This window comes from Balaenoptera borealis, assembly GCF_965194805.1.
Source record: "Balaenoptera borealis genome assembly, chromosome: 2".
Classification (NCBI taxonomy): Eukaryota; Metazoa; Chordata; class Mammalia; order Artiodactyla; family Balaenopteridae; genus Balaenoptera; species Balaenoptera borealis.
The window spans coordinates 122,750,373-122,894,551 of NC_138867.1; the positions used below are offsets into that span (position 1 = coordinate 122,750,373).

General features: G+C 38.5%; 1 long non-coding RNA gene across 1 annotated transcript; it reads left to right on the plus strand.

Moving 5' to 3' along the window:
• The first annotated feature begins 34,683 nt into the window (after positions 1-34,683).
• On the plus strand, positions 34,684-98,083 carry LOC309624592. The gene is made up of 2 exons (XR_014242042.1): positions 34,684-35,592; positions 93,761-98,083. It is a non-coding gene; the product is annotated as an uncharacterized lncRNA (long non-coding RNA).
• Positions 98,084-144,179: the final 46,096 nt, after the last annotated feature.

Genomic DNA, 144,179 nt, shown 5'->3' on the forward strand with positions numbered 1-144,179 from the left:
TTAATCAAGAGGGAAAAATTATACAGGGAAAAAAGGGAATTCTACAGCTTGGGGTGGTACTTTAGAAATAATTTAGCCTTTTGCTGCTGTGAAATATATTCAGCAGAACACTTGTCCCATGATCTGTGCTGAAAAAAATGAAGGGAATTGGATGAAGTAGAGCTTGGGAAATATAACCTTTCTACACACCCCTCTTTGTAGTTTTTAAGTGCTTTTTTATTGCATTTAAAGCCCTGAGAGTTATGCAGTAAAGGAACTTCCAAACTCTATTTAACCTAGAATCTCCCAGACTTCTCTCACTAAGGATGCTTCTAGTTCTAAGGTGTGCATTTTCAGAAAAGCTAATTTAACCCAGTCTCCTCCTTGTACAGGAGAGAAAGCTGAGCCCCAGAGAAGGGAAGGGATGTGTTGAAGGTGTGATGGTCCTGCGCCTAGAACCCCATCTATGGCCCCAGGCTAGGACACTTCCTCCTAAACAAGTCTTATCTAGATGACTGGCAAGAGTAATGACATTGATCTGAAAAACCCTTCTAAATTCATAACATCCTACTAGCACAGACCCAAAGTAAAGAGTCGCATGAGATACTGAAGGCCAAGCAAGAGAAAAGCAAGGATGCAGCAAACAGGAATCCTTCCTTAGGCTCAGTCATCCCTGAAATTGCTGAGGGACAGACATTGAGCCTGCTTGGGCCTCCCAAATCTATCTTTAGAGATAGTCGCTACCGTGACGCAGACCCTGGGCCGGGCTATCCCTCTGCCCACCACAGGGGTAAGAGCTTAAATGGACCAAAGTGGTGGAGGGGTTTGGAGGGGAGTTTTCCTATGAATTCTTATGTGGGAGGCTGGGAGCTTCCTCCAAAAAAATTAGCTAGAAGACCCCTGTGTTGAGAAATTGTGAAGTCATTGACATCTGCAGCCCCAGAAACTGCTTTTGTAGAGCTGAAACTTCATCAGGTGCAGGTCACAGAGAAAGACGTTGCCTCCAGTGTTCCAGAATGATACAGACGGTGAAGGAGCCACATCAAGAGGAAAACTTGGCTGCAGCTTTAAAGGATGAGTTCTGCCTCATACAGTAGCTAGGTTCTCCCCAAATCAAGGGTCCCGAGAACACTCCCAAGAGCCTCTGTGATGAGGACACAAGGAGGCTGCTCTCTCTACTTAGCTTGGAGCCTGCGTGGAAAAGAAGTTGTGTCAGGGGGCCCAGCCAGGAGCATAGTGGTGGTGGGTCAGGAGAAAGACTCCACCTTGAGCTCTCTGGGGAGACCTGGGGAGTCTCTGGGAGACTTCATCCATCTCAGCTTTGAAGTTACAAAGAGCCAGCAAAGGCTTACAGCCTCTGTCCTCCAAAAACTTGTCCGTCTGACAAACTGAGTTGAATGGGACTTGATCAGAAGGATCATAGCTTTTGGAATGAGGTCAGTGAAATAGGGAAAAACACCACCTTCTCAGACAACACTTCTCCTCCCCTCTAGTTTCAACCCAAAGGCAGCGTTCCTTCCCAGACCTGCCAAACACCCAGAGCCACGTCAATCTCGGCCCTGATGGCAGCTACCACTGAGACAAGTCACTATAGGTGTTTATCCCAGTAGTGGGGCTGGTGACAGCCCCTAGCCAGGCAGAACACCATCAGCTTTAAATAAGCCAGACTCACCTTGCAAGGCTCACAAATAACAATGTGTCAGTAGCAGAGGCCCAGAAGGGCAGGTTTTCCGAATGCTCAGAATCCCAGAGAGCGCCCCGCATTGCTTAGTCTCAGCAAGCTTGTCACGAAAGCGCCAGAAAAAAGTCTGGGCGCCAAACTCCAGCTTGTTTTCTCCTTCCTTCTTGCTCACTGTATCCCCCCGGCCCCCATACGGTACCAAGAGACAAAACATCCCATGTACTTGAAGATCACCATTGAAATGGGTTTGCTGTTCATCTGTGACTAGGTCTGGGCTCAAACATGCTGTCCGAGCCTAGGAAATCCCTGGTGGATGTAAAGCAATGAAATCTACCGCCTCCAAGACAGAAAAATCACAAACTCCATGCACCCTTCACACAAATAAAGCTTTTCTTCTCTCCATCTCTCCTGGCCTCTCCACTTCCATACCTCTGCATTTCTGTTTTTCTCTTTTTATTCTGTTTGCTCTTTGGATGTCTGATACACAGAACAAACATGTTGAATAAACCACAGTACCCCTTATTCAACACCCTCATCCCCGCTCTCACACTTCTCTCCAGGCCTCAGCTTCCTCATCTGAACTGTAAATGAAGAACTTGGAGGAAACACTTCTAGGTACCATTTGCCATTCCTCCTCTCTACTGATTTTTACCTAGGCCCTAGCTGGTCTCTGATGTGAGGGCATGGGTAAGAGGGGGGAGACGAGGCTTTGGTGGTGCCCACAAGTGGACCATTTCAGCTTGTCTTTGAATGAAAACAGCTGGCATACCTAAGAGAGAACAAAGGATAAGGAGGTAAGTTGGATGCTGGTCTATCCTTTCAAGTTTTGTTGTTCCAAAAATTTCACAATTTGTGTGGAAACACAGAAGATCCCAAATAGCCAAAGCAATCTTGAGAAAGAAAAAAAGGAGCTGGAGGAATCGGGTTCCCAGCTTCAGACTATACTACAAAGCTATAATAATCAAGACAGTATGGTACTGGAACAAAAATAGAAATATAGAGCAGTGGAACAGGATAGAAAGCCCAGAGATAAACCCACACACATATGGTCACCTTATCTTTGATAAAAGAGGCAAGAATATAAAATGGAGAAGAGACACCCTCTTCAATAAGTGGTGTTGGGAAAACTGGACAGCTACATGTAAAAGAATGAAATTAGAACATTCCCTAACACCATACACAAAAATAAACTCAAAATGGATTAAAGACCTAAATATAAGGCTACTCTAAAACTCTTAGAGGAAAACATAGGCAGAACACTCTATGACATAAATCACAGCAAGATCCTTTTTGACCCACCTCCTAGAGAAATGGAAATGAAAACAAAAATAAACAAATGGGACCTAATGAAACTTAAAAGCTTTTGCACAGCAAAGGAAACCATAAACACGATGAGAAGACAACCCTCAGAATGGGAGAAAATATTTGCAAATGAAGCAACTGACAAAGGATTAATCTCCAAAATATACAAGCAGCTCATGCAGCTCAATATCAAAAAAACAAACAACCCAATCCAAAAATGGGCAGAAGAGCTAAATAGACATTTCTCCAAAGAAGATATACAGATTGCCAACAAACACATGAAAGGATGCTCAACATCACTAATCATTAGAGAAATGCACATCAAAACTACAATGAGGTATCACCTCACACCAGTCAGAATGGCCATCATCAAAAAATCTACAAACAGTAAATGCTGGAGAGGGTGTGGAGAAAAGGGAATCCTCTTGTACTGTTGGTGGGAATGTAAATTGATACAGCCACTATGGAGAACAGTATGGAGGTTGCTTAAAAAACTAAAAATAGAACTACCATATGAGCCAGCAATCCCACTACTGGGCATATACCCTGAGAAAACCATAATTCAAAAAGAGTCATGTACCACAATGTTCACTGCAGCACTATTTACAATAGCTAGGACATGGAAGCAACCTAAGTGTCCATTGACAGATGAATGGATAAAGAAGATGTGGCACATATATACAATGGAATATTACTCAGCCATAAAAAGGAACAAAATTGAGTTATTTGTAGTGAGGTGGATGGACCTAGAGTCTGTCATACAGAGTGAAGTAAATCAGAAAGAAAAAAACAAATACCATATGCTAACACATATATATGGAATCTGAAAAAAAAAAATGGTTCTGACAAACCTAGGGGCAGGACAGGAATAAAAACGCAGGCGTAGAGAATGGACTTGAGGACACAGGGAGCGGGAAGGGTAAGCTGGGACGAAGTGAGAGAGTGGCATGGACATATATACACTACCAAATGTAGAATAGATAGCTAGTGGGAAGCAGCCACATGGCACAGGGAGATCAGCTCAGTGCTTTGTGACCACCTAGAGGGGTGGGATAGGGAGGGTGGGAGGGAGACACAAGAAGGAGGGGATATGGGGATATATGTATACGTATAGCTGATTCACTTTGTGATACAGCAGAAACTAACACAAGGTTGTAAAGCAATTATACTCCAATAAAGATGTTTAAAAAAAAATTTGTTGTTCCAAAGTTCTTGTGAATGGATGAGCTGCCCTCACCCTTCCCTCTGACAATGGGCCTCCCAGGGGGTGAAGTGGACACCCAGTGGCCCACCTCCTGCATTACCCAGGGCTGCAGCTTTTGTTTCAGCAAGCCCGGTGTGAATTTCCATTTTCTCTTCACTGTGGATAGATGGGAAGGGATTGGCAAGCGGGACAAATAGTCAACTAACTGGAGTTGGAGATGGGGGTGCCACAGTTGACAGCAAATTGTTCTTCCTCCCCTTTGTCCCTGGGAAAATGTGTCCCTTAGTACCTAGAAATAATAAACTGTCAGATGTTTTTAAAAATAAGGGGATAGACTCTACTATCTCTGCCACCTGACATTGACAAATGTGACAGCGTACAAGGAGGGAAACAGAGATGTTAATAACTACCAGGTCTGTGTACCTGAGGCATAAGGGAGGGTTTTTTTCTGCAAAAGTCAATGGGTAGCATGGTAAATAGCTTGATCTTCTCTTCAGGGAGCTGCTACCTGCAGGTCCCTTTCCAAAGACCAGTTTCTATGTTCATAACGGGATTAAGTGCACACTGTCTGTCATCTGGCACCTTGAAGTTTGCAGTGAATATGCTTGGTCATCTGAAGTTTCCAAAAGCAGGAGCAAAAGGTCAGGATTTTCCTCTCGTTTTCCTCTTAAATCTGTCACATGGGTCTATATAGCTACTGAGTACCTTGTATTGATATTTATGAGGCTTTGAGGAGATGCTGGAAATATAGCAGAATAAAGTTAACAAGATAACATAGAAATATGTTCAGTGCAGTTGTTTCCCATATTTTGTAGTCCTCTTTTATTAATAAGTAAATGTCAACCAAAGACAAAAGTAAACAAGGAGTGTCTTCTTGTTTGAATGGGGAAATTGATTATTTTCTGGTTTATGACATTTAGGCAATATAGATCCCATTTTCTTAGTTCCAAGATAGTGAAATCATCCAAACAATAGAGGCCCCTGAAACACACAGACCCAGATGCAAGGAACCCTAAGGGCAGCGCTGAAAGCCATCAACGCATGTGCTGAGCTCTGAGGATGCTTCTGCAAAAACCATGGGAAATAGAACAAAATGACAAGAGGTCAAACAATTATATCTCCCTAGCTACAAGACCTCAGGATGTTTCTCATGGACCAACTTCCTTAACTTAACTTCATGAACTTTTCCTTCCTTAAGATCGTTCCCTCCCTCTGACACTACTGCTGTTTCTGCTCTGGTTATCTTATTGGAATTTCTCAGAGTAACCTAGAAAAGAGGCAGAAAATAGGCAGTAAGGACTTGGAATGGAACAGAGTCTGGGACGGGAACGGAAGGGAGGTCTGGAGGCTCGCTTCTCAAAGTCTGTCCTGAGGATAAGCAGTACGGGTGTCACCTGGGGACCTGTTAGAACTAAAGAATCTCAGGACCACCCCCCGCACCCCTACTGGATCAGAATCTGAATTTCAGCAGAACCCAGGTGTCACAGGCACACTGCAGTTTGAGAAGCATTGGTCTATAAGGTATGGTAGAATGTGTGGAGATAGCCTTAGAGGTAAGTAAGAAGGAGATGTTGAGGGTGAAGGGATGTATGAGAGGTGCATTGTTCCAAGTGCAGCCGTGAAATTAGGTGACGTGGAGGTTGCCATGTGGGCAATAAAAATACCACCAGTAAGTGCTTAAATGAAGAAATGTTTATTATTAAATTTAAAAAATTTCTTACACTGTATAAACATTTTTCAATGTAAAAGTTTAGCATCTAAATATAAACAAAAAGAACAATACAAGTTAACCATAATTGTAACCATCAGCTATAATCGTAGTTAACATTTTACCCTGTCTTCCACTTTCTTTGTATATATGTATGTACTGTATATATATCTATATATATATATAATATATATAATTCATATAGGTAAATATAGTTATATATATATAATTCATATAGGTAAATATTTATTATATATAATTCATATAAGTAAAATATTTATTATTAAGAATATAAATTAGTTACAAAACATATGAATAAATGCCAAACTATATAATAATATTTTAATACATTGATATACAATTATTTAGGTGTAATATATTAACTTTATAGGGAGGGGAATGTAAGTGCCAACTGTAACTTTCATTTCTGGTTTATAACATATTCTGATATTTTATGCAAATGAATTTTAGGAAAGATTGTTTTCATTAGTAATATTCGTTTTTTTAATGTTAATACTGAAAAGACTGACTATACTAAATGTTGGCAAGAATGTAGAGCAGCATACATTACTGGTAAGAGAATAGAGTAGTACAGCTACTTTGGAAATCTTTTTAGCATTGTTTCCAAGCAAGGGTTTGCTGCCCAACGCCCCTAGAAGTCAACAATATCGAACTCGATTTTGAGAAAAGAAAGAGCTTTATTGTGAGGTCAACCAGAAAGGAGATGGAAGGCACAGCTCAAATCTGTTTCCCAGTCCAGGACTGGGGTGAAGTTTAAGGGGTTGGGGAAATTTCAAACTTGGAAGCTGATTGGCTAGTCTCAAATCAGTCCATAATAAGCTACATGTGCTGCTGGAAGCCAGCTTTTCCTTGAAGGACTTCCCGCTTCATAATGCTCTCTGGGGGCAACATTTGTATTCTGTAAGCGCTACAGACTGAAGATTCTCCGTTCCCGGGTCACTTGTTGACAAGGGCTGCTGTCCTGAACACGTGCAATGGCAGTGCTGTCTCCGTAAAATAATTCCAGGTTTGATTAATCAACAACCTATTTAAAGAGGCTAAACCGGTTTAAGCTGGTCAGTGTGTTATGTGCTGTTTCAGCATCATCTGTTAAATATCAGTAAAAATTCCACACTGGAAATAGCCTAAATACCTTTCCATAATAGATTGGATACAAACACAAATACTGACTGAAATCACTTATGCAATATTTCAAACAAAACTACTCTCTGTTGTTAGAAATCATGGTAGTGGTTCCCATCAAGGAGGAACAGGTGGGTAGTGATAGGGAATGCAGGACGAGGGCTTCTGGAAGGTCAATAATGTTCTATTTCTTGACTTGGATGATCAAGAAATATGCTTCAATAAAGTAGTTTAATAAGCATTACAAAGTGATGCTGTATATTTTAGAACATTTGGAAAATAAAGTGACAATTTCTATTATCATGTTGATATATGTTCCCCTGATCTTTTTGTTTGTTTTAAAATGTCTCTTTTTCCTCCTAAACCCACGTAATGCATACTTATTAAAATTAACTGCCCTCCCCACCCCCGGAGATCAAAATGTGTAAACTAGAAAGGGAAAGACCACTGCAACTCCAACCCACACAGGTAAAATGTAGTGCTTATTCAGGAGGGGTTTGTTTTTAAAGTGGATCTTATATTTTAGTTAAATCAATGGGCTTTTGCTAACTTCACATTTCTTTGGAGCAGGGGTTGGTTGGTTTGTCTTACTAATTTTCCTTTCCAGCCTTCCCATATACTAAACTCTATTCAGTAAATGAAAGGGAGTCACCGTCATTTAAGCTCACAGTCTCCACCACCTCCCTTCTTTTGCTATAGAGTTACGTGTTAGTCTGAGAAAAGGGATATAGGAAAAGGGAGGTAAGCTTTGACTAGGACCCACAGGTCATCCTATAAGGAAGCTCTGTTTGGAAGTATCACACCCCTGGCCCCCGGGGACTTGCTCATCTCATATAAAAGCCAAGAACCATCTTTTGAATACTCAGAGCCATCCCAGGTCTCAGGGCAGAAATCTGGGAAAGAAGAAACAATTGGCGACATAAGGTCTCATCTATCTTCTGCTCTAAGTACCCCTCTGCTCTGGGTGATAGCGGGGAGGTGGACATTGAGAAAAACTAGTGCTCAGAAGGCCCTTTGAAATCATGTAAGCCAGTGGTTCTCGCTTGAGGCCAATTTCACCCCCGTCCCCCAGGGGACATTCACAATGTCTGGAGACAGTTGTGGTTGTTGGACGGGGGGAAGGCTTGCTGCAGGCATCTAGTGGGTAGAGGCGGGGGATACTGCTTAACATCCTACAATGCATGAGACAGCCCCCATGACAAAGAATTAACCAGTCTGAAATGTCAATAGTGCCAAGGTTGAGATGCTGATATGAGTGGATAAGTGTGTGTGTGGGGGGAGATGTTAGTTTCAGCTCAGGCCTCCCAACAGGTATATAGGTGAACAGCCCTTGACACATTTTCTTCCTCCCTAGGGAAGTTTTCTTGATTGAGTTCAGACAATGGTTTAGTTCATTCCATAATGATTTCAGGCACAAAACTCACATTATTCAGATGGATTGGTTCTGTCTTGTAGAGTGGGAGCACACACATACACTTAATGTACACCAAAATTAGTAGAATAAATATCAGCTAAGGGAGTCTTGTGGGAAACCAGCAAGTTCATTATTCCTAAGAGACAGTTTGGCAGCTACCACCCGAGCTCCTTGTGAGACCAGATGGAAGAACCCGGAGAAAGAGCCACTTAGCTGAAACCACGCTAAGCAGACAGTGAGAAGCCTGGAAATGGAACAGTGTGAAGGCTCAGCGAATCTAGATTCTCTTTGAGACACACAGAACTTACTCAGGGACAAGTTATTTAATAGCCTTAGAACTCTTTTCCCCTTATCTGTAAAGCAAAGGAGAGGAAAAGAATGAACATTTATTGTGAATCTATTATTTATTAGATACCTTTGTAACTTTCTTTCATTTAGTCCTCTTCTTAGCTCAATGAAGTAAATATTGGTATCTCCATATTACTTATGAGACTCAGAGAGGTTACCTGCTTGATGTCACACAGCAGAAAGTAGTAGGGCCAGGATTTCAACTTAAGTGTCCTGATCACTTTCATTTTTCACCTTTCCATAGATCCTGTTTCCTTAACCTGTAAAACAGAGATGATTCATGGGTTTTTGTGTGATGATTTATTGATTTAATGCACACAGCCTCAGAAGAAAAGTAGATATTTAATAAATGCTGAGCCTTATTTTTAATCATTATTATTATTTTGACACTTCCCTGTTCAAAAACTGCCCTTTTATTTGTAACAAACAGCTGCTTAGAAATGAAATTCACTCATCAGTATTAGATACCAATTATGAAGCAAACTTACAAAGTTCCTTTGGAATAACCCCCCCTCCCCGCCCCGATTTCTCTTTTCTGGCAGAATCAAGGGAGGCTCAGGACCTGATATTCTGACCTGGAGACGGAAATCAGGCTTGCCCCAGCTTCAGCGCCCCATTTACCAAGCAGGGAGCTCTCCTGTCCTCGGCGCAGGCAGGTCGGGGGTAAATGGAGCCACTAATAATGCCGCTGAGCTAAGCACCTCCACCAGGAGCTCCACAGTTGCCTTTCTCCTTGGTTATCAGGCTCTCGAAATGCTCTCCAGGGATTCTCAACTTTTAGAGTAAATGATCCCAGTCTGGGAGTATGAATAATTCAGTGTTAGCGGTAAATTTTGGAGAAACACAAGTGTGGGAGACACTCTGGGACTCTGGGGCATTAGTTGTGCTTAGAGGCAACCCCTTGTAACAGGGGGTTTAAGACTTCTGTAACCCACTAGCACCCCATCCTGCCAGGACCCCCGCTTCCACCAACACCTGTCAGGCCTGAATCACACCTCCTGTCAAGGCATCCAAGGTTCTTGCTAAAATGCAAATATTACTTGGGAGCAATAAATGCATGAATATATTAGCACAGATTAACACTGTGTTTGTTTAACAGATTAGCTGTCCCTCAGAGAGCAGATCCCTGGGGGAATGGAAGCTAATTTGCATTTGTATCGGTGTAGAAAAGGACCTCTCAGGGAGGTCTGATCTGGATTTAGATAGAATTTAAGAGGGACATATTAACACATCCTTTGGTTTTTACAGACTTGCTCCAGGCTTGGCCAGAAGCCTGGCCCCTACAGGTTAGGAACTGGTCTTAGGTCAAAGGACTAGGAAGCAGCTGGGCCTCCACTGAAAGCTGGGAGTTCTAAATCTAAATCCAGGCTAGCAGCTCAGTGGTTGTTAGTAGGAAGACAGAGGGTCCAATGGCAATGGTAAAGAAAAACGTTGACTTGAGTTTAAGATTGGGGTTTGACAAGGTTTGAATTTAAGAGAACAAGTGACATTATTTGGTTTAAAGGAAGACAGAGAATAAGGTGCAAATGTATAATTCAGAGGGCAAGGTGCGTGTGTGTGTGTGTGTGTGTGTGTGTGTGTGTGTGTGTGTGTGTGTGGTTGGGGGCAGGGTGGTCCTTTTGCCAGAAACTTCAGTGACTTTAGTTACTGCACCTGAAGGAAGCAACATGCCCCGGGTCTGGGCTCTTGGTCCTTTACAAAGGAGGGACCCCTTGCTTTTGCCCCCCAGGTGAGACAGGCCTTGGGAGAAATCTGTCACTCCTTAGATCCCTGCCTAGACTCTAAAGTGGCTGTGACTTTTGGATGTGTAACGATGTAAAAAGCATCTAGCATAAGCGGGCCTGGCACGTGGGAGGTACATATGTTTAGTGGTGAATGCTAGAAATATGACCTGGACTTGGATTCAAATATGAGGGGCTTGAGCCTCCTTCAGGTAGTTAGTAACTGTGCATTCAGGCCCAGCCCTAAAAATGTAGAGCCTGGGGCAAGAGTATACTTGGACGGCAGCACCCATATGTCTAAATGTTCAAAGACAATAAATCAAGCTTAAAAACTGTTACATAAAATATATTCTATCACTTCACTTTCATAATGACAAAATCAAAATGTGTAAAGCTTTGGCTTTTATATGACCAAAAGTCTGCAAAATATCAAACACGACTGAATTTAGTTCTTATTGCATATATCTGGGTGTTTTTTATTAATAGGCCTGCAACAGCAATAAAGACATGCATAACTAATAAATTATTAATACCCATTCCCTCAATTTTTTTTCTTGATTTATTTCAGCCAAAGCACTAAGGGCTGTTAAGATCAAGATCTTTCCAAATAATTTGGTTTTGCAAGAGTAACTATTTAAAGGTTAAAAATATAATTGTATTCAAAATGTCTACAATTTGACTATATTGTCTCAAAAAAGCAACTCATAGAAAATGTATCAATAATAAGTTATAAAACACAAAAAATATTTTCCATGTGTTTTCAAAATTCTGCACATTTGTAAAAAGTAAAAGGGAAAGCTCAAATTATTAATAATGAACATCAACACTTAAAAATATAGTTTTTTAAATTTAAAAACTTGTAATTTAATTTTAATTACATTATGAAAATGTAATTACCTCATTAAATAATTTTATGTTAAACTATTTATAATACTAATATTTGGGAAAACTATCCCCCCTTCTTTTCTTGTTCTTTTGGCTGGTCAAATAACTAAAATGACATAAGACAGATTAAGAGGAGAAAATCAAATTTAATTACGTACACACTGGAAATCCACATTAACGTGAGAAATTGCAAAGACAGGTAAAATGAGGTGTATATACGTCATTCTGGACTCAGGATAAAGGGTTAGGGGCCTGTACTTCAAAGGAAAGGAAGGCAATTCAGAGGAAGAATGAAAGAGTAAATGCTTGATAAACGTTTTCTGGGCTATCCCTAAACAACACAGGGAGGACTTTGATCAAACAGGCAGTGCTAGGTCCCTCCCCGTCTACCACACGTAGTTTGTACAATATTATGCTCTAGCTGTTGATGGTGATAGTTCCCTTCCTGAACCAGGTCCTCCATCTAAATTCTTTTAGGCAGTTAGGGGGAAGGTCAAAGGTTCTTCCTGAGTGGCACATCATGGGGAGACTCAATCCGAACCCCTACACATTCAATCACCTAATTCCATGGGAAGAATCGGCAGCATGCTATGGGAATTTCAGGGTAATATGCATTGTTTAATATTGCAAATACTCCCAGCCACCATGAGGAACACACTGCACTAATTCCTAAATGCCTCTGGAACTCTGAATTGTGAAACAAATAGAAGTGAGAAAACAGAGGCACTCTGGGAGAGGCTACTTTGTTGTGCAGGAATCTATTGCTTTCATACTATTTGAAAGAAAGGATTTGACAAGTTAATTAATTTGCCTTTCCTCTTACCTGAGCACTTCTGAGGCTCACATCCTACACTACTCTCTCTGAAGCCCTGTCTCCAATGCCAACGTCAGACAACCACAAACGTTCACTGCTTTTTGACATAATTGCCTTTTTAGGGGGAATAAGGCGAGACAGGTGGAGAAATGTTTCTTTGGCCTGAACAGAATTGATCAGGAGGGTGGATGTTTAGGACTTAGGGTCACAGGGTGCGGGTCTGTGTGCTGGATTCTGAGTGCTGAGGTATCTCTGCATCCTTACATTTATTTTGTGTGTGTTTTTGTTATGTAGGTCCCTCCAAGGCTTGGAACCTGGAGCAGCATCTGCCCTTGCCTGGGTGTTAGGACATTATCATGTACGTGATTTCAGGCAAGTCACTTTTCTAAGAACTGGTCCTCTCACCTGAGAAATGGGAACATTACCCCCTGATCTACTTATCTCACAGCATTCTTGAGAAAAGTAAGACTACGTTTGCATGCCTTTCGAAGACTATATTTATAGTTTTGGTAAAAACGTGGTATTGAAGGAACATAAACCTTTGCAAAAATAGAGTTTATTGTTTGCCTGGATTTCTTTTTTTTTTTCGTGTATTTATTAACAAAAAATCAGAATGAATGAAGTAGACATTATTACCATGTATCAAGTGACAATCAGCTAGGAATTTCTACTAAGACAGGCCTTCATGCATAGGACTCTGGAAGGGTTTTATTCTTCGTCTTATCCTCAAGCACATTAAAACTTCTCACATCTGTATAAAGTAAAATGGGGGTGGCATTTATCCCATAAAGTCAAGTCATATAAATAGTTGGCCGTTCATTTCCATGTCAGGGCAACCTCATTGGTTCCATCTTGCGATGAGACAGACCATTCATTGAAATCTTGCCTCCTCATTTCTTTATCTTGCTCATTTTTTTCTAATAATAATTTCTAGGTTTTGAGAACATATTTAGTGCCAGGCCCTAGGCTAAGTTTTACACATAGTATCTCATTAAGCTTTCTTAACAACCAGGTTATATTATTATGATTCTCACTCTAAAATAAGGAAACAGAGCCTGAGTGATTCGCTCAGGGTCATAAATAGGGAATGAAAGGACTAGAAACAAGGTTAGTCTAACTGCAAAGCCCAATACTGTCCAATATAGAGATTGTTGACGACATCAATCAAGGTTTCAGGTTGGACTCACTTGCTGTTGTCGTCTCTGTTTGGATTAATGATGTCGTCCTGATACCTTTGGGATTGGGAGCCCTTTAGAGAAAATCTGTTTGACCCAGAAGTCTGAGCCGGGGACATCTTGGCCTGACTCACATGTTACCAGTTGTGTTGGGATATATACAGAGTGCTGATTCAGAGGGCTGTGGTTCAGGACACTGCATGACTCCGATGTGAACAAAAACATCAGAGCGTTGTTTTGGGCACAGCTGGGTAATCAAAGCCACACAGCCTAGATGGATTTCAGCTAATTGGTTCAATGGAAACTTACAGCTGGAATGGGATGGACCAGAGCTGTCTGCTGTTGTGCATGCAGACCAGCCCCGGTCATGTTCCGCGGCCACCCCTGAAACAAATGCCCTACATTGTAAAGAAGCACGGAGTGTGGCACACAGATAGCTAAGCTGTTTCACATTTGCAGACGTTCAGGGTAATATATCTGCTGTCAATACGCCACACACACATTAGGGGGGATTATGACAGTATTGCTGACACAGTATTGATTCATGGCAGAGGCTGTTTATCTGTGACAAGAAAACATCAGTTGATATTGACAAATCATCTGAAAATGACCACCTACTTGCACTCTATCAAGTTGAGTGAAATACAGTAAACTGGCTGCTGGGAGTCAAAATGGATCCACAGGGAGAAAGTGTCCATAAGACATTAGATATTCTGTACAAATACACAGCCCAGGTTTATTGATGGGAGAGGAATAGTTTTTTCCCTGTAAGGCCAAAGACTGAAAACCAGTTGTGTTAGTAGTAGGAAAGAACAATGAGCGAATTTGGAGTAAGACTTGTTTATATAATTCTGTCCTGCTTATTGACCTTAAAAAATGAATACGAAAAACTGCCTGGTGTGCAGTGTTAGATGGGCAATAAAGTCTAACATACTAGAGAGAGGAAAGCATGCCCTTATTTTTAAAGAGCCAGGGTCAAGGCGGAGCGTTTTTACTTAAACTGATATTTTGCAGGCACGTTACATACAGACTTTCCCCATTGCCTTTCTTGTTGGTGGTGGACGTCAACAAAGCTGTTTAAATTGAGGATGCACATTCTGTCAAGCTAGAGCGTTGCATGTAGGTTACCTGGAAAAAGGATGGCCATCGGTCTACAAATGCTCTTGCAAAAATGCATTCACTCATTCAACCAAGAGTTAGTTATTAAGCACATATTGTGTGTCATGTACTGTGCTACGTGGTCGGGGTATGGATGAGAGCAAGAGACAAGTCTCTGCCCTCATGGAGCTTATATTTTACTTTGGGAGGAAGACAGAAAAAGTAAATATAAAATAAAATAAGCCAATATAAATATAACAAAGTTTTAAGAAGTAACATGTCAGAGACAAAGGTAGTTTGAAATGGATTCTGCCACATGCAGCAAGAAAGTCCCGACTAGTAACAGTGAGCTGGTTGGGCATATCTGGATGTTCCCCAAGTCCTCCATGGGCCTGCAGAGCGAAGGTAATATAAGGTTAGAGAAGAGGGATTGTATTTATTTGGTAACTGCTTTGAGCAAGCTCTGTACCTAGACACTCTTACGTACCTTAAAGATTGTGAGTAGAAGCTTGGGGGAAAGAATTTGGGGTTTGAAGTCAGATTACCTACCATACACTACTACTGTGACCCTAGGAAAATCACTTAACCTCTCTGACCCTCAGTTTCTTTGTTCATAAAGTAGAGATAATATTATATCTTGCAGGATCATAGTAAGGATTAAATTAGATAATACATTTAAAATATGTGGCATATAATAGGCAATCAATAAGTTAATTAAGGGAATTCCCTGGCAGTTCAGTGGTTAGCTCTCTGTACATTCACTGCTGGGACCCAGGTTCAATCCCTGGTCGGGGAACTAAAATCCCACAAGCCACGTGGCATGGCCAAAAAAAAATAAGTTAATTGAGCCTTCATAATCTTCTAAGAGGAGTACTAAGGACCACTATGCTACGTCTGAGGCTATCGAAGGCTTAGAATGCTTAGTGGGGTTTTTTGTTGCTGTTTTTGTTTTGTTTTGTTGTGGTTTTTTTTTTTTTTTGCCATATCACAGCATGTGGGATCTTAGTTCCCTGACCAGGGATTGAACCCATGCCCCCTGCAGTGGAAGCACAGAGTCTTAACCACCGGACCACCAGGGAAGTCCCAATGCTTAGTGTTTTTAAAAGGTTGAATGAATGGGGCTTTGGATCCTCATCTAACTGACTAGATCACTACTCTTTTCACTGTAGTTAATGCTACCTAACAGCACTTCAATAATGTATTCCTACCAACTGTTCCTACCATCATCACCATTACTGCTGTCATGACCTCCACCATGACCACCACTTCCACCACCATCATCATCACCATCACCACCAACCACTACGACTACTTCTATAAGCATCTTAACCTTGTTGAGCCCTTACAATGTACCAGGCACTAAGCCACAGAAAATATCATCTCATCTAATTCTCACAACCCATGTGATAGCGTTATAACCTCTCATTTTATAGATGAGAAAATGGAGGCATGCTCTAGGTTACAAAATTAATTCAACTTCAATCAGCTAATAAGAAGTAGAATTGGGATCCAAACCCAGGCAGCCTAACTCTAGAAATTCCTCACGTGAGCTGTGTCCACAGTGCATTACCCATCGGAGCTTTACTAAGGCATTCCGTAGTTCTGACTGAGTTGTTAAGGCAGCCACAGGAATCCCAGGCAGTCTGGTTACTGTGATGATCGATAGCCTGGAATCAGCTGGACCACCTGCCTGCCTGCTTGGCAACATCCCAGGCTGCCCTTTTCTCTTCGGGGAGTAGCTTAGGTCCAAGGGGAATCTGGCTCAACAAGGGCTGACAGTGTATGATAAGGAAAAGACAGAAGGAAGATCTGTCAGTAAGACAAAGACTTGGAAGTGATATGTTCTATTAAAGAGCTTTCCTGTGAGTGACTAATGAAAGTCAAGAAACTGATATTTCCTTATTTGATCAGGTCCCCTGTTAAGGATTGATTGAACTCACACATTTGCCGATTTACTGAAAATAACTCGAAGCGTCATTACATGAATTTCTCCGGAGTCCAATTTCAATCTGCCCTATTTCTTTGTTTATAGCCACTGTTTTCTGGGATACTGCAGGGAACACTCTTTCTCTCCAGTAGATCTAATAGAAGCGGGAAGATGTGTTGCTAAATGTATAGGTATCCTTTTCCCTAGCTTGTCTAAATGTCCTTAGCTCAGTTGCCTATTGTTTTTGATGATTATTTTGTATATGATGTTAGTGGTGTGGCTGTATGCCTTGGGAATCAATTCTGTTTTCAGTAATAAGCCTATAATATCTCTGGGAGCTGTCTCTGCTGTGGGACTATTTTCTAGGTGAAAAAAAATTACTTTATAGGTTCCTTCTGGAATTTTAACAATAAAATTACATTGGATAAGGTCTAAGACCCAGGTCATGCCAGACTTCAGGTTGGAATGGGATCTGCTTTAATGAGACATTGTTGTATTGGGGATGGTTGTGATGAAAAATAAACTGAAATGACCTATAAACTACTACTCAGAGCAACTAGAAAAAGTGACTTTTTTATCACTTATGTCATTTATACTTTCAAAGCCAAGTGCTTCTGCTTGGTTATTGGTATGACAGCCACAAAGTGATATAATATGCTTTGCCTACTTTTAATCAAACTTCATTTCCAGGAATAATGAAGTAGTCCTGTGTAATTGCTTTTCCAAAAAATTAAGCCCATGGGTTTCCTAGGGCAAGAAACACGATTCTTAGATATTGAGGATGGCAGTGCTGGGTGGTCATATTTTCTCATTTTACACATGATGAAGTAAAGACATAGTAAGTTGTTTAAAATCTTACATATAATAAGTGGTGGTGCTAGGATTCGAATCCAGGTCTTTAAGACTCCAAAGTTTAAATCTCTTTTTAACCCAACATGGTATCCTGCCTTCTGATGACCCAAATAAGGAACTGAGATATTTCTAATGCTCTACTTAGTTTGTATGGTGAAATGTAGTTTCTGAACCTTAAATGTCTCCCCATCTCCCAGATGTCACAACTTCTTTATCTTTATAAATCCCATTTATTTTATTTTTCAAATATTTATAAAATATTAACCTTATGTCTGGGGATACAGAGGTAAGACATAATGGTTGCAGTCAAAAATCTCATAGTTTACTGATCTGTTACAAATTCTGTATTTCAAAGCTCTTCGTCATTATATTTTTTTACAGAATGCTGCAAGGTTTATTCTGTGCTTTTTATTTTATTGTTGATATACGACTAAGAACTTCTATGTTATACCTTTACAAGTCCCTGATCAGATATTTAAATGATAGAAAATATTGCTTCACCACATTGAAGTTAAATGATCTTCATTTTCTCCATATTTTGTTTTATAAAATTTCTATCTTATATCTCCATGAGAATTTTATTATTTGTCTGAGGGAATATTTACATAGTTATTAACATATAATCTAGTGCAGTGGTTTTCATGATTTTCACTGGAGCAGCTAATCTAAGTGGGATGGTTAACCGTAGTGGACCATACCAGGCAATTAAGGAAGGGACTTTTGAAAAGCAAAGAAAACATGATATTGTTTGCATAGATAATTCCTTAATATGTTTATTATTGTTGTAGAGTTTGTGTGTTTAAACTTGTGTCTAACTATTTTCTTTTAGGGATTTCTTAAGCTAAAGAGCTATCCTTTTCTCTTGGCTTTGAATGTTAGAATCATCAACAGGACATAAGATATTAATTGAAGCTGACAACAATTTGCAAATTTTAGTTTTCAAATAATGTGTCTTATCTGATGCCTAAGTATTTGAGAACCCAAATTAATGAGAGCATTTCTAAATACACAGGAGAGAAGTATGGAAAGAGTGCAGAATATGTAGTCGGAGAAGCAGGCCCTTAGACAAATCTCTGTTCCTGAGCTTTGGTGCCCTGAGAGATAGCCAGGTAAATGTCTCTGAGCGTCAGTATCAGTTTTCTCATCTGTAAAGTGGAGAAAATAACCATGGCAATGTCTATCTTCTGGGATGGTCACATCCTTGTTGGAAGGAGGGGATGGGAAAATATTCTTACGACTATTTTGTTAAGCTGAGCACATATCCATTTTTCAAGTTTTTCAATACTCAAGCCGTATACAATTCTAATTTCCAGCACCCAGCTTAGTGTCGAGCAAATGACTGGAAACTCCATAAGTGATAGTTGTTGTTATGATTAAAAACATGAAGTTTCCAGTGATGGACCTTAAAGGTCTCTCTTAATGCCTAGAACAGCAAGCTTTACACTAATTGCTCTTGTCCAGGTCCCCCAGATTGGCTTTATGTTACGGATGCAAAAATTCTATCTCCATCAGTTGTTCATTTGGATGATTCTGACTATATATAGCTGGCCAGACATCCTCAACAAAAGAAGTAAGACCCTAGGAAGATGAGTGAGGGTCCAAAAACGTCTCAAATCAAAATATTTCCAGTTTTAAACAAGTGTTTGACTGAATGCTATCTTGCATCATATCCCCAGTGCTTTTTCTTGTTTTTTATTATATATTTCCTCTAATAACACCTATGCTTGAGTGAAGAGGTAGTACAGTTTGCTATTTCTGTCTTTTTCAAAAAAATAATGTTTATGGCTTTGATATTTTTAGGGATGAAGAAAATTACCAAAAATGTGTGCTTAAGAACACAATTGCCAGGCAGGGTGTATTCTTAGAACACAGGAGGACTTGACTTAAGGATAGCTCTTTATGATCCAGACCCAGGAAAGAGGGCAATGGATATAAGAAGCGCAGTGTCTTCAGAAAAATTGGCTTCGACAGTCATAAAAATGGTTGTGAAAGGGAGAGAATGTAGGCCTTCTGCAAATGATGAGCAAACCTTGCATCACTTCTGCCTACCAGCACCTACCAGGCTCCAGTACTCTTGGGAGTTCAAAATGCACAGTAGAATTCTCTGTGCATAAGAGCATTAGACATTATAAATAGAGGCATGAGACCTTCGTGAATCCTTCGGGGTAAATGAAACTTGATTTATATGAGTAGAATCATATATTCTAGCTCTTCTCTGGGCACAGCATTTCCATTCAGGAAGTTTTAATTGTAAGACGCAGTTCACCAATGGATATACATTTTATATCTTTACTTACCAACATATTGTTCCTACCCTTTGGTTTATAGGAAACATCAGGAAGCTTTGTGTATAACTAGATATCCCTGGGAGAAAATTGCTACAAATACTATTTTTTTCCTTCTCAGTAAAGAAGAAATCTAACAAGTAAGTTCTAATATTGCCTTAGATAGCTTCAGGGTACCTAACAGTGGGTGATTCTGAAGCCCAACCATATAACTCCATATTAGAATCCTGGCTCCACCACTTGCTAACTTTGTGTAATTACTGCTTAATTATAGACATGGAACCACTGTATTAGGGAACAGGAAGTATACTTTACCCAGTGGTGCATGGATCTGGGGAACAAAAGGTCCAAAAAGGATCAGAGAAAAGTAACTGGTACAGGTGAACCAGTGTGGGTCAGGTGGGTAAACTGGGGCCCACAGGAAGCTAGGCATGTCCAGATGCTGGAGAGGACTGTAAGGGGCTGGTATAGAGGACTGTGAAAGATCCTTGGCTTTTGGTGGGTATTGCTTCTATGAGATTTCAGTGAAGCGTCTGATGATAGGCCTGGAGCTGCTGTTGGGCACCCATTAGGAGGAAGACCTGAACTCAGAGTGGACAAACAGGAACCCTCTGCATCTCTCTCTAACCAAAGTAAAATGGCTGCTGAGTCACTCGGTTGCCAAAATTACAGCTACTGTTTCTTGAGGACAACCCTATGCTGAAGTCATATATGGAAAGGAATTCTGGGAAATGTAGGTCCAGGGTAACTAATTCGACAGAGTACAAAACCAATATTCTGTGTGACTTTAGTTAAATTACTTAAACTCTCTGAGCACGCTTTTCTTCCTCTGTACAAGGAACATAAAAATATCACTTGCTCTGCACAATTATTTTAGAATTAAATGATGTGCTTTATGTAAAGCATTTTGCACAGTGCCTAGCATATGTGCCTAGCTCAAAAAATTAGTTATTTTATTTTCACATCTGTATTTTTTTGTCAGGTGTTGCATTTGCCCTTCCATGACTGCTCTATCAATCTATGTTTACCTTTGCCCTTGAGTATCTTGGTTTTACTTGAGCTTGTGTTAACGTTTATTAAACAAACATTCAGGGGGATAGGATGTTCTGTTCTCTAGGGCTGTTCTAGAGAGGGGTGCCCTTGGGTTCAAAAGGGGGGGGATTATTCACATCAAAAGATAATTGTCTATTCTCCACTCTAGTGGTTCTTAGAAGATGAGACCTGTTTGCCAACTGGCATCTGGGAAGAACCATATTCTGATCTTTGAACTATAGCTGTGCCTTGCACAAAAGTGTGATTGTTTGAATGGTTTGATCTGCTCAAGGCATCACAAAGTCATGGTCACACCACACAAGATGACTGCTTTCTTGCTTTTCTGGAGTATATGTTCATGCTGCTAATAATCTGTCTTTCCTAATGTGCTCCGTCTGGTGTGCGGGAGGGGTGTTAGCTCACTACTCTTCACAGCTGCTCTTCGTTTTGCTGGTTTGGCTAGAACAGGAGGCCCAGCTCACCAGGGATCAACTAACCTAAGTTTATTTCAGATGTTCCTGCTTCTATAGGTGGACTTTACTGTCACTGCAGGTAGTACCCTAACAGGGATAAATCTAATGCTAGCACCAACCTTCCCACAGGTCAGAACACTGGGACAGGTGGTAACCTCAATTACTTGCACCTCCCAATGCAATGGTTCTTGCAATTTTCCTATCCAGGCTAGACTGTCTCAGGCAGTTACAGCAGTAGACTCTGAAAAGGCAGCAGAATTTTATTGGTCAAAATTAGCTTCAAACTATAGAAACCAAGAAATTGGAATCTAGGGACCAAGGAGCAGCAGTGGAATAAAAGTATGAAGGGGTCAGGGGTTACTGCTCAGGCCCAATGTTGTTTAATTTGCCAGGAAAGATGCAGTGAACCATGAGCCAGGGCAGCCTAGATTTGACCCTTCTTACATTAACTCCATTCTTAGTTTTCATTTACACACCACAGCCAGAGGAGACAGATGAAGACCTGTCTTAAGATTTAAGTAGTAATTCACCTTCTCTTAGAAATCTTCTTGACCATCACACCTTGCCATATTTCCAATCTCCATTTCTTCCCCCACATCCCCAGTCTGAGTTGATAGAATTCTAATTTATTTTGTGTAATAGTTAATATTATGTGTCAACTTGACCGGGCTAGGTGCATCTGTGAGGGTGTTTCTGGAAGAGTTTAGCATTTGAATCTGTGAACTGAGTAAATCAGATGACGCTCTCCAAAGTGAGTGGGCTTCATCCAATCCAATGAGGGTTCCAATAGAACAAAAAGGTGGAGAAAGGGTTAATTACCTCTCTCGGCTTGAGCTGAGACATGCATCTTCTGCCCTCGGACATGGGTGCTCCTGGTTCACGGGATTCTGGACTGAGATCGGGGACTTAACCATTATGCCCCTGATTCTCAGACCATTGGACTCAGACTGAATTACACCCCTGGCTTTCCTGGTTCTCCAGCTGGAAGATAGCAGATCATGGGACTTCTCGGCCTCTGTAATTGCATGAGCCAATCCCCATAATAAATCTTCTCATATATATCCTATTGGTTCTGTTTCTCCAGAGAACCCTGAGTAATACACTTTTAATTTTTTCAGTTCTTGTGTATGGATCCTACTATCTTTACAGGGCCTGCTTATATTTTTTCACATAATGTCTAACTCTTTCATATTTGTTGTAATGTCCAGTGCAAAGATTATAACTCTATAGATTGACTATTTTGTAGACTACTCTAGTATAAGGATTACTGCTCTATATATCAACTGTATTCTAATCTGTCACATTGTAAGGTCTATAGCTTCATAGGTCAGCTGTATCGTAATCTACTGCAGTAGGAGAATTAGATCCTCATTTTGTATCTGTATTATTGTTTATTCCAGTGTAACAACTACATGTCTATTATATGGACAGCTTTAGGCTCCAAGAACCTGGAGCCTAAAATTGTTAATGAAATTGTTACTATCACTTGGCATGCCATGAGACACTTCATAAATAAAAGGTTCAAAATCTGAATGCAGACTTGCAGAAGGTAACCCTATAATGACAGCAATATAAAAAAAAAAAACGGGGCTTCCCTGGTGGCGCAGTGGTTGAGAATCTGCCTGCTAATGCAGGGGACATGGGTTCGAGCCCTGGTCTGGGAAGATCCCACATGCCACGGAGCAACTGGGCCCGTGAGCCACAACTACTGAGCCTGTGCGTCTGGAGCCTGTGCTCCACAACGAGAGGCCACGATAGTGAGAGGCCCGCGCACTGCAAAGAAGAGTGGCCCCCGCTTGCCGCAACTAGAGAAAGCCCTCGCACAGAAACGAAGACCCAATACAGCCAAAAATAAATAAATAAATAAAGAAAACAAAGAAACAAAAAAACAATGCAATTGATAATTAGATTTCTTGTTTGCCTTTCTCTAGAAAAATCTGTTCTTTCACTAGATCTTTTAGTTAATGGGCTTAAAGAGCATCTCTGATTACTTACAATTAACCCTGCATTGTTTAATCTGAACTTTTAGTTCTCATTTGTTTGATTATATGCATAGAAGGAGCAAAGATGTTAAAGTGAAGGTGGATGTGTATACTGATATCCAACATGTAGATAAAAAGTAAACAGGGTCTATCAATCAATTAGATGTTTCTGGAACCAGCTGTACACACAATGCCAAGTAGCTGAACATTTGGAAACATCTGGCTAACTGACAGAATGTTCTTTTAAACATCTAGATGTTTGAAATCACACTGACTTGATGAACACAGAAGTCACTCTCAAGATGCAGGGCTTGGAAAATCATCCTCATTTAATAGGACCAATGCTGTGAATCAGTATGATCTATATGAAAACTTGAAAGTTTGGAATTAAAAAAGAATTTGTCCTTTAGTCAAAATCAGATTCTAGGTTCTTTAAAATATTTCCAGGAACATAGAGGATTTCTCTTATGAAAACCTGACCTAAGGTTTCAGTAACATAGGAGATAACCTAGATGGCCTTTGGTATGGCAATGACATTAGATAAAAAACCAAAGGCTGGATCCATGAAAGAAATAATTGATAAGCTGGACTTCTTTAAAATTAAAACTTCTGCTCTGCAAAAGACAATCTCAAGAGAATGAGAAGACAAGCCATAGACTGGGAGACAATATTTGCAATGTTTGCAAAAGACATCTTATAAAGGACTATCATCCAAAATATACGATGAACTCTTAAAATTCCACAGTAAGAAGATAAACAACCTGCTTAAACAAGAGCAAAAGACCTGAATAATCACCTCACCGAAGACGATATATACATGGCAAATAAACATATGAAATGTTCTTCAACATCGTATGTCATTACAGAATTACAAATCAAAACAATGAGTTACGACTACACACCTATTCCAATGGCCAAAATCTGGAATGCTGACAACACTGAAAGCTGCTGAAGATTAAAAAAGAAAAGGGAAACTAACCTCAGAAACTCTTCCCCCCTCTAATCCAGGTTCATCATCAGCAGGAGTGAAAATCCTGCTGGGAGAAGTTTTCACAAAGAGAATGGATGGTTTTGTAATCGTTACATAATTATCAGTTAATAGAGTACAAATCGGATGTGCCTTTGCTTCCCAACTCTTCCTCCTCCCTGCTTTTAGGAAGCAGTGCTGATCTTTCAGGCATCAAGCTTCCAAGCATCTGTGTCATCTTTAATTTCTTCCTCTTCTTTGCCTTTAGTTTCCATTCAGTGGGTAAGTGCTTTCTCTTGAGTCAATTTAGAGATATTTTTATGTATCCTTTTGTCTTCCACTGAAGTTCAAGTTCAGATCATATCTTTTTTTCTTCAAAGTAAGTGTTCAACTTCTTTTTAATTATAAGAATCGTGCATGCTTTTTAGGTAACAAATCAAATAAAACAAAAGTGAATAAAGTAAAAATCGTGTTTCTTTTTCTCTAACCTTACTGCCTAACTGTTAACAATGGTTATTTCCTGATTTTATTATGCCCATAAAATATATTTATATATACCTTTATCTATCAATATAATACATCCATATCAACATATGCATCACAAACACAAATTAGCTAATATTTATTGAGGAATTATTATGAGCCAGTGGTGTGTTATGCGCTTTACATACATTTTCTCATGCAGCCCATGTTGTACTATCTGATAACCGATTAAACCACAATTCTAACCTTGCCTGGCTAACTCCAGAATCTCACACTTTACTGTATTCTTTGTTGCTTTTTAAAAATAAAATTATGATGACTTTATACATGTTGTTTTGCAACTTCCTTCTTTTTACTTAACATATTAAAGACACCTGTACTTATATCAAAATAACTCATTCTTTCTCTCTATTATAGAAATACAATAAATATTTTGTACACTTGAGTTTGTTTCTGTTGGATAAGTTCCTTAGAAGTAAATCTGCAGTAAGTTCTTAACTTGTTTGCCCACCTCCACTTCCTGCCCTCTCAAATCTGTCTTTCTCATTCCTTCCAGATTTATCACCATGCAGCTGATCCCATCACTTCCAGGTTCTGGCCTCCCCTGGACTTTTGGATAAGGTATAAAACCTTGCCTCTTCTGCCTTTCAAAATTTCAAATACTTTCCATCCAAACTCATTTTACCAGTTCTCTTTTACTCACTCAGTGCCCCACTATTAACTGTTCTATTACTGCCTTAGCCTGGAATCTCTTCCTTCTCCTTCTTATTTCCTAGTATGGTTCTCCCCAGCTGGAAATCATAGCTCCCTAGTCCCAATGTCCCAAAGCAACTGATCCATATGTCTCTCTGTTTTCACAGCTATCAGGTCCTATTTTGTTTTAGCGTTGATCTCTAGTACACACTTTATCATTCTCTGAAAATTCTGAAAATGAAAAGGAAAGAAGATAAAAGAAAAGAAGATCCTCGTGGGCATGTGCCATATCTAATATATCCTACATCCCTTGTGACATCTAGTGTTGGCTTGCTAATTAAGTAGTTATTTCATAAATTACTTTGTTTTTAAGTGTGGAGACCATTTTACTATCTCCCTGAGCTTCTTTCTCTTTGTAGATGCTAATGCCATGGAACCACTGAACATGATGATTTGAGCTGCTTGTCTTTCTATGAAATAAACATTCACTTACCTTTAAAGGTAATCTTATTGCTACTTTATTGGGGAGGATTATTAAAAACTTCTAAAAACTAAAATATTTTGGTTGGTGATATCATATGTGCCTTTTCATACAGGTTTTTATAGAGAATTGTCCTGTCTACAATTCCTGATATTAGGCAGCCATATCCATGAGGCTTTTTCTGTGCTCCAGGAAAATGGACTGGAGATAAACATGTGATCTATGGACGAGCAATCTTGATGCTGGTCAGTAAAATTTGAATGATTTTCTGAAATAAAAAGTGAGGTAAGACAATCAGATTCTCCTTCAGAATCTGGAAATGAGAACTGTGAGGCTGAGATGTTATTTGGAAGGCAAAAATGTATGGGAGTGCATTAGGGCCCAGCGTTACAAGAATGCCTAAAAGATGTACAGTGCAGTCATGGATTGGAGCCTGGTACCTAAAAGCAGTTGGTGTTACAGGCAGTCAGATTTACCCTTGCAATCCCTTACAGAGGTGCCACTTTGGGACCAGTATACTGTTTCTTGGTAAGTTCAATATAATATGATTTTTCTATCGTTTTGGAATAGACTATTGCTTCTTCAGTAGAGTACCAGATGAAGCAGTTGGCTTGCATTTAGAGGCCGTGTTTTACTGAAAAGATGTATCTCTAAATACTAGAATTACACGTGGTGCCATGAGATGATCATGGTATAGGAGACACCTGGAAACTGAAAGTGATGGAGAGAACAGCAGTTTTAGGATACCCACCTTATGCTCATTTCTGTGTGTATGTGGGAAGAACTGAAAGATGAATATGCATAAGGTAAATCTACTTATAATTTGGCTCCAGGGTAGAGAACAGAGGAGGGATCCAGTAGAGGGAGAAGATGGAGGCATCATACAGGGAAAAGGTGGGTTATCATGAGGTAGAGGCTATGGAGGCATAGAGGAGGAGACAGGACAGGAGGCAGCCCTTCAAGCTGGCTTGGATTTGGACCAGTCCACTCTTCTGCTCCAGTCTGTGTCTATCCTTACAGTAACCCCCCTTCCTCAACATAACCTATAAAAACCTTTGTTCATTACAACTGAAATTGTCCAGGCTAGTCAGTGAAATGGTAAAGATACTGCTTCTTGAATTCTTCTGAAGTTTGCCTTGCATCCATGAAAATGCTTTGGGTGGGAAGTGAGAGAACATCTCTGGAAAATATTCTCCACTGTATGCTTTCCAGAGAAATTATATATTGGCATTTCTAGAGCTAGTATATCAGCAAAAAGATCAGAAGGCAACACAGAAAAAGAACATCCAACTAGTACTTGCATAAAATAGTGACATTTACCATTTTGTTTTGTTTTGTACATAGCATAGCTAGTGTGTTTTACAGGCACTTGAAGTCACCTTTAAATGTAGTTCAGACCAGCTTCAGTATTTTCAGCCATAGATAAATCATATTTTGCGCCCCTTCTTGTATATCATAGTTGAACAGCTTTCAGTGTGAAATAAAATGCTTTTATTATTTTTTTCCAGGGAAGGCAAATGCATAATTTCAAATTGTCAGATGATAGGCAGCTTTGAATAAGTTCTGCTCCCTCCTCTTGGTGAGAAGCCTATACAGAGAACGTTCTGGGATTTAATCGGCAAACAGTAGAGGAGCGTTAGCTTAGAAAAATAGCCCTCTCTAACACATCCACTCTGCAGATACCGTGTACTTCAAGGAAGCATCAGACCTCAGAAGACCAAACAGGAAAGCTGCCAGGGAAAGGATGGCAAATCTGGACTGCCTTTTGCAACATCTGTTGGGAGTCAACAAACTGCCTGGTGATATGCAACCTGGATTACACTGATCAACTTCAGGGCCAGCTCCTGGCCCCAGGGAAATTGGTTTCCAGGTCTACTGTGCTGGTGCTGAGGAGAACACAGAAAATTCTTGGGGCAGGAGAAGGCAAATAGTTTTGGATGTACTTGGCAATACAAAAGAGCTTTGTGGAAACTTGAGCTTTCTTTTCCCTCCTTGGAGAACATTGGTCTTGTGATCTGTGCCGAAACTTTTTCTTCGTTTGCCAAAAGCTTGGACTGGAACGTACACACACACTCAGACGTCTACAGAGAATTCCAACTAGCACATGGCGCTTCGTTTTTGAGGAATAAAAGAAAGAGCCTACTCTCTGCCGTACTTTACAGTAGAAGCATGTCAACCATAATGATCACTTTTGTTGTAATATCTCTTTCCTCCAAACTAATAACTTCTGTTTCTCATGAATGCCCTTGTCCCTGCTTGCCTAAAATGAAAGCCGTCCCATCTTTGCTCTCCACTGATCAGTCATCACTCTGGCTTATCATCTGCATTCAGGCAGATTCTACTGATGATTCTGGCGAGGCTACTTTTGTTTATGAAACTAGAATCCAAATGTATCTGCTGAATATTCACAGAAGGGGTTTGACCAATGAATGATGGAGCCAGATTTATTGAGGGGCTAATTTGAATTCCTTTACATGATTTCTAATAAGAAAACTGGTCAGAAGACAAAAGCAGGCAATGAAATGAAACTTCGGTTGACAGGTGGCAATAGTGAAGTCTCATAATGTGCCAACTCTGGGGTTTTGTGTAGGTTTTCTCATTAGTCCTTAAGAGGAAGAATTGCTATGTTTGTTTTCTTAGGTCAGAGACATCTTGTAATCTGCCTAAAATTAATTTACTTGGTAAGTATAAAGTTTGTGTGACTCCAAGTTTCAAGATTTTCCAATATATTTTACTCCTTCCACAGAGTGTTATTAATTGTTCACTCAATAAAAAGTTATTGAGTGCCCATTCTGTGCCAGGCATTTGTCCAGCTCTGGGGACACAGCAGTGAAAATGAAAAGAAAAACAGAAGACAAAATCTGCCCTTGTGGAGTTTACATTCTGATGTCAAAGTTAGAAAGACCCTGAGAGGGAATCTAATCTAACCTAACCTAATGTAGATGAGGAACAGAACATACAAGTTTTCTCCTAAACTCTGAAGGCACATTAACCAAATGGTTAGAGCAAAGCCTCTGAAGCTGGGTTTGAATCAGGGTCCTGTTATTTCCTGCTGGTATCCTTGTTTTCTCCCTCTGCAAACAATGGGGTTAATAATAGGAGTACTTGCCCGACAGGAACATTTTTTTAAGACTAAAGGAGATAATGCACATAGACTGACTAGTATAACATCTCACACAGAGCAAAAGCTCGGTAAAATATTGCTGTGGTTGATTGTGGTGGTGGTGGTGGTGATGAAGATGATGACGATGATGAGATTCTAGACAAAAATTACAACAAAAAAGAGGGCAACATTTTAACCCGTAGAGGAGAAGATCCAAGCCAGAACAGACAATGTTTAATTTTAGAACTCAGGGCTCTTTCATTTGGGAAGTGTACCTGGTCTCAAAGATTAAAAATAGATTAAACTGGAGTGCCAGCTAACCTGAAGAGTTTTCAAAGCTGGTGACCACAATTGCATGAGCCCTTTTGCTTGACATCATCTCTGCAAGTCCTTGCCAAGGAGGTGCCTTCTGGAGAGGTACAGGGACAACGTGGAGATCCGGCACTGGTTTGTGGAGAAGCAGAATTGATACTCACCACGTCAGAGGGAGCTTTCCTGCCACCTGTGCACTGCCCTTGTCCCTCCTCCCAAAGAAGTGTATCACACTTGTGAGAGATCCCAACAGCCTACTAGTGAGATGCTCAGTACGAAAGAAGACAGTAAAATTAACGCTTGAGTTTGAGTTGTGATCTACAGAAGATTTAGGAAGTTTGGCTCAGCAGATGGTTGTAAGTCTTGGCATTCAGATTGTTTTGTTAGGTAATCCTATTCACATTTATTCAACTTGTTAAAGAATTTCCAAACTTCAAAAGCCGGATTGGTTTAACACTCTGCTAACGTTAACTCATAGATCCTGCCCGTTGTCATTTAGAGCAACACAGTCTGGCAGCTTCTACACTTGCTAATTAATAAATCCTTAGGTGTTAGAGATGGGAGATGGTATGTCATTTACGTTTCATCAGTAAGCTGTGGGCCTAGAACAAATTTACCTTCATTGCCGTCTGCTAACATCTTTCTTCAAGGACACAAGAAGACATCCGGTAAAGCATTTAACCTTCCTGTGTCTGAGTCTCCTCAACTATGAAATAGAAATACTCACATCTGTCCAGATACTCTTGTGAGACTGTATTAAGATAATGGATCTGAACCCTCCAGATAGAATAAATGTCTCTCAATTTTCACAGAGAATTGATGGCACAATTCACTTTCTCTCTGTGGTATATAGTTTTTTATCCTTCCATCTTATCTTCTCAGCGACATCAGTTTAAGACTGTCTATTCCAACTCTACACCTTCTTTCCACAACTCTTTGCACGATCGTTAATTCTATTTTTTTTTCTTTAATAAAAATTTGAGTAACTTTTTTTTTTTTTTTTTTTTGAGTAACTTTTTATGTGCCAGGCTCTGTGTAACTGTAAAACTTGTTCTCCTTTGGGGTCCATCTTCTTCCATATTCATTAGCTGCTTCAGGTTCAGAGTCCAGGTGGGGAGGAGGCTAATTAAGGTGAAGAATGTTGTCTCTGACATGGCTGGTATTTTCTTAAAGAAGTAAACTTTCGATTTTAAAATAGTTTTAGATTTAAAGAAAAGTTGCAAAGATGGTACAGATAGTTCCCATATACCCCTCAGCCAGTTTTCCCTAACGTTAACACCTTACATTATCATACAGGACATTTGTCACAGCTAAGACAGCAACATGGTTACATTGCTATTGACCAAACTCACACTTTATTCAGATTTCACATGTTTTCCCACTAATGTCCATTTTCTGTTTTCGGTTCCCATCCAAGATACCACTTGCGTAGAGCCTTAATCTCCTCTGGTCTGTGACGGTTTCTCAGTCTTTGCTTGTTATTAATGACCTTCACAGTTTTAAGGACTACTGGTCAGGTTTTTTGTACAGTGTCCCTCAGTTTGGGTTTGTCAGATATTTTTCTCCTGGTTAGACTGAAGTTGTGAGTTTTTGAGAAGACCACAGAGACGAAGTGCCTTTCTCATTACATCATCTCACGGTAAGTGCTGAGAACATGACTTATTTTTACTGAACCAAAATTGGGTCTCCTCACCTGCATGTAGTAAAGCCAATCTACTGACACCAGGTGTGGTGAAGGAAAGTGCAGCCTTTATTGCAGGCCGTGAAGCAAGGAGTCCAGGCAGCTAGTGCTTAAAAGACCCAAACTCCCCGAAGGCTTTCAGGGAAAGGTTTTTAAAGACAGTTTGAGGGAGGGGGGTTGTGGGGTGCGTGATCAGCTCATGGACATTTTTCTGATTGGGTGGTGGTGAGGTAATTGGGAGTCAACATCATCAACTTTCTAGTTCCAACCCAGCTGAGGTCTACATGCTTGTGGGCAGCATACAGTTAACTTCTTCCACCTGGTGGGGGTTTCAGTATCTGCAAAACAGCTCAAAGGACATGGCTCAGAATATTCTCTATAGCCCTTGAGGAGGAACTAAAGGTTCTTGGATTTGTTTAATGGCTAAACTATTATTATTTTGTTTTGCTTGACTGTTTTCCTTTCTTTCTGCATTTTCTCACTTCTCTGATTAAATTTATTCTTTGACTAAATTTCTTCTAAAGACAAAAGGCAGGCGGAGGACATGGGGAGGCAGGGGTATGTTCTGGGAAGGCCTCATAGGGTCCTGCTTGGTTACATTATTACTGGTGGTGTTAATCTTGATTCTCTGGCCAAGGTAATGTTCTCCAGGTTCTGCATTGTAAAGTTGCTTTTTCCCGTCTTATAGTCTATTCTTCAGAAGCAAGTCACTAAGGCCAGCCACACTCAAAGAGGTGGGAAAGAGGTGATAAGCTTCACTTCCTGGTATTTATACATAAATTATTTGGAACTCTTCTGTAAGGAAGATTTGCTTCTTCTCCAATTGTATCTTCCTATCTATCTATCCATCCATTCATTCATTTATATCAGCATGAATTCATGTATATTTATTTTATACTTTGTGTTGTAATATGATACTGTGTTCATGATTTATTTTGTTGCTCAATTGTTCCACCTCTGGCCATTGGCAGCTTTTAGATTGGCTCTTGTGGTCCTTTGACAAGCTCCCATCCTTTGATTTTTGAGTACTTCTTTACTTTTACGCACTAAGAGATGCTAAGAGATGCTCTAGGCTTATCTTGCATTTTCCCTGCCCTGGCCTGAGAATTAGCCATTTCTTAGGAGACCTAATTTATTTCACTGGAGAACAGTATTAGAAACCAGGATCTGGGCGCTCATTGTGCTTGTTCCTACTGGGGTTTCACAGATTCTAGGCCTCTCAGTAGCCGGTATAGTTTTAATCCAACATTGAGTCCTCTGTGCATTTGAAGCTTAGTAGCTGGTTACGCTCTTAGAACATGCTTGTGGGTTTCTCAGAGGTTCATCCACTGGAGTCATCCAACAATGATTACTTTACTTGCAGTGGGGACCATTAATGATTTCTAAATATGGCATGATAATGAAAGCTGTCTTCTAGTAACATTACTTGCATAGAAATTTGGGGTATGAAATGGAGTAGAGAAGAGAATGGAATAGGGAGGCCAATTAGGAAATTGATAGAGTAGTCTTAGGATTTAAAACAAAAAGAAGTCTGGACAAGGATGATTACTGTGAAAATCAAAAGAGGGAGATAATTACAAGAAATATCTACTAAGAGTATTGAAGATCTGGCTGTTCTCAGCTACTTCCCACCATGGTTGTATACGTTAAGGATTTTCTGACACCGAATGCTGCTGTTACTACAATATATGAGTTGGGACAGCTTCGAAGCTCAGTCAGACTCTCAGGCCATTTACAAGGGGAGACTCACAGTGTGGTTCCTATAGTCTGCAGCTCTTGGGGCTCAAGTCTCTAGACTGGGTTGCTCATAGCTTCCACATTTTAGTGACATAGAACATTTTGCTATTTCCCTCTAGGGAAATGGTGGATGGATCCAGGCAAGATGTATGACTGGACACCAAATGATGGTTTCAAATTGCTTTTGTAATAGTCATCTTTCATTTTCCCATTTTCTGTATCTTCTAAGAGGAAGGATGTAGAAAAGTACATGGGAATGTGCTAAGTAAGAGCATAATTATAGGTCTCAGATAGCTCTTCATGAGATACAAATTTGCAGCTCTCTAGGCCAAGCATGCAATTTTTTTTTTCTGATGAATACAGGGGGCTTTAAATGGATACGTAAGTAGTTTGCATTTGTTCCTCTAGGATCTCTCTTGCTACCCAAAATGCAGTCCGCAGAGGAGCAACAGAAGCATCACTGGGGAGTTTGCTGGAAGTGCAGCTTCCATGTACTGTATAAGAATCTATATAAAAATAAGATCCCAGAATCATCCATATGCACAATAAAGGTTGAGATGCCGTGGTCTCGACCACTGGTCCACTAATTTGGCTGTACATGAGAATTGTTTGGGGAGCTTTACAAAACACTATGCTTGGGTTTATCCCCACAGATTGTGATGTAATTGGTATTGAATGTGACCTGAGGATTTGGATTTTTAAAACTTCCCAGTACTTCAGGATTGCCATGGTGAATATCACCATTCCAGGCAGAAGATTAGAAGGCCATAAAACAATACACTAAGGAAGAAGAACTTAAGACTAGTACTCTTAATTCATCTGATATTACCAACATTGATCCAAAAACCTGGCCTGTGGCACACAATATCAATAACACTGGGCATGGGTATTCTTTTTCTGTCAGTGAAACTACATGGGCAGCCCATCAAACTGCTGACTGGAAGGGTCCTAAAAATATCACCTTCAGAGCCACAGGTAGTTACACTCAGATTTGAGATGGGTTCATGTGGCTCACTCCATGTTATGGACGTTTTAGCATCTGGCACCCGTAAGTTGGGAAGAAAAAAAAATCACTCTAAACAGAACAAACCCAATTGCACTAGGGATATGAAATGATGGATATCACTGGAACTGTGTAGTCATTCTTTCACACTAAAGGCTAGTGACTGGTTTGGCTGGTTGTTTCGCCCAGGTATTTACTGGGTAATCCTACATGGGACCCAGTGGTTGTGTGGCACAGGTCTTTGGTCCTGGCTTCTACCTGAGTGGTTGAACAGCTTGCACTCTGGGTTCCCCTGGGCACAGGGGAGAATCCACCCCACCATAGCTAAAATTACCAGCCTTCCCCTCCTCCAGGCTAGGTGGGCACCTTCTCTTTTCCACTGGTATGATCATTTGGCTGCTTTGTCCTCTACATTGGCCTGCAGGACATTACAACACACATAGAAGCCCTTACTAAATTCACCCAACAAGCCTTAAATGATAGCTGGCAAAACTGTCTTTACTGAGCGCCGAAATGTCTCTAATAAGAAAAGCTGTCTTCCAAAATAGGATGATCCAACAAGAGTAAGGGATATCCAACACTAATAAACAGTTCTCAGACACCAGCTGGGTCTCCTCCAATTCAACTCAATTCTGTTACTATCTACCCAGAGACAGCATCAGATTCCACAGGTTGAGGGTTCAGTCTTACAAGACTGCCACCCCCAATCCCCCCAACCTCAGACTTCAGATGCCAGTCACAAGCCCACGTTGTTACCTGTGCTTGTGCTTCTGACAGACCAGCTATAGATGGGAGATTCCCAGCCTCCTCCTTGGACTTCAGATGCCAGTTGCAAGTGCAGGTTGTTACCTGTACTTCTGACCACTGGCTATAGATGAGAGGTTCCCAAGACCCCCTCCTTAAGTTCAATTAATTTGCTAGAGCAGCTCACAGAACTCAGGAAAACACTTTACTTACGAGATTTACCGGTTTATTATAAAAGGTTACAACTCAAAAACAGCCAGATGGAAGAGATGCCTAGGGCAAGGTATGTGGGAAGAATACAGGGCTTCCATGCTCTCTACAGGTCTGTCACTCTCCCTAAATCTCCAGGTATTCACTAACCTCTCCAAACCCCATTCTTTTTGGCTGTTATAAAAGCTTCATTACATAGGCACGATTGACGAAATCCTTGCCCATTAGTGATTAAATCAACCTGGAGGTCAAGAGGGTGGAGCTGAAACTTCCAGACCTCTCATCCAGTGGTTGGTTTCCCTGGCAACCAGCACCTCACCCTTAGGTAGGATCCAATAGTCATCTCATTAACGTAATGAAAGACACCTTCCTTCCCCCATCCCCCATCAATTAGGAAATTCCAAGAATTTTAGGAGCTCTGTGCCAGAAACTGGGATGAAGACAAATTTGTATTTCTTACTATAAATTACAATATCATAGATGACCATAGACATTATTACTTCCTTGCAGGGATTCACCTGTGCCATTATCCAGAGTGTTGTGTGTTTATACTTGATAAGGCTGCTAATGTATCATCTTTATTAAATTACATGAGGACGCAAGTGAATACCCTAAGTGATCAGACTTCCAGCTTAGGGGACTTAGTAAGTCAATGGTTGGGATCACGGGGCTCTTGGTGGAAAAAAAAATGTTACTTATTTTGGGAATTATTATTATAATCCGTATTTTCTCTTACATGTGCCTATACTCTTGCTGTAGCATCTGCCTCCGACGCAGCCAAACAGCCACCACTGTGCTAATGAAACCCCTTGCTGACCGTTCAGGGGGGCGTGTACAATTGTAAGAGCTGGTCCCAAGGGGTAAAATGTTGGGGGAGGCCCTAGAGAGGTTGGGACTGCTGGTTGCCCCTTGAGGCTGCCCCCCAGCAATCAGAGGCCCCTCACCCCACCGTCCTTGGAATGTAAGCCCCGCCCACCGTTCCCACAGCTGAAGCCTTTTTCAAGGAGGCAGCCTAGAGAGAACACTGAGGTACTGAAAGCACCTGGAGGGTATCCAGGCCTGAAACCACTTAAGCAATCTTTATAAGCTCTGAAGACTCTGGTGGGTAGGTGTGCAGATCGACTTGTCTCGCGGCGTCCGCAGCAAGCTTCGTATGTGAGTTCCTTTGCTTCTTAAAACTGTCACCTACCAGAGTCTGGAGTGGCCTGCCTCTTTCTTAGGTCTCTCCTTGTCCTTTGTGTGTTGGGGGCCGGTTTGGGAACCAACACCACGAGAAGGTATTTAGCTAGCTTTGGGGTGCGTTTTAGTGCTTCCTCTTTAAAGCTTCCCAAGTAATTTTAATATGCTGCCAGCACTGAGAAACTTTGTTTTTACGCTTCTGGAGGCCACGCCGGAAAACGGTTTTTCCAAGAGTGGAGTAAAGGCCTTGGTGGAATTAAAGGACTTGCCAAGTAGAAACTGAGCTGTAGGACTTGCAGATTGCTGCTCTCACTGTGAAATGCGCTTCCCGCCCCGTTTTCAAGATGAATAGCACAGTATTGCGTAAGCACTAAATATTATCATTCCTCATATGAGGCTTTTGTTACTTGTTTGGCTCCTGGGTAACCTGAATTCTGGGACATTTGAAAGTTTGAAAAGCCCCGAATTATCGATGCCTTTCCCTTGTCTTGTTGGAAGCCAGGTGTTAATCACTGTATTGTGGAACTCCTTCAACTCTGCACTTTACAAGTTTTAACAAGCTTCCAGAAGGGTCCTTCCCTCTACTCGAGAGCACTCCCAGTGCATCTCTGAAAGCTCACCTTCTCCTGTTGCCTGCAGTGACATGGCCCCTAAACAGGTTTTCTCAAGTTTTTACAATCAGCCGGTATTCTTCTTGTAAAACACGAGTTTCAGCTTTTATTTTTAGAGTCTTCTAATGCACCCTGATAAATGTTCTCCTCCTAAGGGTTTGTCAGGAGCAAGGGTGATTGATGAACTGTTGCAAAGGAAAGAGAAAAATGTTCTCGCTAATATCTGCCACTGTGACAGATTACATAATGTTCTAAGGCTAATCGGTACTAAATGGATTTTGTATTTTAAATGTTCTCTGCAGCCATTCAGGTATGAATCACATTGTTTTATCAAAATCGTTATGAGGGCCGCCTTGACTTGTAAAATCTGACAAATAGATGTGGGAAAGCAAATGGTGCTAGGCATGTGCGTCTGCATTATTAGGGCGTTGTTTATTCTGCAAGCTCATAAATCATCACTCCATGTGTAAAGACTTGGCAGGGAAAAATAAAAGCTTTGTCCTTGTTTATCAGTGTTGGCTCCTGGGACAGGTGTTGCTTTCTCAGTGTCAGATGACTGGGGCTTCAGCTGTTTGCTCCTTGTTTGTGTTTGATTCTTTTATTCCCTGTATTTCAGGACAGAATTCTTTATGGCAGAGGTTTCTGAAATGTGTCAGGCAGGATAATTTTAGGTGGCACATGAGCAAATATTTTGATTTTTAGCAACTGAAATATTTGTCTGTTTTTGCAGTAAGCCTGCTGATGGAGTCTCCTTCCTACTTTCCTTGCCTCCAGAGGTTCAGAAATAGAAACAACTAAACAGGAACGAAAGAGGGAGTAAAGAAGAGAGGAGCTAAAGGAAGTGAAAAGAGAAGGGACCCAATGCTAAGAGAGGTATTGGACCCTGGGGTCCTGCCAGAGATATAAGGATTTATAGATGTAGTAGAGTGTGTGCATATATATGTGTGTGTGTGTGTGTGTGTGTGTGTGGGTGTGTGGTAGAAGCTTCTTCCGAAACTTCTCCATTGAGGGTCTGTCTCCCATGACAGGAGAAACTCCAGTTAGAGAACTCTGCTTCTCGTCCAGTTCACCCACCCTTAAGAGCAGAGGGAAAAAGGACTTTGGAAAGGTGAGAGGAAAGAGAGATGGGCAACCATATAGAAAGGTTCAGAGATGGGAAACCAAGTGGTGAGACTGGAGCTACAAGATTTTTAGAATCATTGGAGGTTCAAGGCTACACAACTCGGTGAGGGTGTATGCTAGAGGCATATGATAGGGCAACCATAAGTATATTAGAGAAATCTCTGTATTTGTTAATAAGCATAAATTCCCAGCTGTGTGTTTAAGCCACCCCGACACCTTGGGGCAAATCTCTTTCTCTTCTGTAAAATGCAACAGTTAGATTTTTAAAATGTTTCACTGCTATTTTATAAAAGAATAAGTCCAGTGTGATTGGTGGTTGTTGTTGCTGCTGTATTTAGTTTTTAAATTACCTTATATTCATGGTAAGCAAAATCGGTTTTCCATTTATTTTAGGTAAGTTTATCTAAGTTAAAATGATTCTGCTTGTAGAAAAAAATGTCAGTTAATACAGCAAGAGTTGATGCTTTCATGGCATTTCTTCCTGTGTCAGGCTTTACTTGTATTTGATTGTCATTTGGTCATAATTTGCATAAAGTGCTATTATATTCCCACTTCACACACCCTGGGACATAGAGGTTGAATATCATGGTCAGTGTGGCACAGTTCATGCCTGGAGAAAGCCAAGGGCTGAACGCAGGTGCTCTGGCTCTGCAGTCAGTGTTACTCTCCTCCATAGTCACTCGGTTACCTCTTCAGTATCAATATAGATGGAATTACTTGGCCAAAACAGGGAGCTTGCTGCTCAAGAGACATTGCTCTAAGTTTCACCTGGTATCACGAAACTGTGTTTTTTTATCTGAAGCTTTGTCTAGTATATAAGGTAGCTGCTCAAAAATACTGTCATAGATTTAAAAAAAAATGAAATTTGTTTTCTGTATCACACTCAGTGGTATCTTCCTAAGGCTCAGATTATATCACATCACTCCCCTGGTTAAAGTTTTTTAGTGGCTTCCTATTAAGTTTGCCGGAGTAAGCAAATAAAAATACAGGACACCCAGTTAAAGTTGGATTTCAGATAAACAATGATTTTTTTTTTTTTTTTAGTGTGACATATTCTAGGCAATATTTAAGACGTGCTGTAATTATTCATTGTTTATTTTAAATTCAAATTTAGCTGGGCCTCATTTTTTATCTGGCTACCGTGGTGCTCCAAGGACAAGGGTGCTTCAAGGAGGACAAAGGGCGACCCCGCCTGAAAAAGTGTCAGCGTTACACCCCCTACTGGACTCTTAATCGCCCTCTCCACCCTGTTGCGATGGTTACAAAATTCCTGAGCCCACCTGGGTGACGCCCACCTGGGCACGGGGACCTGTCCCAAATAAGGAAAGGCATCTGGCCTGTCCCACTCCCGCCTTATAGAAGGAAGGTATATGTGCCTCGACCAATCAGTAAACGAAATTTTCACCTTGGACCATTCCTCTTGTTTTCTGGCTATAAAAACTGATCAGTAGCCCATGTTTGGGCTCAACTCTCCCAGACTACTAGGAAGTCGGCCCGCTGTTCTGGCAGCAACCCTTCCCTCTAATAAATTCTGTCTTCTTTCCATTTTGCCTTGTGCCTGGAAATTCTTTTCCAACCTGCGTTCGGACCATGACAGCTACCCCACCCTCCATTGCACTCAGAATAAAGTTCAAATTCTTTAATTTGTTTAGGGTTTGCAATCTGTTTACAGCTTAATTCTCCAACCTCTTATTACACCATTTCCCATGTAGACTGTGTTTTGGCTACGTCTGGATATTTGCAGTTCCCTGAACATATACCTTCTCTAACCACCTGACCTTTTCACATACTGTTCTCCCTACAGATCATCTGTCACTGAAGTCTTTTGTCAGATCAGATTAGATGTTACTCCTCGTAAGTCTAGGTTAGGGGCCACCATGCTTGCTGTTCTCCAACCAGCCTTCCTATTACAATGTGTAGTAATTGCCTTTTTACCTGTTTATCTCTCTCTAGACTTCATGCTCTTTAAAGGCAGAGGCCATATACATCTTGCTCACTGTTGCATCCTTGTTGTATGCCCAGGGTATGACCTAAAGCAGTATCTGTGGAAGAAAATGACCTTAAGAGTTTAATAATGGAACAAGTTCAGATCTGGACTATTTTATTGATTCAGAAAACAAGTGGCTAACCATATACAGGATAAAATGAGTACTGATGCATGTCTACTCTGCATGTTTTGCTCATCTAAGATCTATTTTTCAAATGAATGTATTTAACTTGAGGCAAAGCTCTGATTTTTTTTCAGGTGGAATGCATATGAGGGGCTCCTTTCAGAAGCAGCATCTATTTTTTTCAAACCAATGATGCATAAAATTATATTTTAATCATCCCAATAACTTACTACAACTTCATAGTTTATTAATCAGGTTCCACAGAATTTAACATCAAGATGTCATTGACCTAGTTGATTCTATGTCTGTGTATTGGCAACCTTTCTGTAGTCTGATTGTGTAAGAATGATAAGCCCTACAAAAGAACCAGGCTGTATAGTACATGGTGCTGAGCTATATATGCATCTTGGGGACATTCTTGGCAAATATCTTCCCAGAACTTAGACTGGTCAGTGGGTAATCATTAAGGTAACCATTTTTCATAGAGGTCTGTCTTGGCAATCAGTTGTGATTGTCCCCTACTAATGTGGATATGTCACCTTCATCACACTGAATATGGAGAACTTACCAAATCGTTCTGCTTTATAAAGATCAAGTTTCATCTACATCAAAATGCATTTTTTTTTTTTTTTACCATACATTCCTAAATTGGCATGTAAGCAGACTATGCTAATAGTTTATTTCTGGAGGGTAGTGCTGGCTTAAAAAAAGGAACATGAGACTTTGAGACAGTGATTGCTTTGAAAACTTTCTGGTTTTGTTATTCTCTGAGCCTCATTTTTGTGGTAAAATGGGGCTAGTAATACCTACTTTTGGAAGAATGTTTCTTTCAGTTTCTAACAATCTTTTTAAGCTTCAGCCAAATTCATTAGAAAATGTTGCTTATCTGTCTTTTTTTTTAATTAATTTTATTTATTTATTTTTGGCTGTGTTGGGTCTTTGTTTCTACGCGAGGGCTTTTCTCTAGTTGCGGCAAGCGGGGGCCACTCTTCATCGCGGTGCGCGGGCCTCTCACTATCACGGGCTCTCGTTGCAGAGCACAGGCACCAGACGCGCAGGCTCAGTAGTTGTGGCTCACGGGCCCAGCTGCTCCGCGGCATGTGGGATCTTCCCAGACCAGGGCTCGAACCCGTGTCCCGTGCATTAGCAGGCAGATTCTCCACTGCTGCGCCACCAGGGAAGCCCACTTAATCTGTCTTTTTTGTCTGCTTACCTGTCTGTTTTTCTCTTCCTCTCACACATCTACATGCAAAACACACACAGAGCAATGGGAAATTTAAATGAAACCCCCTCTAGTACCTTGGATCAGATACTGGCTCAAAGCAACCATATTCGAGCTGAACATTAGGGAAGCCAGCTTCCTTTGTCTTAGTTTGACAGTAGCTCTATTTTACTATTTTAGGGTGTATAAATACCAGTAAGCCCAGTGAAACAGGTCACTTCCGTTCTAATTGTTATCCCAAGTGGTGTCAGATGAACTTGACTGTTGTTTGTGATGCTTGCCGCACTGAGAATTTCATAGGCCTAGGAAGGGAGACAATGCAGCTGATGGAGATACAACCACTATTTCTCTACATTTCCACATATCTCTGCAATAAAACTCTATGCATGTCTTTTTCTTGCAGCCTTTAAAAACCTGCTGAAAATACAAGGGTCTAAATTTCTATTATCAGATCCCTCAGCTGAGAAGATATATGTGCCTAACAATGTTTACAATGATTTTGCTTCTAATAATGAATGTTTGGAAAGACCGTAACTATCTAAAAATAGTGGAAGTTAATGGGTGTCTTCACAAAACTTAAGCCTGAGGAGTGCCATCAGAAAATTACTCTAATACAGCTGTATTTTGAGCAGCCCCTGGTTCTACCTGGCTGCCCTAAGGACCAAGTAGATCAATATCTGGAGGCATATCTGAAGCCCATTCGTGGCATACGGATTGGAAGGTTCTGAATTATGATATATACATACAATCGAATATTTGCAGCTGGCAAAAATGATTATATCGATTTAAATGTGTTAGCATTAAAAAATGTCTACAGCAGACTGTATAGGAGGAAAAACGTTCATACCTATGCCCTCAGCTTCACTAAGCTATGCAGCTGGACTATGGCAAATGGGAGGTACAGTCAGTTGTCATTCATGCCAACAACTGCATGAACATAGGCCTGGGCGGAGCTCATTCAGAAGTGGCAGAGACTCTTCACACTGTGTAGGCCTGGTGCTAGTCCTGAGATGGATAGCATGGGCCTTATAATAATAGAAAAGGTTGATTGTAAACCCCATGTGAATGGCACAGCAGTAACGTGTTGATGTCTTCACCATCATCAACAGATTTACTTATACAGGCTTGTTTTGCATCAGAAATATCTGATATGGGATTGTTGGGAAAGCATTTACAGATCTTCAAATTATCTTCTGGAAGGATGGGCTGGAAATTGAATTGAACAGTATAAGGTCTTCATTAGGCTCTTGTCACATGCCAGGTTTCTATGCATTTGCTTTGGTTTGATTCCTGTCTGTTCTGCATTTTTCTGCCATGATAAACTGTATCAGGTCATTAGGTAATAATTCCCCATTCAGTGGAGTGAGGAGACCCATGGATTTTCAGAGAAAGCATAGCTAGTCTTGTCTTGCATTTCACAATGGGCATAAACCTGGATGCATTTGTCTACTCCATAGTTATTTTTCTATTCATCCCAAACCTTATCAGAACCGATAATAAACCACTTTATGAGCAGATGTGCCACTTATTCATCTAGTTCTATAATGATACTGAAGAAAGTTTAATCTGGAGTGTCTATGGAAGATGAACTAAAGCCAGATTGGTATGAATAATAAAGGCTCTGTTGCAATGTTGGGCCCGACATGCAAAGCCAGTCATTACCTATGTGACAATGCTGTCTTTGATATAGTCCAGTAGTGCATAGAAACAACCACCTCTTGGGTGCTGGACTCCCCCTGGAGCTACTGTTGCTACAGATGTAAACGTTCTAAATTGCTTAGAGCATAAAGGAGCATAAAGGATACATTTTCTTGCAGCTGGAAGCAACATCTGACGTTGCAAAATGCTGGAAATATGTTGGAGGGATTGCTTTATTCAGACAAATTTAAGATAAACTCCAAAACATGTGCAGCTTGGCATTTTTGTTAAAAAATAATTAAATTGAGACCAATTTCCCTCTAAATACTGTACAAAATGATCTCTTGGGAGATAATGATTAGCATGAAATCTGCACATTTGACCTTGGTTTTATACATGATGCATAGCTGCTTTTGACACAGAGGAACATGTGGTCTCTGTAGCTAGGAGGCAGTTGTGTCGTCAGTGAACTCCAAACACAGCTTTATCATATGGGCTGTGTAACTTTTTCATTTCTTATTGAATTCAATGCACCAAAACTACAATAATAACAACACCTTCTAAACTCTGAGAATGTGGGTTTTGTCCCACATTCTCAACATGTCGCATGGTTTCAAAACAATTACCTTTCCTCTCTGTGCTTTTGTGTCTTTGGGAAATGTAAGGAAGAATATCAATTTCCCTTGTGGATCTATTGTCCTGAATGACTATTTTTCATTTAAAAGTTGTAGTTCCTTGGTAGATCCCCACTGCAGTAATAGACACCTAAATAATTCTGTCCTGTCCAAGCAATGGAAATTAGTGTGTATTGTGCATAGAAAATCCTGCTTTTGACCTTTGTGTGCAGAACCACTCAATAATTCAATTAACAAACCCCATGAGGAACAGTTCATAATTATTTCTTAAAAGTCAACATGGTTGTAAAACAGCTTGTCAATATAAGCAGAACAGGAGATTTACAATAACAAGTCCATGCTGTACTTACACTTTTCAGTGAAGTTAATACTTTTATGAAGTAGAAACCAATAGCCCCAAGGAAATTAAAAAGTTGTTTCTCTATAGAACAAATTGAATATTAAGTTTGGCCTCAGGAAAGACGTTTTATATTCAAATCATTTTGTTAAATGTCTCTCGATACTGAAATCTTCATAATCACTACAACGCCGATCTTCCTCCCAACTTGCTCCTTCTCTCTTATTCCCTCCCTCCATAAATGGCTCCATTACCCCCCAGGCTTTTTGTCTCCCACCCCTCTCTCTGCAGTTACAATGTAGCCTTTCAGAACTCCCACATCTTCCAAAATGCAGGAGGTTCCCCACTGCCACCTGCACTTTCACATGCTATCTCTTCTGCCTGATTTAGTTCTTCCTCCCTTTTCTCTCATCTTTCTTTGGCTACCTTACCTGCAATCTGTAAGACTCAGCTCGGATATCCCTTCCTTCACGTCTTCATTGTTTCACCCTTTCCTCCTGGTCCGGCTTGTCTGTGCTCTCAAGTCACCCACTGAAACGGAGGCCCTTACCACTCTGCTTCCCAGCCCAGCACCCACTTATTTGTCTTCCATGATACATGGTAAGCTGTTTGAAGATAGACACTGAGCCCTATCAGCCTTCGTATCTGAAATCCCCAGCAGGGTTCTTACTGTTTAGGAAGGGCTTAGGAGGTGCTCCTTCAGGATACATGAGTTAACCTGTGTTGAGGTGGTAGAGGCTTTGATGATAACACAGAATGAAGTAAACCATATAGGTAAGGTAACGCCTTGGAGGATTCTCTCCCAACTTACCTGTCATCTTGAGGGGCTTGAAAATTACTTTAAGGGCTAATAATGTGAATGCCCAGACATATGCTTATAAACCTTCCTTTTGTTCATTTCATTACTGCTGCTAATTGTTTTAAGACGCTCTGACTAATCCTCCTTATCTTTGCTGCCTAAAGCTTTTCATGGCCCTGAAGGGAACCCGGACTCTGTAATGTTTTGTGGAAATTAGACAGTTCGGAGTCTTCAAAGGCAGGAATTTCACTATTCTCTCACCAAAAATCTGAGTGTCAGGAAATGATTAGAGATGTTTTCCATGAATATCATACAGAATATAGAACTCTGGAAAAGATTGCCACCAAAAGCCATCCTTCTTGATGTGCATGGGAGGATGAGGTAGTTGGTGATTTGCTGTTAATATACAACCCTTTGTAAGGAGCTTGAGGTGACACATAGCATTTCCCCCTGCAGTCTTTGGACTTTATTAGGAGAGTGACATTTCCCAAGTTATTGTAGATCAGCTTCATCTGTTTATTCTAGGTAATCCCCAGGACTTGTAAGATGCTAAGACTGCAGCGGATAAGGTTCTAGGGTTCTTGGACTTTTTTTTATAAGGCTCACTTTTATGGGTGCCTCCTCTCTGAGTGAGAATTCTGAGGATGACTCTAATACCCAGGGTCCCAGAATAGAGGGGATGGCTAAGGGGAAAGGACCACGAGTGGCTTCCTAGCCTTGCCTCTAGGTGCATCTTAAGAAGGATTGAGTCCTGAAGGCTCATATGTTCTTCTACTCAAGGCCAACTTGAGGCATCTCTTGTTGTATAAGTGAAAAGAGTTTAAGTCGCTGTTGCACCCTGACCATGCAATGCCAATTCCCCAGTGGGTATCGGTTCACATTATTCCTCTGTCTTCTTTATTTCTATTTACCTGTTTAAAGAGCCTGAGTTCTTCAAGACCAGCGTGAATCCCACTTGTACTGGATAAGCTTTTCTGGTCTAACTCAAATTCCTACATTAAAAAATATATATTTATATTTATATCTATCTTATATCATTGACTTATATATACATTTATAATATATGTCTTTATATATATATATATATATATACACACACATTTATATATATGTCTTATCTCATTGACTGGATTTAATTCCATTCACTAGACATTTGGTGACTGCCAACTGTGTACTGGATATTTTTGTATGTGTTTGCTGTCTATTTCTAACTCTACTTCCAATTACCACACCTTTTACAGTTATTGTGGCATAAATATTGATTAATCAGCGCCTGGTTTTACTAATGATGATAGCATAAGCACCCAGGCATAGTTCTGTACTCTGCAATTTTATTAAAATATTGTACAATCAACATTGCTTTGGTGCTAGAATATGGTTCAGGGTTACCCTTGCTCACCTGGCCATTTTCTATGAATAGTATCCAACAACCTCGCTGACAAAATAGTTCAATGAATTGGCTAAATATTTTGACGTTGCAAAAACATGTTTTCCTTTGTAAATTTGCAATAAATCCTTTATAATCCATAAAGTCAGTATTTTTCAAAAGATTAATATGTTTCTCTTAAGAGCACATGATTTAAAAAAATTATTTATTTATTTATTTATTTATGGCTGTGTTGGGTCTTCGTTTCTGTGCGAGGGCTTTCTCTAGTTGCAGCAAGTGGGGGCCACTCTTCATCGTGGTGCGCGGGCCTCTCACTATCGCGGCCTCTCTTGTTGTGGAGCACAGGCTCCAGACGCACAGGCTCAGTAATTGTGGCTCAGGGTCCTAGTTGCTCCGCGGCATGTGGGATCTTCCCAGACCAGGGCTCGAACCTGTGTCCCCTGCATTGGCAGGCGGATTCTCAACCACTGCGCCACCAGGGAAGCCCCAAGAGCACGTGATTTTGACCAACTCCAGTTGAGCTGAAAACAGGTTTTTCTTAGGACAATGAATATTCTTAGTCTTCCTTTGTTAAATCTTTGGTATACTAAGAGAGCATTTTTTCACTGTTTATACATCTTTAACAATTTTCCCTCCCTTTTTTCAGAATATTTTTTTCTTTCTTTTAAATATGGAATCCATTTGATTCTGCATTAAAATAAGCTTTATCCATCCATCAGTCAATGTAGCAAACATTTAGTTGGCTTCCATGTCTTGGCTATCTTGAAGAGATATACACATGCACTACCATGTTCATTGTAACATTATTCACAGTAGCCAAGATGTCTCTTTCTTCCTTCCCTTCTTCCCCTCCCTCCCTTCCTTCCTCCCTCCCTCCCTCCATCCCTTCCTCCCAGCCTCCCTCCCTTCCTCCCAGCCTCCCTCCCTTCCTATTTTTTTCTTTTATTGAAGTATAGTTGATTTACAATATTATATTAGTTTCAGATGTAAAACATAGTAATTCAATATTTTCATAGATTGTACTCCATTTATAGTTATTACAAAATATTGGCTATATTTCCCTGTGCTGTACAATATATCCCTGTTGCTTATCTTTTTATACATAGTAATTTGTATCTCTTAATCTCCTACCCCATCTTACCCCTTCCCTCTCCCCACTGATAACCACTAGTTTGTTCTCTATATCTGTGAGTCTGTTTCTGTTGTGTTAAATGCATTCGTTTTATTTTTTAGATTCCACATGTAAGGGATAATGTAGAGTATTTATATTTCTCTGACTTACTTCACTAAGCCTAATACTCTCTAGGTCCATCCACATTGTAGCAAATGGCAAAATTTCATTATTTTTTTATGGCTGAGTAACATTCCATTTTGTGTATATATATATATATATATATACATATATACACCATATCATCTTCGATTTCCTTCATTAATGTTTTATAGTTTTCAGAGCATAGGTCTTTTACCTCCTTGGTTAACTTTATTCCTAGGTATTTTATTCTTTTTAATGTGATTTTAAACAGGATTGTTTTCTTGCTTTCTCTTCCTGATAGTTCATTGTTAGTGTATAGAAAAGCAACAGATTTCTGTATATTAATCTTGTATCCTTCAATTTTACTGAATTCATTTATTCTAATTTTTTTTTTGGAGACTAGGGTTTTCTATATAGTGTCACGTGGAGATGTCACATTGTTTAATGTGTTTTTTTACAGCTATAAATTTCTCTCTGAGCATTGCTTCATTAGAATCATTTAAGTTTTGATTGGCATTCATATAAAAGTACTTTCTAATTTCCCTTGTAATTTTTTTTTGGTACACTGGTTATTTAGGAATATATTATTTATGTATCATTTGGTTGTGAATTTTCCAAATATTCTTCTGTTATTGATGGCCAATTTTGTTCCATTGTGGTTGGAGAGCATACTTTCTATGATTTCAAACTTATTGAGACTTTTTAACTTAGTTTATGGCCTAACATGTGGTCTATATTGTAGACTGTTCCATGTGCACTTAAGAATGTGTATTTCGTTTTTGTTGGGTGGTGTGCTCTATAGATGTCTAGTTAGTAGTGTTATTCAAGTCTTCTGTTTCCTTGCTGATCTTCTGTCTAGTACTTCTATCTATTACTGAAAATGGGATATTGAAATCTCTAGCAGTCATTGTTAAATTGTCTATTTCTTCTAGAACCTCTATTTGAAAAGGCAATTATTTATGCCCGTGCCAAATAACAACACCTAACATTTGTTTGCAAACATCATATCATTCACAAAACATTTGCATACAGTTTAGCAGTGAATTTTTTCCGCAACCTTAAGAACTAGTGTTCTTGACCCTGTCATTCAGTAGTTGAAGAAAATGCTATTAAAAGAAATAAAATACCCTGACCAAGCTGAAGCTGGTCAAGGTGATGCTTGAACTCAGGTTTGTTAAAGTCCTGTACGCTTTCCAGTGTGCCATGATGTAATCTCCCCACTTCCCCACTCATTAAGATAATACCCCCATAAATGCTTTTCATGGGTAGAGTTCTGCCCACGTTTCTTTCCCTTCAGACCACCTGGACCTGCTCCTCAGCCTATGGACTTTGGTGGAGTCCATGTCTGGCTCCCACACAAGTACCTATGTCTTTATTTCACATCTTGGATTGGCATTTTCTGGTATTAAAAATTCCACCCATTCTTTTGGCCAAGAGCCAACAAGCCCTGGCGATGAAAGCCGGACCTACCCACCTTTCCATTCAAACACAGCCAGCTGGGTAACATCACTCTCTGCCAACCACCTGCCTACATTTATCTTCTTCTGCCAAAGCAGCTCTTTCCAAACCCCAGCCCTAGCTCCAGTTCAACCCTTCTCTTGGCACACCTGAGAGGAACATGCAGGTCAGAATTAAATAGCAAGGCATTTTCCAAAATCATTGCATAGCAAATAAATGATCAAAGGCTGGGTCTACGTACTCAGGGAGAAACCAGCTGAATAGAAAGTGAAGAGTCAGTCAGCTGTTTGTTGATAACCTACATTAAGCCAACAAAAGAAAAAGGTTTTGGCTGATTTTCTCAATGAATTATCCAGATGTGTCTATGTCACGTAAATACGTGGTGGTTCAGTGAGGTAGGAGGGGGTGGAAAGGGGATATTTGATCTGCAGTGGAATCTGCAATAAGTTGTCTCTGATGAAGTCTGAGGTTTGCGTTTGGTGATTTGGAAATCTCCAGGCTTTGGGTCTATGGATGTAGCAAGAGGAAGACAAGGAGTTAACCTAGGCAGTACAGTGAAAGTTTGGGGTGCCAGAGGTGAGTCAAAGGAGAATATATTGAAAAGATGTGTAAACATTTTGCCGGGACATAGTCCTCATTTTTGTATAGATCTCTTTAGTAAGCAACCTCTTTGACCCTTAACTAAATCTTAGGGTTATATAGACCAGTATATGTGACAGAATATACAACCCAAACCCAAAGTATCAATTAGGGAGCAAGAAATCCAAGGTCCTAAAATCAGGCCCAAGGACATGACAACTGGAAAGTCAGGGTAGATTATTGAAGTCAGGCAGGATATGTTTGGGGAGTATTTTTTTTTTATGTCTGGGTATCTTTTACTGGTGGGGAGATATTTTTGAAGAGCTTTTGGAATATACACAAAAAACTACTTCAGGAGTCAGTGATTTAGTGCCTTTGTTTTATCACAAGATGTTGAATATAGTTTCCTGTGCTATACATTAGGGCCTAGTTGTTTATTCATTCTAAATGTAATAGTTTGCATCTACCATCGTCAAACTCCCAGTCCATCCCTCTCCCTCCGCCCCTTCCCCTTGGCAACCACAAGTCTGTTCTCTATGTCTATGAGTCTGTTTCTGTTTCTAACCTGTCCTTTGGACTGGTGCGAGAGACTGGGTGAATTTGTACTGTGGGAATCTACACGTTTTGCTTAGTAGAGGTTGCCCCTTCTTTAATGGACTGTTGATAAATTATTTGATTTCAATGAGAAATGATGAGAATATTAATCAAATCTAGCCATGGACAACTGAGGACAGTTTTGGAAGAGTAGATCTATTCATCTTTTATGTAATCGTAGACATTTAGAAACTTATTCAACACCAGTAATGCATCAAAAATTATATTAGGGGTTCTAGTGTACTGTTCATCCCCTCAGGAGGTCCATTGATAATGAAATAGGCAGAAAGTAAAACAATAATTGTTAAACAGTGTGATAAATACTGTAATAAAGATAGGAATATAATATTTTAGGAGTGTCCTGCTTCTGGCAATGATTCAATAAGTGGTATATTTCCACTTTCACTATGAATAGCTGGAACACGGGATCAAATATATTAAGTAGCTGATGGGAAGGAGTGCCTGCAAAGGAAGCTTTTGGGATAATGGACATGTTCTTTATCTTGATTATAATGGTGTTTACATCAGTACAAGAGAATCAGAACTCATCAGTCTGTATCCTTAAAATGGGTATCTTTTTGGTTATAAATTTTACCTCGTATACTGATCAAAATAAGTGAAACCAAACTTTTAGTCCATAATTGAAAAATATACAATTAAAAAATAAAACTGGGGTGGATCAGAGACCTAAATGTCAAAGCTAAACCTTTGAAATTTCTACGAGAAAACAGAATATTTTTGTAAACTTGAGTGGGCAAAGCTTTTTTCACAAGGAAACAAAAAGTATTTTTTTCCTCTTTTTTAAATTGAAGTATAGTTGATGTACAGTGTTGTGCCAGTCTCTGCTGTACAGCAAAGTGACTCAGTTATACACATATTGACATTCTTTTTTTATATTATTTTCCATTATGGTTTATCACAGGATATTGAATATAGTTCCCTGTGCTTGTTGTTTATCCATCCTATATATAATAGTGTGCATCTGCTAATCCCAAACTCCCGATCCATCCCTCCCTCACACCCCTCCCCCTTGGCAGCCACAAGTCTATTCTTTATGTCTGTGTGTCTGTTTCTCTTTTGTAGATAGGTTCAGTTGTGCCATATTTTAGATTCCACATATAAGTGATATCATATGTTATTTGTCTTTCTCTTTCTCACTTATTTCACTTAGTATGATAATCTCTAGTTGTATCCATGTTGCTGCAAATGGCATTATTTTGTTCTTTTGTTCTTCTTTTATGGCTGAGTAGTATTGTTGTATATATGTAGCACATCTTCTTTATCCATTCATCTGTCGATGGACATTTGGGTTGTTTCCATGTGTGGGCTATTGTGAATAGTGCCGCTATGAACATAAGGGTGCATGTATTTCTTTTTTCTTTTCGGCTGCACCTCATGGCAGGCGGAACTTCCCTGACCAGGGATCAAACCCCTGCCCCCTGAAGTGGAAGCATGGAGTCTTAACCATTGGACCACCAGGGAAGTCCCCATGTATCTTTTTGAATTACAGTTTTGTCCTGGTATATGCCCAGGAGTGTGATTGCTAGATCATAGGGTAATTCTACTTTTAGTTTTCTGAGGAACCTCCACACTGTTTTTTCATAGTGGCTGCACCAACTTACATTCCCACCAACAGTGTAGGTGGCTTCCCTTTTTTCCACACCCTCTCCAGTATTTATTTGTAGACTTTTTAATGTTGGCCAATCTGACCGGTGTGAGGTGGTACTTCATTGCAGTTTTGATTTGCATTTCTCTAATAATTAGTGATGTTGAGCATCTTTTCATGTGCCTAATGGTCATCTGTATGTCTTCTTTGGAGAAATGTATATTAACGTCTTCTGCCCGTTTTTCAATTGGGTTTTTTTGTTGTTGAGTTGTATGAGCTGTTCGTATATTTTGGAGATTAAGCCCTTGTCTATTGCATCATTTGAAAATATTTTCTCCCATTCCGTAGGTTGTCTTTTTTTTTTTTTAATGGTTTACTTTGTTTTGCAAAAACTTGTAAGTTTAAGTCCCATTTGTTTATTTTTGTTTTTATTTCTATTGCCCTGGAAGACTGACCTAAGAAAACATTGCTACGATTTATGTCAGAGAATGTTTTGCCTTTGCTCTCTTCTAGGAGTTTCATGGTGTCATGTCTTACATTTAAGTCTTTAAGCCATTTTGAGTTTATTTTTGTGCATGGTGTGAGGGTGTGTTCTAACTTCATTTATTTTACATGCAGCTATCCAGCTTTCCTAGCACCACTTGCTGAAGAGACTGTCTTTTTCCCATATTATATTCTTGCCTCCTTTGTTGAAGATTAATTGACCGTAGGTGTGTGGGTTTATTTCTGGGCTCTCTATTCTGTGCCATTGATCTGTATGTCTGTTTTTGTACCCATACCACACTGTTTGGATTACTGTAGCTTTGTAACATTTTCTGAAGTCTGGGAGAGTTATGCCTCCTGCTTCTTTTCCCCCCTGCTCAGGATTGCTTTGGCAATTCTCATTCTTTTATGGTTCCATATAAATTTTTGGATTGTTTGTTCTAGTTCTGTGAAAAATGTCATGGGTATTTTGATAGGGATCACATTAAATCTGTAGATTGATTTGGGTAGTGTTGCCATTTTAACAATATTAATTCTACTAACACAAGAGCATGGGATAGCTTTCCATTCCTTTGAATTCTCTTTAATTTCCTTTATTAATGTTTTATAGTTCTCAGCATATGTCTTTCACCTCCTTAGTCAGGTTTATTCCTAGGTATTTTATTTTATTTTATTTTTTTGGTGCTATTTTAAAAGGTCAAAAAGCATTTTAAAAGTGTTTCAGGAACACAAAGAAACAATTACATTTGCCTGGGAAAGACTTTACAGAAGAGGTGGGTCTTGATGGAAGTATATAGTAACAGAATTCTGGTGGTGTGTGAAGGATGTGCAGAATGGGGGAACTACCACAGATGGGAGATTATTTAGAGATTGTGGCAATGAGGAAGAAACAGAAGAAAATCAGTACATTTTAACAGGGACCTCAAGCTCAAATGCCTACACTGTCCAGGTAGACAATATAAATGTATGAAGCAGTTTAGGTATGAGATCATAGGGAGAAGAGGGAGCTGTGAAAAATGGCACATTCCTGTCTTATCTAAAGAGGGCCGCCATGCTCACCTGCAGCTAAATATTCTCCCATGGAAGTGCAGACCCAGTGCTGTCAAATCTGATTTTTCTTCAAGAGAAGTCGGACACCCAGGTCTCTATGCAAAATCTCTTGGATTTTAAACTGTGGAAGACTGTGTGGGCTAACACCCTGTGGGTCAAAAAAAACCCCAAAAAACAAAAACACATTTCCAGGAAAATGTGGATCATGAGCTAACAGTTCATGACCCTGAATTTGAATCTGTGTGGCTTAATCAATCTTTGAATGAGGGTGGTGATAGATGATGCAAAGTTTTCTGGCTGGGGCAAGCATTTGGACAGTGATTTCAATAACTGAAATAGGAAATTAGGAGTCAGAAGTATATGCATGTGCATATAGTAATACTCTGTTTGGGGTGTTGAATCTGAGGATTTAAAGTGCTTGTATGAGTAAACAAACCTTTCTATTCCAGAAGGTATTGAAATATGGGTCCCTGAACTCTTGTCAAAGGACAAGATCTGGGAAAATTGTGTGTGGTAACTGTGATTGTGGTCCTAAGATATTTTGTTTGTAGCATCTATCCAAACCATATCAAACCTAATTTCCTTATGCCACCACTTACATTGATTGTTTCAACAACTACTTAATAATACTTTCAGTGGTTTACTTAACAGTATAATATTTCATTTATATTAATATACTCGTATTATTTTATCCCCTAGTTATCTGACTCAATTTCAGTTTTTTCCTTGATTCCAAAATAAGAGAGAACAATTGAATGCATCATGTGGTATTTCGTTGACAAATGTGTGAAAAATATCAGTGTGTATACATGCTAATAGAGGTATTTTAAAGCATTTTCTCCCTAGGTTATTGAAAAAAAGTTACTTAAAAATCTTTTGCCTTTTATTGGGGGAAAAAAACAGGCAGGAAAACTTAATATTTTTTCTGCTAAAAGATAAATGTTTCCATATTAGTAGCTTTCTCTTTCTTTTAACCACCTTAAGATACAGGGTTTTAGAAATATAAATGATATGTTGACCCTTAGCTCTTTCTGCCTTCAAGAGAAACCTCTTATGCTGTTTTTAAAAGGTGAGGTATTTAATTAGTGTGCTTTTTCATAATAGAAATGGTTTGGCCAAACATTCCCATGACCTGAGTTAAGCAAGTCTTTTGATTGGCGCTGGCTGTAACAAAGTTGATTTTCTTCATATTGCTCTGTTTTGGAGATATTCATCTTGTTGTAGTAATGACAGTTTCATTCTTCTAGAGTTTGGGGAAATCAAAAAGCCTCTTATTATAGATAATGGATACACAATACATTATTTAAAAGTAATTAAAGCCTCAAGATAGTGAAGTTGTCAGTTCTCACCAAATTTATCTATTGGTTTAATCCAATTCCTATCAAAATCTCAGCGAAGTTTTCTGTAGAAATAGACCATCTTATTCAAAAATGTATATGGAAAGAAATAGGACCTAGAATAGCTAAAGTAATTATGATAAAGAATAAAGTGGGAGAACCACTCTACCCAATGGTAGGTCTTGCTACACAGCTAGAGTAATCAAGACAGTGTGGCACTGGCAGAGGGAAAGACACATAGGTCAGTGGAGTGACCTGGAAATAGCCCTGCACAAATATGCCAAACTGAGTTTTGACAAAGGTGCAAATCCAGTTCAATGGAGAAAAGATAGTCTTTTCAACAAATGGTGTTGGAGCAATTGGATACCCAGAGAAAGGGGAGGAAAAAAAAAAAGAAGAAAAAAAGAACCTCTGACTAAACCTCAAAGCTCATACAAAGACTGAAAATGGACCATGGACATAAATGTGAAACTAAAACTTTTAGAAGAAGCATAGAGAAAATCTTCAGGATTTAGGGCTAGTTCTTAGACATACAAAAATTCAATGAAAAAGAAACATTGATAAATTGGTCTCCATCAAAATTAAAAACTTTTGCTCCACAAAAAGCTCTGTTAAGAGACTGAAAAGAACATTTATAGACTGGGAGAAAATACTTATGAATCACCTATCTAACAGAGGACTTATATCTAGATTACGTAAAGAACTCTCAAACTCAACAATTAAAATCCAATTAGAAAACAGGCAAAGGACACTAATGGACATTTCACTGAAGAAGATATGCAGCTGGCAAATAAGCAATTAAAAGACATTTAACATCATTAGTCATTAGGGGCATACAAATAAAAACCACAATGAGATGATACTACATATCAGAATGGATAAAATTAAAAAATATATATTAGTAACACCAAATGCTGGTGAAGGTATGGATAAATTTTAACACATGTACATTGCTACTGGAAATGTACAGTGGTATAGCCACTCTGAAAGGATATGGTAGTTTCTTACAAAACTAAACATTTGCTCATCATATGACCCAGCAAGTACATTCTTAGGCATTTATTTCAGAGAAATGAAAACTTAGTTCCTGCAGAAACCTGTACATGAATCTTCATAGCAGCTTTATTTGTAGTAGCCAAAAACTGAAAACAACTCAAATGTTTTTCAGTGGATGAATAGTTAAACAGTGGTATATCTACATCATGGAACACAGCAAAAAAACAAAAAACAAAAAACTACTATATAACAACTTGGATTAATCTCAAGGGAATTATGCTGAGAGAAAAGTCAGTCTCAAAAAATTATCTGCTGCATGATCCACCATTTGTATAGCATACTTTAAATAATAAAATTATAGAAGTGAAGAACATAGTAGTGGCAGCCAGGAATTGGGCATAGTGATAGAAGGGGGGAGGAGAATGGGGGAGGAGAAAGTATCTATAAAAATGTAGGAACAAGGATCCTTTTGATAGGACAGTCTGTCTCTTGAGTGAAGTAATGGCCACATGAATCTATATGTAAGATAAAGTTACATTGAACTAAATACACACACATACACACAATGAGACGTGAAGCTGGAAAAATCTGAATAAACTTGATGGATTTTGTAAACATCAATTGCCTGGTTGCAATATTGTACAATAGTTATGTAAGATGTTACCATTGGGAGGGAAACTGAGTGAAAGTTATACGAGATCTTTTCGTATTCTTTCTTCCAACTGTATATGAATCTAAAAGGAATTCAAATTGGGAAGGAAGAAGTAAAACTGTCACTGTTGCAGGTGACATGATACTATACATAGAAAATTCTAAAGATACCAACAGAAAACTAGAGCTCACCAGTAGATTCAGTAAAGTTGCAGGATACAAAATTAATATTCTGAAATCTGTTGCATTTCTATACACTAACAGTGAACCATTAGAAAGAGAAATTAAGGAGACAATCCCATTTACCACCCCATCAAAAAGAATAAAATACCTAGAAATAAACCTAAGAAGGTAAAAGACCTAAACTCGGAAAACTGTAAGACTGATAAAAGAAATTGAAGATGACACAAATAGATGGAAAGATATGCTGTGTTCTTGGGTTGAAAGAATGTTGTTAAAATGACCATACTACCCAAAATGACCATAGTATATACAGATTCAATGCAATCCCTATCAAAATACCATGGGCACTTTTCACAGAACTAGAACAAATAATTTTAAAATTTGTATGGAAACACAAAAGACCCCAAATAGCCAAAACAATCTTAAGAAAGAAGAACAGAGCTGGAGGAATCCCACTCCCTGACTTCAGACTGTACTATAAAGCTACAGTAATCAAAACAGTATTGTACTGGCACAAAAAACAGACACACGGATTAATGGAACAGAATAGGGAGCCCATAAATAAACCCACACACTTATGGTCAATTAATCTATGACAAAGGAGGCAAGAATATAGAGTGGGGAAAAGATAATCTCTTCAATAAGTGGTGCTGAGGAAACTGGACAGCTGGGAAAACTGAAAGAATGAGATTAGACCATTTGAATTAAAGACCTAAATGTAAGTCCAGAAACCAAAAACTCCTAGAGGAAAGCATAGGCAGAACACTCTTTGACATAAATCATAACAATAGTTTTTTAGGTCTGTCCCATAAAACAAAGGAAACAGAAGCAAAAACAAACAAATGGGATCTAATTAAAAGCTTTTGCACAGCAAAAATGATATGACCAATAAGGGGTTAATATCCAAACTATATAAACAGCTCATACAACTCAACATCAAAAAACCCAACAACCCAATTTAAAATGGTCAGAAGACCTGAATAAACATTTTTCCAAAGAAGAAATGCAGATGGCCAACAGTCACATAAAAAGATGCTCAACATTGCTAATCATCAGAGAAATGCAAATCAAAACCACAATGAGGTACCATCTCACACCTATCAGAATGACTATCATCAAAAAGAACACAAATAATGAATGTGGTGAGGATGCGGAGAAAAGGAAATCCTCCTACACTGTTGGTGGGAATGCAAATTGGTGCAGCCACTAGGGAAAACAGTATGGAGTTTCCTCAAAAAACTAAAAACAGAACTACCGTATGACCTATCAATTTCACTCCTGGGTATATATCTGAAAAAAACCCCATAATGCTAATTTGAAAAGATACATGCACCCCAATATTTATAGCAGCATTATTTACAATAGCCAAGATATAGAAGTAACCTGTCCATTAATAGATGAATGGATAAAGAAGATGTGGTATGTGTGTGTATGTGTATATATACGTGTGTGTATACACACGCAATGGAATACTACTCAGCCACAAAAAATAAGTAAATTTTGTCATTTGCAATAACATGGATGGACTTGGAGTGTATTATGCTAAGTGAAATAAGTCAGACAGAGGAAGACAAATACTGTATGATATCACTTATATGTGAAATCTAAAAAATACAACAAAGTAGTGAATATAATAAAGAAGCAGACTCACAGATACAGAGAACAAACTAGTGGTTACCAGTGGGGAGAGGAAAGGGAGGAGGGGCAATATAAAGATAGGGGATTAAGAGGTGCAAACTATTATGTATAAAATAAGCTCCAAGGATATATTGTACAACACAGGGAACATAGCCAATATTTTATAATAACTATAAATGGAATATAATCTTTAAAAATTGTGAATCACTATATTGTACACTTGTAACTCATAATATTGTACATCAACTGTACTTCAGTAAAAAATGATCTTTAAATAAAAAGCTAAAAATAGCAATTAATGGATCTTTCAGTGTGTTTTTAAATCTCTGAAATTGACAAAGAAAGCAAATGGCACAAACTGTCTCTTAATGGCCATATCAGAGAAAGGATGATTTGGCTGGACAGCTCATGGCTATCATTAGTGTGATATCACTTAGTCTTTTTTTTCTTCATATATATAGTGAGTGACTCCTCTGTGCCAGCTACTGTCATAGCCACTGTTACAGTGGTGAATATGATCCATGCTGTCAGGGAAACAGTATCTAGCAATATACTGCCTATATCGAAAGGACAATTAATAGTGGAAAAAATGATATCAGAGTTCTTAATTGTCATATACTATTTGGGATATTTTCTTGCCAGATTTACATAGCACATTTATTTTATCTCCTAACCTATTGTAACTGAAGTAGGGGATAAAAAACAGAGTAAACAAATTATAGGAGTTGCTGAACTAGGCAAATAGTTTTAGGTGGTTCTTTTAGATTCATGATATAGGATGACTCAGCAATTGTGAGAATTCTGATCTTAGATTTGTGTGTTTAATGGTCTAATTTTTCCAGCACCACCAACAAAACACAGTTCATTAAGCTGTTAGTGGTCAGGCTAAACTGGACGATTGGACTCAAAGATACCCACGTTGCCTTTTCTCTTTTTCCTTTTCATATTCCCTTATTTCTTCAAATGAAGTTTTTTTTAAGCAGTCATAATCACTCATAATGGATTGATTAAAATATTTAAAATTAAAGGCAAGAGGGAATGGAGGGAATGCTGTAGTTATTATTATTATTTTTTAATAAAGGGGCTCTCAGTGTCATCTAATTGCTCAGAAAGAGAAAGATTAAGAGGCAGTGGATATTTCTCTTCTGCAATGGCCACAAAAAATTACAGAGAAACTTGAATTGTATTGCCTGAGTTCATAGTCAGGCTCCAGCACTTCCTTTCTCTGTAAGTTTTGGCAAGTTATTCAACTTCTGAGCCTCAGATTCCCCACTTTCCAAGTGGGGATATCCTTAATACTGTATAGGGTTACATGACAATGATGTAAGGGGGCTAGCTTGATGCCTGGCATATAATATGAGATCAAGAAGTATTAGTTATTTTTAAAAAAATATTTATTTGGCTGCCCCAGGTCTTCATTGCGGCATGCGGCATCTAGTTCCCTGACCAAGGATAGAGCCTGGGCCCCCTGCATTGGGAGCATGGAGTCTTAACCACTGGACCACCAGGGAAGTCCAAGAAGTATTAGTTATTTTTATTACTGTTATTTTTATTGCAAATAGGCTAGGGTTTGGGTTTTCATGCTTTGGAAATCCTGTGCTTTCCAAATTGTTTTCATCTCAAGGTTCAAATTCAAGTCAAAGATCACTGTATTAGTTAGGAGTCTTTTGGTACTCATGAAATAAATCCAATTAGAATTAATTAATAAACAAATCATGAAAAAAGTTGTTTGGCTCCCTTAACTGGGTAGATCAAGGATCCCGCATCAGACAATCTAGGATTTAGGTAGTATGGTCATGACACTGCTTCATCTCTTTACTTTCACATAAAAACTTCCTTCTCAAGCAGGTAAAGAATATTTAAGAAAAAAATCCTTAATTTCAGGGTGCCTTTGTTAAAAAAAAAAAAAAAAAAAGCCAATGAGAGCTCCAGGCTTACATGGGCCTTACAGATAGTACTTCTGTGAGAAGTGTGTGTCTTTTTTCCCAAAGGTTCCAACAGAAGACTCTGGGGAAGAAAAGGCATCCAAATTGGAAGAGAAGAGGTAGAACTGTCACTATTTGCAGATGGTATGATACTATATATAGAAAACCCTGAAGTCTCCACCCAAAAAATATTAGAACTAATAAATGAATTCAGTAAATTTGCAGGATATAACATTAATGCACAGAAGTCTGTTGCTTTTCTACACACTAATAACAAACTATCAGAAAAAGCAAGAAAAAAAATTTTAAAATTACATCAGGAACTTCCCTGGAGGTCCACGGGTTAAGACTCCGTGCTCCCAATGCAAGGGGCACGGGTTTGATCCCTGGCCAGGGAACTTAAATCCCACATGCCACATGGCATGGCCAAAAAATTTTTTTACATTAAAAAAAATTACATCAAAAAGAGTAAAATACCTAGGAATAAAGTTGACCAAGGAGGTAAAAGACCTATACTCTGAAAACTATAAAATGTTGTTGAAGGAAATTGAAGATGATACAAAGAAATGGAAAGATAACCCATGCTTATGGATTGGAAGAATTAATAGTGTTAAAATGTCCATACTACTCAGAGCAATGTGTAGATCTAATGCAATCCTTATCAGAATACCCATGACATTTTTAACAGAATTAGAACAAATAATCTTAAAATTTGTATGGAACCACAAAAGACCCCAATTGTCAAAGCAATGTTGAGAAAAAAGAACAAAGCTGGAAGTATCACATCCCCTGACTTCAGACTGTACTACCAAGCTATAGTAATCAAAACAACATGATACTGGCACAAAAACAGACTCATGGATCAATGGAACAGAAATAAACCCGGACACCTATGGTCAACTTGCCTGTGACAAAGGAGCAAAAACATACAATGGAGAAAAGACAGTCTCTTCAATAAGCGGTGCTGGGAAAACTGGACAGCTACATATAAAAGGATGAGATTAAAACATTTTTTCTCACACCTAGCATAAAAATAAACTCAAAATGGAAAAAAGACCTAAATATAAGACCTGAAACCAGAAGAGAACATAGGCAGAACACTCTTTGGCATAAATTGTAGCATTATTTTTTAGGATCTGTCTCCTAAGACAAAAGAAACAAAAGCAAAAATAAACAAATGTGACCTAATTAAACTTAAAAGCCATTGCACAACAAAGGAAACCGTCAACAAAACAGTAAGACAACCTGCTGAATGGGAGAAACTATTTGCAAATGACATGACCAGTAAGGCGTTAGTATCCAAAAATATATAAACAGCTCATACAACCCAATATCAAAAAAAAAGAAACCTAAATAAAAATGGGCAGAAGACCTAAATAGACATTTCTCCAAAAAAAGATATACAGTTGGCCAACAGGCACATGAAAAGATGTTCAACATCGCTAATCATCAGGGAAAGCCAAATCAAAACCATTATGAGTTACCACCTCACACCTGTCAGAATGGCCATCATCACAAAGGACACAAATAACAAATGTTGATGAGAATATGGAGAAAAGGGAACCTTAGTACACTGTTGGTAGGAATGTAAATTGGTGCAGCCACAATGGAAAACAATATGAAGGTTCCTCAGAAAACTAAAAATAGAACTGCTTAAATGATCCAGCAGTTTCATTCCTGGGTATATATTTAAAAAAACCCAGAACACTAATTTGAAAAGATATATGCACCCCAATGTTCATAGCAGCACTATTTAAAAGAGCCAAGATATGGAAGTAAACTGTGTTCATCAACAGATGAATGGATAAAAAAGATGTGATATATATATATGTATACATATATGTATACATATATATGTATATAATGAAATATTACTCAGACATAAAAAAGAATGAAATTCTACCATTTGCAATAACATGAATGGGCCTAGAGAGTATTATGCTCAATGCAATAAGTCAGACAAAGAAGGACAAATCCTCTGTCGTATCACTTATGTGGAATCTAAAAAATGAAACAAATGAATATATTTAACAAAACAGAAACAGACTCACAGATATAAAGAACAAACTAGTGATTACCAGTGGGGAGAGGAAAGGAGGGAGGGGCAAGAGAGAGGTAGGGGATTAAGAGATACTATGTATCTCTTAAGGATACAATAAGGATATATTGTACAGCACAGGGAAATATAGTCATTATTTTATAATAAGTATAAATGGAGTATAATGTATAAAAATATTGAATCACTATGCTGTACACCTGTAACTAATATAATATTGTAAATCAACTGTACTTAAAAAAAAAAAAATTCCCTGGGAAGGTCCTTCATGGGTCACTGAACCAATGCTAATTGCTAGGCAGAAGGTATTCTATGATTGGCCAGGCCTGGGTCACTTGCTTACTCACGGCGCTGGTGGAGTAGAGACCTCCAAGATGTCAGGAACTGGCATAGACAGAAGCAATAGCATGTTCCAAGACTATGGGCACAGAAAGGAATGGCAGCTGTCAGTAGAGGAGTGAACAACTACCTGGTAAATGGTGCCTAGGGATCAACCAGATGAGTAATGAGAGATGGCTCTCTCTCCTGTATTGGGAGGGCAGTATGGCTCGAGATAATGAAAAATTGCTAGGACAGTGATTTAAAAAATATTTTTATATAGGTAGTAGAAACTCTTTATTGTTTTAAGCTGGAGAAATTGGGTATGTACTTGAGGGAGATTAATTTGGTCAGAACTTCTCAGATAAATTGTAGAAGGGAGGCATTTGTGGCATAGATTCTAATTTGAGACTCTTGCTAGCCTCAAGGTAAGAAATAATGAATAGATTTACAGCTTTCACTTGTTCTTCTTAATAGTGATTACAAAACAAAAGTAGTAAACAATTCAGTGACCATTTATATTTGGCTTTACAGTTTGTAGAGTTATTCTTTCAGCTTTTGTTTTTGTTTCTGTCTTGTTTGTGTGTGTGCCTATTTCTTTTTTTTGGAGGGAATGTAGGCATTTCTTACAAATTAGTTTTGACTTTAAATCAACTTAAGAATTACTTTTTTCAGCTTTATTGAGGTATAATTGACAAATAAAATTGTAAGATTTAAAATATACATTGTGATGATTTGATATATGTCTACATTGTGAAAGGATTCCTCTCCTATCTAGCTAATTAACACATCCATCACTATATATATATATATAATGTGAGAACATTTAAGCTTTCTTAGCAGTTTTCAGTTACACAATACGGTGTTATCAACCATAGTCACCATATTATACATTAGATTCTTGTACTTTATTCAACTTGGAGCTGAAAGTTTGTATCCTTTTACCAACATTTTCCTTTTTCCACCATCCCCCTAGAAACATTCCTTAACTCTTTTGTGATAAGTGATGCCCTGTGTTCTCTGGGATAAAAAAAATAAGCATAGCGCCCTTTCTTAGAAAGCTTTAAGTATAGTTGGTGAGATAAAACACAGAATCACTAAATAATGAGAGAAAAATATGAGAGGGACTTTGTCCTGTGTTGTTCGCTCACCTCCTGTTGTAGCATAATACTGGGGACATGGCAGGTGGTCCAAAAGTATGTGAATGAAGGTGGCCAGAGTGCCACTATGTTTCACATGGAAATTATCCATTTGCAGCTGCACTTAGAAGATTAATGAGGAAATGGATGTACACAGAAAACATCTAAATGACTATATTTTTACACTTGGAAACTGCTGGTGACACACACTCACACCATCTGTTGGCTTGGCAGCTGCAACAGTTGACAATATTGCTCAACGGAGAAGCCAGGATTCACTTCTGGGAGGATAAATGCACAATTAAGCATGGCTGGGAGAGCTGGGGAACAGTGGTTAGAGTGAAAAGCCTAGAATCAACTTCCTTGATTTTTACACCCATCCAAGGCTTGGAACTCTGAAAATCCCCCCTCAGCACAATCTTATTTCTCTTAACCCACAATTAACTTGGTCTCAACCTTAAGGCCATCAAGTCTTTCTTATCAAGGGTCTAATTCCTCCCTACTCAACTGTGTTCCCTTTATCACCTGCTATATTTTTCACCTCCAAGTTTTGCCCAATCTGCTTGCCAACTTCCAATTCTGAAATAAACTCTCTTTCCAATTTTATTGAAACATCTAGGTCTCTAGCTAGATAAATTTATGTAAAAATACTGAGTTCTGTTCTAATTTCACATAGACAAGACAATAAGATTATGTCTCATTTGCTTATCTAATACCAAAAAATGTTGTGAAAATCAAACGGTTTTGTAATTTACTTGGTGGCAAAACCTGATGTAGCTTGAACTAATTTGTCAACAACACCTTAACCTGAATTGAGCTGGGACTATTTACATACTTTGTCTCTTAGTGAGAAGATTAACATTTTACTGAAGAAAAATATAACTACAAGATGGTTCCCTCGACCCTACTTGGGATGGCATGTAACATATATTTCTATGCTATTATGTCTTTAAAACAGAAAAATTCTGAATTCTGAAGCATGTCCAGCCCCAGGTGTTTCAGATAAAGAATTGTGGACCTCTACACCCTTAGATTTATGGATTATAAGTAGTTGCACTTGTGCTACCTTGTATAATCCTTAAAACAATCCTGAGGTGTAATGAATACATTGCTGCACCCATTTTTCAGACACAAAGACTGAGGTTTAAAAATGTAGGTCCCTGATCACAGAGCTAATAGACTAGAGAGCTAGGATTTGAAATGAGGCATTCTTTTCTGTTTGCTTTTTGCTCATTCATGTTTTGTTTTGTTTTCTTTTTCTTTTCCTTAACAGTTACTGTTTATTTTCATTATAAAAGTAATCAAGGGTATTAAGTAGACAGTGAAAAATCTGAAAAGTAGAAAGAAAAAAGGAATAAAAAGTACTCACAACTCAGTTATCATTGTTGTAAACATCCTGTTACTCTTTCGTTCTGTTCATTCTTAATATATTTTAAACAAAATTGAGATAATCCATATATAGTGTTTTGTATTTTGATTTTTAAAATTATTTAAATTATATTATATACATTCTAATGGCATTAAATCATCTTCTGCATCATGACTTCTCCAATTTTGTTTAAGCCTCTGGTGCAGAGAATTCAGGGCACATCATCATTTTCAGAATTTGCAGGGCCTGTCATTACTGATCTGCATTCACATTCTATCCCACTCCTCCCTCAATTCATATAGACACTCTCTCTTAATATGTCTGATATATGGCCCTAGACATGTGAATAGTCTTATAAAACAAACGTTATAAAATAAAATAAAAATTTTGTATATTTTCCAAATTATTGAAATTATAATTTACTTAAGACCAGGCTCCTTTCTAGTTTTTTTTCATTCACTATACTTTAAGATTTATCTCACACTCTATATGTTTATTTCTAACTGCCTTTAACTGCTTTATATTATCCATAATGATCATCCATCACACTTTATTTTTCCATTCCTCAGTTGGTAGACCTTTTATAGTTATAAACAGTGCTGTGAGGAATATCCTTGAACACGTTCCCTTATGGAATTGAGCAAAAATATCTCTGGGCTCTGTACCTGGAGTGCCATTTCTCAGTCAAAAGGCATATGCAGATTGAATTTCTACAAGTGATAATCAGATCATTTTTTTGAACACCTGTATCAGTTAAGCCTCCCATAAGTAGTGCTTGAGGATATCATTTCCCCATGTTAAATCTAGATGTAATCCAAATTTTGAAACTTTTTGAAGTCTGATGGATGTAATCTGACATATCATTCTAAAGCCAGTAAATCTGAGAAAGTCTTTATGTTTTGGTTATCCATATGCGGTTTCCTACCTACAGATTGCTTGTTCATTTCTTTGCACATTTTCAACTGAATTTCTATCTTTTTATTTTTCATATTCAGTAGCTTACACAAATATGACTACAAAATAATCTATTTTATGTAAGTATTAGAATTTATTTTACCTATTTCCTATTGTTGATTATTTTGATTGGATCATCCTGTCACCATTTTAAATAATGGTGTGATGAGTATTCTAGTATGTTTGAGTACATCTCTATTTAGTTCTTAAACACTGTATTTTTTTGTTTGTTTGTTTTTACAAACAGAAGTACAAGAGATTCAACTGTATAAATTTAAAGTGTTAGGTAATAAGAAATTAGTTTGTATCAATTTTACACAGCATATGAGATTTCCTGTTTCTCTAAACCCTTGCCAACCTTGCGCATTAACTTTATCTGAATAATTACTGATTGTTCAAATAGTATCTGGGAATTTCAGCGAACATTTTTTCAGTAACTAATACCTTGAACATAGAGTGCTATAAAACTTTCTCTCTCTAGTCATCTACCTGTACTGCAGTGCTTTGATTATTTTACTTTTAAGATTTGATTTTACATACTGTAGAGCTGGTCTCCCTTATTACTTTTCTTTTTCAAAATTTTCCTGTGTATTCTTGCCTCCTTATTTTTCCATTTGAATTTTAGAATTATTTTTTTCTAGTTTCCCCTCACCAAATTCAGTGAATTTTGCTCTGTTTTAGGGTTTGGTTAAATTTATAGTTTACTTTAGAAAGGATTGAATCTTTATGGGTTGAAACTTCATATCCAAGAACATGACATCCCTTTAAACTAGTTTATGTCCTCTTTTATATCTTTTAAGACTCTTTAAATTTGCTTCATATAGATCCTGCACACTTCTTATGTAGTTCATTCCTAGGTATTATGTTGTTGTTGTTTTTAAAGGGAGGGAAGAGTTGCAATCTCAAATCGGATTTATTTCTCCATTATAACTTCTAACTTGTTGTTTGTATAGTATATGAAGACTATCGATTCCTTGTATTACTTGTATATACTGTCTCTTTATTCAATTCTCTTACTGTTTGTAATTGTTTTCCAGTTAATTTGCTTATAGTCTCCTTGTTTGCAATAGTATCCTCTATAAATAATGGTAATTTTAACTCCTTTCTGTTTTTGTTTTTGTTTTTTTTTGTATCTCTAGTTTTTGTGTTTCCTAATTGCAGTTTTAATCCTCCAGAACAATGTTAAATAATAATGGTGGCTACAGACACCTTTGTCTTATTCCTGATTTTCATTGAGAATGCCTCAAGTAATTTCTCATCATGTGAGATGCTAACTTTGGGGTTGAGAGGCACATATTTTATGATGTTAGGAAGTAGCGATTTGTTCCTATCTTAAAAAAAAAAATCTTTCTATTAAGAAATAATTTTGAATTTTATGACTATTTCAGCCTCTATGAAGATAAACATAAATTTTCTTTTTAGATATGTTGTATATTTTAATAAATGCCTTGAGGTTTAACTACACCTGCATTCCTGGAGTAAAGTCCACTTACTTATGGTGCATAATTATTTTAATATATTGCAGAATTCTGTCAGCTAATATATAAAGGTTTTAAGATGACATTTATAAATAGATTGGTTTATAGACTGACCCTGTCTATTTTTTTTTTTTTTTTTCTGGAGGAATTCTTTTTTTTTTTTAACATCTTTATTGGAGTATAATTGCTTTACAATGTTCTGTTAGTTTCTGCTGTATAACAAAGTGAATCAGCTATATGCATACATATATCTCCATATCCCCTCCCTCTTACATCTCTCTTCCACCCTCTAGGTGGACACAAAGCACCGAGCTGATCTCCCTGTGCTATGCAGCTGCTTCCCACTAGCTATCTATTTTACATTCTGTAGTGTATCACTGCTACTCTCTCACTTCGTCCCAGCTTACCCTTCCCCTTCCTTGTGTCCTCAAGTCCATTCCCTATGTCTGCATCTTTATTCCTGTCCTGACCCTAGGTTCTTCAGAACCGTTTTTTTTTTTTTTTTTTTTTTAGATTCCACATATATAAGTGTTAGCATACGGTATTTGTTTTTCTCTTTCTGACTTACTTCACTCTGTATGACAGTCTCTAGGTCCATCCACCTCACTACAAATAACTCAATTTCGTTTCCTTTTATGGCTGAGTAATAGTCCATTGTATATATGTGCCACATGTTCTTTATCCATTTATCTGTCGATGGACACTTAAGTTGCTTCCATGTCCTGGCTATTGTAAATAGAGCTGCAATGAACATTGTGGTACATGACTCTTTTTGAATGATGGTTTTCTCAGGGTATATGCCTAGTAGTGGGATTGCTGGGTCATATGGTAGTTCTATTTTTAGTTTTTTAAGGAACCTCCATACTGTTCTCTATAGTGGCTGTATCAATTTACATTCCCACCAACAGGGCAAGAGGGTTCCCTTTCCTCTGTACCCTCTCCAGCATTTACTGTTTGTAGATTTTTTGGTGATGGCCATTCTGACTGGTGTGAGGTGATACCTCATTGTAGTTTTGATTTGCATTTCTTTAATGATTTTCTATTTTTGAGTTTTTGGTATCAAGGTTATGTTCATTTAATTAAAATTATTTAGAGACTTGTCTTATTTTTCTATGTTCTGGAAAATTTTAAATACCATTGTAATTATTTTTTTCCAAATATTTGGTAGATCTTCCCTCTAAAATTTGGGTCTGGTGCTTTGGGGGCCAATAGTGTTTGGTCAGTTTGCTCTCTGTCTCTCTCTAGCAATGATTCACAATTGAGAGTAGTTTAATTTGGACCAAGGAGAGGAGAGGTGGCTCAGAATGAAACATCTACCTTCTCTGCTTCCAAAGATGTAGACAAGTTTCTGAACATGTGGTTTGTTCATGTGATCAGTTTCTATGTATGTGCTGCTTCCTCTGGCTAGTTGATTGGAGCCTCAGTTGGGGAAACCTCTGATACCAGACCATGTGCCCCTTTGGATAGGTGTAGACCAAGGATTCAGGCACTGCACAATGTGTGTCTCCTCTTACCTTCAGGAGTGTTCTTCAAAACATTGGCTATTGGAGGCCAGGAAACTTGTTCTACATACTCCCTGCATGATTTCCTGCTTTCTCTCCATGGCTTTAGCTGTCCTTTGACACATCTTGAGATTTGAGGCTTAGCTGTCACTTTATTTAGCTGAGAATCGAATGTACACATTCTCTTTGTTGCTTTTAGATGACTTCTTAGAAGTATTGGAATGCTCACTTAATGACTTTATTTTCAAGCAAAAGGTAGTTAAGAAGCATTTTTCCTTTTTCTATTTCATGAATAAATTTTCAATTTATAAAATGCCTCTTGTACATCTCTCATTTTGGGGACCCAGTGTTTTATGAAGGACACTTTAAATTTTATCAATGCTGTTTTAGAATATATCAAGATGGTCACATAATTTTTATTCTTTGACTTATTAATGTGATGAAATGTATTAGTACACATTTAGTACTAAATCTTTTTTGCATTCTTCAGGTAAATATGTTTGAAAAGCTAACAATAAGAAAAGATTATATTTATTGAGTGTTTACCCACATACACTCAATAAGTATTACTAAATTCTTTGCACATATGTATTACCTTTTTAAATCCTCACCACAATTCTATTAAGTCAGTACTGTTAATATTTTACATTTGAGGAAATTGGGACTCCTTAAGGTTAAGTTGTAAGTTCACAAAGCTGGTATTAATGGTGAACTCAAGTTTTAACCAGGCTGACTGACCTTGTATCTTATTGTTTTATTATTTTAATGTAGTAGTAGTTTTAATTTACTAACATTTTATTAAATATTTTAAATCTAGTTTAGTATATCAGTAAGATTTTGTTGTAATGTCTTTTATGAATGAAATGAAAAAGTGAAATGAAAAGTTTTATATTTGCCCCTATGGTGTATTGGAGAGGTGATGGAAGTGGGAGTTATCCCTGTCTTAAATATTCAATTGTTGTCACTTATAAAGCCATTTAAGCAAGTTACTAATTTTACAAGCAATTATTCAACATCTTTTTCTGTTATTCCCAATGTTGTCATTCTTTTCAGTTCATCTATTTTTTTTCTTTTTAGGCAGGTTTTGGTACTTCTGTTTTAGGACTTGTCCTATATTCTTTAAATTTTTCATTTTTTTTTTTTAGTCCTATATACTTTATATGTATATGCCTCTGTACAGAATAAGTACCTATGTAATAGATATCTAGATGAATAGAAAAAGATCCAAATACTCAGTATGTGTTGCCACATTTTCCTCTGTTTGCTTCATGCTCTTTTATTGATTTCACCAAACCTGAGATCCTGCACCCACCCAAAAACCACATCTTAGACTCATGTATCAATTCTATGCTTTTGTTTGTTTGAATATATTTTTCTGATTAGTTAATTTTTAATTAACAATTTTCTTATAGTTTGCCTCAAATGAGTTTTAGTGTTCCTTTTCTAAATCTTGAGGTTAAAAGTTTAGTTTATTTCCTTTCATTTCTTTTAAAATATTGATCTAATTCAAAGGTATGAATTTTTCTTTTAGCCATTTCCTATATTATAGTAATCTTATTGTCATTATTTTATAAATAGCTCATAATTATAGTTTTGATTTTTCTTTTTAAAAACGTTTTCTTTGATACATTTCAAAACTATATTGTTTAATTCTACTTTTATTGGGTTGTTATTCGAGAAAGTGGTATACAATTTCTACCTTTGAGAATTTACGCAGTTCTTATTATGCCACAGAATGTAACCAATTTTGGTAAATGTTCCATAATCTTTGGAAGATAAGGTGGATTCTTGGTCTGTAAAAAGCTGTTCTATACATAATCATGTATTATGTTTAAAACTTCTGTATATTGTTTACACATATTATTTTTTCTTCTTGTTCTGTCAAAAGCTGATGATGGTATATTAAAATTTCCCACTTTATTTGTGTTTCTGACAATTTTTTTTATAATTCTGACAGTTTTGATTACTGTATTTCAATTCTATATTCCCTACTCGAAGGTTCATGACTCACATCTTTAATTTCTTTACCCTATATTTAACTTTTGTCAATAGAAATGACTTCTTTTTAAAATTTTACCTTGATTTAAATCATACTTTGATTATTTTGCCAGCCCACCTTTTTCCCCTTGATATGTCTTTGTAAGTTCTTTTATTTGGATCCTAGTCCCCCTGCCTGTAAGCCCTTTACTTTTAGTAGGGGATTTAATTCATTTACATTCATTCAGAGAGCAGATAAGTATAGCCTTATTACAATCATCTTACTTTAACATTTTTCTTTTTTGATGATGCCTTTTCTCCTTCCATATCTTTTGTTATGTGACACTCAAATGCACACATGCACACTTTTTTCTTTTATTAATTTGAGAGGCATATACATCTAAACTAGGACTATATCAAATGTACATATATGTGTTTCTTTCTTTTAAGGGTGGAACAAAGCATCATCTCAGGTCACTTGGGGAGTTACCCTTAGAAGTACACCAACATTGAGTCTTTCAAGGGGGGGCTCCCTCAGATTTTTAAGGCTCCCTGGAGTTGCTGAGGGGATCTTCCATAGGAGGTTACATGAGAAGCTCATTTGTCCAAGGAAACTAGATGTTAAAAGAACCTTTAAAGCTGTTAAAATAATTTTCTCCAGGAAGAGGGATGTGTTTTTGAGTCCAGGAGGAGGTTGCCTGGAAACTTCTGTATCATCACTCCCAAGGAGGGTAGGGATGGTTTCCTGGGAGGTGGTTATAAAAACCCAGAGAGCTGAGTGCTAAGAGCTATAACCCTAGGAGCCCAAGCCGGGAGCACTCCTGCCTTGATCATACTCATTAAAGAATCCGGACAGCTGGTGCAGTGATCAGAATCCATGAATAATTCTCCCAGTGCTGGGCCAGAGTACTTTTCAGATTGTGAACAACCACTCCTCAATAGCAACGCCTTGTGGAAGTGAGGAGGAATAGCTGTGGCCAACACATCTCACCCCAGGGCATTCTCTATTAGGTTTGTCCTTCAGACTAGTCCTCTTGGGTGTGAGTAAGTCCCTAGGGTCTGTAGATCACTGGAGAGAGAAGAAAGTCTCCAAAGGGAGCTACCAAACCTCCTGACAACGGGGCATTTGTTGGCTAGAGCAATTAACTGGAAAAACAAGGCATGTTACTATATTTTAAACCTCAAGTTTGTGGAATAGGTTATATCATGTTTTATTTGAATTGTGGTTACTTCTAAATTAAAAAATACATTTGAATTTTTTAATTTACCAAAATCTATACTGAAATAAAAAATTGTTGACTGTGTAAGATAGGAACTTTAGTCCAATTTTTACTTCTCCCTTCCACCTGCTGTCTTCTCAATATTTGTTCATATAACCCCAATGTTTGTTTGGATTTTAACCCCAAATTATTATTGGTTAGTTATAAGCTGTTAAATGATGTGCCAAGGCCTAAAATTATTTTAGATTGACAAAAATTATTTCAATGTTATCTTGTTTAATTTAGTTTTATTACACACAGTTCAGTCTCATATAATAACCATTCCTTTTGGAGATATTCATTTTGATTTATCTCTGGAAGGCTGCTATACATCTTTAAGTAATTTATTTTTCAAGAAGAGTGTTTTGGGGCTGTATGAGTAGCTGCCTTTTCTTCTTGGCTACTTATATGTGAGTGTTTTTTTTTTTTTTGTCCTTGAAATTAAGTGATCACAAAAGATTTTTTGATCTATATGCATTTTATATAATACTCATGATACTTTATACTTATAGTACTTTATGGTACATAAAGAGCCTGTTCATTTTGCAAATTTGTGTCCTTCCTCAACTCAGCAAAGTTTTCTTTTATTATTTTTTATTATTATCTTTATCTTATCCTTCTATTCTCCATCTCCTTTTTGGGATTCTTGTTTTACGTTTACCTTTTCTCTCATCTCTCCCATCATATCAATATTTTGTGGCATCATCTATCATCATCTCAAATTTATCATGTAAATCGTTAATTTATGGGAAATCTAACCTGCTGTTTTTTATCTTGATATTTAGAAAAACTTTATATAATCTTTACTGATTTTAGAAGATTTAAAAAAAAATAAATGCTTAGCTCTACTTTCACAGATAAAGTGTCCTCTTGAATCTTTTTGGGAACACACATCAGAATTCTTTAAAATGCTCTTCTGTTTGTTTGCTATGTCAGAGAGGAATCCCTGTGATTTCTGTTTTCAAGGTGATTCTCTCTTTCTAACCTGCAATTTATATTTAGGAGTATTTCCTCTATTTGCTTCACTGGGAGAAACTCAGCTGATTTTTTTTTTTTTTTTTTTTTTTTTTTTGTCCTGTTGAAGTCCTGTTCTCTAGGAGGAAATCCTGCATCTTAACCGTCCCATCATTGTTGTGCAATCCTACATTTCCTCATCTCTCATTTAGAAAGTGGAAGTGGAATTTAGTGTAGAAGTCCTTCAGTTCTTCTCCAGAAAGCCTTCTCTATCATGAGAGAAGTCATCAATAGTTTTTCTTTCTGCCTTCATTCCATTCCTTCCTGAAGATTTCTTAGCAAACATTCCTTGATTCCTTCTATTTTTCATATTTCAATTCCTAATGGGAGATTTTCCCTATTAAAAATTTCATATGAAATATTCATAAAAGTGGGGAACAAGGTACTAGTGCTTGTCTGTGATGTGTTTTAAGATATTTTATAATATGTTGTAATATACATACACATTTGTTATATTACATTATATTTTATATTATATACTATACACACCACACATGCTACATACACAACATGTTTTACAAAAATCTGTAATCCTTTGTTAATCTGTACCTGTGATAGTATACATAGCATGTATTCCAGACCGTTCCTAATCACTTTAGGACCTCAGAACACGTTACTGAGAAGACCAAGATAATTCAGTATGAATTTCCCCGACATCCCTTTCTCTGTATCCCAGATTATACTATCTTTCCTCTTTTCTTTCTTTTTTGTTTCTAATTAAGGGATCACCATCAATTACCATTTCTGGTTCTCTCAGTTTTTGATTCATCAGTTATGTTTTCCTTCCCTTGAAACTTCAGTTATCTCTACTCACTCCTTTTCCTCAGATGGAATATTTATCTAAATCCCTCTTTGAGAATGTAGTCTACACATGATGCATCCTCTTTATTTCCACACACACATGCCTCAATTTCCAAGCTTTTTCTACTAAAATAATTCTTGAAAATAATACATCTAGGGGTCTTTAACTATTTCCTTACTCTCTTTCTTCTCTTTGTCACCTAGGATATTATTAGTCATCCCTTCAATATCTTAGAAATCTTTTCCACCCTTGGTACCCTAGGTTTACCCTGCTTCTCTTCCGTACTCTGTGATTAATTCTTCTGCAGCTTTAGTAGCTCTTTTGATTTTTCCTTCTCCCTAAGATCTCTGGTACGTCCATGAACTCTCTCCTCCCAAAGTGTCATCCTTGGTGAATTCATCCAGTCTTGACACTTCAGTCCTCATCACTAGGCTGATGACAATTTTAATCTATAACTTTTTCTAGCACTTCTTCCTGAGATCCCAATGTTTTCCTCAACCACCTGATAGACACTATCTCCAAGACTCTTAGTTTGGATCCTCAGAATCTGGGACTCTCCTCCCTCTTTCTTCCTATATCCATCAGCAAACAAATACTGTCATCACTTTTTTTTTTTTGAAATTGGTTTTGTGTTTTTTTTTTTAATCCTTTTACTCATCTTGTCATCTCCACCTTGAGTCTCTTCTCTCCCTGCTAAAAGCCATCCCATATAGTACTCTTGTATCATATACAGTAAGGACTTGAACTTGCTGCCATTGCCTTCTCATAAGTAGAAATATGCACAAGCTCATCCAAGACCAATTCCTACTTTGAGCAAACATTCTGAAAGCTCTATTCATAGTCACATGTCATGTAAAAGTTTCATGATGCAAAAATACCTGCTTGCAAAATAGCAGTATATTCCTTTCAAGTCCCATTCCTTTCCATACCAGGACAGCAATGTTGTGAGTTTACATCTTTACAGTACAAAGATGTAAACTTAAAATATTTTTATTTTTCATCACTCTCAGGGAACCACATTCTGGGATTTACTTATCTCTTATGACTGATCACAAATAAAAAACTAGACTTGCCGTCTCTCAAGTAGCTCGCATAGTTTCTTGTAACATCCCCTTCTACATAGCAAATTATCCAACTTGGAACTTAGATTAAATCTCTGGTCTGTGACCAGAGAGACATAGTTTGTAAATATTTAGCTAAAAAATATTTTTAACTAATAGACATACTGAACTATGGGATTTTAAATGTTGCCATGCTATAGATCCTCTTATGTGAAACTAGTTTGGGGACCGGATCTGGGAGCCCCTCTGCAGAACTGTTCCCTTGGTGATTAAATCCCAGCATGTAGGGTTCAGCATTCATTGCCTGGTCAATGGTGGTGACTTATATTAGAGTCTGTGAAGCACTTTTATAATTCTATTTCACTAATCTGTATGATACCCTACGAGATGGGTTGAAAATGCTGTACTAGTCTCACTTGATAGATAAGAAAAGATAAGGGTTGGAAAAGTTGAGTGGATTAAGAAGGTGACACAGCTAGAAAGTGTCAGATTCTGGTCAAGAATTCTAGTCTCTGACTCCAAAAGCAATGTTTCCCCCTTACACAATATTATTTTGGATGAATGCATATCAGATGTTCCTGTATTTTTTTTAATGAGTCCCCTCTCTAATTTGAGTATGAGCTCATGAGTATCAGGGATCTGTTATTCATCTTTGTATCCCTAGATACTGTCACAGCCACAGTGGGAAGAGTTGTCCACTATGCTGATATTTGATAAATGAATCCATGCATAATAATGACTAACATTTACTGAGAGTTTCTTTGTTTCAGATGCTAATACTGATACTGCTTTCAGATGCTAATAACTTTATTGACTCATTTGATCCGTGCAACCACCTCATGAATTAGGTATAGTAATTATTACCTGTACTCTATAGAGGAAAAAAACTGAGGCAGAGAAAGGTGAAATAATGCACCCACAACCAAGAAGTGAGAGAGTCGGTATCTGAACCCAGCACTCATTTAGCCACTATGTTCTGCTGTCTTTTAGTATTTGAGTCCATTTTATAAAAATCAGATAATAATAATGGATGTAGTTGTTTTAAAACATGGCTACAAGTTCTTTGACGGTCCTCCCATGGAAAGGTGTGGGTTTATATCTTCTCCCATTGAATCTGGGGAGTTTGGTGAAAGTGATATTATGTGGCTTCCAAGACTGAGCCATAAATGGCCATGCGGCTTCTACCCTGTTACCTGGAACGTCTGTTAACAGACCACTGAACTGAGAGGAAAGTTATCTAACTAACTTGACGATGTCAAACTGTGAGGAAACCCAAGCCATCTAGAGAAGCCATGTGGAGGTGCCTCTGGTTAATTGTCCCAGCTGATGCTAGTTTTTTTTTGTTTTTTTTGAAATTGAACACTTTTCTCTTTATTACCATTGTTCACTTCTTTAAGTGTCTAGATTTTCGGCTACCATTTACTGGGCATCCACTTATGCCATACATTATATATTTTTTTAACACACACATACAAACACAACTTGCATTTTTTTTCATTTTTTAAACTGAAGTATAGTTGTTGTATAATTTTAAAATTTTTTATTGGAGTATAGTTGCTTTACAATCTTGTGTTAGTTTCAGGTGTACAGCAAAGTGAATCAGTTATACGTATACATATATCCACTCTTTTTTAGGTTCTTTTCCCATATAGGTCATTACAAAGTATTGAGTAGAGTTCCCTGTGCTATACAGTAGGTCCTTATTAGTTATCTATTTTATATATGATAGTGTGTATATGTCAATCCCAATCCCCCAATTTATCCCTCCCCCCCTTATCCTCTGGTAACCAGGATGTCCCAGCTCTGCTGTCAGACATGTAAATGACAAATCCTTCAGAAGATTCCTGTCCTGAGTGTTTGTGTCACTCCTAGCCATTCTAGTGTCCCCAACTAAGGGCCTGGACACTGTGGAGCAGAGATTAGGCAACCCCATTGTGCCTTGCCTGTATCCTTGATTCACAGAGCCTGTGAGCATAACAAATGCTTGTTGTTGTACGTATGCCACTAAAATAACCACAATAATGAGATTTAATCATTATTAAACACTCCCATATCCCGAGGCCACTTGCTTTCTGATAATAATACTCCAGAACTATTTAGTTGAAGCAATTAAATGCATCATGTGTTACGTACCCCACACCAGAGGGTGCTGCGTGTTAAGCTGATGAAAGTATTTAAAGAGATTGGCCTGTTGGACAGCTCCTTGTTTCCAGGAAAGCCACAGGAATATGGAATCTCTTGTTTATATTCTGCTGAGCTCAGTGGGTTGCATGTTTGTTCTTGGCTTCTTGCCCAACAAATCTTGGCAATCTTGCCACTCCTTCCCTGATTATTTTGCAACTGGTTATGAATTGCTGCTGCTGATGTACTGAGGTTTTGCTCTCCGCATAACTGGGTGCATTGGCTAGCTTTCTCAACTATGTAAGTTTACACTACCCTTAGATTTGCTGAGGAGTGACCAGACCTTCAGAAAGTGAAGAATGATTAATGATAGCTCAGACTTTCCTCCTGAGTCAGGATAGATTTACTTGGTTGTGTTCTTTGTGTATCATATTACGGACTAAGAATACGAGTTTGCTCCTCCAGGTCCTAGGCATCACTAAAAACTTAACAGATTTACAAAGCTTGGACGCATAAAAGACACAAAAGACCCTATTCCTCATGCATATGAGTTACTGCAGTTGTGATACATTCTCTGAGCCAAAACTGCTATTTGAACCATTCATTCATGGAAAAATTAATTGAGGACTATGTGCAAAGCATTTTGCTGGATATTAATGAATCTGCACCTAAAGCAGAAACACACTGCATTCATTTCCATTTCTTTTATGGTACCTGTACCCTGGAATGCTATGTCCTCCATCCACATGGTACCTGACACAGTTTAGGGGCTCAATTTGTATTTGTTGAATTAATATAAAACAAAAGTGATTTTTCCTTTCCTGGGAGAGTCTTTATTCATGAAGCCTTTCCTTATTCTTTCATCCTACATTTAATCCCTCTTTCCTCTAGGCTCCTAGAAGGACCCAATTTGTACTTTATGTATAATGGAGTTTGGATTTTCTGTTATAGTTTTATGTGTTCTGAGTTAATAAGGACCTTAGCACCCATTAAACAATATTTGGTTGATGAACCACTAAGCATTTGATATTGGACAAGTCTTTTTTTCTCTCTAGGCCTCAGTTTCCTCTTTTGTAAACTTAGGCATTTGAACTAGGTAAGTGGATTTCAGTCTGTGTGCTAAGAATGTCCCTGGCAGGATGGGAGAACAGCTAAAGTTTCTAAGACCTTCACAATCATATTTAAAATATAAATTTCAAGAAACGTAATGTAAAACACACAGATTATTTTGTAGTAGCCTGGCTTTTAAAAATATTTTTTTAAAAATAAAAAAGCGTCCTCATACAGGAGAAGTTTAGAAATTATTAATCTGTAGGTAGAAGGTTGGCAAACTATGACCTCCGGAACAAATCCAGCCAGCAGCCTGTGTTTGTATAGCACACAAACCAAGAAAGGCTTTTACATTTTAAAAGAATTGTTAAACACACACACACAACTAACAAAGACAGTGTGTGACAGAGACTGTATGTGTGACCTGCAATGCCTAAAATATTTACCGAAGTATTACTTTGGTCCCTTACAGAAAAAGTTCACTGATTCCTAATGTAGATCAAGGATGGAACATGCATGGCTTATATGCTGGTTCTCTCTTCTACCTTGCCTATGGCAGGCATCTTTAGTGGGTTATAGTATCCTTATCCATCTGCGTTATGATCCCCCTCCACTTAGTACTCCTGGAAGTTATTACCAATTTAGTGGAGTTGGCATTTTAGCCTCCAAGTTTTCATTGTATGGAATATCCATACTTAAAAGAATGTTGAGGTGGTCTCTGTTAGTGCCCCCAATCCTCTCTTTCTGAGCTTCTAGTACATTTTAGCTGACTTCCTTTGCCAATATCTGTGTGTCTTTTGCCCATGGGCTTTCTCCAAAATCACTGAAGCTGGCACCACTTCTACACATGGCAGGACAGGAATGCCAATGAATTAATACCCCTGGGAGCAACCTCAGGAGTCGTTGTATAAATACCCCAGCTCCCTTGCCTTTTGGGTAGGATAGTTATGAAGGATCTTTAACAAAATCTCCTGGAGTTTTCCCATGAGGTTAAGCCCCATTTGCTCATCATGGTAACTGGCAAAATGATGCACCTTTATTCTCTGTCTTGTCTTCCCTTTGACACCATTGTCTTTGCTGCTGGCGTTCTCTGTCTTCCAAATAAACTACTTATACTCAAATTCTTATCTCAGCGTGTGCTTCTGGGGAAACTCAAACCAAGACTGATTTCATACCCACTCCTTTATAGAAGTCATGCTTTTACAAAGACCTCTGACTTAAAGCTTCATGACCTTCAATTGCACATTCTGGAATTTGCTGCCTGCAGTTATTCATTTAGGGGACCACCCAATTTTGTGTGGTCTGATGTCTCTATTGTTGGCTCTGACATTATGGATGGGTCAAACAATTAATTTTCTTCTTGGATACTGGGAGCTTTCCAGCCCATTTTTCCAGACCCTTATTAGAGAAAACACTTCCTAGGTGCCCTTACAATGGAAAATTCACAACCAATAAACAATTGAATCTTAAGATTTACATTGGGCAGGCAGGTTGCTATAACAAGCTCTAATAATAACTTCATTTTTTCTCAAACCCTGGCAGAAAATGCAGGCAGCTGTGTCCAATTATGCTGAGCACAGCAAACTCAAACTTATTAAAGGTAGGAAACAGGCTGTTTCAGGATGTGAAAATCTCCACATAATGTGAAGATAATTTCTCAAGTGTGTGGTTTAGTTGCTGTTTTAGCTTTATTTTATTTCTCACTCCAGCACTAAGTTTTTAGTTCCCAGTATAGGGCATGGAATACAATCTTTGCTAATACCTACAAATCAGAGTTCAAATATATAAGCTCAGTTTCTGGACCAGCCAACAACTATATTGAATGACCCACACAAATCATTTGTTTCATTTATTGTTCAAAAAATGCAATTAATAATACCTCCTCGTAAGAGAGGAATTTTGGGTAAAGCTTATTTGGGGCTTTGAGATCTAAAACCAAGTTATGGAAAAAAGCAAGGTGGCAGAGCAATTTAATTAATTGGCTCATGGGTCTGCCTGGCATTTTGGGGCAGTATTTCAGGACAGGACTTTCATGGTCCTGAGAAAAAAAATAGATTTTTTATGATGTGAGAAAAAAGTATTTCTTCAAGTAACTTTTCCTCCTTTTACCACCTCTGGCTTCCCCAGAGAAGTTGCTTCCATCAACAACTTGTTCCATTGCCAAATGATTCTGATGATGTTTTCCAAGTATTTAAGTAGAGTTTTCCATGCTGCAACAGAGACCTGGTATAACTTTTCTCCTTCTTCTAATAGAAATAATTGATCCCTCAGCTTGCTTTCTCTAATGAGGGCCAGTCAGGGAGCAGCCTCTCTTCTCACTCTTCTACTAATTGAATATCTTTTTCTGCACCTTGAGATATTTTACAGCTGTTTTCAAAATAATGCACACAATTGTTTTTCATGCTGTCAAAGCTAGTTCCTTATTTTTCTAGACAACTTTCCTATCCCCCCACCTAAATTAGATCCCTTGTCATACTTATTCTTGTTACTGTGTGTTTTCACTTCATTGAACTTAGAGCTGTTTGTAGTTATGTATTCATTTCTTTGGTTATGTTACTAATATCTTTGTTTCCCCACCAGACTATATGCCCCAAGAGGACAAGGATTATATTTGTCCATTAGTTACCATATTCTCAGTGCCAAGTTTTTTCCAGAAACATGGTATTATTGAATGATATGGATTGTACATTAAATATACTTATTAACCCATTCATATTTATTAATATGTAATTATGTGATTATTATTTAATAATACTTTGTTTCATGAACACAGTGCTGGGGATGTACATATATACTATGCATATACATGCACATATACTATGTAATGTGTAACAGAGTACTATTTTATATTATATAATAATGTATAATATAAAATGTATAATATAATATATAGCATAATAATTATATGCATTACTATATACTATATAATATACATGTGCTATATATACACGTATGTATACATATATATGTATATATGTATGTATATATTTAGACAAACTAAATCTAAATAGCTCTTTCTCTTTCAAAATGCCCGTTTTGCAAACATTTTCATCAGAGGGAATAAGAAGCTTGTTGAAGTCTGTTGTCAAAGTTACATTTATTTTTAACTTTAAAAAAAAAACAGATTAAGTTTGTTTTTTATTGTTTCAGACTGAGAATGCACAATGCACTGGCTACATTTATATTAGTTACCATGGTTTCCAGTACTTCCCAAGAAAGGAGTGGAATTTTTCTCACCATGCAAAGATGTTTTTCCCTAACTTGTTTGTGCCCACATAATGTACCAGTTCGAATCATCTGCTTCTCTCCTCCCCATCTGTGCTGTTTGCAAGGGGCGGGGAGAAAAGGGAAAAAAAAAGCAGGTGAAAGAGTTAGACACAGCCTTCATTACATCAGTGATTAGCTCAAACGTAGACGCTCTTTCCTGTATCCTAAAGGCCTCTTACTTGCACAGTATAGATGTAGCATCAAGAGTACGTTTCCTTTCATCCAGTCACTCCGCCATGAACATGTAACAGTTTTTGTGGAGAAGGTAAGGCAGAGACCACTGGTTCTCTAGAGGTGGCACTGTCAGAAGAGATTTTTTTTTTAAAGCATTATTCATTTTAATTAATTAATTAATTAATTAATTTTTGGCTGAGTTGGGTCTTCGTTTCTGTGCGAGGGCTTTCTCTAGTTGCGGCAAGCGGGGGCCACTCTTCATCGCGGTGCGCGGGCCTCTCACTATCGCGGCCTCTCTTGTTGCGGAGCACGGGCTCCAGAAGCGCAGGCTCAGTAATTGTGGCTCACGGGCTTAGTTGCTCCGCGGCATGTGGGATCTTCCCAGACCAGGGCTTGAACCCGTGTCCCGTGCATTAGCAGGCAGATTCTCAACCACTGCGCCACCAGGGAAGCCCAGAAGAGATTTTTATGCTAATGGTTTTATTGATATTGCTGCTCTTGCTTTTAGTTAATTTTTTTTTTTTTGTGACCAATTGGAAGGATCTGCTTTTGCAGGGATGACTACCTTTGGTTCTGCTCTAATTACTTATCTGTATTATTGTCTCAATTCACCAAAAAAGAAAATGTGTTTTCCCTCGGAATGTATTATTACTCTGCATTCTATGGTTCATTTTCATTGCAGAAGCCATTGCCAAGTAAGCTTTCTTTTTTTTCAGTAGCCATTATTGTGTCCTAGCATGACTTTCTGTTAATAATAGCTCTCATTTACTGAACAGTTGCTATGTGCTTGGAGCTGTGGTCAATGCAATAAGGTCAATATTTGCTTCACCCTCAAAATAACCCTGTAAGATAGGTGGTATTATTATCCCCATTTCATAGATGAGAAAACTGAGCCAGAATTCAATGCACAGACCTAGGACAGTAAAACAGATCTTTCTAACATCAGGCTTTTCTTAACTTGTTCACTTAAGAAATTTACTGACAACTTACTATGACCTAGGTAATTTTATATGTGCTGGGAAAATAAAAAATTCTTTCTCTCAGGAAGCTTCCATTCTACTGGTCTTTACAGTGCTGTGCTATCTCTCACATGTCTTGTTGAAACCAGAGGAACATTTTGCCAGAAAATATTGGGATATTTCATCCTAAATTATGCTAACCCATATGTCAATTAACTGGCTTGTTTATTTCTAGAGAAAGAGGCTCTAATAGAAAAGTTTGGAGTGCCTGCTTAACCTATCATTCTCTTCTCTTGGTAAGTTCCTGCCACTTGCAAGAATAGTTTGAGGTGTCACATTACCCTCTCAATCTCCCATGGCCATAGCTGATTGGCTCTTAACCATGGCTAGGTAAATCAGATTTTTTCTCAACCTAGAATTTCAAATTAGAAATTAGAGATACTTAAAAAATCACTTGTTATTTGAAGAGAAGAGGTTTAAACTTTTTTTTTTTTTTTGTCATTCTTGGTTACGTGCACACAGGAATAGAGAAAGTTTGCCTTGAGATTGAGAGAGAGAATAAGAAGAGAATGGTAGAGAAGGGGGCAACTAAGTAGATAAATACAGAGAAGCAACAACACAAATTTGTGTGATCTCAAAAAGAAGGAAACCCAGTGGGTACTCTCTTAATATGGCCCCTGAATTCCTATTTCAGTTTCTGCTTCTGGGGAACCTGCCTATGAGAGTTGATAGCAGGAGTGCTCCTAGGAAGCAGCTTGCTGGGAGTGAGTTTGGAGTGGGATCCCTCACCACCAGTTAGAGATGAGGACACTGGCACCGATGGCAGGTGACGTAGCAGCAACCCCTACGTGAAGCTACAGCGCACTTGTTAAGCTAAGACTTTGACCCTCTGTGGACTAGTACAATATAAGAGGAAGGAACACGCCATCTCATGCAGTATCTCAAGCATTTGAAAGATGCAGGAAGATACTAATTATAATGATCGTATTGTGCTGACCACCACTGATACCTCAAGAGGGCAAAAGGTAAGCCCAGGAGAATCAATACCCATTTTCAAGTGAAGCATGAGGGTCGGAAGTCCTCCTTGGCAGCATCTGAAGAGACCTTTATCACCTGCAGCTGGAGGGCAGCAGAGCTGAAGACTATGCAGATAACGTGACCGGGAGATCAACAGAACTTTGTAGAAAGGTGAAGTTCTCAGCTTGGGCAGGTCTCCTATGACAAGTCAGGGCCCATAGAGGAGTGTGGTCCTGAGATTGGAATCAAGGTACCTCGGTAGACGTTCTTGAGCAACTTGCACTTCCAGGTGCCCTTGATCCCTCTGTGCCTGCAGAAGTGTCCGACTTCCCCTTGTTGGAAGATAGAACTCACCCTGCCTGCCAACCCCTGCCTTTAGCTTGAGGCTATAGAGAAATCTCAAATGAGACAAGTGCCTTAGGAGATAATGCTGGTCTTTAGGATCTGCCTTGTCTTCCTCCCCTCCTGGTTACCAGGCCAATTACCAGAGGCAGATGGTAACAAAGGCTGAATCTGCTAAGGTGTGGAAGGAATTATATGCCAAAGCGGCCACACGATTTGGCTGTCATATATTAACTGAAAGTACAGAGGAGGCCTAGTTGGATTCTGAGGGTGCAGAATTAAGGCGGGGAGAATATTGAACTGGATTATAGAGAGCTTGTTGATGCAGGAGCACTCTCCCATGTCACAGGACTTTACACCCTCTTAGGACTCTCAGAGCTGGTCCTAATACATTTCCAGGATAAGCCTTAGAAGCTTGGTTAAAGTGGCATCCCACAGTAAATGGCATAGAGATGCAGAACTGCCATGGCAGACAGTGGAGAAATGTGTCGGAAGAGATGAGAGAATGGCATGCTAGAATGAGTCTTCTGTATGAGAACAGAAAACCCACCAGACAGTGATATCCTGGGGAGGACCCTGAGAACACTCCATTTACCAGAGTGTTGCAGAACACACTGGGGAGGACAGTGCCTTCAGCATGTGGTCCTTGAGAAACTCAGTGGGGGCTATCTGTATAGGCGGGGACTGACAGTACGAGATTCTGGTACAGAACTGAGATTCCTGGTAGCAGTGGGGATAATAGGATTCCAGAGTATCAGAGGCTAACACTTAGTCATCAGTAACAAGGTGGGCTTAATTATTCTAAAGGGCGGCAAGGTTGGAATGGCATCTAAGGATCCTGAACTATGGGAATCAATGAGATCTCTAATAAAGCCCTCTCTCCATAAATCATGACCTTCCAAATCCTTATTTCAAGCTTGCATCTAAGGGATCTAACATAAGATAACCCCTTTCCCAGCCCCCCATCCACAGATCTGTCCTTTCTAGGCTTTAGCAGTTTTGAAAGGATAGGAGAGAAACCTTCTTGTTCCAAAGTTTCTATCTGGACCTCCTAGGAAGTTGCCAGGCAGGAATAGCGGCAGTTGGTATGTATCCTGTCATCAGAGCCAAAACAGACATCTTTCCTCAACCCAACATGATGGCCCTGAAAATGCAGCTTGAGTAGGTTGTTGAGGGAGCAGGAAAAGCGGTCCTGTGGCTGTCAGATGGTGTGAACAGACACAGGCAAGGCGTGTGGCCTCCACTGGATAGACGAGGCTGAGCCCGGGTGAGTCAGATAGCAAGTGAGGGTCCAATGTGGTCACAAGAATGAGTCCCAACAAAATAAGTATGTACATTCATAAATGACTTGGTGCTTTTTGGTCTGTTTCCTCATTGGATATTGTATTAGGTTAAGTTATTTTTGGTTACGTGCGAGAGGAATGAAACTTGAATTAAATTCAGTCCAAGAAGGAAATTTATTGATTCACAGAATTTGAGAAAGGGTTGAATAAAAATACACGAGAAAAAGGCAGATAGACAACTGAACTACCAGAACGAATGGATCCCGGAACTCAAATGCTGCCAAGTCTTTCCCCCTGACGCCCAGCACTGCTTCTTTCCAAAGTCAGTTTCATTCTCTCTTACTACAGCCTGGCTGGCTCCTGAAGGAGCAAAGAAAAGTGTCTGTAGCTTTTGAGTTTTCTATCTGTATGTCTTCAGTCTCCAGAAAGAAAAGAGTCTGACTCTGTCTGGTTCAAAGTACAGACATTGTAGGAAATGGAACTGGTTAGTTTGACTTGAGTTAGTTGCTTACCTACAGACGAATCAACTATAACCAGAAGGGCATGGACGGGCAGGCTCAAATATGACACTTCCTAAGGAGAAGGATGGATACTTGGTCATCACCTCCGTGGGTTTCCATTATAAAGCCTCAGGGCAATCCTGAGTGGAAGGCAGAGCAGGGTTGCAGGGTTACTCACTTTCGGAGGCACTGAACATAGAATCCAGAGTCTGGGATTCAGTGGGAGCATGTTGGTGGAGGAAAGAGCTGTAAACTTAGAATCAGAAGGAACGAAAGTCCAAGTAGTAGCTACCCCATTAACCTTGTGAACAAGACTGTATCACTTACCCTCTCAGAGCCTTTGTTTCTTCACTGTAAAATGGGAGGGATTATGTTTTATGTATGTTTTATGTATTATGCTGGGATTATGTTTTATGTATATTTTTTATTACTGTAAAGTAATCCCAACATAGTACTTGCCATGTTATCCAAACTGAATATGCGTTTTCTGAATTGTAATATCGTAATAGCCCACCATCCATTTTTAAACCCAGTAAACGTTCATTCAGAAAAATAAGTATGGACTTTGGATACACACACACCCAGACACACAAAGGGTCTGCATTATTATTCTACCCCTGGCATGGCCATATTAGAATTTCTCCATTTATCTGATCTATAGCTCACATAAGATCATTATGACTATGGAGAACTCTGGTGAATTTACACATGCTATCAAATGCGGTAAGTGTAGGAACATGCAATAGAAACTGCACTTATCTAGTGCTTTCATATCTGAATACTTATTCCAGGTCAATATTTTTGGAGCTTGTATTATTTAGACATGTTTCGGCTCTACATTTCACTCAGCATATATAGATACAAGCTTTCTAAGGATTTCTGAAATAGCTATTCTCCTTTCCTTTTTCTGTTCTGTTTTTCTGGGTCTGTTGGACAGATCTTCCTAGAGAAGAAAGGAAACACATGTTAATTTTGTTTGCCTGGAGAAGGAACCTGTCTCTTGCAACACACCTGCTCATTTCTAGCTCTGGACCTGAGCCACACCTTCCCTAGACTGCTTCATTTCTGGGGAAATAGCCATGGTTTTTAAATTTTACCTGGAGTGAGGCCTGAAAGGGTCATTTTAGTTCTGAGCTTGGTTTCAAGAGGCTCATGTCCCTCTTTTCATTGGCAGGGCGTTTACAAAGGATGGCCTCAATAGACTGAATTCTCAGGACAGTGAGTTAGTTCTATTCAGGCCTGGAGGCAGACCAAGAGGGACAACTTCCCTATAAGAAAAAACAGGCCATTCAGGATTTGCCCGTTTCCACCTGTGCCCCTCCTTGTTTACAAAGCGGTGGCAATGTTTGTGTTGAATGGCTTAGAGCACAGGAGTGCTTTTTCTGGAAATAGTTGTAAAGAAGTCAAAACAAAATCCTCTAGTTATTCCATTTCTTAACTTTTTTCTTCCCCTTTTGCTGCACCCCCTACAGGAGCTAAAAGCAGCACTGCCCTTTGTATGCACCTTGGAGCTAGGAAGTTCCATACTGTCTTAGCCTGAGTTTTCAGAAAGCAGAGCCTGAGAAAAGGCTTTTGTGGTACTATTTTATGAAGGGGATGCAACTCCAGGGAGCCTGACTGAAGGAGAAGGGGTGTGAGGCAGGGAAGGTGTGGGAACCAATGAGCCAATGTAAGCCATGTGACCAAGTTAGCAATCACTTGGTTTGAAGTGGGACTGAGCTCCATCTTGGAGGGCTGTCTTCAGAGAAGTTTACAGATCGCTTCTCAGGACAGTTCATGCAAGGCAAGAAGGAAGACATTGATCTGCTCCCCCCAGGCTCCCATTGGTCCATGGTTCTCCCCATGGGGCATTAAATCCCTCATGATTCCCAGGAGCATCCACCACTCCAGCATCCGAGGGACACACCTGAGGAAAGAGGTGAGCAGTGCACAGAGCACACCTGAGGTGTGACGTGGTGGGCTGTGTGTGCAGGGAGTTAGGTCTATATAAAGACACCTAGGAACACAGAGTTTCAGCTGTGGGGTGGAGGGGAAGGAATCTGTATTTTGTTTAGGTTCTCAGGTTATTCTGATTCAACCTATCCACAAGCTAAAGTTCAGAAATCACTTTTATAGATTATGACTACCTCTAACCATAAACGTTGACATGCCTATCAGTTGTAACAATGGGATATGTGAGCTTTTTTTTTTTTTTTTTTTTTATAAATTTATTTATTTTATTTTTGGCTGTGTTGGGTCTTCGTTTCTGCGCGAGGGCTTTCTCTAGTTGTGGCGAGCGGGGGCCACTCTTCATCGCCGGGCATGTGGGATCTTCCCAGACCAGGGCTCGAACCCGTGTCCCCTGCACTGGCAGGCAGATTCTCAACCACTGCGCCACCAGGGAAGCCCGATTTGTGAGCTTTTGAGAAGTATTTTTCTTTTATGACCTCCTAAAGGCAAAATCATAAACATATACACTCACACAGGTGTGTGTGTGTGCGTGTGCGTGTGTGTACGGGTTGAACACAGGGTACAAGGGAAATAGTTTGAATTCCATAAGCTACATGAGTTTAATCTGTATGGAAAGAAGAATTGATGAGTTTTCCCCAAATCTTCCCAAACTTCATGCATATTTGTAGGAACTGTGATTTTTCAAATGTCTTACATGGACTCAGCTCTCAGTTATCCTTTGCCTGCTTTGTGAATTATGAGCGTCAGGTTTGTCTCCATGGCCAGCATGCCAGGCTGACTGGCTTGCCTTCCCCACTGCGGAAAGCATGTGTTTACCGAGGAAATAGCCACTCAGTTTTAACATTGGCCTCAGCAAAAAACCTATTTATGAGGGCAGATCCAGTGCTCTTGCAAAATTAAAATCTGACTTGAACACCTTCCAAAACCAAGCTGAAATGGCTTTTGGATTATCCATGCTAGTGGATTATTCACACTACTGCTCTCCTATTAACAAACAGTTATTCAGAGTTCACCATCCAGACAGTCTCAAAACTATGAACGGGCTATGTTGCAACTCAGTTGCATGTAACTCACAACATGTTATCATGTAAGCTGAGTGAGGAATTGTGGTGAGACCCCTACCTAGGTCAGTTGTTCTCAAAGTGTGGTCCCTGAGCAGCAACACCAGTATCACTTGGGAACTTGCTAGAAATTCAGAAAGATCATTAGCTTTTTGTTTAATTACATATGCACATTGAAAAAATTGTAATGCATAAAATGAACTGCCTTATCAGGTGTTGTATCTCCAACTGCTAGAAGTATTTAAGTAGAGACTGGATAGATTGTCAGAGGTTTTTGGAAGAGATTCTTGCTTTAGATGAGATGTTGGATAAAAGCGCTGCTAAAGTTTCTTCAGACACTAATGTTTTTTTTTTACCATATCAGCAGGAAGTAAGTGATCAGAGTATCTTATCTTTGTGTTTTAGTTTGGATCTCATAGATGGTTCATGCAGCCACACTAGTACATGACTTTCAGATCATTGTGAGTCTTTTCCTGAGTTTTGCTGCCATATCCACATGCACTCCAAAATAATTATTTACGAACTGTTTTCCAGATTGGTCTTATCTGTAATCAGAATTTCTGAGGTTTCTAAAGACTTTAAAAAATAATGAAAACCAATCAAATAGACCTGTGCTAGGGAGGCGATAAAAATGTTTTGCATTATGATTTAGCTGACCCATGTTTTCATTTTTTATCACAGAAAGGTAATTGTTATTAACATGATTTGTCACATTTTAGTACAAAGTGTTGTCATGAGTAACGGTAAGGAAATAACCTTTGTATAGCGCTTTGGAGGGTACGAAGTGCCTCCTCATATACGAGTACACTTTATCCTTATAGTGACCCTATCAGCATTTATGATTATTATCACTCTTATTTTATGCAAGAAGCACCTGGCACTGGAGAGCTCAGTTACTTATCTAGGAGCACAGTTAGTTACTGATGTAGAGAAGGGGAGTCCAGGTCATTGACTTTATCAAGTCCATTTTCTTTCCCTTATATCAGTGGTTCTAAAATGTTTTGCCTTAGGATCCCAATTATGGAGGACCCCAAAGGTCTTTTGTTCATGGGGTCTATATCTGTGGTTTACCATATTAGAATTTAAAACTGAGGAAATTTTTTAAACATCTTTATTAAAACTGAGGAAATTTTAAAATACTATTTACTACTTCATTTAAAATAACATTAATAAACCAATTACATCATAATACCAATATATATTTTAATTGAAAAAATCATTTTTCAAAACAAAAAAATTAGTGAGAAGAGTTGTATTCTTAAACACTTTAAAATATCTCTTTAATGTTTGGATCAATAGAAGACAACTGGATTATCATATTTTCTTTTGCATTTAATTATTTGCAAGATGACATTTTGGTTGAAGAGTGTGAAAAAAATTTGAACACCCAGAGATACATGGTTGGAAAAGAAGGCATATTTTAATCACCTTTGTAGATACTTGTGGATATTTTTCTGTGATACTATACCAACACTCAACAAGTGATAGTTTCTCAGAGATCTGTTGTGATATGCAACCTGAACGCTTTTCAATGAAATTTTGTACTCTGTTACGTTGTGATACAATGGCCTTCCTGGATTCTGAATGAATATTTTACAAGTGTAAGATTTGATGACTTCATGCCATGGTTACTTGAAAAATATTGATTCACTGAGTTATGAGGATTTTTCAAATATTGTCACATTTTATTATATAGTACCAAAAAAATCACATCTGTTAATGGCATCATAATGCTATAGGGAAGAGTTCTTATGTATTGGGAAGCTGTCAGGTTTATGGTCACAGACACAAGGTTTTCAGAACTCTCATTTTCCATTCAGATCTTATCTTTAACAACAAATATTAGTTGTTTTCCTTAAAGTGCCAGGCTTACTTCATTTTTCTCAAGAAATTCTCAAGAAAATATTTTTATGTCAGATTTCCAAGTCTGAACAACCAGAGTTTACATTTCATGGAAAAAAGTCCAACTAGTTCAACTTACAGTTAAACACTCACACAAACATTATTCCTCAAGACAATCATCATACGTTGTTATGCGGCAGTGATGTCTCATGCATACTTCCCATTTCATCATTTAATCACATACAATATTGACAAGACGTGTACTCAAGATTAAAATATAAAAATTTAATAATTTATACTGCTTCCACAAGAATATTCTTTGCTGGAAATTGGCCTTTTTTTTTGAGTGTGTGATGGTGAAGCATGTAACAGTTACCTACTAGGACAGTCTGGTACCAGTGACTTGCTTTGTACAAAGGCACCAGTAATTTTCTCACCATTGTTTTTGCACCTTCAGTACAAATGTCAATCCAGTGAAAAAGGCAAATAATGTCTTCGTATTATCAGGAACACAGTTTTGAGCTCATGGGTGTCTTAGCAGGGTCTTGGGGACTTCGGTGTTCATGGAAGAATTGCTACCTTACATCAAGCTGCCCTTCTTTTAAGTAGCTGGATTTTGAAGAAGTTGATATTTCACTCCATTATACAGATGCCAAACTGCTTAATGTTGCTGACACCAACATTTTTGATTTTTTGCTGCTATGGCCCATTTTGAACTGTTCTCCTCCTTGCATACTACACTGCAGTCGCTCTAAACTTTCCGTTCTTTTAACTCACTTTGTTCTCCCTAGTTCCTGGACTTCACAAACATTGGTCAGTCTGCTGGGAATACCACTTCCTTCTAAACTGTGAGGCTAGCTCATCCTCAGGTATGAGCTTAAATATCATTTTCTCAAGGACATGCTCACTGACACCTACAGTCAAAGATATTTCTTCTAAACACCTATTACATGGCAGGGCATAGGCTAGGTATTAGGCACACATTTGTACATATTGGGTATCCATCGTTATTACCTGTCGGCAGAAAAAGATAATTCTGATTAATCTAGGTAATTCCATTACTTTTATATTTATAGGTAAAGTCAGTCAAATTCAGGGTCTCTTTCCCCTGTCCTCCTTCCTGATGTAGATTGTATCATCCAGGGTTTATTCAAGATTGTTATTGATGGGAATGGGTCTTCCAAGGCTTGGTCTGCATCCATCTACCCTGGCGCCCACCAAGACATGCAGTAATACTGTGGTGCTCTCTGATAGCGAGCCTCCATCCATTTTGGCATCTGCAGATGAGAGGGTGCACTTCCAGCACAAAACCTGCTACAAATGGCTGCAATATACAGTCTATCCTCATTATCCATAGATTCCATATTTATGAATTTGCCTACTTCATTTGTTTGAAATCCTAAAATCAATTCATTTATTTTGGCATCTGCGGCTGATTTGTGTACCCTCCTACGTGAAACCTACTGGGACTGGCTGCAATAAACAATCAATCCTCATTATTTGCAGGTTCCATATTTGTAAATCTTCCTGTTTGCTATAATTTACTTATAATCTAAAATCAATAGCCATGGTGCTTTCACAGTCACACGCAGACATACGAAGAGCAGCAAAAGATTTAAATTGCTTGATGTACACGTTCCCAGTTGAGGCTGAACACAGTTATACCCTGCCTTCTTGTTTCACTCTCATACTGTACGTCAGTCTCCTGTTGAGTCTATTGAGTTCTGTGTTTTTCACTTTTTTGAGCTTTCCACTGGTGACTTTGCTGTTTAAAACGGACTCCAAGCATAGTGCTGTCTAGTGTCCCTAAGTACAAGTAGGCTGTGATGTGACTTATGGAGAAAATGCATGTGTTAGAAAAGCTTTGTTCAGACATGAGATATAGTTGCTGCTGGCTGTGAGTTCAAGGCTAATGAATTAACATTACGCATGAAATAAGGTGTCTTTAAACACAAACACACAAAAAACAAGGCTGTGTATTGATCAGTTGACAGAAATGTTGTGACCAGAAGCTCACAGGAACCTAACCCTGTATTTCTTCTAGGAGCAGTGGTTTTAATATTTGCAAATTCTGTATTTGTGACTACTTTATAGAACTTAACTACCATGAATAACGAAAATTGACTGTACCATTTTCCTATGACTTTCTCTGGTCACTGAGTAGATAGCATGACTCTGAATTCTGGCTCTAGCTCCACCACATACTCATTGTATGGAAGACCAGGAAACATTTCAAAGAAACTTGTCTAAGTACGGAACAGAACTCTGGCTAGTCTTGAATGGTTTCCCCCAAAACAAACTGTTGAAGTCCTAACCCTGGTACCTGTGAATATGACTTTATTTCGAAATAGGGTCTTTGCAGATGTAAGGTGAGGTCATACTTGATTAAGGTGGGCCCTAAATCCAATAACGGGTGTCCTCATAAGGAGAGAGAGATTTGGAGACAAAGAGACAGAGAGGAGACACACAGAGAGGAAGTCCCTGTAAAGATGGAGGCAGAGATTGGACTTATGATGCCACAAGCCAAGAAACACCAAGGATTTCTGGGAACTACCAGAAGCCAGGGCAGAGGCATGAAACACATTCTCCCCATAGCCCCCAGAAGAAACCGACCCTGTGGACACCTTGATTTTGGACTTCTAGCTTCCAGGCCTGTGAAGGAATACATTTCCCCTGTTTTAAGCCTCCCAGTTTGTGGTACTTTGTTACAGCAGTCCTAGGCAACTAATACACACCCTTTAACTGTTTAAGGTAGTATCCTTGATAAGAGCCAGCAGAAAATAACTCCAAATAGACCTATAAGAAAATGGGCATTTCATCAGTCTCACTGTGATGGTTCAGAACGGACAAGTCCTGAACTAATTAACTGGAAATTCTAGCCTCCAGATTTCACGTAGCGGGAGTCATGGAGAGAAGTAGGACGCCGGAGACCTGGCTCATGGGCAAGTTTCTGTGTGTGGTATTTCACACTCTCAGATCAAATGCTGTTTAAAGGAGGAATGATAAATATTAATGTAGCACCTGCTGCAATTCCTTTCAACTAGCAGGAGCTGACAGAGTGTGGTGCGTGCAGTGAGACCCTGCGGAAGCAGCTCCGGACACTCCTGCAGGCTTACGTCAGCGATCCTTCCCAAACCAGACCTGGTGGCTTTGCTAATTGGCCCTCTGAGGTGGCCTGTCACACACCAGCACAAGGGCCCTAGACAACCAGAGGGCTGGCAGCACAGGGGTTCCATCCACTGCCTCTTCGGTAGGCTGGTGGGGAAGGGTGCTGCTGACCACATTTCCCTTTTCCATCCAAGTTCCTGGAGATTTGCTGGTGGAAAGTTAGCTGCTTCCTCTGGAAGTGAAGCAGCCACGTTTCCTTAGCAAGTTTCCCTGAGGTGGAATTTGACTCGTTTGCCACCACTCCCAGCTGCTGTAGGGGCCATGCACCCCCGTGAAGCTGGCAGGAACATTTGAGGGGGATATACCTTCCCCATGCATTGAGTCATTCATGGGGGCACCAGGGCCTGAGAATCCTGCATAGGAATGAACTGAAATCAAGCAGGCTGCAGTAAGTACCTGTACCTGTGTCTGGGCCTGCCTCTAGCAGTGTGAATTATTTAGAAATTGCTGAGTAGCCCTCAGTGACAAGCTTCATCTAGAAAGCGAGGAGAAGTGATAGTCTATCTTCCAGCAGCTGCATGGCAAAAAGAGCATCTCCAAGTGAAAATTTTAAGCCATAATTTATAGAGGATTCTAGGTGTGCCAGCTGCTACATGGAGTGCTTTAAAAATTCATTAAATTCTAGCAACCCTAAGATGGAGCAACTATTATTATCCTCATTGTACATATGAAGTAAGAAAAATCTAGAAGAGCAGGGACGATTTCTGTTTTTCCCAGCAATGTATACCCAGAGAGTAGTGCAATATCTAACACAAATGTATACTCAGTAAATATTTGAAGGAACAAATAAAAAGGAAAATGAGTGGATGAAATTATTTTGCTGATTGAAAAGTTCTGCATTCACTATAACCTTTCTATTCTCAGGAAGTAGGCAGAGAACGAGAAAGCACTCGTTCTCACCTTACAGACATGGAGCTGGAACTTGCATTTTCCGATGGCTTCACTTCATTTTTCTGATACGGCAAAGTAAGGTAGGGGTCTGTCAACCTTAGTTTCCGCTATTACTCCTTATGTTCTTGTTTTTAAATTTATTTATTTTATTTATTTATTTACTTATTTATTTATTTTTGGCTGCGTTGGGTCTTCGTTGCTGCATCCAGGCTTTTCTCTAGTTGCGGCAAGCGGGGCCTACTCTTCGTTGCAGTGCGTGAGCTTCTCATTGCGGTGGCTTCTGTTGTTGTGGAGCATGGGCTCTAGGCACGTGGCTTCAGTAGTTGTGGCACACGGGCTCAGTAGTTGTGGCTCATGGTCTCTTGAGCACAGGCTCAGTACCTGTGGTGCACAGGCTTAGTTGCTCCGCAGCATGTGGGATCTTCTTGGACCAGGGCTTGAACCCATGTCCCCGGCATTGGCAGGTGGATTCTTAACCACTGCACCACCAGGGAAACCCTGTTCTTGTTTTTATAGACATAAGTTGAGACACTAGACAAATATTGCCGATTGCCAAAGAACAGGCCAAGAATGACAGGAAAATTTCCAAAGTTTCTACTTATATCCTTCAAATAAACTGTAAGCATGCTGAAATCTCTTCTTAACTTGGTGAAGGGTAGCTGCTCCCATTTGAACAGTTAAGCTTTGAGCTGAGAACCCAGCACCACAAGTATCATTTTATTTCTGGAACTAGAAATCCTGAGGTGAATCCTAAAAGGCAATCTAGAAATATTTCTTGTATTCTGTCCTTGGTGATGCAGAAACTGTTCTATGTTTTGACATATTCAAGTGAGTCAAACATTCTGGGGAATAAATTCCTGTTCAGTATTTTGGGAAAAGAAGAATAGGTATAGGTGTAAACATACCTATAGCTATAGATATAAATACAGCTTGAGAATTGCCTCTGTCTATTTCACATTGTCCACAGGCAGGATGGGCAATTCTCATCCCATCTTATAGGGAACATCTCCTGTAGCCACATATAAAAGGCCAAAATTGTGTATAACCTTGAGGCAGCCAGATACCAAGAAGTCAAACATGGTCTATGTATATCTGCCAAACATTATAATGAAGGGCCCAGAAATGGTAAAGGCCTATTGGGTACCACAAAGATTATTTTGGCTCTATTACCACCTATTATCCTTCTGGGGAAAGAGCTTAAGTAGCTGATTTCTTCATTTTCTGGAACAGAGATCCATCTCTTGAAAGATGCTATTTGGGACCATTACAAATTTGTGAAACTCACTCTCTGGGGTGGGCTCCCCAGATTCTAGCTAGTCCTTTTTTTTTTTTTTTTTTTTTAACCTGCAGGCCTCCTGCTGGGAGGCTGTCAGCTTTTTTTTTTTTTTTTTTTTTAATTAATAATTTATGGCTGTGTTGGGTCTTCGTTTCTGTGCGAGGGCTTTCTCTAGTTGTGGCAAGCGGGGGCCACTCTTCATCGCAGTGCACGGGCCTCTCACTATCGTGGCCTCTCTTGTTGCGGAGCACAGACTCCAGACGCGCAGGCTCAGTAATTGTGGCTCACGGGCCCAGCTGTTCTGCGGCATGTGGGATCTTCCCAGACCAGGGCTCGAACCCGTGTCCCCTGCATTGGCAGGTGGATTCTCAACCACTGCGCCACCAGGGAAGCCCTAGCCACTCCTTTTATTTATGCATCTGATCCTCCAGACTCTTGTCATATTCACTTTAGCTTCTGTTCCAAAGCATCACCAAGCTCCTATTTCTCTTAATGGTGGTAACATTTCCTTTGTCTTCCTGAGGTCAATTTGGAGCTCTTAAATCTTTATATCAATAGTCAATTCCTCTTTCTCTTTATCTACAATGTCTGATCAGCTACCAAGTTTGATGGATTTGGCTTTCTATTTTCTCTTGATTCTCTTCTTTTTGTTCTTACTCCATCCCTACCCTTTCATTCTCTTAGAATGTTTTCACTCCCCATCTACAGCTATTGAAAATAAAGACATCTTTTCAGAGAAATCTGAGAAGACTTCAACTTGAAGAATCTTTTCTGAAAGTGCATCTTACCCACTAAATTTGATAGTGCCTTATCCTGAAATTCTACAGCACATGTATTTCTCGTTGCACGTGTATTCTCCATTGTACCATAGTTGTCTGTACCCTGTGTTATTCTTTTCATTGGAATATAAGAAATGTCAGTCTCAGTTCCATCCCTCGAGGGCTGGCAGTATACTGCACCTATTAGCTTTGCACCTAATACAGTCTAATAGAGAAAGTTGAGTGTTCTGAGTCAGACTGCCTAGATTTGAATCCCAGCTTAGACATTTTGAACCTCAGTTCTTTTATCTAACAAAGAACAATAACTATCTTTGAGGTGTGTATTTTAATACAAAGCTTGTATCAGTGTTGTCTGGCATGTAGTAAATGTTTAGTCATTTAATTCATTCAGCTGAATTTACTGAGCAGGTACTCTGTGACAGATATTGTTTTTGGCTCTAAGGATCCACGGTGGTGAACAAGACAGACAAGTGCCTTGTTTCCGTAGGGTGTAGATTCTAGTGGGAAGAGACAGAGAGGGCTGATGTTAATCTGTTATAAAATAGTACGGCTGTACCAGTTGTTTTCAGCTAGTTTCCATTCTGATTTGTAGGTTCCCATGCCATAGTCATTTTTAAAGATCATGAATGCAGTTCTGGATACAGATACTTCATAAAGATGTTGAAATGGAATTTTTGGATGAAGCACCATGACAATAAATACCATACTCCAAAGTGAAATGCAAGTCATTATATATATATATACATTTCAAAAGTGGTATTGAAATCCACTTCCATATCTTTTAAAATCCTCACCTGCAATGAGCATAACTAAAAGTCAGCAGTTGAAGATAAAAGAAGAGGATTTTTGTTGAGAGCATTTGGGATTCTCTGAGTGTACCTCCTTCCCTAAGGATGGAAAGGATAGTCTTACTTCCTTCTTCATCTTAAGAGAGAGATACTTTAAGGAGACCAGTCATGGTTTAACATGATATTTCTTCAGTTTGGGAAACACAGTACCCTTGAGTCTGATTCCTTCTAGAAACTCCAACAGGTGAAAAGTTGGCTAGCTGCTTTGATAGTGGATTGAAGGGACATTGAGTGGCCTGTAGTCCTTGAATTTGTTGAGGAACATAGTATATAAATATGCTCCATGGAAAAATTGTGCATGAAAACACGGGGGAGGGGCTGATGGTTTAACTTCTGTCTAGAAGGGCTGCAGGGAATATTGAAGAGACCTCAGAAGAAAGAACTTGAAGTACCAATGGGTGCTTATGTTCAAAGAAGGAGTAAGTGGCCAGGTGCAACAGAAATGCATTCATACTCCTCAGTAATCAAGATCAGCTGGTTAGGTACTTATTGGAGTATCCATTTATACTTACATAAGTAAACAAGATATCTTGAGAGAGTGGTAAGAGCCATGGAGAAGATAAATTGGGATAATTTAATAGAGATTGACAAGGGTGAGGCAGAAGTAACTTGACAGTGGATGCCCAGGGACGATCTCTCTGAGCGGGTCATTGTAGTCTGGCAGGAAGTAGCCAGGCAGGTAATGTTCTTGAATATCAAGGAGGTTCTGCAGGAAAGGGAATAGCAAGCTCCAGGGCTGTTGGGTGGGAATGAGGTTGACACGTTTTAGGAACTCGAAGAAAGCCAGTGTGCAGATGATCAGTAAGTGGGAGTGATAAACACATACTGAGTGTCATCAGAGAGGACTGTACGGGCAGTTCGAGCAGGGCCTTGCAGGGCATAGTGAGGTGTTTGGGTTTTATTTTCAGTAGAAAAGGAAGCTACTAGAGAGTTTTGAGCAGGAAGTGGCATGAAGTGATTTACTTTTACTTCTGAGTAAAGTAACAGAAAACTGCAAAGTACAGAGATAATGGAATATCAGAAACCTCCTCAGGGACATCAGACTTGAAATAGAGCTGAAGCATTTGGGTTGGACTTGGAGAAGCTGGGAAGAAGGATGGGTGGAAGAGCATATACAGGTACAGAGGCAGGGAAGTACATGACACAAGGCACAATTCCCCTACGGCACAAACAAACACCAGGGGATTGGGATTTTAAACTACAAATTGGTTGCTGGGATGGATTAATACTGGAAGAGGTACCTAGACGTAGGGTGCAAGCAAACCAAGCTAACTGTCCAAATGTGAAACCTATGCAAAGGGACCAAATGAAGAGGTAGATTACAGGAGTGAGGGAGCATGATACCAGTCAAGAAGAAAGATTCCAAAGGAGGGTGGGCTGTAGGGCCTGAAAAGAGTGTCTCACTGGTTGAGATGTGCTAACAGGTTCTATGTTGCCTGTGGCCACGGACAGAGAGGAAGCTATTAACAGTAATGGAGCAAATCAAAGCTATACTTACCTGACTGGTCAATTGTCCTTACTTTTCTCTTGGCAATCCCTTGCTTAGAGCTCCTAAAATCTAAATGAATCACTATACAGCAACTTCATGGCATTTGTGTGAGTTTTATTTTTCCATTTTGTGTGATTATTTGACTAGCATCTGGATCCACAACCAGAAATTCAGCTCAGTAAAACTGAGGACTTTTCCTGATTTTACTCAATAATCTATCCCCAGCATAATGCCAAGCCAATGGTTATTCAGATATTTGCTGAATGAGTGAATACTGCCTCACCTCCTAAGCATTTCATGAGTTTATGTCTGCCTCTCCCAAATCCAAACAGACTAGTACCCTTCTAGCTTGTGAATACACTTTAATTAATTTCTTTATTTATATATACAAGAAGATTTGATTGGCACTTATTGTGGGTTACCCACTGTGAAAGATGCTTAATACAATGATGAACAGGACAAACCTGCCCCCTAGTCCCTGAAGAACTTAACATTTAGTGCAGAATATTAAATAATTCTGCACAAGGATATTATATTACAATTAACATATATGCTAAAGAGGAAAAATAGAGGTTGCCGTGAATAGCCATGAATATGAAGCCCATTCTCTACCCCCAGAGAAGAAAAATATAATCTTGAAGGAAAAAAGGAACCATAAGTTTAGTTTTGATTTGTAAATCTGTGTGGTACCTAGAACAGGCCCATACATAGTAGTTAAACGCCTGTCAGAGTGAAAAATCAAAGCTGACATACTGACCATACACCCTAACTATGCTAATCAGTGTGTTCTGTCAACACAGCACAGAAATCACGAAGTCCTTCTTCTCGTTGTCACATGGGTATGGTGGTCAGGGAATTGCTGAGGAGACTCTCTGTTGGGTAGGATATTAGACACTTATTTTCCATCTGTTTATGCACACAGAGATATTGGCTCTGCCTCTGTCAGAAATCAGATTGATCAGTATAGAAGTACTGAAATTAAATGTTTACAGAGGATATCTCTGGTGATTATTAAAAGATTAGAGTCTCCTTAGAGGTTTTAAGTTGGGCCAGATGGTCATCTATATAAAAGCACTAAAGAAATTCTGGGGGAAAAAAGACAATTTAGAAACTTAAGCAGATAATGGTAGGGAAATTGAAAGACCGGGGTGAGGATGCCAGGATTTGGTGAGTCCAGAGGAAAATCATTTTCTTGCTTAAATGCCCCTGAAACCATATTGTTTATGGATACAAGTTGCCTCTGCTTGCAGTTGCTGTTCCTTCTTGCTGGAACCCTTTACTCTGACTCTTTCCCTAGTTATCATGTTTATGTCTTTTAGATCCCAACCCAAGAGACTTTCCTTGAAGACCCTTTATATATTGGACCCTCCCCATGTACTTTCCCATTGCCTTATTTTGTCCTTCCTAACATCACAATGTGCATTTATCTTGTTGATTTGTGTACTTTTAAAGAACCTTTCTCCCCTATTAAAATGTTTCATGAGGACAGGTATCTGTTCTGTGTTGTTTGCTTCTTTAAACTGAAAAGCAATTAAGGAGGTCAAGAGCATTACATAAATATTTATGAAGAAAGGAATGAATGTTGATTGACTATGGAGGGGATTATAAAGATGTCGTTTTACGTTGGTGAAAACCACTTGAATTTTTTAGGCTTATAGAGAAGGAAACTAACTTTTTGCCTTATCTATTCCTTTATTTAACTACTTCTAATAGAAGGGTTTTTGTGTATGTGTGTGCCTCAGTGTACTTCTATTTTCTTTTCTCCTCTGGGCTTTGTTGAGGTATACCTAATATATAAAAATTGTATGTATTTAGCATATACAACATGATTTTTTTGTTTTGTTTTGTTTTTTGAATTGATGAAGTTGTATAGTTTTATTTATTTATTATTTTTTATTTTTTAACTGAAGTATAGTTGATGTACAGGGTTGTGTTAATTACTGCTGTACAGTAGTGACTCAGTCATATATATATTATATGTATTTTTTTTCATAATGGTTTATCAGATATTGAATATAGTTCCCTGTGCTATACAGTAGGACCTTGTTGTCTATCCATTCTCTATGTAATAATGTGCATCTGCTAATCCCAGACTCCCAGTTCATCCCTCCCCCACCCCCCTCCCCCTTGGCAACCACCAGTCTAATCTCTATGTCCGTGATTCTGTTTCTGTTTCATAGATAGGTTCATTTGTGTCATATTTTAGATTCCACATGTAAGTGATAACGTATGGTATTTGTCTTTCTCTTTCTGACTTACTTCACTTAGTATGATAATCTCTAGTAACATGATGTTTTGATATATGTGTACATTATGAAATTATTACCACAGTCAAGCTAATTAACATATCCATCACCTCACATAGTTACGATCCTGTGTGTGTGTATGTGTGATGAGAACACTTAAGATCAACTCTCTTAGTAAATTTCAAGTATACGACACAGTATTATTAAATATATTCACCATGCTATACATGACGTCTCCAGAATATTTTTACCCTGAGTAACTGGAGTATTTTTTCCTAATTGAACTCCTCCGATGCTTAAACTGAAGCTTACTACCTATTGTTCGGTCCTCTGATAAGAATGGCCTCATATAGATAATCACCTTCTTACCTTGCCTTCTTTAAACAGTCCATCTCCCCATCCCTCCCTTATGAAGAGGTAGAAAGAGCACTGGACTGTGTTTCTGAAAAAAAAAAATGTTAATTTGCCATTGAGATTTTGGTCACAAAATCCCTCCTCTCAGATTTGTCATTTGTGAAATGAAAGAGTTGGACTAGATGATAATGTACAGTGTTTTCTAAGTTTAAGATGCTATGACTCATAGGTATTATATTTAAGTCTTTTATTCCTGCCTCCAGCTGATCTTTTTAAAGGTCAGAATTGGACAACAGATGCTGAAGAATGGTTTTGGCCAAAGCTCAAGTTGATTGGGAAGGTACTGTCAGTGTTTATATAGGTCTTGGTCTTGCTGAGCTAACCGTAAGAGGAGCCCCAAATTCTCTACATCATATGGGAACCTTAATTGTTAAAATTTGCTCATCTCCATTGAGATGTTTCTGGAAACCCAGACATAGTTTTCAGAATTTTTAGAAGAAGCCATGAATTTGGCCAAAGAGGAAATGCCAAGGAGTGACTTTTTCAGAAAAAGATAACTTTCTAAAAATGAATAAATTAAGAACTTTCATGGTTGTTACCAGAATCCAACTTCTACCAGAAATCTTTCTCTTTTTAACAAAACATTTTGCCATTGATTTAGATGGCAGAGAGAAGCAGGAAGGACACCAGTGAAGACAGAGTGTATAGTAGTTAAGAACTTGAAATCTGGACTTAGATCAGTGTTTAGACCACTTACATCATCTGTAACCTTGGGCAAGTCGTTTAACCTCCCTGAGTCTCATGTTCCTCATCTGTAAAATGTGGATGACAGTAGTACTGTTATCATAGCTCTACTCGGCTTTTAAATGAGGTAGTATGTGAAAACCTTGCCTGGTTCATTATAAAGTGCTCCATAAATATTAGCCATGACTCTCTTACTATAATACCTGTAATACTCAACAAATATTTGTAAGCAGCATAAGTAATAAGATTCCCAATTCCCTTCTTACCTTCACACACATATTGCTTGTTTAAACTATAAGCCCTTTAAGAGCAAGGTATACTTGGCAATGTAGTAGTACACCAGCAACTTCCAACATGTTATGAATGATTTTAAAATATGGAAGAGAGAAAACTTGTTATTAGTGGAATTCCCTCACCCAATCTATTTCCTCAAATTGTCCTCTTCACTTCCTGCATCAGAATGTATTTATTCATTGTATTCAACTCATGCTGAATAAAATGTGGACTTAACTATTTTTTACTGAGTTCACTGGAGGATACAGTAAAAATATAAGGTCCCATATCTACCCTCAAAGAGCCTACAGTACAGTGGTTTAGAGCACAGGCTTCAAATTATACAGACTTTGTTTGAAATTCTGGCTTCCTTGTCTCTTAGCTACATGATCATGGGAAAATTATTTATTAACTTTGAACCTCAATTTTCTTGTGTGTAAAATGCAAAACCCTCCTTTTAGGTTTTTTATGAATGTAATTCATGTACTGAGTATAACATAATTCTTCTAAAACACTAAGAATTCCTAGCACATAAAAGTACCAATAAATGGCTATTATTATTATTATCAGTAAAAATATAGTGTACATTTTTAAAACACCCCATTTTTGATCATCTCATATATAAAATTATTGACATTTCTATCCCCTTATTGAGTTAGTCTGGGCTAAAAGGCAGGTCAATAATAACAACAAATCCTTCAAATATCAGAGATTTAATACAACAAAATAGTATTTCTTGTTGATCCAAAGTCTTCTGTGGTTCCAAAGAACTCCTCAGGTCAGCTGTCCTCGGTACAGTCACTCAGAAATACAAGCTGCAATTCATTTCTCCATCAACTCAACACAAGACGTATCTGTGGGTCCAGAGTGTGAAATGAGTATCAGGGAGCTCTAGTACTATCTTCCACAACCTTCTCCTCTCCAGTAGACTCTTAGGTGCTCATATTAAACACTTCATGGAAAAATCAGAGAAAATGCTGGTTCTTAGAGAAAGAGAAAAAATAAAATGGAATGACGGGACATTTGCAGGGATGTTTTATCATTCATGCTAACATCAATTCATTGTTTTCTAGCTGTGCAGAGAGCTTAGCTGAGAAAGCTAACCTTGCTTATTAGGAAAAGTGTCTTCATCATTTCACAGTGTCTTCCATAGGCACAGAACGCAGGAGTAGTGACATACATACTACACTTTTTCCATTCCTGGCTTAAGTAAACATCTTGAATCCACTCTTATGCAGATATTATTTTGGACTATGTTTAATAAATAATGTCAAGGATACCTAAAACAGTAATACAATAAATAAAAAAATAACAAAACTTTATATATCACAAAACATCAACCTTTTTTCAATGCTGTTTCATGTTTCTACTCCCTGTTAAATTTTAAAACAAATTTCAGATGTGATATAATTTTACTACTAAATATTTCAGGACACATTTCTGAGAAAATTATGCTAACATTGCCACCATGCCATTGTTACATAGAAAGATAACAATAATTTACTAATATCATCTAATTCCCAGTCAATGTTCAAATTTCTCTAATTATCTCAAAAATGTTCTTTTATAGTTACTTTTAAAAATCAAACTATAAACCAGGACCAGTTATAACATTTGGTTGTTATGGGTCCTTGGTCTCTTTTATCCTATAAGCCCTCATTCCATTTTTTTTTTTTTTGTGATTAGGAACAATTTTTTCTTGTTGTTGTTAGTCATTTTATTTTATTTATTTATTTAATATCTTTATTGGAGTATAATTGCTTCACAATGTTGTGTTAGTTTCTGCTGAATAAAAAAGTGAATCAGCTATATGTATACATATATCACCATATCTCCTCCCTCTTGATTCTCCCTCCCACCCTCACTGTCCCACTCCTCTAGGTGGTCGCAAAGCACCAAGCTGATCTCCCTGTGCCATGTGGCTGCTTTCCACTAGCTATCTGTTTTACACTTGGTAGTGTATATATGTCCATGACACTCTCTCACTTCATCCCAGCTTACCCTTCCCCATCCCCGTGTCCTCAAGTCCATTCTACGTCTGCATCTTTATTCCTGTCCTGCCCCTAGGTTCGTCAGAACCATTTTCTTTTTTTTTTAGATTCTATATATATGTGTTAGCATATGGTATTTGTTTTTCTCTTTCTGACTTACTTCAATCTGTATGACAGGTTCCAGGTCCAACCACCTCACTACAAATAACTCAATTTCGTTTCTTTTTATGGCTGAGTAATATTCCATTGTATATGTGTGCCACATCTTCTTTATCCATTCATCTGTCAGTGGACACTTAGGTTGCTTCCATGTCCTAGCTATTGTAAATAGAGCTGCAATGAACATTGTGGTACATGACTGTTTTTGAATGATGGTTTTCTCAGGGTATATGCACAGTAGTGGGATTGCTGGGTCGTATGGTAGATCTATTTTTAGTTTTTTAAGCAACCTCCATACTGTTCTCCATAGTGGCTGTATCAATTTACATTCCCACCAACAGTGCAAGAGGGTTCCCTTTTCTCCACACCCTCTCCAGCATTTATTGTTTGTAGATTTTTTGATGTTGGCCATTCTAACCAGTGTGAAGTGATACCTCATTGTAGTTTTGATTTTCATTTCTCTAATGATTAATGATGTTGAGCATGCTGTCATGTGTTTGTTGGCAATCTGTATATCTTCTTTGGAGAAATGTCTATTCAGGTCTTCTGCCCATTTTTGGATTAGGTTGTTTGTTTTTTTGATATTGAGCTATATGAGCTGCTTGTATATTTTGGAGATTAATCCTTTGTCAGTTGCTTCATTTGCAACATTTGCAAATATTTTCTCCCATACTGAGCGTTGTCTTTTCATCTTGTTTATGGTTTCCTTTGCTGTGCAAAATCTTTTATGTTTCATTAGGTCCCATTTGTTTATTTTTGTTTTTATTTCCATTTCTCTAGGAGGTGGGTCAAAAAGAATCTTGCTGTGATTTATGTCATGGAGTGCTCTGCCTACGTTTTCCTCTAAGAGTTTTATAGTGTCTGGCCTTACATTTAGGTCTTTAATCCATTTTGAGTTTATTTTTGTGTATGCTGTTAGGGAGTGTTCTAATTTCATTCTTTTACATGTAGCTGTACAGCTTGCCCAGCACCACTTATTGAAGAGGCTGTCTTTTCTACATTGTATATTCTTGCCTCCTTTATCAAGATAAGGTGACCATATGTGTGTGGGTTTATCTCTGGGCTTTCTCTCCTGTTCCATTGATCTATATTTCTGTTTTTGTGCCACTATCATACTGTCTTGACTACTGTAGCTTTGTAGTATAGTCTGAAGTCAGGGAGACTGATTCCGCCAGCTCCGTTTTTCTTAAGATTGCTTTGGCTATTCGGTGTCTTTTGTGTTTCCATACAAATTGTGCAATTTTTTGTTCTAGTTCTGTGAAAAATGCCATTGGTAGTTTGATAGGGATTGCAGTGAATCTGTAGATTGCTTTGGGTAGTATAGTCATTTTCACAATGTTGATTCTTCCAATCCAAGAACATGGTATATCTCTGCATCTTTTGTATCATCTTTAACTTCTTTCATCAGTTTCTTATAGTTTTCTGCATACAGGTCTTTTGTCTCCTTAGGTAGGTTTATTCCTAGGTATTTTATTCTTTTTGTTGCAATGGTAAATGGGAGTGTGTCCTTAATTTCTCTTTCAGATTTCTCATCATTAGTGTATAGGAATGCAAGAGATTTCTGTGCAGTAATTTTGTATCTTGCTACTTTACCAGATTCATTGATTAGCTCTAGTAGTTTTCTGGTAACATCTTTAGGATTCTCTATGTATAGTAATCATGTCATCTGCAAACAGTGACAGCTTTACTTCTTCTTTTCTGATTTTGATTCCTTTTACTTCTTTTTCTTCTCTGACTGCTGTGGCTAAAACTTCCAAAACTATGTTGAATAATAATGGTGAAAGTGGGCATTCGTGTCTTGTTTCTGATCTTAGTGGAAATGGTTTCAGTTTTTCACCATTGAGAACAATGTTGGCTGTGGGTTTGTCATATATGGCCTTTATTATGTTGAGGTAAGTTCCGTCTATGCCTACTTTCTGGAGGGTTTTTATCATAAATGGGTGTTGAATATTGTCAAAGCTTTCTCTGCATCTATTGAGATGATTGTATGGTTTTTATCCTTCAGTTTGTTAATATGTTGTATCACATTGTTTGATTTCTGTATATTGAAGAATCCTTGCACTCTTGGGATAAACCCCACTTGATCATGGTGTATGATCCTTTTAATGTGCTGTTGGATTCTGTTTGCTAGTATTTTGTTGAGGATTTTTGCATATGTGTTCATCATTGATATTGGTCTGTAGTTTATTTTTGTGTGTGTGATATCTTTCACTGGTTTTGGTATCAGGGTGATGGTGGCCTCATTGAATGAGTTTGGGATTGTTCCTCCCTCTGCTATATTTTGGAAGAGTTTGGGAAGGATAGGTGTTAGCTCTTCTCTGAATGTTGATAGAATTTGCCTGTGAAGCTGCCTGGTCCTGTTCTTTTGTTTGTTGGAAGATTTTTAATCACAGTTTCAATTTCAGTGCTTGTGATTGGTCTGTTCATATTTTCTATTTCTTCCTGGTTCAGTCTTGGAAGTTTGTGCCTTTTAAAGAATTTGTCCATTTCTTCCAGGTTGTCCATTTTATTGGCATAGAGTTGCTTGTAGTAATCTCTCATGATCCTTTGTATTTCTGCAGTGTCTGTTGTTACTTCTCCTTTTTCATTTCTAATTCTATTGACTTGAGTCTTCTCCCGTTTTTTCTTGATGAGTCTGGCTAATGGTTTATCAGTTTTGTTTATCTTCTCAAAGAACCAACTTTTAGTTTTATTGACCTTTGTTATCGTTTCCTTCATTTCTTTTTCATTTATTTCTGATCTGATCTTTATGATTTCTTTCCTTCTGTGAAGTTTGGGGTTTTATTGTTCTTCTTTCTCTAATTGCTTTAGGTGTAAGGTTAGGTTGTTTATTTGAGATTTTTCTTGTTTCTTGAGGTAAGATTGTATTGCTATAAACTTCCCTCTTAGAACTGCTTTTGCTGCATCCCATACATTTTGGGTCCTTGTGTTTTCATTTTTTTCTAGGTGTTTTTTGATTTCCTCTTTGATTTCTTCAGTGATCTTTTGGTTATTTAGTAGTGTATTGTTTAGCTTCCATGTGTTTGTATTTTTTACAGTTTTTTGCCTGTAATTGATATCTAGTCTCATATCGTTGTGGTCAGAAAAGATACTTGATATGATTTCAGTTTTCTTGAATTTACCAAGGCTTGATTTGTGACGCAAGATATGGAACATTCTCCAGAATAGATCATGAGCACTTGAAAGAAAGTGTATGTTGTTGTTTTTGGATGGAATGTCCTATAAATATCAATTAAATCTATGTGGTCTATTGTGTCACTTAAAGCTTGTGTTTACTTATTTATTTTCATTTTCAATGATCTGTCCATTGGTGAAAATGAGATGTTAAAGTCCACTACTATGATTGTGTTACTGTTGATTTACCCTCTTATGGCTGTTAGTATTTACCTTATGTATTGAGGTTCTCCTATGGTGGGTGCATAAATATTTACAGTTGTTATATCTTCTTCTTGGTTTGATCCCTTGATCATTATGTAGTGTCCCTCTTTGTCTCTTGTAATAGTCTTTATTTTAAAGTCTATTTTGCCTAATATGAGAATTGCTACTCCAGCTTTCTTTTGATTTCCATTTGCATGGAATATCTTTTTCCATCCCCTCACTTTCAGTCTGTATGTGTCCCTAGGTCTGAAGTGGGTCTCTTGTAGACAGCATATATACAGGTCTTGTTTTTGTATCCATTCAGCCAGTCTGTGTCTTTTGGTTGGGGCATTTAATCCATTTACATTCAAGGTAATTATCGATATGTATGTTCCTATTACCATTTTCTTAATTGTTTTGGGTTTGTTATTGTAGGTCTTTTCCTTCTCTTGTGCTTCCTCCCTAGAGGTGTTTCCTGCGTAGAGAAATTCCTTTAGCATTTTTTGTGAAGCTGGTTTGGTTGTGGTGAATTCTCTTAACTTTTGCTTGTCTGTGAAGGTTTTAATTTCTCTGTTGAATCTGAATGAGATCCTTGATGGGTAGAGTAATCATGTTTGTAGGTCTTTTCCTTTCATCACTTTAAGTATGTCCTGCCACACTCTTGTGGCTTGCAGAGTTTCTGCTGAAAGACCCACTGTTAACCTTATGGGGATTCCCTTGTTGTTATTTGTTGCTTTTCCCTTGCTGCTTTTATTATTTTTTCTTTGTATTTAATTTTTGATATTTTGATTAATATGTGTCTTGGCGTGTTTCTCCTTGGATTTATCCTGTATGGGACTCTCTGTGCTTCCTGGACTTGATTGACTATTTCCTTTCCCATATTAAGGAAGTTTTCAAATATAATCTCTTCAAATATCTTCTCAGACCCTTTCTTTTTCCATTCTTCTTCTGGGACCCCTATAATTTGAATGTTTGGTGTGTTTAATGTTGTCCCCGAGGTTTCTGAGACTGTCCTCAATTCTTTTCATTCTGTTTTCTTTATTCTGCTGGGTGGTAGTTATTTCCACTGTTTTATCTTCCAGGTCACTTATCCATTCTTTTGCCTCAATTATTCTGCTATTGATTCCTTCTAGAGAATTTTTAATTTCATTTATTGTGTTGTTCATCATTATTTGTTTGCTCTTTAGTTCTTCTAGGTCCTTGTTAAACGTTTCTTGTATTTTCTCCATTCTATTTCAAGGTTTTGGATCATCTTTACTATCATTATTCTGAATTCTTTTTCTGGTAGACTGCCTATTTCCTCTTCATTTGTTTGGTCTGGTGGGTTTTTACCTTGCTCCTTCATCTGCTGCATATTTCTCTGTCTTCCCATTTTGCTTACCTTACTGTGTTCCACAGGCTGCAGGTTCGTCTTTCCCATTGTTTTGCATGTCTGCCCCCAGTGGGTAAATTTGCTTCAGTGGCTTCTGTAGCCTCCCTGGTGGAGTGGACTGGGTACTGGTGCCTGTGTTCTGGTTGGCGGGACTGGATCTTGTCTTTCTGGTGGGCAGGGCTGCATCCAGTGGTGTGTTTTGGGGTGTCTGTGAACTTAGTATGATTTTAGGCAGCCTGTCTGCTAATGGATGGGGTTTGTGTTCCTGTTTTGCTAGTTGTTTGGCATGGGGCATCCAGCACTGGAGCTTGCTGGCCATTGGGTAGAGCTGGGTGTTAGTGTTGATATAGAGATTTCTGGGAGAGCTCTCACCAGTTGATATTATGTGGAGCTGGGAGGTCTCTGGTGGTCCAGTTTCCTGAACTCGTCTCTCCCACCTCAGAGGCTCAGGCCTGACACCTGACTGGAGTACCAAGACCCTGTCAGCCACATGGCTCAGAAGAGATGGGGGAAATATAGAAGAAAAAAAACCTTTCTTTAATAAAATAAAGTAATTAAAAAAATATTATTATAATAAAAAAATTAAAAAGTAATAAAAGAGCAAAGACACCAGTAAACAAATCCACCAATGATAACAAGCGCTAAAAACTACAATAAGATAAACATAAAAATCAGAAACAAGTCAGTTGCAGACAACAAACCCCAAGTCTACAGTTGCTTCCAAATTCCACCACCTCAATTTTGGGTTGATTCGTTGTCCATTCAGGTAATCCACAGCTGCAGGGTACATCAGGCTGACTGTGGGGATTAAATCTGCTGCTGCTGAGGCTGCACGGAGAAATTTCCCTTCCTCTTCTTTGTTCCCACAGCTCCTGGGGTTCAGCTTTGGTTTTGGCCTCACCTCTGCATGTAGGTTGCTCTCAGGCTTTTGTTCCCACCCAGACAAGACGGAGTTAAAGCAGCAGCTGATGAGGGGGCTCTGGCTCACTCAGGCCGGGGGGAGGAAGGGGTATGGTAGTTATAATTGGAATGCAGGGTGAGCCTGCAGCTGCAGAGGCCAGCATGACGTTGGAACAGCCTGCGCCACGCTGTGTGTTCTCCTGGGGAAGTTGTCCCTGGATCACGGGACCCTTGCAGTGGTGACCTGTGCAAGCTCCTGGAGGTGTGTGGATAGTGACCTGTGCTTGCACACAGGCTTCTTGGTGGCTGCAGCAGCAGTTTTAGCAGTTCATGTCTGTCTCTGGTGTCCAAGCTGATAGCCACAGCTAGCGCCCATCTCTGGAGCTCGTTTAGGCAGTTCTCTGCCTTCTGTGGGCAGACAGGGAAGGAATCCACTCTCCTCACACACCCTGAAACAATGGTCTCTTGCCTCCTAGGCAGGTCCAGAGTTTTTCCCGGGCTCCCTCCTGGCTAGCTGTGGCGCACTAGCCCACTTCAAGCTGTGTTCACGCAGCCAACCCCAGTCCTCTCCCTGGGATCTGACCTCCGAAGCCCGAGCCTCAGCCCCCAGCCCCAACCCGCACTGGCGGGTGATCAGACAAGCCTCTCAGGCTGGTGAGTGCTGTTCGGCACTGATCCCCTGTGCGGGAATCTCTCCTCTTTGCCCTCAGCACCGCTGTTGCTGCTTTCTCCCCCATGTCTCCAAATATCCCCCTCACTACCCCCATCTCCTCCAGTGAAGGGGCTTCCTAGTGTGTGGAAACTTTTCCTGCTTCACTGCTCCCTCCCAGAGGTGCAGGTCCCATCCCTATTCTTTTGTCTCTGTTTTTTCTTTTTTCTTTTGCCCTACCCAGGTACGTGGGGAGTTTCTTGCCTTTTGGGAAGTCTGAGGTCTTCTGCCAGCATTCGTTCAGTAGCTGTTCTGTAGGAGTTGTTCCACATGTAGATGTATTTTTGATGTATTTGTGGGGAGGAAGGTGATCTCCATGTCTTACTCCTCTGCCAACTTGAAGGTCCCCCCCCCCATTCCATTTTTATGCCTTTGATCTGTTGGATAAATCAGATCACTTGTACTGTAGAATGTTGTATATTATGAATTTACCAGTTCCCTCATGGTTTGGCTTATCTTACCTTTCTTTTTCCCTTAAGCTTGTAGGTGGATAGAAAGACTTGATTAGATTCAGAATCTATTCATTTGTGGTGTGTCTCTTTTATTTTTACTTATTTTTGCTTCAGTTTTATATTTCAGGCATTTCTTTTAAAAGTTTCCCTAAGGACTTCTTACTTTGAATAATCGTCATGTAGACTTCATTAAACTAATATTTCTGCTATTAACAATTATAAATGTTAAACAAGATATATATGATAGTTATTTGAAAGCACAGAAGAATGATAAAACATTGGCAGAAATCTTAGGGAATAAAATGTTTGAAAAAAAGAAAATATGACAGTTTCAATCCACATTTAAATTATTTTTTTCCCTAGTTGCAAGAATGGCTAGAAATTGAAACAGGAATCCAGTAAAAGAGGAAAGTCACAGGGGGTGGAAGCTTCAAAAATCTGCATATATATTTTCCCCCCAATAATAATATACTCCTAAAGTGTACATGCATGGGGTGAGGCTCCCAGAAGCTGGAAGGCTAAAAAAAATTAAAATTTAACAGTTTTCTGGTGCTGGGAAGAGTTGGGGGTTCACTCCTTATCAAGCTTTAATAGCTTAGTAAACACTTGGGGCTTTTGAGTAAAATCCCAATAGCATCATGCCTTAGGTGTAAGAACCACATGACAGAACTAAGGTCTATGCTCTAGGATTAAGGGAAAATCCAAAATAGACCTTCAGTGACCAATGTGCCATGGATAAAGGTGATTCATCATTTAACTATGTATCTGTGGGAACAAAACTCCACACTCTTCAGAGGAGCACAAATAACCCAAAGTATCTACAGTGTATCATTTATAATGTTCAGTATCAAATACTACCAGACACAATAAAAGTCAAGAAAATATAATTATAAGGAGAAATAGTCAATAGAAGCAAACCCACAGATTGCCTACTAATTCCAATATCTGGGCTAAGACATTAAAATAACAATTAAAATATGTAAAAGGAATCCCTGTGAAAGTAAGACATGTGAATTTCAAAAGAGATATGAAAACTCTAAAAGAGAACCAAGCAAGAATCCTAGAACTAAAAAAACTAAACATGAAATTAAAGAATACAGTGATTGGGTTTAAATATAGATTATATAATAAAATGCAGAAGGAAGGGTCAGTGAATTTGAAGGTAGGTCCATAGAAATTATTAAACAAAATATGTAAGGACCTTATACAACTTAATAACAAAGAAAAAACAAATAACCCTATTAAAAAATAGGCAGAAGAACTAAATAGACATATTCCCAAAGAGGACATCAAAATAGCTAGTAGGCATATGAGAAGGTGCTCAACTTTACTAATCATCAGGGAAATGCAAACAAAAACTACAGTAAGATATCACCTCATACCTGTTAGAATGGCTATCATCAAGAAGACAAGAGAGTACAGGTGCTGGTTAGGATATGGTGAAAAAGGAAACCTTATACACTGTTGATGGGAATATAAATTAGTCCAACCACTATGGAAAAAAATTAAAAATAAATCTATCATAGACTCTAGCAATTCCACTTCTGCATATATACCCAAAGGAAATAAAAACAGAAGTTTTAAAAAAAATTTATTTCATATTGGAGTATAGTTGATTAACAGTGTTGTGTTAGTTCTGGGTGTACGGCAAAGTGATTCAGTTATACATATACATGTATCTATTCTTTTTCAAATTCTTTTCTCATTTAGGTTATTACAGAATATTGAGCAGATTTCCCTGTGCTATGCAGTAGGTCCTTGTTGGTTATCTGTTTTAAATATAGCAGTGTGTACATGTCAATTCCAAACTCCCAGTCTATCTCTACACCCCACCCTTCCCCCAGTAACCATAAGTTCATTCTCTAAGTCTGTGAGTCTGTTTCTGTTTTGTAAATAAGTTCATTTTACAAATGTATCATTTTTAAAAAAGTTTCCACATATAAGTGATATCATATGATATTTGTCTTTCTCTGTCTGACTTACTTCACTTAGTATGATAATCTCCAGGTCCATCCACATTGCTGCAAATGGCATTATTTAATTCTTTTTAATGGCTGAGTAATATTCCATTGTATATATGTATCACATCTTCTTTATCCATTCATCTGTCGATGGACATTTAGGTTGCTTCCATGTCTTGGCTACTGTAAACAGTGCTGCAGTGATCATTGGGGTGAATGTATCCTTTCTTTTTTTTAAATTAATTTTTATTAGAGTATGGTCGATTTACAATGTTGTGGTAGTTTCAGGTGTACAGCAAAGTGAATCAGTTATGCATATACATATATCCACTCTTTTTAAGATTATTTTCCCATATAGGCCATTACAGAGTATTGAGTAGAGTTCCCTGTGCTATATAGTAGGTCCTTATTAGTTATCTATTTTATATACAGTAGTGTGTATATGTCAATCCCAATCTCCCAATTTAACCCTCCCCCTCCCCTTACCCCCTGGTAACCATAAGTTTGTTTTTTACATCTGTAACTCTATTCCTGTTCTGTAGGTAAGTTCATTTGTACCTTTTTTAAAATCTTCCTCATATGAGCAATATCATGTGATACTTGTCTTTATCTGTCTGACTTACTTCACTCAGTATGACAATCTCTAGCTCCATCCATGTTGCTGCAAATGGTATTATTTCATTCATTTTTATGGCTGGGTAATATTCCATTGTATATATGTACCACATCTTCTTTATCCATTCATCTGTTGATGGACATTTAGGTTGTTTCCATGTCTTGGCTATTGTGAATAGTGCTGCTATGAACATAGTGGTGCATGTATCTTTTTGAATTATAGTTTTTTTCTGGATATATGCCCAGGAGTGGGATTGCTGGATCATATGCTAATTCTATTTTCAGTTTTCTGAGGAACTTCCATACTATTTTCCATAGTGGCTGCACCAACTTACATTCCCACCAGTAGTGTAGGAGGGTTCCCTTTTCTCCACACTCTCTCCAGCATTTGTTATTTGCAGACTTTTTCATGATGGCCATTCTAACCAGTGTGAGGTGGTACCTCATTGTAGTTTTGATTTGCATTTCTCTAATAATAAGTGATGTTGAGCATCTTTTCACATGCCTCTTGGCCATCTGTATGTCTTCTTTGGAGAAATATCTATTTAGGTCTTCCTCCCATTTTTTGATTGGGTTGTTTGTTTTTATGATATTGAGCTGCATGGGCTGTTTTAAAACAGAATTTTGACAAGCTATATACACTGCTGCGTTTATCACAGCATTTAAAAAATAGCCAAGATATGGATCCAACCCAATTGCCTATCAGTGGATGACAGATAAAAAAAGATGTGGCATATATTCAAAATGGAACATTATTCAGCTATGAAAGAGGAGGATATCCTGCCATTTTCAACAACATGGATGGGGCTTGAGCACATTATGAAAGTGAGAGAGACAAGTACGGTATAGTACCACTTATATGTGGAATATAAAAAAATCAAATTTGTTAAAAACCAAACAAAACCAGAGAGTACAATGGTGGTTACCAGGGGATGAGGGAACAGGATAAGACTGATCATGTTTAAGGTTACAAATTTGTAATGAGTAATAAATAAGCCATAGAGATCTACTCTACAGTATCATGAATATAGGTAATATTGTACTAAAAGTTATGTAACATAAATAATTATTGCTACAATGGAAATTATATTACAGCTTATAAATGTGTCAGGTAACATGCTGTATGCCTTAAGGTTACACAATATTACATGACAAATTTATCTAGTAAATAAAATTTTAAAAAATTTTCTTGAAGTGTCTGCTGATGGGAATGTAAAAATGGAACATCCAATTGGAATCAGTTTAGGAGTTTCTTACGAAGTTAAATACTCTCCTTCGTTATGCCCAGCAATTTAACTTCTAGGCTAGTTAATGTATCTAAGAGCAATGTAAGCATGTGCCTACACACAAAAAAACCTTCTGTGAGACTGCTTTTTTAGCAGCTTTATTCATAATAGCTAAATACCCCAAACAACCAAATTGCTTACCGAAAGGTGAATGGAGAAACAAATTGATATATTTATATAATACAGAACTTCTAAGAAAAAAAAAATCCAAACTGCTTATGTGGATGGATCTCAAAATAATTTTGTTGAATGAAAAATATCAGACAGAAAAGAGTATGATTTCATTTATATAAAAACATATATAAAACAGGGAAAATAATCTAAAATGACAAAAAAAAATCTTAAGTAGCTGGGGAGATTAACTGTAAAGAATCACAAGGAAAATTTCTGGGGTGATGGAAATGTATATCTTTACAAGAATATTACACAATTCTATACTTTTGTTAAAACTCATCAAATTTTATTCTTATAATCTTTTTATATCATGTAAATTATGTATCATTAAGGAAAGAGTATTGGAAAATTTGTCCTAAAATGATTATGTTATACTGGCTAATGTTAAGTTCAATAATTTTTTCCAACTTTACAATTTGACAATTTTTAAATCTCTAGCAATCTGAAATAGTAGTTGTAACCACTACTGCAGCTATAACAAATTAATGAAATTTGTTAATGGTTTAATAGGTTTATTATCTTAAAGTTCTGGAGTACAGAAATCAAACATAAGTCAAGAGAGCTGCGTTCCACTGAGATACTCTAGGAGATAATCTGTTTTCTCGCCTTTTTTCAACTTTTAAAGGCCACCTTCATTCTTTGGCTCATAGCCTCCTCCATCTTCCACGACATCAATGTGGCTTCTCTCTCTGGCACTGACTCTTGATTCTGTTGTCATATCTCCTTCTCTGATTCTTTTGCCTCACTTGTTACCTCAGAAGGATGCTTGTGATTACATTGGACTGACTAGGATAAACCACGATCATTTCCTTACTTCAAGATCCTTAAGTTAATCACATCTGCAAAGTCCTTTTGCTGTTTACTCACAGGTCCTGGGGATCAGGGCATGGACATCTTTAGGGTCCATTATTCTGACTACTGTAGTGGTACACCGAACACCTAAAAAACCCACTCTTCACCCAGGTTCATTGATTGTCAGCAATCTTTGTCACTCTTTCTCTCCCTGTCTCTCCCTCTCCCTTTGTCTCTCTCGCTCTCTCTTTTCTCTCATTGCAACTTCAGCAATAAGGAAGAAATAATTTTAAAAAAGGCGTGAAGGCATAAATAACTCAAGATATGTAGATAAATCTGGATTTTCTGTATCATTTATGATGGCTTGTAGTTTATATCATAATCTTTCCGGGGGTGTGTAACATGATTCTTATTCAAATTTTTATTATTTTAAAAAATGGTACTACGTTTGGAAAATGGGGCCAGGATGCCATAAAATCAAACTAATGGCAATAGATCTCCAACTCAGAGAGATAACTGAATTTATATGTTATTCATCTTTTTAATTCATTTAAAACAATTGAGCACTGCTATGTGTTTTTATAGGGGTTTTATGCAAATAATCAATTAAGGGGAGTTAAGATGGGCTAGTATATAATGTTTTGTTGAATACCTACTGTGTACAACACTAAGCTGAGTCCTGGAGATACAGCAGTGGGTGATGCAGGCATAGTCCCCTATGTTCATGAAGCCACAGCCCATAGTCTCCCAAAGAGACATCTTATGCAAGAAACTCCAGAAGAGCATTGAAGAAAAATTTATCCAGTTTTTACAATGAAGGGGCCTTTCCCTAGAGACTTCATGGAGATAGGAGGAAATCCTGATTATAGTAATATAAATGTGTCTTATGAGAGTTAATCTAATCCTTTTAAAAACATGTTATGACATGATGAATTTGGTACTTGAAATCTTGCAGAAAGACTACAGTGGTAAATGATTAGGAGTGAAAAAATTATAGAGCAAATACCTCCGAAAACAGCTGAAAAAGAACACTTCACAACAGAGTAATCTCCTGGGATGACAGATGGGCAGTTAGTTTCCTGGGACATTCAGAGTCATATTAAAAAGCACAGAAAAAAAAAAAAAAACATTGTGGACAGTCAATCATCATTCTACTGCAAATGGATGAAATTCACTCTTTCATCTGATTCCAATTTCTATTCTAATAACAACCAATTTAGTCTAGCTTTTTTTTTTTTTTAGTATCTCTCTCCCAGTGCCCTGAACTGTTTTGAAAAAAATGTAAGAATTCTTATAATTCTTACCTTGTGATATTCAGGACAGGAGAGAATGTATTTAGAGGGAAACTGTGACCGGTGACTGATAGGATTAAGAATCTGACTTTGCTTACTTTGGTTCGATATATGTGTGTCTGTGTATCTATCACACACTGAAATTAAAATGGTGCATGCTGTTGAGAGGGAATAAGTTCTAAATATAGCTGAAAAAAACTTTAAAATGCTCATATAAGCTGTGTTTATATGGGAAAATTATAGTATTTAAAAAGATTAATAGTCAAATGTATTATCTAACACTATAGTGTATTAGGGTAGACAATGAAAATCAACCACAAAATCTCAGCGGTCAAACATAATAAAGCTTGTTTCTTTCTCATGCAAAGTGCACTGAGGGTCTGACTCTAGGACAACTGTCCTCTATGAGGTGACTTTGAAATCCAGACCACTTGCGTTGCCTCCATCTCAATACATATTTCTTCAAGCATGGAAGACATGGGAACAGAGTGTCTCTTGCACTGAAAGTGAAATGTTTTCGTTCGAAAGGAGTGTCAGTTCTGCTCACAAGACATTAGCCAGACCTTGATCAGAACCAGTCACATGGCCCTTCCTGCTAAGAGTAGCAGTAAATGGCCAGAAAGAGGAGAATGGTGTATGGGCGAGCTCTAGAAATCCAAACCATGCATGATCGTCTTCCCCTACTAGAATGTAAATTCCATAAGGCAAGGATGTTTTCCTGTTTAGTTCACTGCTGCTGTATCCTCAAAGCCTAGAATAGTTCCTGGCATGTAACACATGCTCAATGTTCATTAAATGAATGCAGAAAAAAAAATCACCTGGAGGTTATTTTCTCCACAGGGGGCTTTGGGTATTGCAGGCACTTGGACTTTCTGGGATGTGCCTCAGTAAATAAATTATACAATAATCATGCTGAATAGTGAGAAAGTTGGATTTGGCCAGATCACAGGCTCTGATTAATCACTATGTTGGCCAGTGTCTAGGTTGCTTTCAGCTACAAAGTGACAGACTAACCAAGAAAAAAGAGACAAACAACTGGTATTTAATATTCTCTTACATGATAAACATTCTGCAGAACAATGATCCTGGAGTGCTTTATGGCTCAATTATCATCAAAGGCCCAGCATGCCCCCATCTTTCTACTCCATCATCCTCTATGTGCTGGTAAGGATCACATTAACAGAGATCATCACATCCTTATCCAACAGTGTTAAAGAAAGAATGAGGTGGGCTAGAAAGTTGTCTTCATACATCTCTCTCTTTTTATCAGAGTGGAAATTATTTTTCAGAACCCCCCCTGAAAGATTTTGCTCTATATCTCAGTGGCTTACACCTACGTTAAATGCCATCACCTAGCTATGATGGAAGGGTCTGAGCTGGAGATAAAAGTTTGAAGTCGTCACTATATAGATGGCATTTAAAGTCAGGAGACTGGATGAGATCCCCAAGGAACTGGATGTTGACTGAAAATGCAAATCATCAGAGTTCTTCAATATTAAGAATTCGGGGAAATGAAGTGCCACTTAGTAGATTGGTAACTTGGGGCTAGTGGCTTAATCTTTCCGAGCCTCCATTCTTTCAACTTTAAAATGAAGATGCTATTTAAATGGCCATATAGCTAAATAATCAACATATAATTAAAGTTACCTAGGCTTTTCTTTTCAACGTAACATCAAGATTATGAGGCTTAAATTAAAAAAAACGCATGTGCTGTACATTGTAATTTGGTGATAAATGTAAATTTCCTTTATAGCAAATATTGTATCTGTATAAATGGATAACTCTTTGTCCTGCTCAATACCTTCAGCGGCTTCCGGCCACAGTCGGAGTAGTTTCTCTCCCACCACAGTGGTGCTCAGCGGTGCCCCTGCCTGTCTGCATAACCTCATCCCATCCCTCTCTTCCCCTTGCTCTCTACTGAACAAGACCGCCTTAAATTCCCCTCAGCTTGACTAAACTTTTCACAGGCTTTTTCTTGACTCTTGGGTGGGCCTGACCTCCTTTTTCTTAGAGCATTGTCTTTAGGAAACTTGTCATTTTAAATTCTTTCTCTAATCCTTTGACATGTAAATCTTTTTAAAAGCCTCTTGCCCACTTGGCAACCCAGGATTGTCTTTCTTGTGGATGTTGAAGGCTGAGCTTCAGCAAACTAGCCTAGATGGTATTAATTTGGCAGTTGGTGACCATTTCTTTCAATGCAGATGCATGAATTATATTAGCAAGTGGCTGATGAGTTGAGCAAGTGATTCCAGGCTGAAGCTTTCTTGCTGGGGACCTCGGGTCTAACTATTAAGAAAGCATTGTGGACAGTCATCTGCACAGGTCTGCTCTTTGCTGCAGCAGAATGCTGGCTGAGATCTAGCCTTAAGCACTGGTTATTTCTAGTCCCAGGAAGTAGAGAAAGCAAACCATTCCAGGCCCCCAAAACACTTTTTCTGGAATAGCTAAATAACCCAGGTTAGAATTGCTCCACGTTTTCTCTTGTTACTTTACTTTTTTTTGGACTTATCTGTATACATGGAGCTTAAGAAAATACCCAAGATAAGGCAGCCTAGACACATGGCTGTCATTTGGCTTTACAATTATTAGGGAAATGAATTGCTCCATGTGATAGATCACCACTGTTCTATTCAGAGGCTGAAATCCAAAAGCACCTTCAACTGATTTGTTAAGTCCCCAGGTTAACTCTTCTCTGTTCCCAACTCTAGTGTCCTATGTACTGTCTTTTTCCACTGAAGTCAAGTAGAGAGTCAGGAACTTATTTAGGAAATATGATTAGTGGTGACATCGTTTGGAACAAAATCCTACTTCATTATCGGAAGCAGCTGTTGCTCCTAAGGTCTGGAGTTTCTGAATAATTGTTTCAACTCATTCCATTTGTCCTTTGAAGGCACAAGTGAAGAAATTTGATAAGAAAAATCTTCCCCAGGGGACACATGTATATTAGCCAAGAGAACATCAATGGAATGTCTTCATCTTTCACATCTTGGACATCTGATAATCTCAATGATATTCACAAAAATCTCCTGGAGTAGGAGGCTGCAGAAGACAAAATGATGTTTCCTGCAGAAAAAAAAAAAAGCAGAGAATAGAGTAGTAACCTTAGCAGGAAGAAGAAACTGGAATATAGTAAATATCAGGGAGCAGAGATGAGAAAGCCAATATAACAGCTGCAGCCCTATCTTTCCTGAGCTGGTAGGCCTTGAAAGGGAGAAAAAATGTTAAGTGGTGAGTGGCAAGGCAAATGGTGCCAGGGAAAAGAGTTTTCTCTTCTTTTTTAGTTTTCTAGAAGGGGAGAGAGAGGAGGAGAAAATTATTTGAATCACAAAAGTCTAAAGGGTGATGCAGATTGAATATAGGTGGTATGAGGAGTTAAGCATCATAAACAGGACACTTTTTACTTTGTGATAAAGTGCAAGAGAGAAAAATCCAAAATGATCATCAAACAGTACAAAGGAATATTGCCCAAACCTTGGTTTTGTTATGGATGTAGCCGCCTATGCAGACCTCAGCATATCCCCTCCAGTTGTGCCCATGGGTCTAGGATAATGCAAATTAAAATAACACCACTTTGTAAATTTAAAATTTGTATTGTAAAAACCTAGCGTCTTTGCAACGTTTACTCATGTCTGATGTCCTCCGTACCACACAAGCGGGTGAATCAGTGACAGGAGCCACCCCTGATTCAGACAGACAGGTTTGCACAAACATCTTGCAAGTTACACGATGATGCTGAAATCCCAAGCCCTTTCCCACTAATTCCATGCCCTGCATACAACCTAATGATAAAACCACTTGCATCCATAACAGTTCCGGCAAGGAGAAGGGAATGTTATTTACCCAAAGTTTATTAAACACAAACTTACTAATGCCAACTCTGTGCCTGGCACTGTTCCATGTGCTGGGAAATAGCAGTGAACACAGTCCCTGACCTCAAGGAGCATATATTCTAGTGGGGAGACACAAACAAATGTACAGGCTGCCTGATATTAACAGCTGTTGTGAAGAAAAAACAGAGCCAGGGAGACGATGTTGCCTGGGGAGAACTAGTGCTCCTTTATTTAGTGTCCTTAGGGGAAGTCTGTCTGATCAGGTGACTTTGCTTGGAGATTTGAAGGAAGGGAACAGACTGTACTGATGACTGATGGAAGAGGTAACCGGGTTGAGGGAACAGCAAATGCAAAGACCCTGAGGTGGGAATGCAGCAGCATCTTCAGGGATTTATAGAATGGGCACGGTGGTTAGAAGAGAATAAGCAAGGAGACTGGGGTAAGATGAAGCCAGAGAGACACAGAAAGAAAAGGGTGGGAGAGAAGGTAAGGGAGGGAAGAAGAAAGAGAAGAGAGAGGCAGGATCACGATATAGGGACTTCTCAGCTGGATAAAAGCAGCCTTCTGATACAGATGTCACGTTTAGATTTTCTCTCATCTTGCTGTTTCAAATAGACCAAATAACAATCAGCTTTCTTGCCAGACCATACTAAACTTCAAAAATCTTATTTCTAAAATTTATAAATCAAATAGAGGAAAATGACATTCTTCACCTTTATGACCTTTCCAGCCTGTTTACAGAGACCTGTAACTGCATCTAATGTCTGTGGGTCTGTTTGTTGCACAGATGTATTATAACTCAAATAGCTGGGAGTAGAAAAATCAAAAGAAAGCCACTATCCGTGCTGCCATTCAGGATCATCTTGCTTTGCAGAGCTTACGAGAGATTGGGACAAAAGCAGCATATTTGAAAATTCCCATATGAGTTCATTTCAATTCTACTTTCATGATGGGCCTTGCATCAACTTTTTTAATTGACATTTTTATTTAGATACTTGTAGATTGACATGCAGTTGTTTAAAATACACAATTTTATTTTATGAAAATAAGTAGATGGTCATTTTGATTACTGTCATGAATTTAACAAATGAGTGTATTTAATTCCCTCCTGAAACACCACTAAAATGACAGTAAAGGGAAATTTTGGGGGGGGATTCCACATTCCTGATTTCATAATGTTGCCTTTTTTAAGTCTTTTTTGTATCTTTTTTCTCAGATTCCACATATAAGTGATATCATATGATATTTGGCTTACTTCACTTAGTACAATATTCTCTACTCCATCCACATTGCTGCAAATGGCATTATTTCATCCTTTTTTATGACTAATATTCCATTGTATATATACTACATCTTCTTTATCCATTCGTCTGTCAGTGGACATTTAGGTTGCTTCCATGTCTTGGCCATTGTAAATAGTGCTGCTGTGACCATAGAGGTGCATGTATTTTTTTGAATTATGTTTTTCTCTGGATATATGCCCACGAGTGGGATTGCAGGATCATATGGTAACTCTGTTTTTAGTTTTTAAAGGAACCTCCATACTGTTCTCTGTAGTGGCTATACCAATTTACATTCCCACCAACAGTGTAGGAGGGTTTCTTTTTCTTCACACCCTCTCCAGCATTATTTGTAGACTTTTTGATGATGGCCATTCTGACTGGAGTGAGGTGATACCTCATCGTAGTTTTGATTTGCATTTCTAATAATTAGCAACGTTGAGGATCTTTTCATGGGTCTGTTGACCATCTGTATGTCTTCTTTGGAGAAATGTCTCTTTAGGTCTTCTGCCATTTTTTGATTGGGTTGTTTGTTTTCTTTTTTGATATTGAGTTGTATGAGTTGTTTGTATATTTTAGAAATTAAGCCCTTGTTGTTTGCATCATTTGCAAATATTTTCTCCCATCCCGTAGGTTGTCTTTTTCTTTTGTTGATGGTTTCCTTTGCTGTGCAAAAGCTTATAAGTTTGATTAGGTCCCATTTGTTTATTTTTGCTTTTATTTCTATCACCTTGGGAGAAAACATGCTATGATTTATGTCAGAGAATGTTTTACTTATGTTCTCTTCTAAGAGTTTTATGGTGTCTGTTTTATATTTAAGTCTTTAAACCATTGTGAGTTTATCTTTGTGTATGGTGTGAGGGAGTGTTCTAACTTTATTGATTTACATGTGGCTGTCCAGCTTTCCCAACACCACTTGCTGAAGAGACTCTTTTCTCCATTGCATATTTTTGCCTCCTTTGTCATAGAATAATTGACCATAGGTGTGTTTGTTTATTTCCAGGCCATCTATTCTGTTCCATTGATCCATATGTCTGTTTTTGTGTGAATACCACTCTGTTTTGATGACTGTAGCTTTGTAGTATTGTCTGAAGTCTGTAAGGGTTATGCCTCCAGCTTTGCTCTTTTTCCTCAGGATTGCTTTGGCAATTCTGGGTCTTTTATGCTTTCATATAAATTTTAGGATTCTTTGTCCTAGTTCTGTGAAAAATGTCATGGGTAATTTGATAGGGATCACATTAAATCTGTAGATTGCTTTGGATAGTATGGCCATTTTAACAATATTAATTCTTCCAGTCCAAGATCATGGGTTATCTTTCCATTTCTCTGCATCATCTTCAATTTCCTTTATCAATGTTTTACAGTTCTCAATGTATAAGTCTTTTACATCTTGGTCAGGTTTATTCGTAAGTATTTTTTTTATTTTTTGGATGTGATTTTATAAATTTATTTATTTTTTATTTATTTATTTTTGGCTGCATTGGGTCTTTGTTGCTGTGAGCGGGCTTTCTCTAGTTGCGGCGAGCAGGAGCTACTCTTTGTTGCGGTGCGTTTGCTTCTCATTGCGGTGGCTTCTCGTTGCAGAGCATGGGCTCTAGGAGTGCGGGCTTCAGTAGTTGTGGCATATGGGCTCAGTAGTTGTGGTTCGCAGGCTCTAGAGCACAGGATCAATAGTTGTGGCACACGGGCTTAGTTGCTCCGTGGCATGTGGGATCTTCCCGGACCAGGGCTTGAACCCATGTCCCCTGCATTGGCAGGAGGAGTCTTAACCAATGTGCCACCATGGAAGTCCTGGATGTGATTTTAAAAGGGATTTTTTTTTTTTTTTTTACTTTCCCTTTCTGGTATTTCATTGATAGCATAAAGAAATGCAACAGATTTCTGAATGTTAATCTTGTATCCTGCTACCTTGCTGAATTTATCAGTTCTAGTAGATTTTGTGTGGAGTCTTTAGGGTTTTCTGTATATAGAATCATGTCATCTACATATAATGACAATTTTACCTCTTCCTGTCCAATTTGTATACCTTCTATTTCTTTTTCTTATATGATTGCTGTAGCTTGGGTATACCATAATTTAACTGTTGATCGATTGAAGGATATATGGACTGATTACAGTTTGTGGCTATTATGAATAAAGCTGCATTAATGTTTACCTTTTCTGAAAATATAAGTTTTATTTCTCTTTATTTCTCATGGATAAACCTAAAAGGTAAATATAGGTTTACCTTTTCTGAAAATATAGGTTTTATTTCCTTTGGCATGCAACTGCTAGATCCTATGGTAGTTGTATGCTCTGTTTTATAAGAACCTAACTGTTTTCCAGAGTGGTTGCACCATTTTACCTTCTACCAGCAGTGTATAAGTGACTGTTTCCCTATAGCCTTGTCAGCTTTTGGTATTGTCACTTTTTTTTTTTAATTTAGCCATTCTGATAGCCATATATTTATATCTCATTAGGGTTTGATATGCATGTCCCTGATGGCTAATGTTGCTGAGCATCTTTTCATGTGCTTATTTGCCATCTTTATGTCCTCTTCAGTTAAATACCTGTTCATTTCTTTTCCCCATTTTCTAATTGTATTATTGTATTGTTTTTGTTATTGTTACTTTTGTTGTTTTGGGTGGGGTGTTTCTTTTGTTTGTCTGTTTTTTCTGTTTTGCTTTGTCTGTTTTTGTTTTTGTTTTACTATTGAGGCTTCCCAGATTTGGAGACTTGATGTACTTGGATCCTGCTTTCAGCTCTGACCATTGCCCCCACATCTCTGGTGGGGCATGAAAGCCTTGGCCACAGAACAAAGCAGCTTCCTAGACCAGACTACTTGCTGTGACTGGTCCTTGTTTCCTATCCCATCTGCTTACTCGGTTGTCTCTGGGAGGTGGAGGAGCATTTTGGGACCACAGGGGCAAGTTGGCTCCTCAGCCTGAGCTGCTGTATCTCTCTTGCTCATTCCTCTTGCCACTTGGGTATCTTTTGGCAAAAGAGGGAGTCTTGGACCAGGCAGAGAAAGAGAGTGCTTTCCCTGCATGCTTACTTTTGGTGAGACTCCTAATGGATTCTTCATGCCATTTGTGTTAGGCTTGCCTGATGTTGTCAAGGGAATCTCTTCCACCCAGGGGAGGAATGAGCTTACATGAGCTGCCTTTGGTTGCTAAGTCAGGGACTGAGAAACACCAGGTCTGTGTGGCCTTCAGCTGGGTGGGGGAGCCAGGAAGCCCTGCCACTGTGCTATTTCTCCAGTTCTGAGGTCCCAAACCAGCTCACCTTCTTAACACTGTTCAGACTTCTACCTCCCTTGTCTCTTAATCCATTTTCAAGGTTTGTAGTTGTACTTAGTGGGGAGGAGCAGGGTAAAATGGGTCTGTACCATCATGTCTGGACTGAAAGTTCCAATTTACTTTAAACAGAGAACTCTTTATTTTGAAATAATTATGGATTCACAGGAAGTTTCAAAGAAATATACAGGGAGTTTTTGTGACCCTTTACCGAGTCTCCCTCAGTGTTAGCCTCATGTATGACCATAGTACAATATCAAAGCCAGGAATTTGACCTTGGTACAAGTCATAGAGCTTATTCAGATTTTATCAGTAGCATATGCACTCCAGTGTGGTATGTGTATGTATAGCTCTATGCAATTTTACTTCATGAGTAGCTTTATGTAACCACCACTATAATAGGTACTTAAGATACTTAACTTTACCATCAACATGAGACTCTCATTCTACCCCTTTTTGGACACAATCACCCCTCCTCCCCCATTCACTCTTGGCAATAACTAATCTGTTCTCTATCTCTATAATTGTGTTATTTCACAAATGTTATATAAATGGAATCATGACATATATATCCTTTTCAAGTTGGCTTTTTTCACTCACTATAATTTCTTGAGGTTCATTTAGGTAGTTTGTAGGTTTTCATCACAAATAAAGCTGGTACAAATATTTGTGTACAAGTTTCCGTGTGAAAATATATTTTCATTTCTTGGGGATATACATCCAAAAGTTAGGTTGTATGATACACTCATTTTTAGTTTTAAAAGGAACTTAAACAATTTTCCAGAGGGGCTTTACCATGTCATCCTCTCACCAGTAACGTATGAGTGATTCAGTTTCTCTGCACCCTTGCTAGCATTTGGTATTATCACTATTTTTTATTTTAGTTTTTCTGACAGGTGTGCATTAACATACCACTTTAGTCTTAATTTGCATTTCTCTAATGGCTAATAATAGTTGAACATTTTTTCATGTGTTTGTTTTTTTGCCATCGTCTTCAGTGAAACATCTCTTCCTGTATTTTGCCTATTTTCTGAGGGGATTTTTTAAATGTTGGCTTTTGAGAGTTCTTTATGTATTCTAAATAAAAGAACTTTGTGAGATATATAATTAAAAATATTTTCTCCTCGTTTGTAATTTGCATTTTCTTGACAAGATCTTTCACAGAGCAAAAGGTTTCAACTTTGATCAGGTCAAATTTTTTGATTTTTTTTCTTTATGGATTGTGCTTTTGGTGTCAAACCTAACTCTTTACTTTTAGATATAGAAGACTCTCTCTTATGCTTTTTTTCTGGAAGCTTCATAGTTTCATGTTCTACATTTACATTTATGATCTATTTTGAGTTAACTCAAAATTTTGTATAAGGTGTGATGTTTAGTTAAAAGTTTTTGTTTTTTGGTTTTGTTTTGTTTATGGATGTCTAATTGCTCCAGCACCATTATTGAAAATGCTGTTATCCTCCTTTGAATTTCTTTTGCTGATTTGCTGATTTACTTTTAGTACCATTCTTCAACTGCCACTACAGATTATCCAGCCATTTGATGATTGCTCTGGACAGAATTTGACTGACTGAGGCCCTTGATGTTTGTTTCCTTGCTTATGAATATTGGGATGTTGAAAGGGATTTAACCCTGGACTCTCACTGGATTTTTTTCTGTCTCAATCTAACAAACATTCTTGTCAGATTCTTGGTATTAAGCTATATTCATGGTATTCAGAATATTTAAATTTTGGGGCTCTCTTTATTCTTAATTTATTTTATATTCTTGTGGAAGTTGGGGCAAGTGGCCTAAGCATTGTTTGCCTCTTCATATATTCTCTTTAGTTCTGATCCATGGTACGTGTGTGGAGGCGTTGGGGAGGGAAGTAAGAGGGAACTGTGTTCAACTTTTTTTTTTTTTTAACATCTTTATTGGAGTATAATTGCTTTACAATGGTGTGCTAGTTTCTGCTTTATAAAAAAGTGAATCAGTTATACATATACATATGTCCCTATATCTCTTCGTTCTTGTGTCTCCCTCCCTTCCACCCTCCCTATCCCACCCCTCCAGGTGGTCACAGAGCACCGAGCTGATCTCCCTGTGCTATGCGGCTGCTTCCCACGAGCTATCTATTTTACGTTTGGTAGTGTGTATATGTCCATGCCACTCTCTCACTTTGTCCCAGCTTACCCTTCCCCCTCCCCATATCCTCAAGTCCATTCTCTAGTAGGTCTGTGTCTTTATTCCTGTCCTGCCCTAGGTTCTTCATGACCATTTTTTTTTTTTTTTAGATTCCATATATATGTGTTAGCATACTGTATTTGTTTTTCTCTTTCTGACTTACTTCACTCTGTATGACAGACTCTAGGTCCATCCACCTCACTACAAATAACTCAGTTTCAATTTCGTTTCTTTTTTTGGCTGAGTAATATTCCATTGTATATATGTGCCACATCTTCTTTATCCATTCATCTGTTGATGGACACTTAGGTTGCTTCCATGTCCTGGCTATTGTAAATAGTGCTGCAATGAACATTGTGGTACATGACTCTTTTTGAATTATGGTTTTCTCAGGGTATATGCACAGTAGTGGGATTGCTGGGTCATATGTTAGATCTATTTTTAGTTTTTTAAGGAACCTCCATACTGTTCTCCATAGTGGCTGTATCAATTTACAGTCCCACCAACAGTGCAAGAGGGTTCCCTTTTCTCCACACCCTCTCCAGCATTAATTGTTTGTAGATTTTTTGATGATGGCCATTCTGACCGGTGTGAGATGATATCTCATTGTAGTTTTGATTTGCATTTCTCTAATGATTAATGATGTTGAGCATTCTTTCATGTGTTTGTTGGCAATCTGTATATCTTCTTTGGAGAAATGTCTATTTAGGGCTTCTGTCCATTTTTGGATTGGGTTGTTTGTTTTTTTGAAATTGAGCTGCATAAGCTGCTTGTGAATTTTGGAGATTAATCCCTTGTCAGTTGCTTCATTTGCAAATATTTTCTCCCATACTGAGCGTTGTCTTTTCATCTTGTTTATGGTTTCCTTTGCTGTGCAAAAGCTTTTAAGTTTCATTAGGTCCCATTTTTTAATTTTTGTTTTTATTTCCATTTCTCTAGGAGGTGGGTCAAAAAGGATCTTGCTGTGATTTATGTCATGGAGTGTTCTGCCTATGTCTTCCTCTAAGAGTTTGATAGTGTCTGGCCTTACATCTAGGTCTTTAACCCATTTTAAGTTTATTTTTGTGTATGGTGTTATGAAGTGTTCTAATTTCATTCTTTTACATGTAGCTGTCCAGTTTTCCCAGCACCACTTATTGAAGAGGCTGTCTGTTCTCCACTGTATATTCTTGCCTACTTTATCAAAAATAAGGTGACCATATGTGCGTGGGTTTATCTCTGGGGTTTCTATCCTGTTCCATTGATCTATATTTCTGTTTTTGTGCCACTACCATACTGTCATGACTACTGTAGCTTTGTAGTATATTCTGAAGTCAGGCAGCCTGATTCCTCCAGCTCCGTTTTTCTTTCTCAAGATTGCTTTGGCTATTCGGTGTCTTTTGTGTTTCCATACAAATTGTGAAATTTTTTGTTCTAGTTCTGTGAAAAATGCCAGTGGTAGTTTCATAAGGATTGCATTGAATCTGTAGATTGCTTTGGGTAGTATAGTCATTTTCACAATGTTGATTCTTCCAATCCAAGAATGTGGTATATCTCTCCATCTTTTGTATCATCTTTAAGTTCTTTCATCAGTGTCTTACAGTTTTCTGCATACAGGTCTTTTGTCTCCTTAGGTAGGTTTATTCCTAGATATTTTATTCTTTTTGTTGCAGTGGTAAATGGGAGTGTTTTCTTAATTTCATTTTCAGACTTTTCAGCATTAGCGTATAGGAATGCCAGAGATTTCTGTGCATTAATTTTGTATCCTGCTACTTTACCAAATTCATTGATTAGCTCTAGGAGTTTTCTGCTAGCATCTTTAGGATTCTCTATGTATAATATCATGTCATCTGCAAACAGTGACAGCTTTACTTCTTCTTTTCCAATATGGATTCCTTTTATTTCTTTTTCTTCTCTGATTGCTGTGGCTAAAACTTCCAAAAGTATGTTGAATAATAGTGGTGAGAGTGGGCAACCTTGTCTTGTTTCTGATCTTAGTGGAAATGGTTTCAGTTTTTCACCATTGAGGACGATGTTGGCTGTGGGTTTATCATATATGGCCTTTAATATGTTGAGGAAAGTTCCCTCTATGCCTACTTTCTGGAGGGTTTTTATCATAAATGGGTGTTGAATTTTGTTGAAAGCTTTCTCTGCATCTATTGAGATGATCATATGGATTTCTCCTTCAATTTGTTAATATAGTGTATCACATTGATTGATTTGCATATATTTAAGAATTCTTGCATTCCTGGGATAAACCCCACTTGATCATGGTGTATGATCCTTTTAATGTGCTGTTGGATTCTGTTTGCTAGTATTTTGTTGAGGATTTTTGCATCTATGTTCATCAGTGATATTGGCCTGTAGTTTTCTTTCTTTGTGACATCTTTGTCTGGTTTTGGTATCTGGGTGATGGTGGCCTCGTAGAATGAGTTTGAGAGTGTTCCTCCCTCTGCTATATTTTGGAAGAGTTTGAGAAGGATAAGGGTTAGCTCTTCTCTAAATGTTTGATAGAATTCGCCGGTGAATCCATCTGGTCCTGGACATTTGTTTGTTGGAAGATTTTTAATCACAGTTTCAATTTCAGTGCTTGTGATTGGTCTGTTTATATTTTCTATTTCTTCCTGGTTCAGTCTTGGAAGGTTGTGCCTTTCAAAGAATTTGTCCATTTCTTCCAGGTTGTCCATTTTATTGGCATATAGTTGCTTGTAGCAATCTCTCATCATCCTTTGTATTTCTGCAGTGTCAGTTGTTACTTCTTTTTCATTTCTAATTCTATTGATTTGAGTCTTCTCCCGTTTTTTCTTGATGAGTCTGGCTAATTTTTTATCAATTTTGTTTATCTTCTCAAAGAACCAGCTTTTAGTTTTATTGATCTTTGCTATCATTTCCTTCATTTCTTTTTCATTTATTTCTGATCTGATCTCTATGATTTCTTTCCTTCTGCTACCTTTGGGGTGTTTTTGTTCTTCTTTCTCTAATTGCTTTGGGTGTAAGGTTAGGTTGGTTATTTGAGATGTTTCTTGTTTCTTAAGGTAGGATTGTATTGCTATAAACTTTCCTCTTAGAACTGCTTTTGCTGTATACCATAGGTTTTGGGTTGTCATGTTTTCATTGTCATGTGTTTCCAGGTATTTTTTTGATTTCTTTTTTGATTTCTTCAGTGATGTCTTGGTTATTCAGCAGTGTATTGTTTAGCCTCCATGTGTTTGTATTTTTTACAGATTTTTTCCTGTAATTGATATCTAGTCTCATAGCGTTTTGGTCGGAAAAGATACTTGATATGATTTCAATTTTCTTAAATTTACCAAGGCTTGATTTGTGACCCAAGATATGATCTATCCTGGAGTATGTTCCATGAGCACTTGAGAAGAATGTGTATTGTGTTGTTTTTGGATGGAATGTCCTATAAATATCAATTAAGTCCATCTTGTTTAATGTATCATTTCAAGCTTGTGTTTCCTTATTTATTTTCATCTTGGATGATCTGTCCATTATTGAAAGTGGGGTGTTAAAGTCCCCTACTATGATTGTGTTACTGTCAATTTGCCGTTTTATGTCTGTTAGTATTTGCCTTATGTATTGAGGTGCTCCTATGTTGGATGCATAAATATTTCCAATTGTTATATCTTTTTCTTGGATTGATCCCTTGATCATTATGTAGTGTCCTTCTTTGTCTCTTGTAATAGTCTTTTTTTTAAAGTCTATTTTGTCTGATATGAGAATTGCTACTCCAGCTTTCTTTTGATTTCCATTTGCATGGAATATCTTTTTCCATCCCCTCACTTTCAGTCTGTATGTGTCCCTAGGTCTGAAGTGGGTCTCTTGTGGACAGCATATATATGGGTCTTGTGTTTGTATCCATTTAGCCAAGACTTTGTATTTTTTAGTAATACATGATTATTTGGTAAGATTCTCAAGTGGTTAGTGAGCAGAGTCCTGAAATTATGATCAGCAACCATCTATGAACCTCAAAGAGTTTACATCACAGTAGTGGGAAATTCTTAGAGAATTTCAGAACTGGTTCTCTTTCGATCACCTTTAGAGTTAAAGAACACTTGAGTGAGTTGGTGGACAGGGACAAACACACATACATATGTTAGAGTTTTAGTTTTAGAGGGTCTATGAGAGAGCAGTTAAAATACCTGTTAAATTCAAGGATATTTTCAGTAAGGTAGTAATTATTCCATAAGCAGAGGATCTGGCTGTTATCAGGGTACTAATGTGCCCTTACATAACATTTTGGTTCCAGAGAGTGAAAGATTAAACTTTCCTTTTACCTATTCTTAGATGTAGCTCTGTTCCAGGAGCTGAAAGGGGGTTTTTGGTGAGGGGTGGCCCAAGTGGACAGAGTGACCACTGGGCTCAGTAGATGTATTTTTCCCTACAAAAGCCAGTCCGTGTCATGAATATGGAGGTTCTGCTAGATTCTCTCCCCAGTTGTTCCCTTTCTTTAATCAGTAATTCAACCAGGCTTCCATACACTAACTTCATACTAGTGCCCCAGTGCTTATTATACAGGTCCTTATTATTATCATACAATGTATATGTTATTCTATTACAGTTACTTGTGTATTTTTTAGTCCAACACTGGACTTCAGAAGGAAACCTGTGCCACATATTAACTTTCTATCCATCATGCTTGGCACTGGGCTTGACTCAATAGATATTTTTGCAATAAATGCATCTGACTCATGTTATTTTCTCCGGTGCCTGTCCTAATGATTTCAGGTCATGGAGAGTGTTAACTTCTTTGAATTCTTGCAAGAGTTATTATCTAAACAGTGCCTTGTAATTTCTTCTTTGGCACTCCTGTGTATTAATCTATAGTGGGTTGTCTTCATGGTCACCTGCAGAGGCAGATGGACTCCACCCAGGGTTTGGTGTGAATGTCAAGTTTGCTTGATAGTTGTATATTTGCCATGTTAGCTTCTGACTTGCTACGGGGGCACACACTCTGAGACATCTCCTGCTCTTGTTCTCTGAAGCCATTTTGAATCTGCTTGAGAGACCTTCCCTGCTCACTCCAGTGGCTTAATTTATGTTAAGCAACAAACATTTGCTTACCCTCTTGTGTGTGTGTGTGTATGTGTGTGTTTCTGTGTGGTATCGTGTGTTGATATGGGAACTGTGTTTTTGGGTAGGGATCCATCTGCCTTTGCAGAAGACAGTAACAGTTATTCTTGTTGTGTTTAAGTGTTCTTCTGTCATTATATTATCACTTAATTGGACCCTGGGTCCATCCTGTCTGCTACATTTTTTTGTTTCTTCCTGCCTGTTTTTCAATCTTCTCTTCTTTTGTCATTTATTGATCATTGGTCATGTTGGTTATCTTCACTGAATGTTGGAGACACAAAGACAAATAAGACACAGGCACTAGCCTCAAGAGTGTTTAAGGTTTAGTAAACTTCACTGTGCTTAAAAAAAAAAAAAAAAAAGAATTTCCCTTCTTGCCATTTGGAGGAGTTGCAGCGTTGGCAACTGACCCATTATCCTCTTCAGCATCTTCAAGAAGCAAGGAGCGGAATAGAGTCAGGGCAGATTTTCTTTATAACCATAGTGAGGCATCAGCTATTCCTCAGAGCTGCCTGATACTCAAAATCTGAATTCACTTTTACATGCACTGACCGCAAGGAAGGATGAAGTAGCCAATGGTTCTCTTCAAGCCCATTCCCTACGGGAACGTTTCCTTAGGCCAGGGATTAGTGTTGGGAGGACCTCTTTAAAAATTTCTGCTAATGTGTTTTACCCATGGTGGATAGAAAAAAAAAAATCAATTAACTTCTAGAGCCCAGGGTGGTCAATCATGAATCTTTAATAAGGAATCCTTAAAAATCAGGGCCTGAGCAAGTTTTTTGACCTTCTTAAGATATGTCATTTTCTATACACTGTCTACCATTTTCACAAAAGCTGTGGCCGCTTTGGACAATCAATTCAACAACAACCACAATGCCCCCATGCCAGTAAAAGCACAGGCTTTTTAGTTCTAAGAAATATGCTCCATTCAATTCTCCTTAGGTTCCAAAGTCTGTCTATTAGAAGCCATTCTTTCATTAAGAACAGAAGTCCCTTTGGCCCCAGGTGCCATTAATAGGATGTGGAAACTATAAAGTAATCTACTCACAAATCCTCTAAACCCCAAAATTAATCCCTTTTGCTAACAACAAAATAAAGCAGTGTCTTTAACATATTAAGGCATTTTTTGCACATGCATATTTAACTGATTAAGCTACCTAATGTGCAATTATCCAATTATGAGGAAGGAGGGAAAATTAAGATTAGACACAGTTTTTTTCTAGAAAGAGTAATTAAATTGTTACATCAAGGAGACATGAATAATATTTAAATCAAAGAAGCAGAAGAGACAGAAAATGTTTTATCACAAATACAGAAACAGAGGAGGGAACAAAATGGGTCAATATAACTGGGACTGGAGAAGAAAGAAGGGGCAAAAAAATTAAGGGAAAGAAGACAGGAAAGAGGATGGAGAAACTTATTTGGAGATACCAAGGAATATAATTGGAACACTCAGTAAGATATATTTATTTCCCTAAGATTATCTTCTGGACAGTATAATGATATATTAAACAAATAAACCACCTCCTGGATGAAATCCTGGGGAAGATGCTATGGAGCACAGTTGTTTTAAGACAAATAATGAAAAATAACAATTAACCTTGCACGCCTGCTTTTTATTTCCTTTTGAGTTAAAAGCAAAATTAGACAGTGTTCTGGAAGAGCTGTATTTTTCCAGAGGAAGTACCTCTTGCTGGCTTGAAGCTCAGCTTATGGGGAAATGATGAATCATGTACATAGGAATTTTCTTCCAAAAATCTTCAGCCTACCATATTTTTCTTCTCTTCATGCATTCATTCAAGCAACATGTATTAAATACCTACTCTTTGTCAGCCACCATGCTTGGCAATGGTGATAGATACATTAGTCAAGAAGAACAGCATTTTCTCTACGCTAACAGGGTCCTACTTTTCTCCTTATATAAATGACTTCTTTCTCCCCTCTCCTAATTTCTAATGGGACTCAGGTCATAGGTTTTTAAAAACTGTTTGGATACTACAGAAAGACATAAATGAAGCATTTGATGTTATGCTTACCTTAAGGATTTTGTCCAAACCTCTTTTGAACAGTTACCTATGATTTCAAAAGCTTGTGCTCTTTAGCAACTGGGAAGAATTCCCTGATACCTGAAACTTATATTCATTTATAACCTTACAAGATTTAGCTTGGGGACTCTGAGTGTTTTGTTTGTTTATTTTGTATTTCCCTTCTAGCTAAGAAGCCATCCTTTTTTCACTCTTGGCATATCCGAGACTTGTCATGGATTATCTAACAGGACATGTGCTTTCAGAGACATTCCAAATGATTCCAGGCTCCATTCCTAGTGAACTTACTGGAAATCAAGGCTTCACCAGAAAATAAGTCATCTGTTCTGAGCCCCTTAGACTCACGTGGGAAGACTGAGGCAACAATACCCTGAGACAGAGTCCTCTAGGAAAATGGAGGTCAGGAAAGGAAAAGTCTTCACTGATCCCAAATATTAGTTGAAGTCATTAATCCACTTTGTCGATTTGGAAACCAAGAGGAGAATAAAATAATATCTAATTGCTATTTGATATCAGAGGAAATGTGCTAAGAAATGTCCCTGGGCAAAAGGAGGAAATAGTGATTAGCTCTAGATTATGGATGAAACTCTACAAATTTGGGTGGGTCACCTATGTAATATGATCTCAAATATCAGAGCTCCTAGGTCTCTCATTGGGTGGAATGAAAAAATTCTATAGAATTAGATTGTGTCACTCTGTCTAAAATTATTGCTCTCCTCCTTAGGTTTTATATTTAATATTAAAAACTTAATTGGATCATGGGAAGGATGATCCATTAAGGGAAGGTCTTTCTGTGATGGTTGCTGGGCTAAGCATTGCAAGGAGAGTATTGCTTTATTGACTCTGGTCACAGATGAGTTCATATTCTCTGAACACATATTAGAAATAGATTTTTTTAAGCCTCCCTCCTTTCCCTGCACAATATAAGCTTCTATTCAATTGGATGATTTTATTTCCTTTCTGTATTGACCCAAGTTATGGCTCCTAGGTGATAGGTGAAAATGCCACATCAATTACATAATTGTTACTGTTGCTATGATTTTAATGGTGTGATATCTGCACATGCTTGTAAATTTAAATATTGTCTTATTAGAATTAGCTCTGGCCAAATATGTGGATTAAATGCAGATGAGGTAGTGATACCCACCTCTGCATTCACCATCTTTGATGGTGAACCAAATCTCCCATCTGCAATCCCCACCCCTGACTGTGGATAAAAGTATATCAGCATACATTGGAGTGGGGAACATTTCCACGGGCTTCCACTGAGTCTTTTCTTAACATGATAGCTTTCACTCAATGGGTCAAAGAACAAAATTGGGAGTTCTGTTCCATCTCTTTCCACTATATGTTCTAAGATTAGAGGAAGAAACAACATGGGTCAGTTGTCCCACTGGACCTACTGGGAGATGGTCTTGGGTCAAGAATTCATCTATCACCTGACTGATGTTATGACTGGTAGATCACAGTAGTGTTTTGGGTCTTAGGGAGCTAACTTCAGTATGAAGTCAGTACCTAATAACTCTCATAAAGTTTGTAAATGTCCACAGATTCCCTCAAGGAAGGCTTCGATGAATATTTATAATATACACCGAAGGCCACTTGTTGAGATTGTCCTCAGATGGAAGGGGGTTTGGATTTATAAATTAGCCTAGGTCTGAACACTATGTAAGAGGTCATAATCAGCCCCAAAATTTGAATTAGATTTCTCACCACACCACCAATACCTGGGATTTGCTTACTCATATATGTCAAGTGGAACTCAAAGCTGTCTATTTAATGCCTGATGACAAATAGCCCACTAACCACTGTCATTTTATTCCTGTACATCAAAACACTCCACCACTCTGTTCTCTGTGTAGCTTAAAATACTTATTATTCTCCCTACCCTGTACTACTTCAGAATCCCATTATTTCCACTGAGGTCAGGAAAGCAATTTTCTTTGTAACTCCTCTAGTCATCTCTAGCATGGAAGAACGGCCAACATACTGTTTTCAAATAAAGCCAATGCCCCTTCATGAATGCATTTTTAAGATTTTGGTGAAGGGAGTGTCCTATGGGTCTCCTGGAGTTGTGATGGTTAAGACATGGCTGAAGAGGGTATATATATGAGGCCTGGTCTACCATTCCCATTTCCCTGAGCCTTCTGACTCCTTCCCCTATACGTTTGCCAGGAAAGTTCTGACATAACCACTTCGTTGGCCTTAGGCCATTCCTGAATCCAAGTTTAATTAGACAACCAAGAAGACTTTTCATTCTATTCCCAGTGAGGTGAGTGTATCAAAAAATGTGGCCTAAATGCAGTTTTATATTTTGGCATCTTTGGTCTAATACCATTAGTGTCTACTCTCATGCATGCTACCCCAACTTACTCCTCTGGATATAAATTGGCAATGTTTTTACAGCTCTTTTGGCATATAAGCTATTTCCTCCCAGATGGGGCCTTGAATTCTCTGCCTTGGATATGCTAGGGTTTACCTTTTATTGTTTTGTACAGAGAGGTAGCTCTGTCTGTCAGGGAGATTTAGGGACACAGAGTCCTCAGCCTCTTCTGTGTTCTGTCCACATTTAGCTTTCTCGTTATCAGGGTCTCACCCTTCTCCATCAGAGCCATTACATAAAAGATCTGGTGGAGCTGAGCATCTAATTGGTATCCCAACTCAGCATTACTTACCATCAGACTCTGGTTTCCACCACAGACATATTAGCCCTATGGCTACAGGAGAAAAAGTGCTACTGCAAAGTTATCATAAAGGCTTTCTGATTTTCCACTTATGAGCTGGGCAGTTAAAGCCTCCAATTTCCTCTTTCTCTGGGAGTCCGTCAGCTCTCCAGGCTGTCAGAAGCAACTAACTAGCTCCCCAAACATCCTGATCAATATTGTTACCATAGAAACTAAATGCCTCAGTTATTTAATCTCTTCATCCCTTGTCTTCCATTTGCACTTCATGCCAAGCCATCTTCAGTGATTACTCATTTAATTATAATGCCACTGCATCACATGGAATACTGCTGTTTCATTTACCTCTTAGAAGGAAGGTATCTGTGCCCTCCTCAAATATATGGGCAACCTCATCTTAGAATTGCGTCAGCAGGGCTGGTTTCCACAGGCTTTTCCTATTGTATCAGCTGTGGTTTTGGTCTTGGAAGGAAACAAATAAGACATTTATGTGGGCTAAAGAAATTTTAATAAAGTGACTATAAAGTTGTGATCATAATTAAGAGAGGATAACAGGGGATGGTGAAGCACCCTAGCTATTGCGGACACTGCTATATGTTGCCACCTCTAGGCCTGGAGAGGGGACAGGGGAAAGGAGTAGTTAGCAGAGTTCAGACAGTAGCTGTGGTTACAGGAGAGGACCACTTAGCAGACTTGATGGCTTGGGTAGAGCAGCGGGCAAGCCATTGAGACATAATAGGAAGGGATCCAGAGTTATAAACACCAATATCTCACTTTCCCTGAATCTTCTGCTCATCTGTGCTTCCTATTAGTCACATCCAGCTGGAAATTAGATGCAAGGCAGCCTGCTGATCTGCTCCGCAGAGATCATCTCCCAGGGCTGAGAGCAGCCTGAGCAAGTACGGAGAGTGACTGTGAGGTCGCAATAGAAAACAGCTGGCTCACAGGGGTCCTGTTATACTCCCATTTGACAGATTAGAAGACTAAGGTTCCGAGAGCAAGAGTCACTTGCCTGAAGCCTTTCAGCTCACAAGCTGGGGTTTCAATGAAAATGGATCAATTCCAGTCACTCTTCAGTGCCTTGGAAACCGCTTCAAAGAGCAGTTGTTTGACATTTTATTCTACAAAGAACTTCCTTCCTAAATAGTCTGTTTTGATCATCACTAGAAATGCTTCTGAGATAGGAATTGTTATTATTTCACTTTACAGGGGTGAAAGCTGGGACCAGGAGAGTTTAAACTATGTCCCTAAGCCTCACACTTCGTTAAGTGGCAGAGAGCATCCGGACGGCAGGTCTGCTGGACTCCCAATACCAAACACAAGGCACCATGTCAGTGGACGAGGGTTTGCTTTTTTTCTTGCGGTTTTTTTCTGGCCACCCCCTTTCATTTTTAATGTGGATCATTCATAGATCTAGCCAGAAGCACTTTTCCCCCATCTGTTTTCCGAAAGTGAACTTTTGAGAAAATTGTAAAATGGACAGTTTCTCTTCCCGCATTGCCTTGAGCACTCAGCCTTGGTGTTCATCCCATCCTGTGAGCTTTGCCATCTCTAGGCACTTAGGAGTGGTCTGCCCCTGCTCACAGCACAGGAATATGAAAGCGGGGAATTCACTTTTGCTTTGTTGGGACAGACATTTCAGTATCAGCTCTGGGTTATTAGATTTACTGGGCTATAAATAGCACTGATTGAAAAACACAACAATTTTTTTTTAACGGCTTAGGGCTTATCATTACATCAGCAGGGAAGAAATAATTAGCAAAAAAATGGGACAAATGTTGCTGGAGTATTCCCCTAACCCATTTAAAGAATTGTGAAAATGATACTATTCTCTAACATTATTATTATTTTATTTTTGGTTACTTTTCTCCTGGGAATTATGCTATAAGAATGATTTACCCCCATGATAGTATTCTGGCAATCTTATTTAAAATAGTAAAGACATTATTTGACTTTTTGTGAGGCAGCTGTAAGTTTGCATCATGTTGAATTAGAGGATTTCTTACTTGCAGGTTGGATTTCTTACTTACTTATTGATTTTAGGTCAGTATTATCACTTTCTTTGCTGCCACATTATGCAAAAAATGAGTTCTCATTTAGAGTGTCCGGTGACAATCTCTACTTTAGTCATTGAGCAAATTTTGCTCCTGGCTTTGTCTTTCAATTAATTTCTATGCCCTAGATATGGTGTTCAAGTAGGAATGAAAATAAAGATCTAAAAACTGTGTTTTCGTATATATGGAATCTAAAAAAAAAAAAGGTTCTGATGAACCTAGGGCCAGGACAGGAATAAAGACACAGACGTAGAGAATGGACTTGAGGACACGGGGAGGGGGAAGGGTAAGCTGGGACGAAGTGAGAGAGCGGCATGGACATATGTACACTACCAAATGTAAAACCGATAGCTAGTGGGAAGCACCTGCATGGCACAGGGAGATCAGCTCGGTGCTTTGTGACCACCTGGAGGGGTGGGATAGGGAGGGTGGGAGGCAGAAGCAAGAGGGAGAGGGTTTTGGGGATATACGTATGCATATAGCTGATTCACTTTGTTATACAGCAGCAGAAACTGACAGAACATTGTAAAGCAATTATACTCCAATAAAGATGTTAAAAAAAAAAAAAGGACAGTAAACGGCACAAAAAAATAAAAAAAAAACACTCTGTTTTAATTAGAGGACGACAAGTAACATCCCAGGTTAATGTTTCCCACTCTAGGATTGAATAATGCATTTAACATGATTTTACTGAGTACCCACTATGTGCTAGCACTGTAACACGGGCTGCAGACAGAGTCCACGGTGGCTGGAGCTAGCTGCACGGAGAGGAAGGTTTCAGGAAATGTGTTCCAAGAGGTAGCCATGAACTAGATCATGTGGGATCTAGGTAGGGAGCACCCAGGGCACTGATGTATTTCTTCTCTCGATGGTTAACTTTCCAGTAAAGTAGATTTGAGTGAAACAAGAAAGGCTGGATGCAAAGCTGGTGCAGAGCTGGGAATGAAGCTGAAAATGTTAGCATGTGTTCTCACTGTTGTTGAAACCTTGAAATAGCACTACCCTTGACTTCAAGCCATGACCGAGAGCCAGCCGAGGCCGGTGCCTGTCCTCACACCTAACATCTCAACTGGTGAGGCCTCAGAGGCATGGTGGCTCTCCCCCAGTTAGAGGTTTGGAAACATCCATTTCCTCATTTGCAAAATGAAAGCAATAGTTCCTTCCTCATGAGAATGTCATGAGTATTCTCTGAGGCAATTTATTTAAAATGCTCATCTCAGAGCGTTGCACGTATTAAGAGCTTAATAAATATTTGCTGTTAGAATGATTATATAATAATGGTTATAAAGGATTATTTTAAGCATGGCTTCGGGCTATCTGGGAAATGACATATACAGTCATTTGACATACAGACATATGGGGTCATTTTCCGAGAAAAGATAATCAGCTGTAGTGATGATGGTAATTTAAGTAGAGAATTTCCCTTTTGAATAATAACCTTGATCTTATTCCAAGGTATTCTTCAAAAGTGCCTTTTCTTGACCCCCCCAAACATTAAACTACATTAGCTAATGAAGTGAATAACGTTACTGATGGGTTTGACATTTTCTGGCCAGTTGAAAAAATTAACCCTGCTGACTATAAACAGCCAGGAAATTGGTAACCTTTCAGCCACTAGCATCATTATGAAGCATAACAAAGGTAAAGAAAAAATGATTTATGCCTTGAAAATGTATTGTGGAGTCATGCATGACCATGAACACAAGGCTGGATTTCTAGGAAGGCAGTTCCCCAGCTGCTGTGTAAATGCAGAAACTAAAATATATATTAACACCACATTATCCCAGAAATGCACCTTTTTAAAAGAGTCTAGCTGCCTTTTAAACAGCTTTATTGAGGTATAACTGATATACAAAGAACTCCAAATATTTAATGTATACAATTTGATGAGTTTGGACATATGCAAACCGTCATGATACCATCACCATAATCAAGGTAATAAAGATATCCATCAATTCTCAGAGTTTCCTTGTGTCCTTTTTTTTTTTTTTGGTGGTAAGAGCACTTTACATGAGAACTACCCGCTTAACAAATATTGACATGCTCGATACTATATTGGCAAGTATAGATAGACACTGTGTTGTATAGCAGATCTCTCCAGAACATATTCATCTAGCATAACTGAAACTTTATACCCATTGAGCAACTCCCCATGTCCCCCACTTCCCACCTTCTGGCAACCACTGTTGTATTCTCTGCTTCTATGAGTTTGACTACATTAGGTTTCTCATATAAGTGGAACCATGCCGTATTGGTCCTTCTGGGACTGGCTTATTTCACTCAGCATAGTGTCCTCCAGGTTCATCCATGTTGTTGCATATGGCAGAATTTCCTTTTTTTTTTAAGGCTGAATAATATTCCATTGTATGTATATACCATATTTTTTCTTTATTCATTCATCTATCATTGGACACTTGACTTCCCCCATATCTTGTCTATTGTGAATGAGGCTGCAATGAATACGGGAGTGCAGATATCTCTTTGGTTTCAATGTGTTTTAATGTTGCAGCTTGGTGCTGTGGATATCATATGCTTGTCTTGATTTTCTATTATTATTAGCTCCGTTTTGCAGATGAGGAACCCAAGGCTTAGAAGAACCCCATTTTAGTGTAAGTTTCCTGTATCCTGCCTTTGAGGATTACAGTGTGAGACTGTGAGCGTAGACTCCAATCTAGATGGATCCATGCTTGTGTCATATAGTCACAGAAAGTGGTACTGCATTGTCTGGGACAAACATGTCCCCCCACTGTTGGAGCTGTCTTCCCTCTCGCCTCCAACTACTTTACTATTCACAAAAACAAGACACCATGAGCCAGAGTTCCTTCCAAGCTTTAAGCAAGCACGACTACTGGCCTGCTTCTCTGATTTCCTATCCTTCCCATTGCTCCCCATCCCTATGCTCTAGCTGCACAGTTCATTCTGTTCCTTAATATGCCAGATTTATTTCCACCTCGAGGATGTTTCACTTCCTACTTTCTCTTGGCTCATTTTCCTCTGGACTATTACTGTGTCTTTCTAGCATCCAAATCTTAGTATAGCTCAGGTATTACCTCTGCCGAGAGGTCTTTCCTGATATTTCTCTCCTGCAAACTTCAACTCTGTTCACTCCCTATAGTTTTTAATTTTCAGGATAGCATTTTCACATTTATTTGTGTATCTGTGAATTGTCAGTATCCCCCACTGAAATGTGCAATCATTCAGGTAAGGACTCACCTGTCTTGGTCAATGCTGAATTCCTAATGCAGTGTACATAGTAGGCACTCAGTAGGCACATAGTATAGGCACTCCCTTTTCTCCTAATGCAGTGTACATACAAGGCACTAACAAGTAGGCACCTTGTTAAAAGTGCAGATGAATATTGTAGTGAGAAGAAAATATCATGGGAGCCAGTGTGTCTAATTCCTCCATGTAAAATTCAGTTCTCTAGCATATCAGTTGCATCCGTACTTGAGAATCAGTGCCTGAATGTGGGGTTTATGAAAAAGGCAGAACAAGAGATAGACTTTGCTGAATTATCAGAGACTCTCTGACACTCTAAGGGAAAATGCATTCCTGGCATAATAGGACAGCAAAGAAAGCAACAGTCCAGGCTGAGAATCATTGGCAAAATGGCTCACAGGTTTAGTGTAACATGGTGTTAAGGGGACTTCTGAAAAGCAACACATTAAATCTCATGGCAAAACTCGTTTCTTTTCTTCTTTTGCATAATAGTTCCAGAAAATCAAAAGAGGAAAATAATTCTGATACTATAATATACTCAGAGAAATTTTTAAATGGTATGACAATAGAAAGCACAACGTAAGGAAAGTCTGCAAGCAGAAAGATACACTCTCAGACTACAAGGCTAATCCATTTCTTTAACATATGTGTGTGCACACACACACACACACACACACACACACACACACACACACACACACTATTCTCATGCCTTAACTTCTTGTTTTAGCCTTACTTATAGTAAGCGTCTCACCTGACAGAAAATGAGATTTTTCTCCTGACCACAGGAGGTTTCAGTGAATTAAAGGCCAGAGGCCCTGATGTCCCCTTAAGAGGACCAGCTTGGAGAAGTGGGTGGGAAAGTGACTTTCTAATATGTTCTGTGACTGTAGCTTTAATCATAGTTACATTTTGTTGGATCGTACCATATGCTAAGCTCAGTGCTCAGTCCTTTTTTCATATTATTTTCAAAACAATATCCAAAAGTAGGTACTGTTAAAGTCCACATTTTTAAGGTTGAGAAAAATGAATTTAGGGGAATGTTCAGTATCACCCAGGCAGTGAGTGATAAGGCCCATATGATGCCAAGATGTGCTCATCTCCTGTGCTCATAATGTCAAGGTGTACGTCCAGTGCCCTGGGTCCCGGAGCATCATATCATGATGCTATAGCAATAGCACTTACCAAGCACTTACTACGTACCTGGCCTTGTTCAAAATTCTCCACGTTTGAACTCATTCAATGCTCACGATGACCTGTGAGATAAGTATTATTACAATATTATTATTCTTGTTGTTCTTCCCATTTCATAAATAGGAAAAAATCAAGGCCGAGAATACTTGAAGGGCTTGCCCAAGCCCCCTCATATAGTAACTGGTGAAAGTTTTGAACCCAGGTTCTCTGACTCCAGAATTCATGCTCTGAGGCAGTTTGTAATATACCATGACAATACAGGCTATTGTGTTTTCCTGTCTTTCGATCCAAAAGTCTCATGACCACTGATTTGGAAGAAAGCCTTTCATGATAGGTGCTCCATTGGGGGTGAATATTATTAGTCACTATCATGCCCTAGGTGAAAGAGTTAAGGATCTTTCTGGAAGATAAGCCCCCAAATCTGAACTGACCTAATGCCTAGTGATTCTAGGGCACAGCCGTTTGACTCAGAGACCCCTTTTCTAGAAAAGCCCAAACTGTGGACCTCACTTTCTGAGGGAGTATTTGGG